Below are 105176 nucleotides of genomic sequence, written 5' to 3' on the forward strand. Positions count from 1 at the left end.
TTCAGATTTCTCTCTGACTCTCTTCTTCTGTTTTTGTTTCCACTTTTAAGAATGCTTATGATTACATGGGGCTCACCTGGATAATAGGGATAATGTCCCTTATCTCAAGACACCTGATTAGCAACCTTAATTCCATCTGCAGCCTTAATTCTCCTTGCCATGTAACATGACATAGGCATAAGGTCCAGGTATTAGGATGTGGACATCTTTGAGGAGGCCAGTATTCGGCCTCCCATACTTAAATACAATTCTGTAGTTGCTACACTCAGTGGCACAGAGATGGACTCATATCTCAGGATGTATGCTGAAATGTGGTGGCCCAGAAAGCAAGCAGAGAAGAAGGGTGTGATAGAAAAGGGGTAGCATCTACCTGAATCAGTACAATGAGAAAAGCAGTGTTGTCACCCACCGTTGTTTCTTCAGGGATATTGTTAAGTGGTTCCCAGGGCTATGTAGGGTGCAGAGTCAGGTCTACAAACAGGAGAGGAATATGGGGTCATGTGGATTTGTGGAGAGTTCTCATGCCAGGGCAATACCTGCACCAGCCACAGAGCCACATGTCAATAATGAAACAGGCTGGGGAAGGAAATAAGCAGAGCAAGTGAATGCAAGTACCAGGGAGGGGATCCTGAAGGTCCAGACCACCACTCAATTCTTAGGGAGAATATTAAGATCCAATACACAGCATTCTTGTCACAAAACCAAATATCTGCACCTGGGCATTAAGTCTGGGACAGAGGGGATGCAGTATTGAGCTGAGGCTCCACAGGGCTGAGGGTCAGCAGCAGAGATGTGACCTAGGTGATCACTTATGCAGTGGTCACTTCAGAGTTGAAGCAAAACAACCTTTTGTGAGACCATAGGGAGCCCCTGGCCGGCCACATCACTAAGTCATTGTAAACAGTTACTTTCTACTACTAACTGATGTTTCTTTATTATAGTTCTACCCGCTGCCAACTCAACTCAGCTCTTTCCTGTGACTGTGGCACATTCAACATCACCCGGTAGGACTCCCCACCCCACCTGCCACCACCACCCTTACTGGATTTACGGCAACTCCTGTCGCGATAGCCATCCTGCCACCACCACTAGACACTGCTGATGTTCTATTTGAGATTGAACAATTCGAGAATAAAAGAGATAAGAGGACCCTGAGAGAGTCAGGATTTCATGCTGTTCAGCTTCACTTTATGTTTATTGCCTCTGACATTGCAATCAAAAAACATCATAACACAAGCCTCCTCATTTCCCATGTCTCACAAATGTAAAGAGGAAGAAGAAAAGAGGTTGGGGTATTTGTGCATGTGTGTCAGAGTAAGAGAGTGATGTTACTAAAAATGTCATCCTTCTGCCTCTTTTTAAAGATTTTATTTATTTATCCACGAGAGACACACAGCAAGAGGCAGAGACATAGGCAGAGGGAGAAGCAGGCTCCCTGCAGGGAGCCCAATGTGGGACTCGATCCCAGGACTCTGGGATCATGCCCTGAGCCAAAGGCAGACACTCAACTGCTGAGCCATCCAGGTGTCCCACCTTCTACCTTTTGAATTTAAGAAATAAACTACAACATCTGGCCTTATGTTAGGAAAGTGTTCAACCTGGAAAGAAACCTCATTTTCCTATAGCAGCGAGTCACATAAAAAAGGGACACCTCCTCCTAGTTGTAGGGAATAGTGGTCACAATTTTGGGCCATTTTGTTTTTTCATTATGCTGATTCATCTCTAACTACTGACATTTCAATTATACCATCAAATAATCCATATTCTGACGATGTTGATGATAACCCTGAATAAGCCCTCATATCTGCACCATCCATGTAGCTACCAATTCCTTGAAATGGGGCTCAGCAGAACTGACACCGGCTGTGCGTGTCCAATCCACACTGGGTCTTTCAAAGACATGGTATGATAAAAAGAATATAGAATTGCTCCCATTAACATCTTTGTATTGATTACACGTGGAAATGGTAATATTTTGGATATATTGGGTTAAAGTAAGACATATTACTGATATTAATTTTGCCTGTTTCTTTTTACTCTTTAAAATGGGGCTACCTTGGGTAGCCCAGGTGGCTCAGCGGTTTAGCGCCACCTTCAGCTCAGGGTGTGATCCTGGAGATGCGGAATTGAGTCGATGTCGGGCTCCCTGCCTGGAGCCAGCTTCTCCCTCTGCCTGTGTCTCTGCCTCTCTCTCTCTCTCTCTCTCTCTCTCTGTCTCTCATGAATAAATAAATAAATAAAATCTTTAAAAAATAAATAAATAAAATAAAATGTGGTTACAGAACATTTTAAATTACATTTGTGGCCTGCACTTTATTACTATTGGACAGCACTGCCTTATGCCACATCCATCCCCATGACCGCCTGACATGGATTTTCTTATCTAATCTTCCCAACAGCCGGAGAGGGAACTTCTATCATCCCCATTTCTAAATGGGGAAAATTCAACTAGGTTACATATTGTCCCCAAGGTCAATGGAATGATTAATACAGACAATCTGACTTCAGAAACCTAGAGCTTTATCTCTGAACTATCTTAACTCTCTAAACCACTTTAAAATCCTTAAACTACTAAAAGCCTGGCTGGGCATGTTGCTATTCAGAAACCACGAGGATCTATTTGAGATGAAGGAAGCTAAGAGTAAAAAGATGTGCTAATCTCTGAGCCGGGTCTGCATTTATTTTCTTATTCTTGCACTTCTCTCACACCCACATCTCCATTGCCTATCGGTGTCCCACTAGGACACCAGTTTCAGCCCCCTGTACGCCTTGTCCAGTCCTTCCCATCCCAAGCTCGCAGTGGCACTTCCTTCTTTTAGATTCCCAGCTCTGTATCTGTCCTCACTTTCAGCAACTATTCCTTTCCTGACTGTTGTGTGTGTCCTTTCGTCGCTCCAATGACATGGTCAACCTCTTGGAGCAGAATCCATATGTTTCTCATCCGTGACATTGTCCCCACCTCACCCTTGCTCACACACATACACAGTCCTGAGAGCAATGCCTGCTGTCCGATGGGCTTTCAGTGTTTGTTAAATGTAGAAATCAGTAAATGCTTGGATAAACGAATCCCATCTGGCCGATCCCAGTTTGCAGATCTATGTCCACTTCCAAATATTAATGAGAGAGAGAGCAAACACATTAAATTCTTAGATCTCATGTCTAAGTGATAAAGGATTCTTTTGAAACCTGAGTGGCATATTCCATTTGCTTGCTAGTACAACACTCAGAGCCAGGTGGGTTTGGGGTCACTCTTTCCCACCTCCCAACTATGTGGCCCTCACCAGTTTTTCTTTGCCTCTTTGTACTCAGCTTCCTTATTTGAAATGGGGATGACAACTAAGCATTTCAAAGAGTTGTAAGGAGTAAATCAGTGAGTTTGTGTAAAGTAGTTGGTGGAAAGATGGTGCAGTCATGCCACTTGAGTGTAGGCTTCTGTACCTTGAGGTATGTCCTGTGGAAAAGCACCATTCAAGGAAGAGGGGTTCTGCTCCATGACTGCTAAGCTGGATAAACAGGGAACAGCATTTTTGCTCTTTGCTTATAATCCTGGCCATTTTGTCAAAATTCCTCCCCCAGCACCCGGCACTCCCCAACTTTCTTTCTTCCTTCCTTTCTTCCTTTCTTTCTTTCTTTCTTTCTTTCTTTCTTTCTTTCTTTCTTTTTTTAAAGATTTTTTTTTAAGATTTTTTATTTATTCATTCATTCAGAGAGAGCGAAGAGAGAGGCAGAGACACAAGCGGAGGGAGAAGCAGGCTCCATGCAGGAAGCCCGATGTGGGACTGGATCCCGGGTCTCCAGGATCACACCCCAAGCTGCAGGCGGCACTAAACCACTGCGCCACCGGGGCTGCCCCCCAACTTACTTTCTATCTCTACGAATTTACCTGTTCTGCATATTTCACATAAATGGAGACATGCAATATGTGGTCTTTTGTGTCTGGCATAATATCTTCAAGGCTGCTGTTCCATTTAAAATTCTCTATGTTAAAAATTAATAATAAAATAAAATAAAATAAAATTCTCTATGTTGAATGAGCTCATATAGAGCTAATTGAATTCTCCTAGAAATGTGAAGCAAATTTTAAAAAGTATTTCTCTTTCCATTTGATATCAAACATCAGGAGTCATTTTCCTTGTATTGTTTCCCAACAGCACTCTCAACTTCCACCATCCCAGAAGACATTAACCACTCAACCATATCATCAGGGAGGCCAACAAGCTATGAGTTACAACCACCAAAAATGGGTATGATATCTTGTATTTGCCACTTCCAACATTTGAGCCCATTAGGATGAACTGAAGCTTAGGGCCATGGAAAATTCACTACCAAAGGATCTAGGGACAAAGGATGCCATTGTCAGCTTCAACACCAGATTTGATGCTCCATGAGGACAAAGGTTTTGTCTCTCTTGTTCATCACTGTACCTCTAGCAGCTATCATAGGGGTTGGCACATGATAAGCACCCAACGAAGTTTATTGAATCAATAAAAGAATATGCAAGTGGTGCATGTGTGGACAGACACATGCACCCCTCTTGGAGTAACTTTGGTCTTGGCTAAGAACCATTCTGCTAGTCAGTGCAGAGTGTAGAGTAGAGACAAATCCCTCTGCTCAAGGACACAGGCATAATTCTGGAAAATGCCAATAACCCCTACTTGTACTAATATCCCTCCTCAGAAAGAAGTGTTAGTATTTCACAGGTGAGCAAACTATGCAGCCAAATGAAGCCAAATCTTTCTAAAAATATTTTTTCAGGCTCAGCAGATAATGAAAAGTTACCAACTATCATATCAGGTAGGACAACGATTTCATCACCAGGTCCTCACTATCCAGATGGGAGGTACAAACAGATGGGTCATGCCATTAGGTTATATGATGTCCTATGTGGGGGTCATCCAAGATAATTGGCAACCTTATAAATACAATCCTTTTAAAACTTTTGCTCAATTCATCAATGACTTATTTTACTACTGTGGAGCACCTTATACAGACCTGGAGTTGATGTAGGGCTAAAGAAAGTGAGGCATTTGAGGGCAGCAGGATCACATTTAGGAGCTTCCTCTCAGCAGCCTGAACTTGACTTCCACCTCATTAGAAAGTCATTTTTCATGACTGTGTGGCTAGTCCAGATGTTTTGGAAAGGTGTGGCATACCCGGTGGCTCTTCACCAGTTGAATCCTTTTCTGGCATGTTGTCCTGTGTCTGTCTCAAGAAAAGAAGTTTCAGTTCTTTTTTTTTTAGTAGGCATTCAACAATTCTTTTAATTTAAAGTCAATTAATCAACATAAACTGTATTACTAGTTTCAGAGGTAGAGTTCCGTGATTCATCAGTTGCATATAACACCCCATGCTCATTACATCAAGTCTTCCTTAATGCCCATCACTCAGTTACCCCATTCCTCCACCCACCTCTCGTCCAGCATGCCTCAGTCTCTTTCTTATAGTTCAGAGCTTTGGATCTAATCACTATTTCCATGCTGTTCCAGGTCTACCTGTGGTTGACTCACTGTCTTCCAGCCGCAGAGCCAGTGTTCCTTGGCCCAGCCCATCAGGTCAGCAGCTTTCCCCACAGGATGCACTAGTGCCCTTGAAGATTACAGGGTATCACTACGATGGGATTGGGTGGGGAGAAGGAGAAGGAGCCTCATGGCTGCAGTTAGAGGCCTCAGAGGTGCCCAGGAAAGACTAGTGAGAGGAAGAAAGATCATAGGCTCTAGGACAGGTCTGGGCCTCCCACCACTTTGGCACCTGATCATTCTCACTCTCCTCCTGTTCTAGCAAAGCATTATAAAGTTCAGAAAAAGTGCGTAGGACAGTGGTGTACTCACTAAGCAGTATTTTCCTAAAATGCTCTTATACTTGTGGAGTAATCACAAGATTCCCCTTAATTTGTAAGCAAGGCAGATAGGATGAGTTCAAGAGGGAAGTTTCAAAAGCTTCACTTAATTTTGGTTTCCACAGAAGACTGGCCCACACTGAGGCTGGTAAATGGCACCGGAAGATGCTCTGGACGGGTGGAAGTTTTCTACCAGGGCACCTGGGGGTCCGTGTGTGGTGGCAGCTGGGATCTGAAGGAGGTGCACGTTGTGTGCAGGCAGCTTGGGTGTGGCCAGGCAGTGTCTGCCCCCTTGGGGACCCACTTTGGCCCAGGCTCTGGAATGATTATCCTGGACAATGTGCACTGCAGTGGTGAGGAGAGCCACTTGGCCCTGTGTGATCACGACGCCTGGTTCACTCACAACTGTGGTCACGAGGAGGATGCTGGAGCCATCTGCTCAGGTGAGGGGTCTTTGTGCGTTCTGAATGACTCTGAATAGAATGGGTTATTACTGCAACTGAGCAATGAGCCAGCGGCCCCACCCAGTGAGGGTGATGGTTTCTTCTCTTTACACTAACAGGTTCTCTGACGACAAGCCCCTCCCCTCCAGGTAAGACTGATTTGGGCCATTTCTATATCCCATTCTTATTTCTAGTTCTGGGTGGCTAATATTTAACCGTGATAGAAGTGGAATGAAAATGACCCTGCTAAATCAAGCTGAGAGCAGTTTATAGAAGTTGGTTTGATTGGTCCAGATCGCTTGAAGCCTAAAAGGTTTTCCCAGTCTATAGTCAATCCACCATAATAGAGAGAACTCAGAACATGGGCATGTGGTTCTGACCTTGCTCTCATGCACTTAGGCTCTCCTTGATGAAACCTGCTAATCTTGGCCTGAATGATCCTTCTTCTGCACAGCTGCCTGAGGGTAAACCCAGGCACCATTTAGGGTGCAGCTTGGTGGAGAGCTCAACAGTGAGGAGCAATATCAGCAAAGAAGGAGTTCAGCAATCAGTTAACTACCCAATAACTCAGGTGCAGGAATCTTCCTAAATCAGAGTGAAATTACCAGGCAGCTACAGGCAAGACAGGACTCTTATGGGGCCATTGAAGGACTGTGATTAATGGTCATTGACCTAGGATAGTTTTCCTTTTTTTTTTTTTTAAGATTTTTAAAATTTATTTACTCATGAGAGACACAGAGATAGAAGAAGAGACACAGGCAGAGGGAGAAGCAGGCTCCCTGCGGGGATCCTGATGCAAGACTCAGTCCCAGGACCGGGGGTCAGGACCTGAGTCAAAGGCAGATGCTCAACCACACTAAGCCATCCAGGTTCCTCCTAGGATAGTTTTCTATGACTATGCCCATCAGTCATCACAAACGATTTATTTAAGAGAAAATTGCCATTTACTTTCCAGAGTAATTAAATCAGAAAAGCATCCCTCTGGAGTCTGTGGGACCTGATCCTTTCTAACATGTGAAGAAATGACATCAGTTAAAAATTTATGCTTATGTGTTTTAGAGTACCTCTGACAGTAGGAAAACCCTGGGGTCATTGCAATCATTTCTTTTTCATCCTAATACAGTTCATGTTTTACTTTATTGTGTATCAGAATTACCCAAAGGGCTTACTAAAACACAGATTGCTTGACCACACCCCCAGAGCTTCTGCTTCAATGGCTCTAGGGTGGAGTATGAGAATTTGCATTTCCAACAAGTCCAGAATGCTTATGCTGGTCTGGGGACCACACTTTGAAAACCACTGTCTTGAAAGAAATAAGGACTCTTTCTTAACCTAATAAACAGAAGCAGAATTACTATCATCTTCATCATCATCATTCTCAACATCTTCATCATCATCATCATCGGCACCATTGTCATTGTCCTCGTTGTCATCATCACTGTCATCACCATTGTCATCATCATCACCACCATTGTCATCATCACCATCATCACCATTGTTGTCATCTCCACCATTGTCATCATCATCATCATCACCATCATCGCCATTGTCATTGTCATCACCATTGTCACTATCATCACCTTTGTCACTGCCATCATTGCTGTCATCATCACCATTATCATCACCATCATCACCATTGTCATCATCATCATCATCACCAATGTCACCATCATCACCTTTGTCATTGCCATCATCATTGTCATCACCATTATCATTGTCATCATCACCAGCATCACCATCATCACCATCCTCAATGCCATCATTATCCACATCCTTGTTACCAACACCAGCACCATCACTATTACCAGAAAAAACTATTCTATCTAGTAAGTCAAACTTCATATTTATGAATCACTTCTCTAGTTATTTTTAGTTTGTGTACTTTTTAATGGTTTTGTTATGGTAATTTTTCAATTTGTTCATTTCTTTGTTTATAATGCTCTTTCCTGTTCATTATCAGATTTGATTCCCAGTTTTACAGATCAGGAAACAGATGTTTCTTTGTAATATGTGGTGAAGTAAGAATTAGATCCCAGGTTAGAACAATCCTGTCTGTGGGCTGGAAATTCACTAAAGCCCTTTAGAACTGGCTTTTATATTTCACCAAGAAATACTAGAAATTGGTTTGGCATGCCAGATAACTTTCCCTTTTCTCAGCTTTAGTTGTGTGTCTATGGGGGCTATTCATCACTAATCCATGTTTTCTTTTCATTGTAGCTGCTGAAATGACAATGGCATCCATTACCTCTGAGGAAGAGCAAACACCAATAGGTACCTGAAAATGCAGCTTTTCTGAGTTTATACTGAAGCCTTATATCTTATAATTTATTCAAGTTTACAAGTTATTTTGTATTTCTAGAAATAATAATAATAATGGAAAATTAATAGCAAACATTGCTAAGTCTCCGGTCTCTACCAGAATCCTTGACATAGTTAAAGATGTTTCTGAGAATATGTTTCCAGAACTTCTAGATCAACAACAAGATGAATTGTACACACACACACACACACACACACACACATTCTATGGTGTGATGAATTTAGGAAACACTAGGTTAAACTAAACAGGTTTCTTTACTACAGAATGTTTAGGAGCCTTTAATATACAATTAATCCTATAAAATCCCCACTAGAAATCATAGCAGGCTGTGCTCATGAAATATATTTGATCCAAATCCCTTTTCTTTATGTATCATCTCTTAGGAAGTTTTCTGCATAATATCAGTAAGGAAAATGTAAAATCCAGGTATCGAGGATTAATACAGATGCTACCACAATATTCTAATCAAATTAAAATGTGGGGCACATGGCTGGCTCAGTCAGTGGAGCATGCAACTCTTGGTCTTGGGGTTGTGAGTTCGAGCCCCACTTCAGGTGTAGAGATTACTTAAAAAGAAAATCCTTTTTAAAAATTAAAACACCTGTTCCCTCATGTTCCTGAATATCTGAATTCAAGGTTGCTATCCTCCAATACCTGTGCTTCCTAAAAGGAGCTCTCCCCACTCCCCCTCCATGCATTTCTCAAGGTAGCATCCCCTGGTCTCCACAAGAAAACATATCCTGTACGTTTGTGACTTTTCTGTTGACATCCCTCATAACCCACCTCATATTACAGTTACTTGTATGCTTATTCTAGCTTCTGAGTGAATTATAAGCCCTTTAAATGCAGGCACTCAATCTCAGCTTCTTTGTATTAAATAAGTATTTGTTATTAATGGTGGTACACAGCATTATTAATTTGCAGAGGCTGAATTTATGGCCTTTAGGTCTCCTAAAGTATGATGTTCTTAAGTTTATCTTCTGTTTCTTAAGGATTTATTTCTACTGAGCCAAGGATTCAAGGATAAGTTTACCATGAATATCTAACACATGTCTAAAAAGCTAAACGATTCTATTTGATGGTAATGATGGTGACTTGCTTAGATGAATCAAAAGAAAGAAAACAAAAGTTCCAGAAGGGTCTTATAATGGGTCCTTCCAACAGTGTGCTTGCTTTCTTCTTCCTTCTCGACTGATCGATGGTGACCTAGCTTTGTGGTTCCTCCTAGTTGACAATTTCTCAGAGCTCTCACCGATCACAGTCCCCAAGGACTTGACGCCACCTCCTCCACCTACAGGTATGAGAAGCTGTTCCTGAGAAATTAACGGATGATGGAAAACATGGAGAGAGGCATTTCTCCAAGCTGGGGAGAAACCACAGGCAGAGTTAAAGGGAAAGATGGCCCACTTACAAGTTATAGCATTTAGAGCAATTTTCTTGATCACTTTTCACCTTTTCTTTTTCTTAACTTCTTCATCTGTAAGATAGAAACCCATGCCCTACACATGGGTTTGTAAAAGATTAAGAAAGGAATGTTTAAATTAGTGGTCGCCTAAGGCTCTGGCACTTAACATACAAACAACAAATGTTAGTTTCTGTCTCAGTTTCCTTTACAGAGTATAACCATAAAAAAAGATTATGGGGCCAAAGCCACCAAGTTGCTGTAAGACTAATGTAGTCTGGCCAAAAAGGGGTCTATTTAGCCATGACCTGCATGTGGATAGTATAGTTTCCTCTTTCATTGATGTATTGACATCTCAGATTTCTACCCTATTCATTGCAGAGGAATAACATATAGATAAAATGATTAGGAGGATTTAAGAATTCTGGAAAATTCTTAAAGAGAGTTTCATATATTGAGAGAGGGGTTCAGTAAAGACTCATGGGAAGGATTTGGAATTGAAGGTTGTTCTACCTATTATTGTGTGGGTACATGGGGACTGTGCGGTCTTGCATATGTATTAATTAGGATATGACCATCAAGGAATGCAAAGGATGAAGCAAACCTTCCAGAGATGGGAAGGCAAGTCCTCTAGTGTTCTTCCTCCATGTGCCTCCCCAGGAGCCTGGATGGCCGTGAGGTTGGTGAACGGCACAGGAAGGTGCTCAGGCCGAGTGGAGGTTCTCATCCAGGGCACATGGGGGACCGTGTGTGATGACCTCTGGGACTTGGCTGAGGCCACGGTTGTGTGCCACCAGCTGCAGTGTGGCCAGGCCAGGGAGGCCCCCACAGGTGCCCACTTCGGGGCAGGCTCTGGGAAGATCGTTCTGGATGACGTGCAGTGTGTGGGCAGTGAGAGCCACCTGGGGCAGTGTGTGTACAGGGGTGAGGCCGGGCACAACTGCGGGCACCTGGAGGATGCCGGCGTCATCTGTGCAGGTGAGAGGCTATCATCTCCCATGTACTGAAAAGCCCCATATGGCAAGCCTTATTATCAGAAGCCATGCCGATGCCATTCAATCTTCAGGTACTGATGGTCCACCAGCCCCCAATGCCAGCCCAGGGTCTGAAGCCCCTTCCTCAGTGTACACACTCATAGGTGAGTCATCTTTGCTTGCTGCATTTGATTTGGTTCTACTCACCCTCTAGAAGACACTTCCTACATCTACACTCTGGTAGAGGTACTGAGAGATGGCAAAGCCACCCGATTCCTCTTTAACGTGCAAACAATAAAGAGGGGCAGGACTTTTACAAAACAAGATGCTTATCCTACACCTGAGATTCTCAAAATGTTCCTTTCTGTTTGTCAGAAACAGGTATTACTGAGAAATCCAAATTGTATTCCACTGCTTTCGGAGTTCAATCCATTGCTATCTAATCAATTTAAAAAGGACCCAGAATTGTCACTGGGTGGCTGGGTGGGTTAGGCGTCCAACTGTTGATTTCAGCTCAGGTTATGATCTCAGGGTCATGGGATTGAGCCCCATGTCAGGCTCAGCACTGAGCATGGAGCCTGCTTGGGATTTTCTCTCTCCCTCTCCCACTGCCCCTCTCCTGCCAATCTTGGGCATGTTTTCTCTCTCTCTCTCTCTCTCTCTCTCTCTCTCTCTCTTTCTCTCTTTCTCTTTCTCAAAAACAAAACAAAAAACAACAAAACCAAAAAAGGACCCAAAGAGGTTAAAAGTACTACAAAAATCAAATTATTCCCAGCACATCTGACTACCTATCAGATGCTGGCAATGAGGTAAACTCACTTAAATTGGTGTCTGTAGAACCTACAAGGGTGGGTAGGCTGCAGAGCTCCCAATGCTGAAGCATCTGCTGTGGGCCCTGTTCCTCCAGCATCTGACCTATGCTGGGTCTCCATCCACTCTGGCAGCAGCCATGGCACCTGCGGTTTATTATTGAAAGTTAAGGTTAGCTCCACTAACTCCACTTTGCCAATGAACCCTGGAACCACAAATCCTCTCTCCACATTAAGTATCCCGTTTGCTGGATTATGGCTCCCTGACATTTTAAACTCTGTTTTGGCCCAACTGACCCCATAATGTTATGGTGGTAAGGTCATTTGGACTGATGTTTGATGAGGCAAAATGAGAAACAAGAGTGGCTCAAAATCACACATGACATAGGTTACATGGAATGTAGATGAGTTGGCCAAACACCTAGGGCAAGCCTAAAAAGTCCAGTCATTGATACAAATCGCTTGTCCTCATGATTGCACAGAGCTGGTGGCTTCCTAAAAGAGAAAGAAGGGAGATGGCAATGGAGAGGGCCAGAAATGGACTCATGGGCATTCTGAGAGCTACAGTGTTTAGGCCATGGGCAATATTCCAAACTCTCATCTTATAGACTGGAGAACTAAAGGTCAAGAACATGCAGAATGAGGGCTTCCCTGCCCAATACTTTGTGGGGGAAGCCACTGGAAGATTCTATGCTAGATTTTTCAGAACGTTCTCATTGTAAGCATTTTCTTCTCCTCCGTGGGGTTAATGGCTCTTGGTCACAAGTGATGTTCTTGTTTGTACCCATTTACAGGTGATGCACTGTCAGCTACCATAGCCAGGACAGGCCCTTCTACCCTTCACTCTACACTCACACCAGCAGGTAACGCCTCTCTGTGACTTGCCTTGTGTTGTGTTCCATGTTTTCTGAGCGTCTAGCCTGTGCCATGCACAGAAATACGTGCCTTCACAATATTGTCCCTCCACAATAACCATAAAGGAAGATGTGATCTCCCACATTTCATAAATGCATACACAGAGGCTCAGAAAAGGCACATGAACAGAAGACACTGTGTGACACTAGAGTTACACAACCATACCTGGTGAAGGTTGGATCACCCAGACACGCCCAACCACAAGGATCGTGTTGGTTTTGCCTTGTTTTTCTTGATGATATGGATCAAAGTTATCCCTGGGGTTACTAGAGGAGGAAGGTGTGAACAAGGCCTAACTGCTCATCTCAAGATGATCTGAGTAAATCATATGGAAACGTGATATGTTAAGTATATGATTAGGCTTAGTATGACAGAGAATTTCCAGTAATAGAAGATATGAAAGACAACATGTTAACTAGTCATTTAGGGGCAGCTCTGGTGGCTCAGTGGTTTAGTGCCACCTTCAGCCCAGGGCGTGTTCCTGGAGACCCAGGATCAAGTCCCACGTCAGGCTCCCTGTGAAGCCTGCGTCTCCCTCTGCCTGTGTCTCTGCCTCTCTCTCTCTCTCTCCCTCTCTCTCTCTCATGAATAAATAAATAAAATCTTTAAAAAAAAAAGTCATTTGGATTGTCCATTTTCCCTGCATGCTCCAGTTGAGCAACACTGATCTCCCAGTTGTATCTAGGCCTTCTCTGTAGCTCATAAACTAATGCCTCCTTGCCTTCAAGGCAGAACTAACATTTCCATAAGCTGTATCTCTGATATGAACAACATCCCCAGGGAATCAAAAAACAATTCCTTTGAAAATCACCTGGGAATATTTACTTCCAGGTCTATTGGGCTTCATTCACTGCAGAAGACAAGTTCTCTCAATAGGAACAAATAGAAAAGCCAAGTCAAGTGAGGAAGCTATGAAGGCTGTTTCTTTACTATAGGTGATGAAGTTTATGTGACCAAGAGGCAGCTTTTTAGAAAACTTGAGCTATTATCACCTAGAGCCATACCTCAATATAGGAAATCTCCCTGACTTTAGAGAGCTAGCTCTCCAATATCTCTCTTCCTCCACGTGCCTCTCCAGGAGCCTGGATGGCTCTGAGGCTGGTGAACGGCACAGAAAGGTGCTCAGGCCGAGTGGAGGTTCTCATCCAGGGCACATGGGGGACCATGTGTGATGACCTCTGGGACTTGGCCGAGGCCACAGTCGTGTGCCACCAGCTGCAGTGTGGCCAGGCCAGGGAGGCCCCCACAGGTGCCCACTTCGGGGCAGGCTCTGGGAAGATCGTTCTGGATGACGTGCAGTGTGTGGGCAGTGAGAGCCACCTGGGGCAGTGTGTGAGGCTGGGCACAACTGCAGACACTTGGAGGATGCTGGTGTTGTATGTACAGGTAGATGGCTATTTTTAACACAACATCACTTCTTTGTCTGCCTTCAGACATTTATCAAAAATTATTTTAAGATATTTTATGTTATAAATAACACCAGAGACCTTAGCATGTGTATTTCTTCTGGCAATCAGGTGCTGATAATTCACCAGGTCCCACTCCAAATACAGAGACTGAAACTGCCACCCCGTCATCTACACTGTCAGGTCAGTCCATTCTTTGCTCAGTTCTTTTTATTTATTTATTTATTTATTTACTTACTTACTTACTTACTTATTTATTTATTTTTGGAGTTAAATTTGCCAACATATAGCATAACACCCAGTGCTCATCCTGTCAAGTGCCCCCCTCAGTGCCCATCGCCCAGTCACCCCCACCCCCTGCCCACCTCCCTTTCCACCACCCCTTGTTCTTTTCCCAGAGCTAGGAGTCTCTTATATTCTGTCTCTTATGTTCTGTCTCCCTTTCTGATATTTCCCACTCATTTTCTCTCCTTTCCCCTTTATTCCCTTTCACTATTTTTTATATTTCCCAAATGAATGAGACCATATAATGTTTGTCCTTCTCCAATTGACTTATTTCACTCAGCATAATAGTTCCAATATTTCACTCAGTTCCATCCACGTCGAAGCAAATGGTGGGTATTTGTCGTTTCTAATGGCTGAGGAATATTCCATTGTATACATAGACCACAGCTTCTTTATCCATCATCTGTCGATGGGCACTGAGGCTCCTTCCACAGTTTGGCTATTGTGGACATTGCTGCTAGAAACATCGGGGTGCAGGTGTCCCGGCGTTTCACTGCATCTGTATCTTTGGGGTAAATCCCCAGCAGTGCAATTGCTGGGTTGTAGGGCAGGTCTAGTTTTAACTCTTTGAGGAACCTCCACACAGTTTTCCAGAGTGGTTGCACCAGTTCACATTCCCACCAACAGTGCAAGAGGGTTCCCCTTTCTCCACATCCTCTCCAACACTTGTGGTTATTTCCCATCTTCTTAAATTTTCCCCATTCTCACTGGTGTGAGGTGGTATCTCATTGTGGTTTTGATTTGTATTTCCCTAATGGCCAGTGATGCAGAGCATTTTCTCCTGTGCTTGTTGCCCATGTCTATGTCTTCCTCTGTGAGATTTCTGTTCATGTCTTTTGCCCATTTCATGATTGGATTGTTTGTTTCTTTGCTGTTGAGTTTAATAAGTTCTTTATAGATCTTGGATACTAGTCCTTTATCTGATACATCATTTGCTCAGTTCTTTTGCTTTGAAGATTTTATTTCCTAGAATGTCTCTTTTTTAAGCCTAGCTAGCAGAGTCTTCACATTGAACAACTTCAGGGGGCATTACCCTCCTAGACTACACTGTGATTTACATCTCCATGTCATCACATGTTACATGTGAATGGTGATTCCTGGGGTTGTGAAGCTCTGTCATCCCGTGTGGTTGAGTCACTTCAGGGTGGAATAATTATCAGTCATTCACATGATATCACATCATTCAGAGGGGCACAGAGCAGAAGGGGAATCAGCTTTCTTATTGCATCACCTAGACCTCTTAAATAATTCCTGAACTTGCTTAAACAAAGCCTGGGTATTGAGAATATTTATTTGTCTCCAAAGGGTTCAGAGGCTCAATTATAATAAACTCTTTTAATATTGAATTAATTTCTCCCAAGCAATATTTATGGTGATCAAGACATATTTTAAAAACTGCTTATAGGTTCACATATCAGTAGGTATTTGTATGTTCATTATGTAGCATCCTTTTAATTTTAAGAATCTGAAAAGTACAGGAACAAAAAACTGGTTAGAAGAGGACACAACATATAAAAATGAGGGATTCCTCCCTCTGTAGGAATTTGATAGGATAGCAGTGAAGCCTGTTTCCTTAAGTACAGGATACACAGGAGTCATAATAAAATGGTTGATAGTGAAATTCTCACTGGCAGTAGCCCCACACTCACAGGATCCCCTTTTTTACTCTGGAACTGAGTCTTAGAGGCTTCACTATTAGGAGTAAAACTTCTTGTGTGTTTTTGACATACTAAGACCAATTCTACTTTACTCCATGGACAATGGCCCATATGTCCAACTAAAAAAAATAAATCAGTTATGTGATTGTTTTCCTTTTTCTATTCTAGCACATTTTAAATAGCACGTTTGATGATTTAACAACTTCTAGATAGTCTAGATACAAATTTTTAAACAGATGACAATAATGAAGTGGCTAGTCAATTGTTTATATATATATATAATAATACTATGAAGAGTATTAAGCTCTCTGACAAATGTTAAGAATAGCATCATGAACCCCTGGGTATCCCCTACTGAGCTTTATCAAATCCTAATATTTTTCTTTCATTGTTTGAGATCTTTTCTAAAAGAAAATAATACAACAGCACATTAAAAGGATCATGCATCACGATCAAGTGATATTTTCACTGAGATGCAAGCACAATCCAACATATACAAATCAATAAATGTGTTATGCCACATTAACACAATTAAAGATTTTAAAAAATAGGTGAAAAAATAAAAAATAAAAAAATAGGGGAAACTGATGAAGGGGATTAAGAATACACTTACTGTGATAAACAATGAGTAATGTACAGGATTGCTGAATCACTATATTATACACTTGAAACTAATATATTACTGTATGTTAATTGTACTGAAATTAACCATTTTAAAAAATAATTACTTTTTTTAAAAAAGAAAAAGAAATCCCATGATGCAGAAAAAGCATTTAGCACCCTTCCATGTTAAAAATGCTTAATAAAGTATGTATAGAAGAATATACCTCAACATAATAAAGGCCATACATGACAAGACCATGGCTAACATCATGTATAATGGTGAAAATTTGAAAGCTTTCCCTTAAAGATCAGAAGACAGACAAGGATGCTCACTATTGCCACTTCTATTTAATATAGCACTGGAAGTCCTAACCAGAGCAATTAGGCAAGAAAAGGAAATAAAATAAATTCAAATTGGAAAGGAAAAGGCAAAATTCTGTTTCCAAATGGCATGATCCTATACGTAGAAAATTCTTTCCACAGAGAAAAAAAATATAACTAAAAAAAAAAATCAGTTAAGTCACAAGATACAGAATCAACAAAAACAAAAAATCAATTGTGCTTCTCTACACTAATAATGAGCCATTCAAAAAGAAAATTAAGAAGACAGTCCCATTTTCAATAGCATCAACAAGAACAAAATACTTAGGAATAAGTTTAACCAAAGTGGTGAAAGATCTGTACACTGAAAACTGCAAAACATTGGCAAATGAGATTAAAAGAAATACTAATAAATATAAAGACATCCCATGTTCATGGATTGGAAGACTTAATATTGTTAAAATATACACACTACCCAAAGAGATCTACAGACTCAAAGCAATTTCCAATAAAATCCCAACAGCAATGTTTACAGACATTGCTGTTTTTTAGGAAAAAAAAAAAACCTAAAATTCATATGAAACTACAAAGACCAGAATAGCTAAAGTGATCTAGAGAAAGAACAAAGATGGAGGCATCACACTTCATGATTTCAAAATGTATTATAAACCTACACTAGGGTACTGGCATAAAGATAGGCATATCAATCAAAGGAAGAGAATAGAGAACCCAGAAATAAACCCATACATACTTAGTCAACTAATCTTTGATAAGGGTACCAAGAACACACAATAGAAAAAGGACTGTCTCTCCAACAAATGATATTGGGAAAACTGAATATCCATATGCAAAAAAATGAAACTGGACCCCTACCTTATACCATACACAAAAATTAAACTCAAAATAGATTAAAGACTTAAACATACCTGGTGTTATATATACCAAGTGTTATACCTGAAATTATAAAATTCCTAGAAGAAAACATAGGGGAAAGTCTTTCTCACACTAGTCTTGGCAATAACTTCTTCAATATGACACCCAAACCACAGGCAATGTAAACAAAAATAGGGAAGTGGGACTGTATCATCCTGAAAAGTTTCTACATACCAGAAGTAACAATCAACAGAATTAAAAGGCAACCTATGAAATGGGAGAAAATATTTGCAAACCATGTATCTGCTAAGTGGTTAATTTCCAAAATCCATATCGAACTCCTAGAACTTACTAGGAAAAAAAATCAAATAGTCAGATTTTAAAAATGGGCAAAAGACTCAAACAGACATTTCTCCAAAGAAGACATAAAAATATTCAACAGATATATGAAAAGTACTCAACATCATTAAGTATTAGGGAAATGCAAGTCAAAACTACAATAAGATATCACCTCACATCTGTTAGAATGGCTACTGTTTTTTTTTTTTAGATTTATTTATTTGAGAGAGAGAGAGAGAGAGAGCTCTTGTGCACAAGGGAGACATGCAAAGGGAGAGGAAGGAGAGAATCTCAAGCAGACTCCATGCTGAGCAGAAAGCCTGATGTCAGGCTCGATCTCATGACCCTGAGGTCATGACCAGAGCTGAAATCAAGAGTCAGACACTTCACTGAACGCTTAACTGACTAATTCACCTAGTCATCCCAGGGTGGCTACCATTTTTAAAAAGATAGATGACAAGTATTGGTGAGGTTGTGGAGAAATTGGGACCTTGTATGCTGTTAGTAGAAATGTAAAATGGTTCAGCTGCTCTAGAAAGCATATCAAAGATTTCTTTAAAAATTAAAAAATAGAACTACCATATGATCTACCAATCCCACTTCTGGTTAACATATCCAAAGAATTGAAATCATGATCTCAAAGAGATAACTGCACTGCCTTGTTCACTGTAGCACCATTCACAATAGCCAAGATACAGAAAAAAATCCACGTGTCCATCAACAGATGATCCAATAAAGAACATGTGGTGTATACATACAATGAAAAATTATTCAGCCTTAAAAAAAAGAAGGAAATTCTGCCATTTGTAACAACATAGATGAACCTGGAGGACATAATACTAAGTGAAAAAAGCTAGTCACAGAAGGATAAATACTGCATGATTTCACTTATTGAGGTATCTAAACAGTCAAACTCACAGAAGCAGATAATAGAATGGGAAATGTCAGGGATTGAGGGGGAGGAGGAAACAGGGAGTTTAATGGGTATGAAGTTTCAGTTATGCTAGGTGAATAAATGCTAGAGACCCATCCTACAACATAAAGCTGATAGTTAACAATACAGTATTGTGCACTTCAAACTTTGTCAAGAGGATACACATTGTGTTAAGTGTTCACACACACACACACACACACACACACACAAAGGAGGGGAACAACACAGAGAAATTCTAGACAGTGCTGGATGTGTCTGTTACCAAGACTCTGGCAATAGTGTCATGAGTGTTTGCATCCCAAGAAGCCATACACATTGAATATGTGCAGCTCTCTGGATATCAAGGATACCTTGAAAAAGCTGTTTTAAAAAGGGAAGCAAAGCAGTACTCTATTACTCTATACTCTATTAACTATTCTTTTATGAGTTAATAAGACGAAACCAGGGCTGCCTTAATACCCTATGGAAGCCTCACATGCCTTAGGCTACTGGGAGCCCAGGTAAAGCCCCCCACAAATCTAAATGGACACTGTTCAGCCTTTTAATTAACTGCGTGTCCCTGTAGCAGAACACAGCTGGATTGCTCCTCAACAGAAAAAAGGAAAAAAATCCACAATTGGTTCTGTGGACACTTAGTGACATGGAGCGTACTAAGGGCAACACTGTCCAGGTTTGAGCATTTTCATCCCGCAGTGGAGTCTGATATCCAGTGTTCGATGATTGTGGCAGGGAAGGAAGTGGGAATGAAGACCAAAAATCCTAATAGGACAGAGTTGTGCCTAGCATCCTATTTGGGCTTGTTGGAAGTTCACTCTCCCGGTGTGGGGTGGGGCAAGTGGACAAGGCCTCTCTTTGCTTTACACACACAGGTGAAGTGCTGACAGCAGCCGTGCCCACCGCAGAGCCTGCTACACTTCCTGTGACAACTACTCCAGCAGGTCGGTTGGCATTTGCTCTACAGGGACTAGAGGAAGGGCACTGTGTACCAAACACTGGGCTGGCCCCTTCCCAGACCTGATGCCATGCCAAGGGCTGACCACAGCCTTGGGAGGACTCCTTGCCTGCATAGGAGCAGAGGCAGGAACTGGACATTAGTGTTTGACTGTGACCTTCAAGTTGGGTTGGTGTTTGAACCTTGGTCTTTCTGAAGTTGAGATAAGGGGACGTCCCAATTACTGGAGATGCTTCTGTTTGTCCCCACTGACAGGTGATGGATTATTTGCAGCCATAGTCACATCAGAGCCCGCAGCCCTGCTTTCCACACCTATGCCACTGGCAGGTAAGTCCTTGGGAAAATGAGGGAAAGAGGAATGTTTGTGGAACAACCAAAATGTGATAAAACAGAGGATCGGATTATTATTATTTTGTATTGTATTGTATTGTGCTGTATTTTGTCTCTACTCCTGCTTTGTAAGCTAGAGAACCTCATACAGTGAAAAACAGACCATGAAACTCTTTAAGAAATCCAATAAGGCAGTGAATTCTGCTTTTTATCTCTTCCGTATAGGGAACTGGGACGTGTTGAAGATCACTGAGGACTTAACAGAGAAACCCACCATTTTTTGTAGAACATTCTAGAATGCAGAATGTCAATATCATAGCCAGGGCAACAAATAAAACGACTGTCAGAATTGCAGACCCTTTCCCAGACAGAAATAACCTCACAAATTATTTCTCCTTTATTAAAAATTTCATCTGCAGGGCGACTGGGTGGCTTAGTTGGTTGAGTGTCTGCCTTCGGCTCAGGTCATGATCTCAGGGTCCTGGGATTGAGCCCCACATTATGCTTCCCGCTCAGCGAAAAGCCTGCTTCTCGCTCTGCCTCTGTTGCTCCCCCTGCTGTGCTCTTTCATGTGCTCTCTCTCTCTCTCTCAAATAAATAAATAAAATCTTAAAAAAAAAAAAATTCTTTTGCGAAGAGCACCATGATGAAGCAAAATAGTATCTATTTCTCTGTATCTAACTGAAATGAAGGACTTTTTCTTCAAAGATTTCTGCTGAAATCTTTCTCCTAGGCAGCAGTGAGGAGCTATTTGAATCTCTCTGTTAGCAGTGAGGGAAAAGAACAAGTCTGAGTAACTCCACACTTACAATAAGAATCAGAAAACAAAAGAAAGCAAGTTGATAGAAGGAACGGGGCATATATGTTTTACATCTACAGAAACAGATCTTAATCTCTAATAAATTAAAATTTATTATAAAAATTCCATCGGATGAAAAACCATTACGGCTTAATAAATTCTTACATTACATGGGCAGCAACCCCCTCCAAAAATATAGTATCTTTCTTGTAAGTATAAGAAATCATTTTCTTTCCTTTTTACTCAGTTGCTTCTGGTTTGGTGTTTGGGTATTTCCATTTTTACCTTAACTACTGAATTATTAGCTCTAGGTTAGCCTACACTTAGATGTATAGTAATAGAATTTTTAGAATATAGGTTGGTACGTTATATCCTGCATATATTTTCATGATTAAATGTTTCAAAATAAAATGCATCTTATTACTAAAGACAAGAACAGGAAAAAAAAGAGAATTAGTCATTATTTCTAAGAAAAGTTTTACTTTGATTATGTTATTAGGATATGTCAGTGTTTCCTAAAATGCACTGTGTGGAGTCTGAATTCTGGATAGTAACACTGACACAGATCCAAACCAGGGTTCTGATTCTGAAGATCAGAAGCTTCTGTTGAACTGATGGGATGAGTTTTCACTTTCATTGTAATTTTAACTCAGTACATCTAAAGATTTTACTCTGAGAATTAACTTGAGGATTTCCAAAAGGGTTTAAGTATCCACCATTTTCCCCAATGATCTGACCAGGGAATAGTTTTATTTTTCAGAAGGCAGCTCTTAAGACTAGTATTTGGCCTAAAATATATAGGGAAAAGTTGAGTTCTAAATTACTGAATCCCTACATGTCCTACTATGAATAACTCTAAACAAATTTGGGTGAAAAAATATTTGCCTTCCAGACTATTAAAACAGAAGCATGTTTGTAAAATGAGGCCCAGGTAATGCTGCAATATAACCGGGCTCTTTCCTTCTTCCCTCCCTCCCTCCCTCCTTTCTTCCTCCCTCCCCACTCCCCTTGCTCCCTACCCACCTCACCCTCCCTCTGTCCCTCCCTCCTTCCTTCCATCATGGTGTTCTGTGCACCTGCATTAACAATTACACAGTGCTAACAGGCTTACTGTCATGCGGCCTTCCTTCTCCAACTCCACCCACTACCTTGGTTCTATACCAACAAAATATTAAATCTAATTGTTTTGGGAGTTCTCTCCAGTTTTTGTTTAAATCTCACTAAGATTTCTTGCAAGGACTGTGGAACTAAATTTCCTAATTTTAAATACCGGTTCCCCCGAACTGTGTGATCTTGGGGACGTTACTCAACTGCTTTGTGCCTTCATTTCCTTGCCCACAGTATGGGCATAATAATAGAATATATTAGTATATAATACATCTATGGGTGTGTGTATAGGCATGTATAATAGTATAAACACACTATTATTTATATATACACATCTACATACATTCATAAATACATAGATGTGGTTTGAGGACCATGGTGGAGGTTAAAGGAGCTGGTCAGTTACTTAGTACTGGGCACTAGGAAGTCAACATTAATGTTAGCCTTATCATAACTGTCATCATCACTGTTGCCATTAAATATTTGCTTTTTGCTAAGGTGAGAGAGAGAACTGGCCTAAAGAAATTTACACACGTTGAGAGTGGCTTTCAGACGTCAGCATGTCCATGAGGCCTGGCCTTTCTCCCAGGGTGGTGGCCAGGTCCCAGGAGTGAGTCCCTGGAGGAGACAGAGCACAAGTGCATGGCATTTCTCTCACCCTGGCTCAGAAATGTTTAGTGTCACTTGTGCCGTACACCATTGGTCAATAAAGTTGCAAAGGCCCAACCAGGTTTGAAGGGATGATGCAGAAAGTCCTCTTGGAGACCCGGGATCAAGTCCCACCTCAGGCTCCCTGCATGGAGCTTGCTACTCCCTCTGCCTGTGTCTCTGCCTCTCTCTCTCTCTCTCTCTCTCTCTCTCTCTGTGTGTGTGTGTGTGTGTGTGTGTGTCTCATGAATAAATAAATAAAATCTAAAAAAAAGAAAAAAGAAAAAGAAAAAGAAAGTCCTCCTTGGGACATTGGACTGTCAAGATTCCAGAAGGGTTTGAGGAACTAGAGATATTTTGTAGACATCTTTCAAAAATGCAATTGACCATGATCCCCTTTGCTTACCAGCACCTCGCTCCTACATTGGTTGACATCCTATTCCTCCAAACACATCACCCACGAGGTTCCTCTGGGGTGAGTCTGCTCACTTCTGGCGGGTAGCCACCCTCGCCTAGCCCACAACAGCCCAAGTTACTGCTCTGCAAACATCCTCTCAACCCCACTCTGACTGTTTAGTTTCTAAAAAGAAACGTGCTGTAATTCTCCATCGGCTCTTACTATCCATCTCATCTTCTCTGTATTTTCAGATCACAACATTTTCATGCCTTTTGCATGCTTGGGGAAGCAGAGGAGATGAACTTATAAATCAAATCATGTTGCAGTTGAAGTCCTCACAGGTTTCCATCCTATGTGAACTTGCACTTCCCTTCATTCCTGTCTGGGGCCAGCCCTCTTCTATCATGATCAACCTGCAGCAAAGGTCTTCATGTTTCAAAGCCAGACCTTCATGAAATGATCTCCCAAAGTAGAGGATGTGTCCATCACTGATAACAGTATTAGATTCCTAGAGATATTCCTCATTATTTCCCCTGAGAGTGCAATGTGTGTGGTTTCTCCATCCTTTCACTGGTTGTAAATCCTGAGTGGTGAACTCTGTCCAGTTTCGCACCTAACAGGCATTAGGTGAACATTCTATGGTTAAAAGTACAACCATGCTGGCTGCAAAGAAATGTCTCTAGTGCTAAAAAGAGTGTTCTGTAATATCCAGATCACACCACCCTGGACAACTTCCACAGTTGAGAAGACTCTTGTCAGCTGTCCACCAAGGGATGGTCATCATAGGGCCCCCATCCATATGACCCTCAGGTCAAGGGTACCCTGAGTTCTTTTGCTGTAGGTGGGATGGGAGGGACATGTGTACAGCTGAGAACCAGGGCCTCTGGCTTTCCCCTCTAGAAGCCCGATGCTGCTGTTTCCTGGGATCTTCTAGTCCCTTCAGGCACTTCCAGGAAGAAAAAATTGCAGCCTTGATGTGTTAAGACCCTAGAGCTCTCTCTCTGCCCAACACAGAGGAACTATGACATCAGCAGTCCATCAGACCACTGTAAAAGGATCAAGGCAAAATGCTGACACAAAGGTCAATCTCAGAATTTCCCATTGTTCTGTGTCTCCCCAGGAGCCTCTATGGCTGTGAGGCTGGTGAATGGCACAGGAAGGTGCTCAGGCCGAGTGGAGGTTCTCATCCAGGGCATGTGGGGGACCGTGTGTGATGACCTCTGGGACCTGGCCGAGGCCACAGTCGTGTGCCGCCAGCTGCAGTGTGGCCAGGCCAGGGAGGCCCCCACGGGTGCCCACTTTGGGGCAGGCTCTGGGAAGATTATGCTGGATGACGTGCAGTGTGTCGGCAGTGAGAGTCACTTGGGGCAGTGTGTGCACAGGGGTGAGGCCGGGCACAACTGCGGGCACCTGGAGGACGCCGGCGTCATCTGTGCAGGTGAGAGGCTGTCAGTCCCCATATGGGGACTATCTCCTCCCTATCTCCTCATGTCTCATTCTTCCACCCACACAAGATAGTACAGCCTAGAAATGTCAGTGGATTGAGGCAGGCAACTGGTGTTGTCTACATCCCTTCAAAGTTATGCACCAGCCTGCCCCCCTTGACTGCAAAGATCATTGAGTTTGGCTCATGACGGCTGATCCAGGCTCAGAAATGGCCTCTTTGGTTTGAAAACTCAGGCTGAACTTCAATTCAGCCAAATCAGAGTATTTGGCATAAAAACCCAAATTCTTGCATTTGTGGAAAAAAAAGAATAAAAACAGAAGTTCAGGCTCAAAACAATAAATTCTTGTATTGTATTTAACTAGCTGCATCTGAGAAAGAGCTGACCTTTGGTCACGAAACAGCTTTCCAGTTCACACAGTCCCCATCACTCAAATCCCTTATTTGTTTTATTCCCACGGCCCTTGGAAACTTCTGAGTTTGAGTTTGTGACCCCTGGGTGATGGGCCAAATTTGTCAGCTGATGTTTCCGGCTCTTCACATCTAACTAGGCCTGGTGACCTTCCCAAACCTATGTGTCCCGCTAGTTGACTTTCTGCACCACATAATCTTTCCCAATTCTGCCCCACTGGCAGCTGGAATAGTGTCCCTACAAATGACAGGCCCTGCCAGGCTGCACCTGGCCTGTCCTGAGCCACACCCCTCAACGCCTAAGGCCCCTGGGGAGACACCGCCTTCTGAAGCTCCCCTGGGACACTCAGCATTTGTTACCTGGTCTCAGATCTCAAATCCCCAGGAAATACTAAGACCCTCAAAGGCAGGGTCTCTGCCTCTCTGTGCTTCCCAACGCTCCTTAAAACTAGGGCGTTCCCAATAAAGTCACTAAGTTAGATGTGATAACAGGCATGATCTCTCTTTACATTGACAGGTGCTGATTCCACAGCTGCTTTGCCTACAGGTAGAACCCGTGTTACATTTGGCATCATCTACTAGACCTGGCGGGATGTGAGAAAGATCATGAGGTTTAGAGGCAGATCCTGATTTGATTCCCAGCTTCATGTATTCACTCATCTGTTCATTCAGCGGATATTGACTGAGTGTCCACTGCATGTTCCTCTGTGCCAATAACCACTGGGGCCAACAGCAATGATCAAACTCCCCCCACCCCACCCTGCCCAACTCTCTCCTTTCACAGGGCCTGCACCTTAATGGGAGGGGGCAGACATGGCATATGATCACCCTCAATTATGTGACCTCAGCCAGGTTATATCATCTCTTGCTCCCATTTCATCTCGATTTCTCTTCCCAAGAGTAGGAATAATGTAGAGAATTGAATGTAACAGCGCCCAAAGACTCTTGGCACCTGAGAAGCACTCACACAGCTCCTTCTTTTGGTCTAATGTGAACTAAGAGAGGCTGTGTGGAGACGTGCAAAGGGCCCTGAGCTGAAGGAATCTGATCCGGGCTGGTGTCTCTCCAGATAAACAACCTTGGCCCTCCCTCTCCAAATCATTAGAAAAGGCACATTAGATTCTAGATTCCATGCTCCCTAAAATTCTATGTCTTTGATGTTCCATGACTCACACGGAGAGGATAAGCAGCCACGTGGATTGGCTGAATGAGGTGTAAACCACTGTGGAAAGCCAGAGGCTGTCTTCGAAGGACAGAGATGCAGATCTTGTACTAGAAATTGAGGGATGCTTTCCCACCTAACATTTTACCATGAGAATTTTCAAATACGCAGCAGTTTGAAGGATTTAACAATGAGCTGCTACCTACCTAGATCCCATGCTAAATTTATCAGTCCATCTATCATCCCTTTACTCATCCAACAACTCATCATATTTGTATTAATGTTTGATTTATGTAACTAAGACTCATTTTCAGGTCCAATTTGATGGATTTTGGTAATTGTGTGCCACCGTATAATCACCACCGTAGTTAAGATATAAAACAGTTCCCTTACCCTCAAAGGTTTCCTCATGCATTTTGGGGTTGATGCTCTCCTCCCTCCCACACACTCCACTTCCATGATCTGCTGTGTGAATTTCCTTGCTTTGTTCAGGTGACATCATGACACACCTGGGGAGAGGGCAGCAGAGAGAGAGAGATGATGGCCGACCAAAGGCCTCTCCTACAGCAGGCCACATGGAGCAAATTGTCCATGAGATTTGCTTTTCTGATGGCCACATAGTGCATGTTCATTTGTCAATGGGTAATAATACCGTGCTCTGTCCTAAATGAAGATCTTGGAGCTATGAGAGCACTGGCTTTGGAAAGTAGTGTCATGGTTATTCCTGGTCAATCCTGGGAGGAGGCCCGTGATCCCTTGAAGCAATTGTATCTTCTCCCGATTTTCTGACTGCTCCCCAATGACTATCCTTCCTTCTAACTCACCAATAGCCTATAAGACCCTGCTTCCCACATCCTTGGTGATATCAGCAGCTCAACACCCACCTTCTTCTGTACCTCCAGGTAAGCCTGTTTCTTTTTATGTCTTCTGAACAACTTTGTTCACTCAATAATGAATGAGTGAATGAATATGTGTCACTAAGGATATATAATGTCACCAGGGTTGTATGTAGCAGTAAATAGAGCCAACCCTCAAATAGGCTAAGTCCATGGGGGGAGGAACCTGTTACAAAGAAGTGTGGTGAATGCTCTGATGGGGGAGCTCAGGGTGCTATAGGTGCCCAGAAGAGGGTCTCCATCCAGATCTGAGGGATCTGGGAGGGACCTGAAGGGTGAGGGAGCCATGGATTATTCCAGGCAGGGGAAAAACCAGACAGACTCCCTGTGGGCTACAGGGTGGGAGACATTAACATGTGTTCCAAATTAGGACATAGGGCTGGTCAATAATCATACAGAATTAGAGAACAGTGAGGTGGCTCTTTGAGAGGGTTTTCTACGGTGAGCAGGGATGAGTAATATTTCAGGATATTTGGCCTTGTGTTAGGTTTTTTTTTTTTTCTTTTATGAATTGGATCTTGTCTGAGGTCAGATAAGATGGGAGTAAAACATTGGACCCATGAGTCTCTTAATCTAGCTGTACAGTCAAAAGATTCAGGGAGGAGACAGAGGAACCATTATGACCGTCTGGGGTCTGAGCAGCTCTGGTATAATTGTGCCTGGCATGTGCCATAGCTCCTGGCCATTGGCTGTGGCTTTGGGGGGATGGCGATTACCAAAGGTGCCATTGTTGGTTCCGAGAGGTCCAATCACCTGAATTCACACTCCACATCTTTCTTTTTAATTTTTTTATGTTAACATTTTTTAATATATTCTGTCCAATCTCTCTTCTTGGCATCCAATTTTTTTATTGAGGTATAATGGACATATAACATTAGTTTCAGGACTACAACATAATGATTCCATATTTGTATATATTTCAAAAATGATCACCACAAAAAAAATAACCTAACTAAGAAGAGGGTATGGATAAACAAGGGTATAAATTATCTTTTGCCATGTAAAGCCATCCCAAGACACAGAGGCTTAAGATGACTACCATCTCTCCTTGCTTACTAGTCTAGGGGCCAGCTGGGTAGTCCTGCCGCTCTGGGATTGGCTTGGCTGGTCTTGGCTGACTGCTGGGCTTGCTCATGCATCTGTGGCTAGCAGGCAGGTCAGCTAAAGGCTGTCTGGCCTAGGATGGCCTCCCTCACATGTCTTACAGTTCCACAGCTGTTATCTGAGGAGACAGAAAGATGAGGTCATGCTCTTTCCTCACCCACAGACCAGCTCAAGCTTCTTCATGTCATTCCCTCAGTGTTCCCATGGAATGAACTGAAACCTCTCAAACCTCTTGAGGTCTCAGCTCCCCATGAGTGCACCATTACTTCTGCCACATTCTACCATCCAAAGCAAGTCATAGGCTACCCACTTAGAATCAAGGAGTAGAAAAATAAGCTCAATGTCCTGATAGGCAGAGCAGCCACGTCACACCATAAAGAGTGAAGATGTTAGGAAGAGAAGCGTTGTGATCATTCTTGTAAGCACCGTACCCTGGGCAAGCAGTCTTAAATAGAGTGTGGATAAGGAAGACATTACTTCTTAAAGCTGACATTTCTGGAGAATGGCATGGGAGCTCACATGATGCATGAAGGGTGTGAATAGCAAAGTCATGGAAAATAAGAAAACATAGGTTGGGTAGCATGTAGTCTAGTCATCGAAAGGCAGAGTGAATGGCCATCACCCCTTGACCCACGGTTCTTCCACAGGAGGCTGGGCCCCTGTGCGGCTGGTAGGTAGCCACGGGAGGTGCGCCGGCCGCGTGGAGCTCTTCTATCAGGGAGTCTGGGGGACCGTGTGTGATGACCTCTGGGACCTGCCAGAAGCAAACATCATCTGCAGGCAGCTGGGATGTGGCTGGGCCATTTCAGCCCCGGGTGAGGCCCACTTCGGGGAAGGCTCTGGGAACATCCTCCTTGACAATGTGCACTGCAGGGGAGATGAACAGCACCTGGAGGAGTGCTCCCACATCGGCTGGTTTTCCCACAACTGTGGACACACAGAAGATGCTGGTGTGATCTGTTCAGGTAAAGCCCTGCTCCCCTCCCAGGCAGAGTCCAGCCTTGGCTCTTTCTGGGAGAAGACCTTTCAAAAGACAGTCAAAATCTAGCTATTGAAAAGGAACCAGTATGTTATTTGCTCACAGCAGATATTTTAATCCCTCATGCTTACAGATGCTGAATACTCAACAGTCTCACTCTCAGGTAAGGAAGGCAATATTCACATATGCGGTTTCTCAAAACCTTGGGGAAGAAGTTCTGCTGGAAGTTGGATGTGTCATCCTCTGGGCCAGTGGAGTGACTGGGACATGTGGAGTCACCTGTCTGTCCAGTGGGAGAAATGGATAGTACCTTAAAATTGGTTTGACCCAGCTTCACTTTTAACTTCTCTCCTATTTTACACACAGGAAGCAGATTATAAATTTCTCAGACTTCTGTATAGCACTTTCAGTTTGTCAGCTCTGAGGGTTACTAGGCCATGGCAATGATATGGGTAGGGGGTGGTTAAAACATAAGAGGTGGTTAAGGACAATTCCTGCCCCAGGGCAGATTGCTGGTGGGCTGGACCTGGCCAAAGTCAAGGTGACCCAATTCCATTCCCACCCTCTCCCTTGTTCCTGGTGCCTACAGAGCCTCTTTTGCTGTTCTTTCCCCCACATGCTCTCAATGCCAGCATCCAGAGTTTTCCATGCCTCTCTCCTTCATCAAACCATTAGGTTCCCTGAGACCCTACCCTTGGCTGGCTTTTGGTCAGAAAGTGAGTTATGAATAAAGCTGAGTAGAAAAGGTCTGATATAGCTTCAGGCAATACCCTCCTGGGTCGTCAACTCTAGTAAGTGGGAATGGATTAGTCCCAGGGAAAGGACTCCAGTGGTAGGTTCTGGGCCAGGTGTCTCTGGTAGGAGATATTCAGGGGGCATGAAGGAGGATCCACAGCATCCTTAGGTCCTGGATCCCCATCTCTGAGGAGCACCAGGTCAAAGGAAGGGGTCAGCTGGTGCCTCTTCCTATTCTTACCTCAAAGTCTCATAGCTCCCAGCCCTTGGGTCACTGTAATTGGCTACAGATGCCAGAATTTCGTGTCTTTAGTGTTCTCAAACCCCCAAATTTAAAATATCTCACTTGTGTATATGACAAGATGATAATTTATTGAAATCTAGGAAGGACCTAGATCAGTGCTTCTTCCACCCCACACATTAACTTCCCCTACATACTCTGGCCTTGCCCCCAGAGATGACTCAGCAGTTCTGGGAGGGCCCCCCACACTGTATTTGTTATAAGCTCCCCAGGGAATCATGTTCAGCTCACGGGGAACTCAGTGCCAGCTGACGAGCCGTATGTCCTTTGTGTGTTTGACAGATCGCCCATTGGATGTCATAGCACCAAAAATGGCTGCAGGTGAGACTTTGGTGTCTCTGGTTGCTCTGACCACCATCTTCTAGCTCAAGCCCTGAAGTGATTCTCCAAGGAAGTTGAGCAACATACTACTGCCTGGATCATCCCCTTGAACCCATGTTCTAAGTGAATAGTCCAATAATGAAGGCAGATAGATTGATGGTTCCAGTTCATTTCTAGGTAGTCAAAGAAGGCAGTCCAAATAATCAAGTGGTGCCAGCCTGCTTGGTCTCCAGCATGAACCCTCCATGTGAAGGACAGGCATGTGGCTCTTAACACAGCCGTGTCGCCAGGGCACTCCCCAAGAGCATCATTTCAGAGGGCCGCTGTCATAATGGCCATGTTGTTCTTCTCTACCCTTTTCCCTTCTCTGACAATCTCTGTCTTCCTTGTTCATCCCTTCCTTGCATCTTCCATTCTCCCCCAACCCCCCCCCCCCCCCCCCCCCGCCGTATTTGCCTGTATCTTGGGCTTCCAGAAGCTCCACTAAACTTTTCTTAGCACCACTTGGAGATAAAGGGCTAAAATAATATTGATGGCTTGAGAGCCTGGCTGGTCCTTCTACGGAAGAGCCACAGGTGGATGACTGGAGCCAATCGAGTGTAGGCCTGATTCTCACACAGCCAGAGAGTCTGATGGAGAAAGCCATTGCCACAGGTGTTACCTTTAATTTTGTACTGAATAGTGGACAGATAGACAAGTAGATGGGAAAACAAATGGACAGGTGGTAAACAGGCAGATACAGAATGATGTCAGTGTTGGAGGGGTAAATGATTCAGGGCAAGTTCTCTCCACTTAGTGGTGGATTTTTAAGTGTAATTTTAATACATTGTAACAGACGGCAGATGGAACATTGCCATCTTCATACATAGAGGCTTCACATAGACTCACCTTTCTTGGGAAAATGAAGCCATTTACTCATTACTACTGGTGACCTGATGAAAATCAAAGCTACAGAACCACCACTAGGGAGTAACAACCAGAAGCAAAGATTCTGGGTAAAACTGGATAGCTGGTCCGCCCAGCATGGCCATGTCAGAGGTAGAACTCTCAAAACAAGTGAGAGATGTTCAGAATTCAGACACTTTCATGCCCTGATTTCCTAAGTATGCAAGACTTTTTAGACTGGTATATGCCTCTGATATGTCCTAAGACGTACCCACAAGGTAATGATCAAGGAGACCTTTTGGGGGAGGGAGAAAGTGTGAATTACAAAATGAGTGATCTGAACAATGAAGAAACTAAAATTGTAAAATATCTTTCTGCTTTTAGAAAAATCTAAGTGTGGCAGAATTATTACCAACTCATCTGGAGCGATTAGGAATCCCCCGCGGAACGAAATGCATGACAACATAACCTGCGTGTGGCAAATCAAGGCCAATGCATCTGATCATATACTGCTGGCATTTCCGTACCTTAAGTAAGTCACAAAGACATGACTTAAATACACTGTGTAGTGTAGAGCTCCAAGCATTTTCCCGTGTTTGATTCTCATAAGCAAAAGCGTCCTTCACACTCTTTTTGATTCTGACTTTTGAAATAATTGCAGACACACAAGAAATCAGAAAAATAAAACATAGAGTTCTACGTACCCTTCTCCCAGCTTCCCGCAATGGTGGCATCTTCTATAACTGTAGGGCAATAACAAACCAGGAAGTAATGCAATAATGCACGAGGCCTCAGACCTTATGCTGTTTTCACCATTTTCCACGTCCACGTGTGTGTGTGTGTGTGTGTGTGTGTGAGAGAGAGAGAGAGAGAGAGAGAGATTGAGAGAGAGAATACGTTTCAGTCTCTAGTTAAAGATGCAGATTCCAGGGGAACCCCCAGACCTAGTAAATCAAGACATTTTAGGTTTTAATATTGTAAATACTCAAGGTTGATGTCATTCACAAACGAATGTCTTATGGAAGTTAACTCCCAGGAGCAACCTAGATTATTTATTACTTTCGAATCAAAAGATGACAGAGTGGATGGCTCATCAGGCCGAGGCGTGGAGATGGTCTTCTGACTCTAACACTAAGGGCATCTGGACAAAACCCCAGAACAAAGAATGAGAGCTGACAAATCAGATGACTTGCTCAAAGCAAGCTGGGGGGCACGCTTCCCTCGAGGCAGGGTGGCTGCGGAATTTGTAAATAGGTCGTGTGGAGCCTGGAGCCATGTCCTGTAGGGAGGCTGGTGTCTGGCCAGGCCCTTGGCCCTGGGCTTCCAGGTCCCTGATGTCTCAGGCCTCAGCAGGGGTGCACCTGGTGCTTCCGCCTCTTCCCTCTTCCAGTTAAGATCCCAGCCCCTCCAGAAAAAGTGGGATAAAAGGAATCCATGCTATGTTTAAATGACTGACAGGCTTTTAATCTGTGCCCAGCTTCACTGTCATGAAAGAAAGGGTCTGCCTCACAGCATACCTCTAAGACCCGCTAATGGGGCGGCTAAGAGGCAGCCCCTGGTCTTTGCTTCCCTAGCCTGGACTGCACCAATGAATATTTTGAAATCCTGGACGGCCCTCCATCCTCAGCAAAGTCCCTGGGGAAGACCTGCTCCGGGTCCTACCTCACCTACTCGTCCTCCTCCAGCTCAATGACCCTCGTGTACTTCCGAAGCTTCAACAACATAGGGAAAAACTTCATTGCTTATTATTATTCTGCACCCAAAGGTAAGGATGGTGGTTAAAAGCAGGGGCTTTGGAGCTGCAGCTAGACTGCCTGCCTTGGGGCCAGTTAGAACCCCTTCGCTTACTCTGTGACCTTGGACAACAGACCGGATCTCTCTGGGCCTCAAGCCACTCCCTGTATAATGGGGATAAGAGAAGCTTCCCTCATAGGCTTACCCAAAATGGTATAAGCAAAGCCCTTGCACAGAGCTAACACATTATGTGCTCAATATTTGGCAGAGTCACCACAGGCTTGGTTTCCCATAAACACCTCATTCCAGTCTGCCCATTAGGGTTCCACTTCTGGAGTTACCCCGAATCTAGTACTAGGTGGGTGTTTTAGGACCTGCAGAAGAAGAGGGTGTAGTCCCAGTCTAGGAGGGGCTCGTGCACAACCTGGACGGAGCTCAAAACAAACCCATGTGATGCAATTAGTAGACACATAAAATATACCAAATGAAGGCAAACAAATAGAATAGACCAGAATATACTAAGTTGACACATGCATGCATCTCAGCAAAAGACATTAGAAAAGAGAACCACATGGGCTATAAGCACGAAGGAAACATAGGAGGAAGCAGCCTTAGATTTGTCTTTAAGCCTGGCCAGGCTGTGAGTCAAGAAATAGGGAGGGGGCACAGCAGGTGAAGAAGCAGTGGGAGCGCAGAGATGGGGGGTGTAGGGCGTGTGGTGAGAAGGCAGAAGCTAAGCCAAGGATTTCTGATGAAGCACAGTACTCAAGGCTGGGTAATCACAACAGCAGTGATCAAAACAGCAAGAAACATTTACTCAAAGCCTATTTTATGCCAGGCAACCCTGTAAGCACTTACATGTATTATCTCCCTTCATCTTCACACAAACCCATGCTTCTTCCCCCTTAACGGATGGGGAAACTGAGGCAAGGGAGGTTCAGTAATTGTCCCATAGTGACCGAGGCATAGGTCCTGCACTATTTACCTCTAAGAGAAAAGAGGCTGTCTCATGGACCTCATGAGCAGTTCTAGAATCTGCCTTGGCCGAGATGTTGTTCAGACCAGTCTCCCGCCCTGTTAGCGAGCGCCAGGGCGACTCAGTGAGCATGCTCAGTGTCGCAAAGTGGATCAGAGAAAGTCACTGTCGCTGTGATTGCACAGGTACTGACGAGGCTCCCTTGTCATTGCAGAGGCTGGTTCCCGGACCCCACATCTAATCAGTGAGTCACGTTTAACGTTGCTACTTTATCTCCATTCCTTGTTGTGTGTCTTCCTCTGTCCCCCCCACCTAGTGCTTGGAGTGTCATAGTTTGATCTCGGTCTCATTTATTTCCTAATTTCCTACATCGGTTCAGCTAGATGAGAGGTTCTTTCTGCACAAGTTTTGCACCAGCATGATGCGTACTCACAGTGGAACCAAGTTACACATACCAACGGTTGGGTCTCTGTACCTTGATAATTGCCAATTTGATTTCTTAATTCCTCGTTTTATCAAAACCAGTGAGATACACTTAAGCATCCCACACTTGGGGAAAATTAACAAAATAGAAGCATGTGGAAGAGATAGTTTTTTCCTTAGAAAGACACCATGGGTGTTCGCATTTTGGCACAGAATGGCACAATTTAAGTGTCATTGTATTTCCAGTGACTGGACAGAAGGGATTATTATTTCTGTTGGATCCCACACTTCTGAGAACAACAAGACCACGTATAAACAAAGTTTGATTTGAGAGTTCATTTATTATAAAGATGCTAGGGAGAATGAGTCAACCAGAATCTTGGCGTTTAAGGGATCCGGCTGTCCTGACCCTGTTTATCTGAAGGGTGTCGTCTTGTATTCACAGCAATCCCAACAGCAACACCCAAGACAGTGACAGCAAGACCAGGTAAGCCCTGGGACGCATTCATTCATTTACCAGCTATCCTTTCCTCTTGGTACCTGCATTTGTACCTGCTTCAGGGGCAGGAACTAGACCAACTGAAAGTAGTTCATCAATTGGGAAAAATGAGCCAATTGACTACGCAAATTTTTAAGACCATCCAAAACTCTTGGGATCCTTTGGCTCTAGCATCCCAGGGTGAGCAAACTTTTTTTTTTTTTTTTTTTTTTGTATTTTTCAGAGTCTTCCAAGTCTTCCAAGTGCTTTCTAGCGGGGTCCTAGCTTTATTTTATTTTTTTTATTTTTTGGCCAATTCTGCACATAGCTAACCTATATCTGCATCACTAACAGGCTTTTTCAAAGTGAATGGAGCATCAAAGCCATTCCAGAGGCAGTCAGATGGAAGAGCAGAGAAAAATAGTGAACTTTGGAATCAGGAGAGCTAAGCTTAGATCTGTTACTTCCCAGATGTGGGATTTGGGGTGACTCATTTCACTTCTCCAACTTTCAGTCTTCTTATGGATAAACTGGTATACTGGTACTCTTCTGCTTGCCTTCCAAGTTATTACGAAGGTGAAGATGAACACACACCTGTACACACACAAAAGCACTACACAAAGCCACAAATCACTGTGAATATCATTTATGTTTTTCTGCATTTAGCCAAAATAGATCGGCACATACGTCTGGCCCAATAGATATTCAGTTAATGAATGTTTTAGGCTAAATGTTATTTTGACAATCTTAATTACATATTAGCCTCCAGCTGGGAGGTTGACTAGTTGACTGACTCTTTTATCAAGTTCTCCGTCCCAAATAGTAGTGTTGGGGTGGAGAGCTCAGCCAACTCGTGGGAAATGTGCAGTGTCCCTTGAGAGCAACGATCACTGGGTCTCTACCTGCAGGGGACTGGCCAGAGCTGCGGCTGGTGGACGGCTCAGGTCGATGCTCAGGACGCGTCGAGGTCCTCCACCAGGGAGCCTGGGGTACCGTATGTGATGACCTCTGGGACCTGAACGAAGCCGAGGTCGTGTGCCGACAGCTGGGATGTGGACGAGCCGTGTCTGCCCTGGGGAAGGCCCACTTTGGCCCGGGCTCTGGAAACATCTTCCTGGACAACCTGCAGTGCTCCGGGGTAGAGCGCTACTTGGGCCAGTGTGCCCATTCGGGCTGGTCGGAGCACAACTGTGGCCACCATGAGGATGCCAGCGTCATCTGCTCAGGTAGTCTTTCCTCCTTCAGATGCTCATTGCCAGTCCCACCATCTTCAAGACTACTCTACTAGAATTCAGGGTTGGCCAGGGACAAAGACAGGGCCCTCCAACAAGTGGCATTCCATTTTTGCTTTATCTCTTCTAATGTGGTCAAAAATACAAGATTTTAACTGCTAACCTCCCAGAATAAAACCTTCCAATTTTCTAATTTGGTAGTGAGGTTGACCAAAGGTGGGCGTGCTTTACTGCAAACTGACATGTGCAAAGAGCATGTTTAATAAAGGAACCTTGAAGGAGTTTATCCAAGGTCTTTCGTTCAGGGGCAGTGAGGAGATGTCAGAGCTGGACAGACTTGAGTCTGGATCCCAGAGCCGATGCTAACACTCATTTGGGCGACTCTTAAACTCCTAGAGCCTCAGTTGCCCTGGAAAACTAGAGACTGATCGCTCTCTTGCTGAAAGGATACAAACTCTTTTGTAAAGCACTTGCAGACACCTGACAAAGGGGCTGTATGTTTGGTCATTTTTAGTACCATCTTCCTCACTCAATACCCCAAGGAAATCAGTGAAGTAAAATGGCTCATTTTTTTTTTCTTTAGATTTTATTTACTTATTCATGAGAGACACAGAGAGGCAGAGATGCAGGCAGAGGGAGAAGCAGACTCCCTGCAGGGAGCCTGATGCGGAACTCGATCCCAGGACCCTGAGATCATGCCCTGAAACAAAATGTGCCCCAAATGGCTCATTTTAATCACCTTATGACATTACAAGTTTTTCAGATACTCTGGATTTATCCATGTGCAAAAATTAGCAAGGGGTAAGGTACTCACCTCTGGAACGTCTATTAATAACTCTTTCCAATCAGAAGCCTTTGGGTAAACTGACAGCCTAGTCCCTGGAGTGATTGGAAAGGTTACTAACTATAACTCGAAGTGGTGCTTGTGACCTGGAGTCGCCCACGTGAGAAGCAGCTCGGTTAGATGGCTCTTTAACCTGGGGTGATACTTAGAGGTCTTCCTCTCTCTGTTTGCTTTGTGGCATCTCATTAGACGTGGCGTGTCTGATCTTGTCGCCGCGGCCTCTTGGGCCACGTGTTATTCCCATTCCCGTGCTCTGGGGGATGGTTGTCTACCTCTGAGCTGCCCCCAAGGACTCCCCATCTGCCACAAAATCAGCAGTTCAAGTCATGTACCCTACATGTGCCCTTCATCATGGATGGTTTCCTGCCGGTGCAGGTGCAGGCCAACAGCCAGAGAGCGGCGCTCGTTTACACCCATGGGTGAATCTGGGCCTCCCAGCACTATGTTATTTAGCAGGACTAATCCTTCCCATATGGGATTAATAAACATTTGCAAGGATGTAGTTCAGACCTTTGTTTTCAGTTGTCGAAGGCAGGATTTCTGGAACATACTGATGTATTTATTCTTCCTATAAACAGATGCTGAAGAATCACTCATTAATAGTCCAGGTAGGTCTTGATGGGACTCAAATATCGGCTCTCCCTGATTTTCCCGTGGACTCTTTCTTTTCTTCTAGCTGTTAAGTTCACTCTCTGTCTGAACTGTGGAGGTTTTTACACCACTGGGATGCCGATGGAAGGATTACTCTTGATTTTTCCACATGTAGTGATAGCTCTGTGTGTGTGTGTGTGTGTGTGTGTGTGTGTGTGTGTCTATATTTTTTAGAGATGTAGACATGAGGAAATGGCATTTCAGGGTCTTTTTCCATATGCTTTTTCCTCTCTCCCCACCTCCTCCCGGGCCCACTCCTCACTGTTTTAAGAGGATTCCGCCCAGGTGCCCCCTTTACCTGGCCATAACACAGCACCTGTTCTTCCCCTTCACTGCTTGGAATAACGCATTGCCCCGGGATCTGCATTTGATTAAAGGATGCTAGGCACCCCGAAGGCAGGAACCATATCTCTTTGGTCCCCAGCAGTATCATCAGTGCCTAACAGGAAAGACAATCAATAAATTCCTCTGTAGTGAGATTGAATGGCTGAAGACCCCACAACCTGCAGCTCAGGAACACACGAGAAACATGAAGAACAGGCCCCAGGGCTCAAGCCCGGGCATGTCCCTCTGCAAACTCCTAGTCCTGCTGCCTCTGAGGCCTGGTGCTGGTGCGCCCCAGGAGGGTCATTTGGGGACTCACACACTCACCCAGTCTCTGTCTGCAGGGGACTGGCCAGAGCTGCGGCTGGTGGGTGGCTCTGGTCGATGCTCAGGACGCGTCGAGGTCCTCTACCAGGGGGTCTGGGGTACCGTGTGTGATGACCTCTGGGACCGACACGAAGCCGAGGTCGTGTGCCGACAGCTGGGATGCGGACGAGCCGTGTCTGCCCTGGGGAAGGCCCACTTTGGCCCGGGCTCTGGAAACATCTTCCTGGACAACCTGCAGTGCTCGGGGATGGAGCACTACCTGGGCCAGTGTGCCCACTCGGGCTGGTCGGAGCACAACTGCGACCACCACGAAGATGCCGGAGTCATCTGCTCAGGTAGCCTCTTCCCTCTTGGGCAATAATTTCTAATATTGTGATTGAAGACATTTTGAAAGTATTCATCCCACATGGAATGTATCCATCCGCCCATTCACTCCTTCTTTCATAAAACAGTCCTTGAGCATCTGTTCTGCACCAAGCCTGGGACACACACACACACCCTTGGGTAGCACGAGGTTGCACACAGGAGATCTTGCAGGTGCATGTACACCAGCACCGCCCGAGGCATTGCAATGTGGAATCCAGGGCCCTGGCCCCAGAGACCACGACTGACTAGCTTGGGCAGGGCTGCTGGAATCTGCATTTTCACGAGTAGTCCAGGTGATTCAGCAAAAGAGGGGCCATGAGTAATCCTGCACTGCTTGCCGTGGGGCAGAGATGACGCTGCTGCTGTGCCCTGCCCCCAAGTCCAGGGACCCTGAAAGAGGAGGGCAGAGGAGGGCTGAGTCCTTTCTCCTCACTCCCCACCTGCCCCCTCTCCCCTCCATCTGCCACCTGCACCCTCGTTACCTGGCCCCCTCCGTGCTTTGGGTTCACTAAAGAAAGTATTCACCTATTGCCTTTCTTTATGCATTCAGATGCAGAAGAGCTGCCTCCTCCCACACCTCAAGGTATGTCCACATTTTGTTCTAGTCCAGACAACTTTCTAATAATAGTATCAAAAATATTTGTGGATGCTAAGAAATAGGCCTTGTTTTGCAAGTACTTTTCCAGCTAGGTAAACAGAGACAAAAAAAGTGAGTAATGCACCCAGGGCTAGCCAGCGGATTTACACCCACGCTTGTCAGTGCTCCTGGCCACCAGGCTCATTTACCACATCCTTCCATTGGCCCCGGCTGTACAAAGACAAGGCAAAATTAGCACAAAAAAATGGGGAGACATTTCACTCAGATTATCGCTAATCCTGCAAAAAGGCACCCAGAGCTTGTCTGGAGAGTAGAAGACTGCTGCACTCACATGCCCTGTGCTTGGAGTAGACGGTCAGTCGGCTCAGCCAGAGTCCTCTTTGTCTCCAGGTGGTCTCGGGACCTCTTCACTCGATCTCTCCAGCAGGCTAATCAGACTTCTTACAGGGTGGTTCAGGGGGCCATGAGCAAGCCAGTATTCCCAGAGACAGAAGTGGAAGCTTCCAGTCTCTTAAGGCAAAGTGTCACTTCCATCATATTCTGTTGGTCAAAACAGAGGCCACCCAGGTTCGAGCGAGAAGACCTAGATCCCACTTCATGACAGGAGGCATATCCAAGAATGTATGGCCTTCTTCAATGTGCTGCAGGACAGCAGAAATATTCACTTAGCACCTTCAGACCTTTCTGAGTTGGCACTAAGTACACTGACATTTCAGAGAAAACCTTTTACATTTCACAAACTTGTAGATGAAACTTTGTATTTTTCTCCTGGATGTCAGCATTATCTCCCTTTTCTTTTTCCTTCTAGGTCTTTCCACAGCTTCTCAGGATCATATAACAGGTAGTCACTTGTTTTAAATTGAGAATGTAACTCCACAGTTACAGATGCTGCAGAGGCTAGGTAGTTTGCTCAGGACGTGGCACAAAGACGCTGGCACAGCATGGGTGAAGGGCTACTTGTCCACTACCCATGCCAGCCTTGTCTTGGCCCCTTCCATGAGAACACCATGAGAGTCAGGACCCCAGCCCATGGAGCCCCTCGGTCCCCACTATAACCTCACCAAAGGGGCATCCATTTGCACTGCTAAGGCCTGTAAATACTGACTTTTTAACCAATGGGGCAGGTTGGGAAGGGGGTATGTGGATCTGCCCAAGTCAGAGTAGATGGGAGGGTGACAAGAGACTTGAAGAGAATGTGGCTCGTCCGACCAGTGGTGCCCAGCCTGCCTTCTCTGGGTACAATCCTGTAGGGGGCACCCATGACGGGCACCAGCTCATGTGCAGAGGTTTCAAGAAATCCAGTCCCAGAGTTTTCATGTCTGTCTGACCTGGCCCACTTGTAACTACAGCACAAGCAACAGGATAGCTCTGAGATGACTGGGCGCGCCCCTACTTCCCGCCGTCTGTCACAGGGAAGACCAAGAATCTTGGAATTCTGGGAGCATGACAAGTTAGGCAGGCAAAGACAGAAAGGAGAAAATTAAATAACTTGGTAATTTAGGGACCAAGTCAACAACTCATGTTACATTTTCAAATTTGCTCTAAAATAATTTGATGATTTTAAGATTTGTGCTTTTTTGTGTGGCGTGCTGCTTTAGGCGTATGTGTATGTATGCAAGTATACGATGTATATGAATATGACATAAAAATATAATGAAGAATTGGATTTCACTTGTGTAACTCATAAATCCAAAGACCTGTAAGTTCCAGTCTCAGTAGATACAGTTAGAGGAAACACAATCTACCCCAACAAGGTGGTGAAAAAGTACTTAAGAGGAGGTGAGGTGCCAGTCATGGTGCCAACATCCTTCAATGGTGGCCAACATCTCCTTCTATCCAGCTCATCAGACCCCAATGTTGCCCTGGAGACTCTTGTTCCCCAAACCTTCCCAAACTACTCACACCTTACCCAGGCCTAACAGCCTCTGCCCCTTCGCCCCCTCCTTCCCAACCACTCTCCCCCCAAGCAAGAATCCTTCAGCCTTAGAAGAAAGAGGAGAGAGTGAACAGACCTAGTATTTTCATTAGCAGACGGTAAGGGGAGAGGAAAAGGCCGGGAACTCCCACATATTAGTACTTTTGCCCCATTGAGTTGCAATGGAATGTACTTTCCTTCCCTGGATATGTTTAAACTAAAGATCTGTGTAGACAGCCTGGGTGTGGGTCCCCCACCGCACCCCCAGGTGGACCACGCTGCCTGACTTCAGCAGACACGGGGTACCAAGGGGTCGTTAGTAGGGTCACCCCATGGACGCATGCTGCCATCCTCTTTCCTGTGGCTTCAGGAGGAAGTAGCTCCTGCGGAGGGGTGATGTCCGGGCCCTCCGGCTCCTTTTCCAGCCCGCTGTACCCGGAAAGCTACCCCACGGACGTCCAGTGTGTTTGGGAGATCCACGTGGAGAAAAAGTTTCGCATTGAACTCCTGATTCCAACTCTGAAGTAAGAAAACAACTTGTTAAGAGGAGAGTCTTTCTAAATAAGAATGGTGGTTTGTGGAATCAGAATAAAGTTTTTTGTTTTGTTTTGTTTTGTTTTTTAAGCAGGAAACACTTGGGGGTGGGGGTGGGGGACAAAAGAACACAAAATGCTTCCCAATCTGAAGGTCAAATTAATTCTGTCGTGCTCTCCAATGAGTTAGTGCTAGTTCAGAGAACTGAATAAGAGGTTTATTAACTTATTCAACTCAACCTTATTATGATAGCTTTTCTTTTTTTTTTTTTTTTTCTTTTCTAAAAATGTCACCCAGATCCTCCTTGCCAGCTTTGCCTTTGTTTGGGTCTCGATACTTAGCCACTTAGATTTTCTTTTTCCTTTATCTAAATTTTAAACAAACAGGAGGGGGCTTTCCAGGCGCACACATGAGCCACCTCCTCCAGCCCAGGCCCTGGGTCCTCCCAATGTTGCCTGTAAGTGAACGGAGCCAGGGGACACATGGCCTCATCGCTGGCACGTACGGAATACATTTCTCTAAGGCACTGATGTTTTTCTATCTCCATGGCATGAAATAACAGCTGGCATTTTTTAAGTGTTGGCTGTGTATCCAGGCTCCACTCTACGTATTTTGTCTGCTTTGTTCTAGCCCAGCATTGGTACAACCCTAAGATACATGTATGCCCTTGTCATCTCCCCTAGAGGTGAGGAACCTGAGGCTCAGAGAGGTTAGCTAACTTGCCCCAGGTTAACCAGCGAGGCCTGTCTGATGTCAAAGCTCCAGCTCTTCAACATGTGATTCTGTGGGAAGACTCTGCGAAAAGCCCTTCTTGCTATGCAGGACACACATCATGCTGCAAACACAGCAACGCTGTGAAACGCTACACACACACTGAACTACTGCTCGGTCCATGGAATCAGGCATGCCTTATGCCAGAGTATCCTAGAAACATGTTGTCCATGTTGACTAAAGCCCTAAGGACACAGAGAGCCCACAATGAAGTGAGAACCTTGAACCCACCCCTCCAAAGTCCATCCTCTTATAGGTAACCTGTTCTTCTAAAATGAGCCTCACGTACATCCCTCGTGAGTGACCGCAAAGTGCAGATACTCTCTGCGCTGATGTTTTTATTTTAAAGTCGAGTTTTTTCTCCCCAAGAATTTGAGTATGGAGAATGGTGTGAAATACAGAGGTAGGAAAATCTGGCCGTGATGCTGATTACATGCTGATCATCAGGGTGTTGGTCTGGTAAGAATTCACCTGCGGTGAACACTGGCATTTCTAATGTTCCATTGTAGATGGTGATTTGGCCAGAGCTTTAGTGATTTTTTAAATTTCTGTTACTAAGTGGTAACAATAAGCCTCCCACAATCCTCAGACAAAATAAGACTTCTATAATAAGGCATCTATAAAAGTCAACTGATGCTTTATATATCAATATGCAGTTTAAAGTAAATCCAAATATTTAATCCTATGATTGTCCTACTTTTTAAAGTTTTAAGATCTAGGAAGTTTGAAGCCATCACTAACCCTCCACTTCGATGCCCCCAGCCTGGAGGATATCCTTGGATGCCCTTACGACTCCATTGAAATCTTCGATGGCCCCAGGATTGCCTCGCTGTCCATGGGGAAGTTCTGTGCCTCGGTAGCTGTGATATTTTTCTCCTCTTCAGACATCATGACTGTGGTGTTCCGAAGTGATTCTATGATCACCAACACTGGCTTTTATGCTCGATTCAACGTAATTCCACAGGGTGAAGGAGAGCCAGGTAGGAAGTTTCAACTAGGTTTTTGGTCTTCAAAAGACAGAGCAGTTTCCTAACTTGAGCGACTCCCCTATTTGCCAAGGCCTGGGATTCGGTTTTTAAAACACCCCATAAGTGGCCCCATAAGCCTTGCTGTATAGCTATTAGATTTTCCCACTAAAAGCACCACATGGGTAATTGAAACAAGGCAATGATGTGCAGTTGAAATGACAAGATGACTTGGGGGTTGGTAGTGGTAGTGCCTGGGAAAATAGGGCCTGGGGGCTGGAAGAGGATGGCTGGGTGGGGTGGGTGCTCCTGTAGATTGAGCAGGAATGGAAGCCTTGCTTAGGGGACATGTGATGGATGACAGTGAAGGCAGAGAGAATAGCAAATACAAAGGCTCTTGGGGACATGCTAGAGAAACAGAAACAGGTGACCATGGCAGAGCTTGTGCACTCGGCAAGGGAAGGTCTCCAGGAGACAGCACGCCATTCCAGCTGGCTGCCAACCGTCGGCCCAGAAATAGCCAACCCCATTGGGCTTTATGAAGTCACAGACACCCTGGTGGCTCAAGTGCCTTCAGGGGATTAAATCTACACTTACCCAAGTCATGTCCAAAAACACAGTTGGGGACCCTTTCCCCCAAGATCCCAGTATTGTGTCATAGACCCTACATAGCAAGACCTGCAGAAGCCAGGGTGTGCAGGTGCTGAGCACTGTGCTTTGTAGTCACACTCACACGTAGTTGTCACCCCTCTGGGGTCACCCTCAGAGATGCATGCTGCTCGAGTCCCCATTTCAGATGAGGAAACTGAGGCCTGGGGAGACTAAGCAACTTGTCAATGGTTACACAACTAGAGAGCAATAGAGCTGGATTCAAACCCTTCTCCGTCTTGCCCTTCTGCCTATAAGCCCCATTACTGAATCAAGACAGCCTGACGCTTGGCCACAAAGGCAGGAGCTGGAAATCCTTCCTACTTAAAATTTCCCAAGCCCCAAAATAAAACCCTGCTCTATTTAGAAAATGGACCGGAGCTGCGGCTGGTGGGCGGATCTGGACGGTGCTCAGGACGCGTGGAGGTCCTCCACCAGGGGGCCTGGGGCACCGTGTGTGATGACCTCTGGGACCTGAACGAAGCCCAGGTGGTGTGCCGACAGCTGGGGTGTGGACGGGCCATTGCAGCCCCTGGAAAGGCCCACTTCGGCCCGGGCTCCGGAAGCATCCTCCTGGATAACATTCAGTGTTCGGGAAGCGAGAACCACCTTGGCCAGTGCCCCAGCTCCGGCTGGTCGGACCATAACTGTGGCCACCATGAGGACGCAGGTGTCATCTGCTCAGGTAAGACTCTCCTCCCATGGCAGGTTCTTTCTCACCTTTCGACCAGCAGCATTTGAGTGATGGGTGGAGGGGGTGCCCAGAGCAGGGCCAGGGAAGCTGAGGACAGACAGTGGCCAGACATGAGTGTCCCCTCAGCCAGGCTGACAAAGAATGCTGACAGTCTGACTCCACCTTAAAGAAATGCACGCCAGAGCCACACACTTGCCAGGTCCTTTATACTCTGCAATCTCTCTGAGGTCTGAGCAACTTTTCCAGAATCTAGCACGCCCTTGTTCTAGGCTATGTGACACGAAGCTTACCTGCTTGAGACCTGCCCACACGAGGAAACCACCACCTGTCCTCATAAAATGTAACTTGGATTTCCTAAATTTACCTTTCTTTTTTTAATTCATGCAGATGCTGGGGCCTGGGCTCCAGATGTGACCCCTGCATCCCCAGGTAAGTCCAACACTGTGAACCTCCAATATCTCTGCAGAGTGAATAAGAAATGTAATCTGTCTTGACCTAGACACTGGTGGACAGTGACCTAGACTATGATCACCCAGGGAGCTTTGAAATCCCTGATGCCCCGGCTGTACCCAGACCAGTCGCACCAGAATCTCTGGGCTCACACCAGGTCATCGGTAATACTTAAGATCTCTTGTGTGATCCCAGCATGCAGCAAGTAGAGATCCAGCGGCTCAGACAGTAAGCTAAGAGCCGCATTTCCCCAATGAGATGGCATCCAAAACTCCCCTCTGGACAGTGGAGCAAGGAAAGGCAGGAGGGGGAAGGGGGAAGAAGTTCCATCACCATGGCTGAGAAGAGGGTCAGGATGGAGGGGAGAGAACATAGGAAGGTTTGCCTCCTGGGAACATGGGTTGGAAAATGAAAGTGTGGGAGAAAACACAGATGTGTCAATGCCATACTCTCCCAGTGGGTCAAGAACAGGCTGAGCGTGAGAAGTGAAGCCATTTGGGGCTACCCTGGGGGCCTTCTGACTTTGCCAACAAAGCAAGGACAGAGACAGGATACATGTTGTTCTGGTAACCTACCCAGAGTCAGTGTGTCAGTGACCTCCAAATTCAGGGCTCCAGTGATATCTGAGCAGGTGTGGTCCTGCCTCCTGCAGCTGCCTACCTACCTCCCCAGGACAGGCTCTCAGCTGCCCACTTCCCTGCCCACTGGCACCCTGGGCCCCACCCAGCCTCCTCCCAACCCTGCACGGTGACTACCTCCACCCTCTGCCTTCAGTGGGGGCCTGGGTGTGGAGAAGGTCAAGGCTGAGGGGCACCCTGTAGTGCTTGGGGGCTGGGCAAGGTGGCTGGCAGCCTGTCCTTACCCGGGGCTGGCACCACCGTGGCACATTTGGAGGGACACTTGGTGGGGACCTCTTGCCCACTTCGGTCCAGATCCCAAGGGCATCCCAGGTAGAAGTCACCACCTCCTGCAGGCTGCCCACCTGGTGTGGGACACAGAAGTGAAAGGGCAATTGATTTCCCCACCTCTGACTGAGACCCCACATTTTCATTTTGCACTGGGGACCACAAAGCATGCAGCAGCCCTGGAGGGGAAGCAGAGCCCACAGGGATTGTCAAGGAGCTGCCTCCCTTCGGTGCCCTCTGGCCTTTCTTTCCTTCCCCAGTGAGGAGTCTCCCCTCGCCTGGAGCCAGAGAGGAGGAAGGAGTAGGGAGGACATGGCTTTCAGTCCATCAGACGGCTCTGTGCCACATCCACTTGCGATCTAGAGCTGCAAACTTCCGAAGACTTTTCTTTCTTTTCTCTCTGCTACCATATTCCTTTTCTGAGGCAGGGATGCATAGCTGACTAAGAGAACGCATCAGGGAATAAAAGACATTATGGGGGGAAATGAAACGCTTTATGTCCAAAGAGTATCCACCCATAGGTGAACCACTTCTCGATAAAGCATTATAGATTGGTGGGGACACACACACACAAAATAAGGCACTGGCCACTCAATCCTCTAAGGGAAACACTGCATATCAAACATTTTAACAAAAAGGAATAGCTTCTTTTTTAAAAGATTTGTTTGTTTATTTGGCGGGGATGGGGAGAGAGTGCAAGCGAGAGTGGAGGGGCAGAGGGAGAGAGGATCTCAAGCAAGCTCCGCACTGAATGCAGAGCCAGACGTGGGCTCAATCTCGCAGAAACCAAAGGCAAAAGGACACAGGAAAGGAGGAAGCTCCCCACTGAGACCCGTCGGCTTCAGTGGAACACTTGTCCCACCTGTCTTTCCCCGCCCAGGCTCTCACAGGTCTGGTTTTCGTCCTTGTGCCCTTCAGCACGTTCTGCCGTGGCCTGCTCGTAAACCCGTGGGTGATGCCTCGTGACTGATCCATCTCAGGACAGGCCTGGCGTCGGCGGACCCCAACACAGAAAAGAAAAGAAGTCACGTAGCTGTGCATAGTCTGAGATTTCTGGGTGAATCACTGAGGGCAGGGGAGAGACCGCACCCCACATTAGGAGGGAAAAAAGAAATGAGTGAGCCCACACCATGTCTCAAGACTCGAGTGTAGGAACAGATTCACTCATTTGTATGTAAATACACGATGCTTTGGTCGTGCCGAGCTCTTTCCTGATTTTCTTTGGTTTTGGTTTTTGCAGCTCCCATCCCTCAAGGGCCTACGCCACCACAAGGTAACTCTCTGTCATTGAAAGTATGACCTGGAAAGGATGGAATCACTCTGGTAATTCATGAAAGTAGAATCGATGTCACTACCCTGGCTGCCTGAGGGGAAAGAATAGGTGGGATGGAGCCCTCATAGATGGATGGACTGTCTACATCTGAATTGCGCTGGTTTGCATGACAGGAAACTGGGCAGAGCATTAGTGAGATATCTGCTGGACACCCCACAGCTGCCACGACATGGCCCATCCCGTTTCCAGTCTCACCTGCAACCTTAGGGTCCTGCCCCAGTACCAGTCACACATCTTTTCTTCCCCCTCATTCCCTCTAAGGGTGCAATCACACACCAGCCAAGCTACAACTACGTCTACACTACTATGATCCCTTCCCATTCTGGAATTCCCTGGTTTTTTTGTTTTTGTTTTTGTTTTTTATTTATGATAGTCACACACACAGAGAGAGAGAGAGGCAGAGACACAGGCAGAGGGAGAAGCAGGCAGAGGGAGAAGCAGGCTCCATGCACCGGGAGCCCGATGTGGGACTCGATCCCAGGTCTCCAGGATCGCGCCCTGTGCCAAAGGCAGGCGCCAAACCGCTGCGCCACCCAGGGATCCCTGTGATTCCCTGTTGAGCTTGGTGGAATTCTGGATTCTACTCCTGGGAACATGCAAGGTGCATGCCTGCAGAAGCCAACCAGTGGTCTCTTGTCTGCCTGCAGGAGGAAGTAACTCTTGTGGGGGAGTACTTTCAGGCCTCCTGGGCTCCTTCTCCAGTCCTTGGTATCCAACGAACTACCCCACTGACGTGGAGTGTGTCTGGATGATACATGTGGCTGAGAAGTTCCACATAGAACTGGTGATCCCAAGCCTGAAGTAAGCACCTTTGCCTTTTTCTACTTCAAAGGCCAGATTGGACTTAAATCCACCTCCTCAAGGAGGGGTCCTTTCCACGAATCTGGTCAACTTGACAGCTATAACCAAAATATCATAAACTGGGTAGCTAATAAAGAACAGAGAGTTATTTCACAGTCTTGGAGGCTGGAAAGTCCAAGATCAGTATTCAGTGCCTGGTGTGGGCCCGCTTCCCGGCTCATAGATGGTCATATTTTTCCCATAGCCTCACCTGGTAGAAGAGACAAGGGGGCTTTTGCAGACTCTTTACAAGGCCACTGATCCCATCGTGAAGGTTCTGCCCTCATGACATAATCACTTCCCAAAGACCCCACCTCCTAATACCATCCCATTGGGGGTTAGGTTTCAACATACGAATTTTGAGAGGACACAAACTTTTAGCCCACAGCACTGTGTGACACACCCTTTTACATTTTAGGTGAAAACTAGTCTGGTCATCTGAGCTTAAGAGACTTATAATCATTGAGCTCAACTTCCTATGTAGTTAGAGAATAACGCAAATACTCCGTGAGCATCCCTGACACCTGGCCACCGAGGGGGCCTCAGCTGGGGTCACACACACAACGACCTCACCCCTCCAGTCTCAGCCACCTCCATCCAGGACACTGCTTCTTCCATGGGCTGAACCCAACCTGGTTCTTCCTCATTCTCATTTTCTCATCTCCATTCTTCCCTCTGATGCTACAGAAAACAAATCTACTTCCTCTTCCCTCCAAGAATGTCTCTCATGCCCCAACTAAGAGTTTTCTTCCACAGGTTTAACAGCCACTATTCATTCATTCCTACTTCTTTCTCTACTCATCCCCATTTTTAAGGGACCTTATTTTAATGCATATTTATGCGTGTATATATATACATATTCATATACACATAAGTATACCTGAATCACTTTTTTTATAGCCTTCTTTTTTTTTTAAAGATTTTATTTATTTATTCATGAGAGACAGAGAGAGAGAGAGGAAGAGACACAGGCAGAGGGAGAAGCAGGCTCCATGCAGGGACCCCGATGTGGGATTCGATCCTGGGACTCCAGGATCACGCCCTGGGTTGAAGGCAGGCACCAAGCCGCTGAACCACCCAGGGATTCCCCCTGAGTCACTTTTTAATGAAACTATTGCTTTTCCTGATAATGTTTAACCTGGTTTCATCTTTCTACACTGAGTCCCATCTGGATCATTCTCTCCTCCTGCCATTGTTCGTTGTCTGCCAGACCTCCACCACCTCTTCCCATCTGTGTTCGTCAGCCTCAGTAGTCAAGGAGCTGAATGGTTAAGTGCTGTCTTCAAAGGGGAAATGGGTCGGCAATGGAGAGAGGGATGGATCCTATTAGTTTTACCTGGTGGCCAAAATTCCTTTCAAATGGGGAGAAATAAACTAATACCACAGAGTATTGTATACTGTGAGCAAAAGGTAATTTTCATTCATTCATTCCGCACCCATGCATTCATTGTAAGGAATGTGAGCAGATTGGGTACGATATATTCAAATCTATGCAATTCACAATTCTATGATCCAGGGGCACAGAGTCTCATTTTATCACTTCTGGGAAATAGTTGCTCCAAACACTGTAGTGACCCACTCTCCCTGCATTCTCTAGGTTACTATCCCAACATAGATGTCCTACTATAATTTCAGAATACACAAAGACAGATCTCTGTCCTCATGGAGTTTACACTCTAGATGGAGAGGCAAATAGTACCTGAATAAACCAATAACCAGTAACTCAATGGACAATTTCAATTAGTGATAAGTTGATATGTGCTATGAAGAAAAATATGCACATATGGTAACAGGATAGAGAACAGAGGGGGTGAGGACAGCATTTGGTAGGATGATCAGGGACAGCTTCTCTGACATCCAGATTGGAACCAGGCAGTTTGGGGTATGGAGGGAAGTGTCCTACTCAGCAGGCTCTGGGAGCCTTGACAGCAGGCATCATTTCCCACTGACCCAGGTCCCATTGAGTGTTTTACTCAATGAGACCCTAGTGGATGTCTGCTCCCACCCCAGGGAGTGGCAGAGTTTGAATAAAGAGTCAGGGGACATTCAGGGCACACTTGAGGTAAAGAGAAAGATGGTAGGAAAGATGGAAAGTCAAGATACCAGATGGGGGCCCTGAAGTCGGCAGCTAAGACACAGAGAAAGGCTGACTGACCTGGGCCAGTGTCCATAGGGAAAGACAGGAAGGAAAATTCAAGCTATAGGTAAGGGGTCAAGTCCACTAGTGGGACGTGTGGTTGGAAGGCGACAGCAGGGATGATTGCAATTTCTGGCTGGTTATGAGGCAAATGATGATTTTACTTAAGGCATTTCTGCAGATTTCCTTGGGGAGATTTACTGTGCCTTTACCTCCTCAGATTAGAGGACATCTTTGGGTGCCCTTATGACTTTATTGAAGTGTTCGATGGATGGCAAGTTGCCTCACTCTCCGTGGGAAGATTTTGTGCTGGGACGGAGCTCACATTCCTCTCCTCTTCAAACATCATGACCGTGGTGTTCAGAAGTGATGCTATGATCACCAACACAGGGTTTTATGCTCTGTACAATGCCATTCAGCAAGATAAAAGAGAGAATGGTAGGTATCCTGATAGGTACCTTGGAGGGAAATTAGATCTAATTTGTGTCCTTCCCCTTTAAGGGAGGAGATGGTTTCTAAATCTGACCTGTGGAGTCTGCTGTCATTAATGACATCCTGAATGACATCCACTCTGACACTAGCAGCCTCTGGCTGACCCGTCACTTGGCTCTGCCGTTTGGCATCATTTTTTACCACTGAAACATCCTGGCTAAAGCAACAGATGCTGAATCTCATATCCTACGTTGACTGTGTCTATAGACAGACGACCCGAATGAGCGTCTTCCTTTTCCAGAGGAAGGGAGGATGCAGTGGGCGATCCTTCTACAACAAACCTACCTCAAACTGCAACTACCAGCCCACCGGATCCCAGCTGAATTCCATACAAAAACAATCCAGAACATATATACAGACCTCTTAGGTTCTACAGCAGGACATTGGGAACATTCTAGGGCTCTCAATGAATTATGCTTAGGGTGACCATGCAATTTATCCTCCAATCAGGATGTTTTTGAGAGTTTAAAAGGAACTCTAAAATAATTAACAGGTAGATGTGATTTACAACTATTGTAAAACAGGACTATTCCAGGTAAATTGGACATAAGGCCACCTGACCTAGAGTTCAATAGCCTAACATGGAAAAAAATGTGCCCTCGTGCCAGGCATCCTGTAACTGCAGAAGGTCCTACGGTTTTGGATACAGCACCACAGCTCAGAAGTCCCTGTTTTCCTGTCCCCCAGGTGCGTCCCTGAGACTGGTGAATGGCAGTCACAGGTGTGAGGGCCGGGTGGAGGTCCTCTACAACGGTACCTGGGGCACGGTGTGCGATGACAACTGGGACATGACAGACGCCAAGGTAGTGTGCCAGCAGCTTGGCTGTGGTGAGGCCTTATCAGCCCCAGGTCAAAGCTACTTTGATGGAGGCACTGGCCACATCATGCTGGATGATGTTCAGTGTAAAGGGAATGAAGCCAAGGTGTGGCAATGCACACACAACGGATGGTTCTCCCACAACTGTGGGCACCACAAGGATGCCAGTGTCATCTGCTCAGGTGAGCCCCCATAGGGCACAGCACACATCAGAGCAAGTCTCACCCATTAGCAGACCCTGGAAAGGGAGAAGTCAATGCCAGCAGACAGTGACTCAGAAAGGAATCCAGGGCTTCAAGCCATCTTTTTAAGTCAATTTGTTTAAGAGTTGGTTTTCCTTCTGTAAAATGTTTAAGTGTCCCCACCATCATTAAAACTTGTGATAATTAGAGGATTTGTATCGTCAGACATCCCATTCCTGGATAGATATGCCATGGTGTTGGGGACAGTCCACTCTCCCCCACAGAGCAACGGTAACTGGCTTCCAAAGAGTGCTTAACGTGTTCCAGGCTCGATGCAAAAACCAGTGCATTCGTACTCTCATTTGATCTTCACAATCTCTAATAAGAGAGATTATTACATTCTCATCTTATTCATGAGGACACAGAAGCATATCCAAGATCACACACTGTGTGATCCATATTCTGCTAAGTATCTCCTCCAAAGTACCGTATAAAAGTCTGAGCTTGACTTAGTTACTAAAGGCTCCTCCAGCCCCATTACTGACCAAAAGTAAATAAATACCATATTTTTTATTTGCCTTCAATTTTAGTATTTCCAGCAATTAGATAAAAAGCAGACAAGCAGAGTGTGCCCCCTCACCTAGGAGGCCCTGATGTAGGCTGCCAATCTTTAACCAACATTGATGGGTTTTGATGCTACACTCCCAACTGCCCATAAAGAATGTGTTTGATCCTTTAAAAAAATATAAAAATAAAGAACACCTGATTTTCTTTTGTGAATCACATGACCATCTTCCTCATTCTTTCTTTTGGTCTTTGAGTAGGTGTTGATGGCAGCCTGAAAGTAAGACCAACAGGTATGGTTGCTCTTCCATACATTTCAACTGCTTAGCTGGCCTCTGAGTGATATATGTGATCCTGGCTCCTCATTAATACTGTAATCAGGGCACAGCTAGTTGACTGCATAAACCTTCTGTTGCTAATGAACAAAAATGACACATCCCATTAGTGTTGACATATCGGTGGGGCTGGGAGCCTGCAGAGGGCAGGGAGAGAGCTGGAGGGTAGAGTTCAGGTTCACCAGAAACATAGTATCTGGGTCCCAGGGGTGCCGTGAGTCAGCACGTGCCAGAGGGCTAGCTGCTTGCAGGGATGATCATGCCACAGATGCTGCAGAGAGCAAGGAGATGGGAACCCCAGGTCAGCCGTCAACGAGTTGTATCAAACTACGCCTAGCCACACACTCAGTGTGCAGTCTTCCCAACTCTTAAGGAGCCACTCATCAATGTCCAGTAGGGTACGGAGAAGTCACAGCTTTGAGTGTTACTGTTTTTTAGTATTTTAGAGAAGTATCCTGGATAAAAGTCCTTGCTCACACTATTGTTTTTCCTCTGTGTATTTTCACAGACTCAACTGGTGACAACGCAGCTACAGGTATGTCAGCTTCACTTAAACCCTTCGTGTGGTTTTATATTTGCATGATTTTCACTGTTAGTGCTTCCAACAGCTAGATGGATGCTCCCTTCCTTTTATACTTAAGAAGCTGAAGCACAGAGGAGACTGTAACTTAAATGTCACACCAAATGTAGGATTTCAGCCATAAAATGGATGCTTTACATGCCATTGGTGCTGACTTTAGCTGGGATTTGTATATAATACAAGGGATCTTTCATCATGAGTGGTTTTATACCCAGCCAGTGTGACATGGACTGAGAAAGGACACTCAGGCTTGCAATGTCCTTGTATCTTTTCATTAAAACATGTGCTCAGACCTGCCTGTGCATATGGGTCCAGAAGCCCTATCAACCATATGTCACTGTCATTTCTCCAGTAAGCTTGATGGGATAGGTGTAATAGTCTTATCTGACAAAGAACAGCATCAGAAACCCAGAGGAGACCCCCCAAAGCCAGCCTCATTACCAGGCAAAGCACCCCTGGAATAAATCTCCCTCACTACCACTCCCTGTGCCCTCTGACCCCTCTGAAGACACAAGCACAGGTCAGCGCTTCTCTCTGACAAGGTTTCTTGGCTGTTTCTTGCAGATGAAAACTTCCATTGTGGCGGCCTGCTCACAAATAATTCAGGCTCCTTCTCCAGTCCTTGGTATCCTAAAAAATACCCTATAAATGTGGTGTGCACCTGGAACATACACGTGGATCCCAGGGCTCATATCAAGCTCACATTTGAAGTGGTGAAGTGAGTAGCTGTTTCCCACGTTGCTCAGTTATAGGCACAGTTACCCTGCCCACCTCCCCTACCCCCACCAATAAACAAATGAACAAACAAATCAATCAGACCCACCTTCCATAGTTAGTTCTCAAAAGTGAGTAAGGCCTTGGAGGCCTGTTCAGTAACGATCAAAATTTTGAAGGCAAAAGTCTTAATGCAGCTATTCTAGTTCCAGAAAATCAGTCTACTGATAAAGTCTTGTGCACAGGAGATGATGATAGCACTCTTTTTTTTTTTTTAAGATTTTAAAAAACTATTTTATTTATTTTTTCATGAGTGACAGGGGAGGTGGGGCAGACACACAGGCAGGGAGAGAAGCAGGCCCCATGCGGGGAGCCTGATGTGGGACTCGATCCCGGGACTCCAGGATCATGCCCTGAGCTGAAGGCAGGTGCTAAACCACTGAACAGCCCAGGGATCCCCAATGGCAGTACTCTTATAGGAGCACTAGATTGGAAACCATCTAAGTGTCCATCAGTAGGGGGCCAGTTAAACAGGTTTGGGTCCATCACACACCTATGGGGGATTGCCTTGGGATGATCTGCAGAAAAAGCCTCAGACAACAGGCCAGCAGCTGTCATCTGTGCTTAGACTCGATCTGGAAAGAAATAAACCATTGATACTGACGTTTCTAAGAAGCTTCTGTGAAGCGAGAGGGACTAGTCAGGGGTAGGAGAAAACTTCACTTTTCACCAAATACCTGTCAATACAATTTAAATTCCGTTCTTTGGGTTTATCATGCATGTTCAGGAAATGCAATTAAATGGAAACTTTATAAATTGAAAGATTTTTATAAACAGGAAGATACATACTGCATGTCAGCAGAGTCCTATTTCCCTCCGAGCTGTGTGAGAAGATGGAAGTTTCAGGTGGCTCTTCCAGAACCTTCCCTTCCTGAACCAATCTGTGCAGTGCTTGGTGGAGGGGAAACCCCAGCAGATGGCATCTGAATGATATCGTTTACTTCACAGGTTGGAGAACTTCTACAGTTGTCCATACGACTTCATTGAAATCTTTGACGGCCCGCAGAATGAATCCTTTTCTCTGGGCAAGTTCTGTTCTGGCACAACCCCAGTATTCACCTCCTCCTCAAATCGCTTGACAGTGGTCTTCCACAGCGATGCTATTGTCACCAACATGGGCTTTTTTGCATCCTACAAGTCTTTTGTGCAAGACGAGAACAATACCGGTAGGTCCTTTGGTCATTTTGGCACCAGCCCTGCCTGGTGATGACGGCAACGGTGGGCGGCCAACTATGACCCCCAGGGTGCCAGGGATTGAAAGGGGTCACCCCATTCCTTCACTTACCCCTGAGATCTGACTGGGGGAAGTGATTGAACACCCAACACGGCTGTGGAGCAGCACATCCATGCACATCTTCTGATACTACAGCTTGTCACACAGCACCCAAGAGGGGTCTCAGGTTAGGGTTAGGGTTAGGGTTCCTGATGCTGTCTCTGAGCCTGTTTCATTCAAAACACATCTGTAGTCTCTTTACCCCTGCTTCCAAATATTGCCCACCCAGAGTGGCCACAACCAGGGTCAGCATGCCTGGGGCTGCCTACCTCAACTCAGGGCTCTCAGAGGCCTCCTTTTGCCTCTGTCAAGCAGACAATCCTGTGTGGGGGAAAGGCTTTTAAAAACAGCCCTCAAAAAGTCACATTGTTGTGAGAGATGGAGCCCAAAGCACCCTTGGCAGCCCACTTTAACCCTCGGTGGCTCCCCACGTCAGACAGGAGAGCCCTCGAAAGCTGGCCAACTCCCAGGAAATGCCCAGGTCCTTTCTCAAAGGCAGGGACAAAGGGAAGGGGTGCCCAGAACATGACCCAGGTGTGCTTGCCTTTCCCAGATGTGGCCCTCAGGCTGGCCGGCGGCAGCCACCAATGTGAGGGCCGCGTGGAGCTGCACTACAACGGCACCTGGGGGACAGTGTGTGACGACAGCTGGGACCTGCGTGATGCCCAGGTGGTGTGCCGGCAGCTGTCCTGTGGTTGGGCAGTGTCGGCCCCCGGCAGGGCGCATTTTCACCAAGGCCTGGGCCCCATTGCTCTGGACGACGTGCAGTGTGTCGGCACGGAAGCCACACTATGGCAGTGCCTGCACAGTGGCTGGTTCTCCCACAACTGTGGCCATCACGAAGATGCCAGCGTCATCTGCTCAGGTGGGTCTGATTCTGACACAAGTGGGTGGGCGACATGGCATTGCCGACTGTGCTCAGAGCAGGAGGGGATCCTCAGCTCTGGCCACTCGGATCCCCCTACATGGTTTCTGCCCACCTACCACCCACACCGAACTCTCCCTAATACTTCCTTTTAGGTGGCCTCTTCTTCTTTCATGTACATGAAATCATTTTACAAGGAAGTTCCATATCCCACCACACACGGACAGGCGGGATCGCTTACCATAAACAGGCAATTCATACCAATAGACCCAGTGGCAATAAAACAATGTTAAAATGTTAAAAAAAAATTAAACAACTATCTAATCTGATCAATTTATGCCTGTTGCATATCTGAAAATATCCTTAACCAGAATGGAACTCAATTTAAAATTTTGAATTATCATGCTATACAAATATATAAGTCTTAAAATAGAAGATGCGCCATCTCAAATTATCTCACATCCCACCAGCGATGAGTCATGCCTCTGGGAAATGTCTCTTTGGTTCATCCCACCTGTTGGCCAGTTGACAGAGAGATGGCTCTTAAAGTCACAGAGCTGGGAGCCCAGGTCCCAACCCAGGGCTGCTGTTCTTTCAGTTTTATCCCAGTTGAGTTTCTGCAAATAAATTCAGTACTTAGAGTGAAAAGCCCCCAATTATCTCTGCATCCTTCTGGATTTGCCTGGGGAGAGGCAAAGTGGTTTATCGACTAGACCAGGCCACAATGACCAGAGGATGAAAGAGCAAGTAGTGTAGGGGTACTGGAAGCTTCTGAGAGACGAAGAGAGAAGTCAAGGGGCAGAGTCAGTGTTGAAGTCAAGTAGGAGCTGAAGTCAAATGCTGAGTATGACATCTGAGGACAGGGCTGGAGGCCTAAGGATCATATAGTTCTGTGCTTTGCAAACTGACATTTACTCTGGGAGACAAGACCCACATACACAGGAAGAATTACAAAACCAAACTGACTGGAAAGACAGACACTCCACATAAGGCAACCATCAGTGTGGCCACAGCTTGGGGAGGGGGCACGGGTGGGAAAGACATTGGGATGTCCAGCAGCTGGACGGGAATGAACAAGGTGACCCAGGACATCTGGTGGTTGTAATCATGGCGACTCAGGGCCATTCTCACGGGTCCAGATTGGGGGCAGTTTCTCCCCAGAACAACACATGGACGTTTCCATTTCAAATAGGCAGATCAACCTCTTGGGTTTGAGAAGAATGAAAGGACATGACCTACGCTCACTTTTTGATTTATGTCTCTCCTAGCCTCCCTGCCTTCCTCAGCACCATCAGCTGCTACGAGTTACCCAACTTCAGGTAATTTCGGTTGTTCTTGATTGAGGAACTGTAACTTCTCTCGGCAAAGTCACCCTAGATAGTAGGGCGATGGTTTAGGAACCCAATGCCCTGGATCTGTCATCCTGGCTTCATTACTTATGAACTGTGGGATCTCGAATAAATCTCTGAACGACCTTGTATCCCGAGTTCCTCCTGTAGCTAAGGAGGAGGAGGAGGATAATAGCATTTGCCTCCTAAATCCGTGTGGAGACTCGGTGCTCTCTCCGCGTAGCATGGCTGGAGCAGTGCCTGACGTGTGGGCACACGATCTAGGGGCAGCCGGCTCCTTCCATGCACCGCCAGGATTCATCTCTGTACGTCCTGCTTTCTACCTGACAGCATTACAAAGAATGAAGGAACAGAATGCATGACTTGGTCTTTGTGACTCTGTGACCGGCTCACTAGTTGTCACATTGTAAATTAGGTCAGCAGCCCATCTGTGGCAGAGTCTTTAAGAGTAAAATGCAATATGCAGAGGAGTTAGGAAAAAGAAATGACCTCAAACCTTCAAAGGAAGCACCAGAGTAGGTTATACTGAACAGCAGTGACCCCCAAATGCTTGGGGATGCTTTCTTTAACATCTATCTGCTTAAAAAACAAAAACGATCAACCCCTGTGCTCTAATTTTCTGGAGTGTGCATCAGCTGCCTCTCCTCTGGGTGCACGCACCACCTGGCCGGTGGAAGGCGCGCCCCTACCCAGCAAGGACCGTGGAAGGGAATCAACCTAGAATCAGAAACTGTACATGGCCCACAAGGCGGAGGGCCCATCACCAGTTCACTGAGAAGTAAACATGTTTGACACTTGAGATGTTGTATCCTGGTCTTCTTTTGTGTTTCCCTCTATTCTCAGCATCTTTCCTGAAGAAGCCAACAGAGGTGCCCACATCAGCAGGTAAGCTCTTCCCCCGTCCTCCGCTGCCTTCCCTGACTCGTGCTTTAGTTCAGAAACACTCCAGTGTGACTGCTGTGGGCAAAAGCATCCTGGCTGGAAACGTTCCTCCACAGCCTCAGGCAGGTGCGCAGGTGGCTGCTGCTGGAGGGAGGACTGAGGATGCCTGGGTTCGCCTAGAAAATCTGTGGTTGGAGAGTGAGTGACAAGAAGCTTCGAGATGCAAGAATGGCTTCTGGGGACTGGTCTGGAGGGCTGAGGGTGGCCCGCTCACTCCAGATCTCCCCCTTCCCTGTCAACTCCCACCATGAGTTGTCCTTGGCTGTGTTCTGAGCATACCCGGTCTCTGTTCCCTTCTGCAACACCGCCCTTCCACTGTGAGGGGCAGCCTGGAATGTCCGCACATGGGTGGTGGCACCTGATAGATGGGAGCCATTGTTATTGTCAGTTGATCAATGTGTGCAAGGGCACACAGAGAATACTACACACACACACACACACACACACACACACGAATTGGTATGTGCATGTTAGCTTCTCATGAAAAATTCAGCAAAGACTTCACAAGACACAGTAGAAGAGCAGAAACAGCTGTATACAGTGAGGCGGGTCTGAGCCAGCGGCTAAGGAGCAAAAACCATCTGTTAAGCAACTGCAACCTTTGGAAACCCAGTAACACTCAAGGCAAAAATAAATGAGTGAATGAAGTGGAGAGGAGAATAGATTTGTTATCACTGATTATCAGCGGACAATTTCCAAGAAGTGCTGGCCCCGCTGGCGGCCTTTCGGATGAGCCTTGATGGAGGTCCACCAAGTTCTGGGCCTGCAGCTGATGAATGGGTCAAGCAGGCGTGAAGGCCGAGTGGAAGTCTACTACGCTGACACCTGGGGCGCGGTGTGTGAGGACAGCTGGTCCCTAGAGGATGCCCACGAGGTCTGCAGACAGCACGCTGTGTCCTGGCTGTGTCCTGGCTGTGTCCGCCCTTCTGGAAGCCAGCTGGGCCCTATATCAGGCAATATCTTCCCGGATGATGTCAACTGCCCCGGAAGCGAGTCCTCCCTGGGGCAGTGCCCTCCCAGAGGCTGGCTCACACACAACTGGGACCGCTACCAAGACACTGGTGTCATCTGCTCAGGTGGGCACAGGTCCCCTCCGGGCCGATCACGGAGTTCCCCGGGCCAAGCCTAGAAATTTGCAGATGGAGTTTGGAAACGTCTTCACGCCTTAAAGCTTCCCCATGTCCAGGACTGATTTCTGTTCTGACTCTGAAAGAGTTGCCAGCTGCTTAAGGTATGGGAGGGCCCCATTCAACCCGAGTGACTATAAAGGTTAATCCGTTGCAAACTAGAGAAAGTAGTGGGACTTAGTCTCCTCAACTTGTCGGACGATTAAATGCGGTACTGCTCCTCATTCAACACTGAGTCAAGCCAATGACGCACGATGAACGCACAACATGTTAACTCTTTTGTGGGTGGTGGTGTTTTAGTTACTATGGCAAATTCTTTCAGAATCACTATCTCAGAGTTTTGGGCCTGGCTGTACAAAGCCAGAGGGGACAGCCCCAGATGTGTAAGCACAAATGTTTACACCACCTCGTTGAGTGGCATTTAAACGGAGACGACGATCTTTGAACCATTCAACTGCCCTCATTTCTATTATTTTTTTAAAAGATTTTATTTATTTGTTCACTTATTTTAGAGAGAGAGAGAGAGAGAAAGAGAAAGAGGGCGGAGGGGAGGGGCAGAGGGAGAGGGAGAGAGAATCTCAAGCAGGCTCCATGCTCAGTGTAGACACGGGGCTTGATCTCACGACCCTGAGATCACGATCTGAGCCAAGAACAGGTGTTGGATGCTTCACAGGCTGTGCCGCACAAGGGCCCCAGCTCATTTCTATTATTAAACCACCCTCATGTTTCCTTTATCTCTGCAGATTCTTCAGCTGCTGGACATCCAGGTATCTATGAGTTCACGTCCATTTTATCCGCTGATTGGTGATGAGCCACCCAGTGCAAGGGTCCCCACACTAGGTCTCTCTCCCTATCCTTCACTTTCCCTGACAATGCCCTTAGCTCCCGACCTTTCCCAGAAGGTGAAGTCCCAGAGCTGTTTCCCATTCCCAAGGGGCCCTACTCTGTCCCCAGAGGGAAAGCTGTTCTGGGTTTTAACGGGTTTGATGGCATCTTTCCCATAAATGAGACCTGCATGTCAACAGGACTGAGACGCCGGCTCCTGACCCAAAGGGGTGGCTGATGCAACAGAGGTTGTGGCAAGCCAGAGAAGGCAGGAGGCTCTGAGGGCAGGTGGGCCTGGTGGTAGACATTTCCAGGCCCCACCTGCAACCCCACCTAGGCCCTGGATGCTGCTGCTGCTGCTGAACTCTGTGGTTCTGAGAAGCTCCCTGGGCCAAAGGGGCCATACCTTCACAATCCCAACATCCCCTTTATTTCTTTTATTGTCTTACTCTTCCCCAGAATAATATGTACACATGTACGAGCTACCATCAAATTTTAAGTACTAACTATTCGATTAGAGATTGGACAGAATTGTTTAAGGGCAAACAAACTCATGCATGTGAGGTAGAGGGTGTTGAGACAATTATGCAATCGCATCATTGGTTTGGAATGTACTCAGGATGACTGTTTTCTTTTTACAGATGCTTCAGCTCCTGGGGAACAGCCACATGTTTTCCAACCAATAGGTATCTTTTCTATTTTTACATTTTGTGACTTCTTTTCTTAGGCTGGCCTTTGCGGCCAACAGAAATGTAGCCAACATAATTTTCCTGGCCCTGGTGATGTCAGGAATAAAAATCGTGCTTATCGGAGGTGAGCTGGTGATGTGCTGGGCCGTCCCCGTGTGGGGACTTTTTCAACAAGAGCCAGGCGCCCACACCCCCTCAGTGGCATCACTGAAAGGCCTATAGGAAGGCCCTGACCCACACAGTGCTCTTGGTGGCCCTTCTATAAGGGGATCCCATAAACCAGCCCAATCTCTGGGGCTCAGAATCTGCTTTTGGCTGAGGGGCAAGTTCCAGTCCATCAGCATCTTAGCTTCTTGGAGGAGCAACACCCCTCTTCCCCTGCTCGGTTTTCCAGCCCCAACCTCTTCCCTCGTCCTCCAACAAACACTCCATCCTTTTTAAAATTCAAGTAAGGTGAAATTAATTTCATTCTGAAAAGTCTATAACATTTTTCGAGAGACCTGGGTAAGAAATGTGAAGTCTAAACTCCAGGCATTCCGCTGAACCTGTTTTGAATTTTGAGAGAAGCCACATGACAAAGGACACCCCAAACAGGAAGAAAGCAGAAACTTGTTTTCAAGTGTGTCTTCTACGAAGCCACCATGTGGCCTGGATCCCCATAAAGAAATGGGCCAGTGAGTGAAAAACACTATAGAGTGTGAGCTAAATTTCAGAAGCAAGAAGGAGCCATGTGGTCTCCTCTGCATGTATCATCTCCCTGTGGACACAGGCTGCCTGGGCAGAGGGCAGCAAGCTGCAGACTGGGGTACAATTCTCTAACTGGAAATAGTGTCTCATTTGAGAGTGGAGGGAACCTTCTCAAGCCACTTGCCCTTGGCTCCTGCAGACCTGCTGGTGGTGCAGTGGGCAGCCAGGAGGAACAGGTGTGAGGACTTCATGGAGATCCTCTACAGCAGTACCTGGTGTGTGACCCCCTCTGGGGCCTGCTCGCTGCATGGGTGGTGTGCTGGCACCTGGGCTGTGGAATGGCCCTGGTGGCCCAAGAGGCAGTCTCTCTGGTGGCAGCTCAGACCCCATCTTCCTGGATGATGTGCGTTGCCCGGGCAATGAGAGCAGCCTGGGCAGTGCCATCACCTTGGCCTGTAGGTCCATAACTGGATGCAACAAGGAGGCTGGGCCATCTGTCCAGATACCTGACCTTTCCCCAAGACATGGTTCCCTCCCCAAGCAGCAGAGTCAGATCTGCCAGAGGGCCAACCCTGGAAGGCTTGGCGTCTGAAGTCATGAAAATAACTTGTCCCATTTGCCTGGAATATTCCCAGTTGTAGCACTGGAAGTCCCATGTCATGGGAACCCCCTCAGGTTCAGCTAACCCAGGACATCGGTCACATTAGCCTCAAGTGTGCCTGATACCACAGCCTGTTCCCTGGACCCTAAGAAGAGAAGGGATCCTATGAGCAAAAACATGCCTGGCAAGCAGGAAGCTATGCCCCTGCTCAAGACAACTTTTAATTTCTAGGAATGATTTTTGTGTGACAATCTCATAAGTTTCTCATGAAGGTATTTCTCAGCTCTCCTGATTTGCTGATTGCCCGAGTAGGGATTTTTCTTGCCATTAGGGATGATTTCATGCAACCGCTCAAAAAAGCTGAATGAACATTTAGAAACCCTGCTTGGTTACCTTTTGCTACTAAATGATATACGCAGCGAATATCTGTGACTCCCACCCCACGGCCCAGAGCCACCCGCCCCCTCAGAGGGTTGGGGGGAACAAGGTCCCCAGACAGGTGAAGATGCAGAGGAGGTGAGAGTATTTCTATCCTACCCTTTTGTTGGGTAGTTTTGATTTTTAGCCCATAAAGTGAGCGTTTGGTGCTGCAAATGCATCGTGGTATCTCTCGATGACAGCTCCGAGTCAAAAATGGCATCAAGGTGCTCATCTGTCCTATTTTGTAGCTTCAGATCTGATCGGAGTAGCTATCGATGGATCCTCCCTGGAAGAGGTCAGATAGATGCTTCTGATTAGTGTCCATAAGCCAGAATCTCACCAGCGGAGGGAAAGATGGTCTTAGAAATGCAGTTGCCTTTGCCAGGCCGGCCGGCACCAGCACACTGGCACAGACGTGGGTTCATGTGCCCACTCAGCTGGTGTGTGGGAGCATTTTGCAGACGGGCACCTGCGCTAACGTGAATGCTTTGGGTTTTCTCTTTCAGCTACTGAAGCCGTCCCGGATCCAGCAGAAACAACTCCTACAGTCGGTAATCCTTTTACTGCTTCTTTCGGGGCTTGCTACCTATTGACACTCTAGGGGGCTCTGAGGCTACAGTCAGGCTTCGGGGGAGAGGCTGTGGGCAGGGAGAGGCTGTGGGCAGAGCTGGCCCCTGGTCTAGTCTCTGCCTCTAAAATTTGTCTAATTGTGAATCTGGGCCAGTGTATGAGTTTGGCCTAAAGAAAATAGTGAAACTTGAATTTGAAATCTTCCCATGCTGCTGCTTAGCCATTTAATGACCCAGTTCTAAAATCAATATCTATCCTTATCCTTGCAATTATCCTATTTCAGATGCAAAGATGGGAATTCAGAAACACAGTATCTGAAATCAGAGCTAGGCTGGAAAAACCAGTGACTGCATTTGTAATCTCTAATTTGACTTTTCCCTATGGGGCTTGGGAAAAGAAGTGAGAGATGGTATAGAGTACTGGACTTCGGGGTTTGTGTCGGTAAAAACTGCAGGAAAGTCCTATTAAGAATTACTTGCCAAAGTAAGGGGGGGGGGGGACGTGGAAATTAAAGTGAGGAAGCTCAGGTCCCATCGGGGTCCTCCAAACACCTGCTTAAGATCCATTCTCAACCTTGGCTCCGGGGGGCCTCTGGGTCCTTCTTGCCTCTCTTAATTTGCTGATATACCCAATGCTTGAACCTACACTCATGAGTTCACTTTAGAGCTCTCAGTCTCTGGCCTCTTCAAGGATTTACCAGATCCCCTGTTATCCACCTACTGGGGGAATCGCTCTTCCTGGTCCTTGACTTAAAATTATGTCTTGAGCCTTAAAGCTGCCTTTGTGGTGCCGCTTTGGGGGAGGTCCATGAACAAAACCCAGTCCTTCTCGCCTGGACTCTTTGTGAAAGCATCGACCCTATTACCTTGGGGCCTCAGGGGTATGAGATGGTTTCCTTTTCTCCTTTTCTTAATTCAGCCCACATATGCACTATCTCAGGCCGCCAAACAACCAGAATTGCAAAAGCAAATCAGACAAAATGGAAATACCCACTTTATAATATCTTTCACTTTATGGAGCAAAGACAAAACTAATAGGATTCAGTGAATTCATCTATTTATTTAACAGATATTTCTTGAGCCCTTTCCCTGCACCGAGCATAACTCCACATGAAGATGTAGAAGTGAGCCCAGCAGGCAAAAATCCTGTCCTCATTGGGCTTCCTTACCAGGGGGACAGTTCAGGATCATTTATGTGTTTCCACCACAATAGGTTGTTCATGAAAGTAAATCAATATTGAATCAAGAGTTGTAATATGCTTGATTATGTTAAGGAGCCACTCCCCTTTCATATTCAGACCTCAGTGCTGCGGTATAACTAGTATAACTAGTTAGATCAATGAAAATGAGCAATCAGTGTTGGAAACCTAAGGTCAGAATTAGGAAGGTTTCTATACTTCGAAACCCTAGGAAATATTTACTCTGCAGAGCACCAGACAAGCAGCCTTCCTGACCCACGCAGGGAGATTATACTGTCCTGGGAACCAACAGACAATTGTCACGTCCATCTTCGTGCAGCCTTAGCTCCAACTCAATCTCACCCAAGAGCCTTTCTTATTTGTAATTTCACATTTCAAAAGTCATTTTTGTGTCTAATTTTAGTACATCTGAGACATAATTGCTTCAAGTAAAAAGGTATCTTCTAAAATTTCCGTTCGTGGGTGGGATTTTTGTTTGGAGTTTATCTGATTTCAGTTTTGGCTTTGTTTTACAATTTCAGCATCAGCCTCGGAAGAGACCACTTCGCCTGGTAATTTTATTTTCATTCTTGCTTTAGACAAGTCACAGATGGCTGGATGGCTTTGCATATGGTTAGGGTTAAAGTTTATACATCACCAGAAACTAAATATCAAGTTCACATCAAACTAACACAAGGTGCTCACACATTCACTGAATGCTTAGGAACTGGGGCAGACAGTGCTCGCATCCCTTCCATATGGAGGAATGCGATGCCCACCGTGCGCTCTTGACCATTGGTGCACCTGCAGATCTCGGAAATCAAGTTATAGTGACATAAGCCTCCCTCAGAGTCACACGCTTGGGAATTCAATGAGTTCATTCTTTTAACAGCGCAGGACTTCAGGCATCATGGGCAAAGCTATCCCTGTAATCTGCATTGTCAGAAAATAATAGAGTACCGCATCTCTGTGTGTGCTTCACAATACAGTACACCACCCCGGTCATGTGCAAATTTTTAAAAATAATTTGCGTGACTAAATAAGTTGGGGAAATACCACATCCCTCCCTTGAAGATTCACAGTCTGTTAGCCCATTAAAGTCTCAACAAATCCTATAGGAAAGGGTCTTTTTTTTTTTTTAACACTTGGCTGGACCCAATACTTCTCAAATTTCTTTGACCACTGAAACCTTTGGAGTAGAAATGCGGCATCACAGAATTTGGAGCCCAAGAATCTTGGCTTATGTTCTGACTCTAGCCTTAACCAACTGGGCGATAGTGAGCAAGTCCCCTTAACTTCCAGAGCCTCCTTTCTTCCTTCTTCTGGAGAACAGGAGGAGGAAGCTTGTCCTGGAGATTGGACGGCATACACTGGTGCAAGAACACAGTGGTGGGAACTTGGTAGTCACACTACTAAGCATGTGTGCACTGCCATGTGCTGAGTCTCACCTGGCTCTCTAAGCAGCACATGTGTCTTTATAAACTTCCCTCTTGGGGGTCCTGAGGATCATTCTAGGGCTTGAGTTAATCAATATATGACTAAGTAAGTTGGAGAAATACCGTCTCAAAACAAATAAATTCAAGTCAAATTTTCTCTGAAGGTAAACTGTTGTGACAGTAGTTCATGGTACATATTTCCAAAATTTCAGAGCCCTCTGCTAGGCTTGGGAGAAACTGATCTCTAAGAAAATCATACAATGAAATCAATTTCTCCTTGGTGGTTGGATGTGTGAGAATCAGCTGCCAGTTCTCTCAGGCAAGGTCAAGTTCAACATGGCACCATCTAGCTTTTTTATTTTCAAGATTTGGAAGAAACCATAGAGACTGTTCAGACCTGAAATCACAAACAGGCAGCCCATGGGCCAGTTTTGATGCAGGGAGGGGTTTTGATTCAGACAACAGAGTTTTTTGTTTTTGTTTTTAAGATTTTATTTTATTCATGAGAGACACAGAGAGAGAGAGAGAGAGAGAGAGAGAGAGAGGCAGAGACACAGGCAGAGGGAGAAGCAGGCTCCATGCAGGGAGCCTGATGTGGGACTCGATCCCGCATCTTCAGGTTCAGGCCCTGGCCAAAGGCAGCACTAAACTGCTGAGCCACCCGGGCTGCCCCAGACAACACAGTTTTGCCTTTGCAATGTTTAATTTGATTTTAATATTTAAAATGAGCAATTTCATATAAAAGTCCAGATTTCAAGCTTTTTTGGAAATCCCAGAGGATAGGAAGCGCTAGCATGAATTTTGGCAAGGCACCAATTGCCTGGGGTTGAGTAGAAAAGGGACCCTTTCCACGGGCAGTGCTATTTGGTTTCTTCCTGGCCTGTGCCAATTATTTCTGGGGCTAGAGTCATGTCCATCTGAACGCTTGGTGCCTCCCAAACTTCAATACGCATATAAATCACCTGGAGATCTTTTCCTTTTAAAGATTTATTTATTTAGAGAGAGAGGGAGAGAAAGAGAGAACAGAGTACAAGTGGGAAGGGTAGAGAGAAGCTCAAGCAGACTCCTTGCTGAGCACAGAGCCTGACGTGGTCCTCTATCTCACAGCCCTGAGATCATGACCTGAGCCAAAACCAAGAGTGCAACGTTTAACTAACTGAGCCATTCAGGCGTCCCACATGGAAATTTTTTTTTTTTTATTGGTGTTCAATTTGCCGACATACAGAATAACACCCATTGCTCATCCCATCAAGTGCCCCCCTCAGGGCCCGTCACCCAGTCACCCCCACCCCCTGCCCACCTCCTGTTCTACCACCCTCTGTTCGTTTCCCAGAGTTAGAAGTCTCTCATGTTCTGTCTCCCTTTCTGATATTTCCACCCATTTTCTCTCCTTTCCCATTTCTTCCCTTTCACTATTTTTTATATTCCCCAAATGAATGAGACCGTATAATGTTTGTCCTTCTCCGATTGACTTATTTCACTCAGTATAATACCCTCCAGTTCCATCCACGTTGAAGCAAATCCCACCTGGAAATTTTTTAATGCAGACTCTGATTCTGCAGTAGTTCTGGGGTGGGTCCTGAGGCTTTGCATTTCTAACAAGGTGATACAGATGCTGCTGGTCCATGGACTAGCCTTTCAGCTGCAGCAGCGGAAGCTGAGAGATGCAAAGGGACTTGTCCAAAGTCACCTGTTTGGTTACACAAAGAGCAGAGACTAGGGCCCAGGTCTCTTGGGTCCCAGACCCAAATACCACCTTCCGCATTATTTATTTCCCTTAGCTTAATGATACAGAGAATAGGAAAACCAAATAGGAACAGAGCATAATCAAATATGGACACAGCTGAAAAATAAATAAATAAAAAATATGGACACAGCTGGAACATAATTTGTAAAAAGGGTGATTTAAAAAAAAAATGTTTACCAATCAACTTGATGGACAAGGATGGTATTTAATTAAACTCTCCTTAAATTGTGCTTGTTTTGACAGTCCCTGCCTCCATTTCAGCCGCAGATTCGGTCCCTGCAACTGGTAACAACCTTTCTGCTGATCTGTCCTCTTACTGCCTTTTGGGGATATTGCTGTGTTGAAATTCTATCGGGCTAGTACACCTACACTATTTGGGTCACTTGGCTGAATTAATTCCTTAGAAAACAGACTAGAATCCAGAAATAGACACAGAGGGCCTCTACACAGCTAAGCAAGCGTAGGTCCCAACATTCAAGCTCACATGAGAGTGTTGACAGAGCCTGTTGTTCTTACTTCCTGCACACGCGTAACAACTGGCTATCTGGTCCCCACCGACTGTGTATTATGAGAGACAACAAACTAGGGAGAGGTAAGGGGACAGGAAGGGGGAAGGGCTGCTCATAGAACAGCCACCGTGGCAATTGCAGGGAATGCTAACAGATAGTCTGACGGCCAGAGAAGTGTTCAAAACCCATTAAATGTCACCAGACTTTCTAAATGTTCCGACTTGGAACCAAAATGCCCCCTAACCTCAACATCCTTTGAGATGCCCTGGATGACAGCCCTGCACAACAGTGGTTTCTTCCTCACGAGCCTGAATCATGCAGGTTAGACTATGTCTTCTATTTAAAAGGAGCATATTTAAAAACATGCTCCACTTCAGGAGAGGGTTCGTCTATAATGGCTCATGTTTTACTCTGGATGCCTTAACCCTTATTCAGGAGCTTAAGAAATAACTAGTCCTCAAACTTTAATTTTTCCAACAACGAAAGCAGGTAAATGAGATCATAAAAGAGGCAGAACTGGAAAATGCATAAGAACTTTCCGATCCACGGACTGACTTTCCTGTTTGTGTTTCCTATTTAGGCATCATTTCTACTTCAGCAGAAGTGACTTCTTCACCTGGTAATGCCCTCTGCCCTGGTAATGCCCTACTGCAAATGTAGGCAGATGGGACAGCAAGACTGCCTGTGCCATGTCGCCAGGGCCAAAACCAGGGCAGCTCTGGGCGGGGGTCAGGAGGGGAGGAGTGTCGGGTTGTCACTGTCTTTGAGCAGAGTGCCCAGTCTGGGCCAGATGCTATGCCAGGCACAAGGTGGTGGTGGTGCTTCTTGGGAAGATAGGGGAACTCCTGGCCAGGTGAGATCACCTGTCATAGATTCTCACCATCACATGTCTCTCCTTCATAGCGCTGGTCACAGCTGCACTTTTACAGAACAGGAGCCGTGTCTAGCTTTCTTTATTATTTTACTTCCGCATCGAGTGCAGCGCCTGCCATAGAGGAGATGGATGAATCAAAATCTGTTGATTAAATAAAGTCCTTGATTTCTATGCTCCAGGGACAGAGAGAAAAAAATGAGTTAACTATAAAACAATTAATTTGATAGGTTCTGACCAATTGCCTTTTCTTATTTTCAGAATCTTTTAGTGTTACTGTAACCACCTTAACAGGTAATTTTGATGTTATCTATCCATCTTACTTGCTATAAATTATCTTATTCGATTTTCCAGGGAGCTCATTATACATTTTATGTCCTAATCCAATTATTTTATTCTCTAGAGTTTTTAAATATGTTTATATTGACCTGACTTGCATAGGCCACCCCTGTACCCCCGATGATGAATGAATTACAGACAGTCCAGCTAAATGCATGGGCCAAGGGGAAAATTAGTTCAGTCAATTCCCAAACTCAAAAGTAACTCATTCACTGGACTGATGGTGGTGGTGGGGGGTCTAATGCCCATGGTGGGGGTTTCTCTGGAGATCAACCACAGTGTGGGTGTTGGCAGAGTGGTGGAAAGTCAAGCCATGGCTTTGACTGATCCTCCTTAGACGTTCATCCAGCATTCAGTGAGGATGGTCACGTGCCAAGCTCTGTGCCAAGGTTTGGAGGGATACAGAGTTGACCACGGTGGCAAGTAACTTTTGTACGATAATCTTGAGTGATGCTGGTTGCGCCTGAGGAGTTCCTAATGTGACTTTAGGGTGAACAATTTTACAAATAGAGGGTTAGAGGTTTATTTGTGGGGAGGATAATAAAGAGGGTGATCTCCCCTGCTCTAGGCACTAAAGCAATTAAATAAAACACCAGACTTGACACCAAAATATGGCTTTTGTTACTGGGAAGGACTAGTTGGTGGGCATCTCTTAGTACCAGAGGCAAATGGACCTACCCCACTTCCTTACCTGCAGTCTGGGTCTTGGGACTACCCACCTGGAGAAAATTCCAATCTGCAAAGTGACATCGAAGTGTCACTGCCTTCCAAACATTTGAGGAGAGGAGGGAGGACTAGGCAAAGGAGTCCCTCCATTTACAGAATCTTTATTAGATTAGCCCATGTTGGGAGAAACTTGGACCCATGGTTGTTGCCATCTGAGCAGGTAATGTCCACCTTCTCCAAGGGGAGAAGTTAAAGGGTGGGCAAGAGGAATGGAGACCTGAGGAGTGGAAGGGTGGCCTAGAGGCAATGGAGGATCTAGAGATGCCCTGTCATCACCCCTGTGATGGGAAAGCAGGAGCACAAGCCAGACCAGTCACACTGATCTACGACGGCCACCTTTATGTCTCCTGTATCTTAGCAACACGTATGCCTGATGTGGCTGCCTTGTTATTTTTGTTCACCTGCAGCTTCAATAACAACCGCTGTGACCTCCACACCAGGTACAACACTGTCTCCTAAACCATTAAGTGCTTCATCTTGGAATTCCATTCAGCAGACTAGGCTGTTCCATGGAAAGTTTATCCCCAACACAGCCTCAGGAAGAACAGAACCAGGAGTCCTCTACACTGGTTTTTAGGCTGCTTCTATTTTTTTTCTACAGATACTTCTTCAACCTCAGCAGAAGTGACCTCTCCCTCAGGTAAAGGCTCTCTTGTTGTGTGGTTTAAATTAAGGACGTCAACCTCTTACTTGCCGTATTCAATTTAGAAAATGAGCCCACATAAGGACCATTTTGACCACAAAATAGACTGAATGAAAAGACACACTGAAGTGTCCTTTCTCCCATTTTTAAGGGTCCTGTTTTCTCTATTCCTATATAGATGTATCTTCGACTTCAGTAGAAGTGGACACGCCCTCTGGTAATGTGTTTTGCCTGTCACATTTCTTAAGTTAAACATGATCCATTCTCCCCCCTTCTGTTGGACAAATGAGCACATGTACTGAATATTTCGTTTGTGGTATAAGCCCTGATGTAAACAGAAGTCCCAGCATCCTTTTCACAGAAATGAAGCTTCATGTTCTCATCATACATCCATAGTCACGGGAGTGGTCCCTCCACCAGGGAACACCCTCTGCTTGTCACCCTGGTCTTGATCAGATGTGCCCACGGGAAGTGAGGGACTCCAGGCTTCCACTTGCTTGGTGGTGTGTGTTATGTTACGGGTGATGCTTTGGCCCATCAGCACACCCAAATGCAAGAGAACTGGATCATGATAGTGTTGGTTCTACCATTTGCAATTCCATCTTCTACCAAACTGTTGTTCAAACCAAAACATTCCATTGTCTTTTTGCTGATATTTCAGTTTCATTTCTCATTGTTTCCAGATACAACTCCCACTCCAGGAGAAGAGGCCTCTTCCCCAGGTATGCTCTCTGCTCTTTACTGTAGCCACGGTGAGTGACTTCCTTAGAAACCCCAGCCCGGCAGGAGCAGACACACCCAGAGGAAGCACCTCCTATTTCCCCAGGAGAGGTCAGGAGAGAGGAGAGAGAAAGGTCCGGAAGTTCCAGGCCACTGGAACCAACAGTGGTCATGACCCTAAACATGGTGAAGGCAGATGCAGGGACAGGATAAGTAGGACAAAATAGCATTAGGTGTCAACCCTGGAGGATACCTTGGAGATGTCCCCTGGCGGTGATTCTCAAAAGTTGATGTGCAGGTGAACGGCCCGGACAACTTGTTGATGTGCAGATTTGGATTGGCTCCCAGTGGAGCCTGGATTCTGCACTTCTCACAGGCTCCCAGGCGGTGTCTATGCTGCTGGTCATGGGCCACATTCGGAGAGTAAAATGCTGAGCCACTACCCTTGTTTTGGAAGAAAATGCGACCCAGAGAAGGAGGAGACTTGCCAATGTCTCAGCTCGGGCAGTCATAAATATGGCAAACCGTGTGGCTCAAACAACAGAAATTTACTTCCTGCAGTTCTGGAGACCAGAAGGTCCAAGGTCAGGGTGCCAGCAGGGTCGATGTCTGGTGAGGGCCTCCCCTTGGGTTGAAGATGGCCACCTTCTCACTGTGTGCCTACAGGACCTTTCCTCAGGGTGTGCTCCCTGAGGGAGAGAAAGAGAGAGACAGAGAGACAGATTGTGTCTCCTTATAAGGACACTAATTCCAGCAGATCAGGGCCCCCCCTTACGACCTCACTGTACCATGATTCCTTCTTCAGAGGCCCCATCTCCAAATACAGCCAAGTGGGGGGTTAGGGCTTTGCATGTGAACTTTGAGGGGACATAACTAAGCCCCCAGCAGTCACAGAGCAAGGCAAGCTGGGTCTCCCGGCTCCCACACAAGGGTCCTTTCTGCTCCCAGACTTTGCTGATGAATCTATGTGACTCCACCCAATCCAGCGGACACTGATCTCTTCAGGAGCGAGGCCTACTGCCTGCTTGCATTTTATTTCTTTCCTTTCTTTTTGATTCCTGGTTACTTTGAAGACATAACAGCGTAAAAGGCAGAGAAACCAAGTTTAGAAGCTGTCTCTCACTTAGATTTAGGGATTGTCTTCCTCCCTGCCCCCTTCCATCCGTCCCTCCTTGCTTCCTTCTTTCCCTGCCCCCAACAGGACCTCTACTTTTGGCAGGTTCCTTTCGCTGGTCATGCTCACTAGCTCTTGACACTGCAGGAGGTGAGCTTTTCTTTGCAGACCCGGTTGATGGTAACTGGGTTGCTTTTCACACAGTCAGGTGACACTCATGCACTTTATTTTCTTTAGGAAAGCACGACAGCAGAATCACTTCCTGCCTCTCGAGTGCAAGGACAGATGTGGTGGCCGTGAGACCATTCCCTTCCTTCTCCCTCATCCTTGTCCCCCTCACAGCACGCAGAGGGAATGCAACTCCCATATTTTATGCTCCGGAAAGGCAGAGTGCTGTAGGAAGGGCGTGCGCTTCGGGGCCTCCCAGGTCAGAGCTGAGGATGCTCCAGGCATGTCCTACAAGCTGTCCTACAAACGTCTGAGTCTCGACGTCCTCATCTCTCAAACGCTGCTACCACTTCCCTGGAATGGCTGTTGCAGGGATTCGAGATGTAAATTGTAGGACACGTCATGGATGCTCCAAAAGGAAATTGCTCATCTATCTTGCAAAATGCCAACTTCTCACACACCCTTTGACTCCTGGATATGTGTGTCCGCAGGATAAATAAGCAGGGTGGATTCTATTCCGTGCAGCTTGTGCGTCGGGCTTATTTTTCATGAACTTGTAGTATACAGCATAAGATTTCAATGACATCCAACTCGAGGGCTTTCTTTTCTTTTTTTATTATTTATTTAAATGCAATTAACATATAATGTATTATTCGTTTCAGAGGTTGAACGCTTTCTTTTCCCTGGAAAAAATTTCTCTCTCTCTCTCTTTTTTGGCAGCCATAAATCTGATTTCAACAACAGTGACATCATCACCTGGTAAAGATCACATGCCTGTTGCTTGATTAACCCTTAGTTTCACAGTAATTCACACAACCAGACTCTATTATAAAATTTTATTTTATCATTGTTATTTTTCCTACCTTGCTTCCCTCTGTATATTTCCCATAGATTTACACCTCTCAGATATGATCTTTCTCTTATCTAAACATTTTCCTGAGAAATCTGATTGGTTTTATTCATGTAATTGTCCTGATCAAATTATTTTATTCTTTAGATGTGTTTGTATTGACCTCACATAGGCCCCCCAATAAACATTTTTCCTACAAAATCTAATACTTTTATATTGTTCCTATAAACATTCTGTATATTTATAAGAACTTCTTTTTCTGGCCATTTATCAAATTATTTTCTCTTTGGAGAATAATACCACTTGTTACATTTTGATAAGAAAATAAAACCTAGTGGACAGTACTTCTGTACCTAAACCTAAGGGGAAACTCAAACAAAATTACTAATGCCTAAATGTTTAGAAAATGTGTGGCTCTTTTACATATTTGAATATAAATATATGATTTTGAGAATATGCATCTTTTAAGCTGTTTTTCTCTTTTACAGTTACAGTTTCAGTTGGCGAAGACATGATTCCTTTACCTGGTAATTTGTATTTGTTTTAAGCACTTAAATTATCAAATCATTATTAATACTATTAGGGTCACAGTTTTTTTTCAAAGTCCCTGCTCTTTACAGAATACTTGTATGAGCTAATAAGTATATACATGTGCAGACAAGGATGTGTACACACACACACACACACACACACACACACACTTTTGTGGGTCAGAAGCCCTAAATTCACCTCCTGGAGCCTCATCCAAAAGATATTTGCCTTTGTTCATAGTTCAGACAAGCATGGTTATCTTCCTCCAATATCACAGCAACACATTAGATGAGGAGCAAGCAACTGTCCTAAATCAAGATACCATAGCCACAGGGAAACCATGACCAGTGGTGCCTATAGCATTTGCTAAGTATCTTTTATGGGCCACAGAGAGCAAAAAGTTAGAAAAGTCACTAGCATCCACTTTATATGAAGACAAATTATTTTACACACATTTGTGGGTGTGGCACCACCAACACAATATAGATTTTTAAAATTATTTTTACTTTTAAAATCACCTGTCTTGAAGTATAAATATATACAATAAATTGCTCACATCTGGGAGATTCTTCTAATGGATCCAACTGTGTAACCACCACCACAATCGGGATACGGAGCATTCCCATCACCCCAAAAAGTTCCTTCATGTTCCTTTGCATTAAATCCCCCAGGCAAACACTGTTCTGCTTTCTGGCACTGTGGATTAATTTGTTTTTCTAGAATCTCATATAAATGGAATCCAGTAATATGTTGCTCTTTCGTGTCTGACTTCTTTTGCTTAACAAATTGTTTTTGAGATTTGTCCATCTGGTCCCTTAATATTGGTACTTTGTTCTTTTGTATGGCTTACTAATGTTCCATTGGGTGGATGTCCCTCAATTTACCCCCTCCCCCGTGGGTGGGCTTGAGGGTGCTACCCAGTTTTTGTCCCGGGTGGAGAATGCTGCGATGTACAAATCTTTCGGTGCCCATCTGTTTTCAGTAAACACCTACAAATGGAATGCCCCGGCCACAGAAGATACTTTTTACAGTTCAAATGTTGGCTTTTATTCAGCAAGAGTAGAAGAAATTTTATGGGATAGATTTTCTTTGCTAAGTCAAGCCAGTGCCTCAACAATTCTCCTCCAGAGAGCGGGGTTTTTCCCATTTCGTTTTCTCTGGGTTTTTAGTATTTTTGTTTAACAATGAAATTCTTAGTTACCTGGGCAACTAGGCTGACAACACCTGCCGATCTTCAAGGGCTTCAGTTAATGCATGTTGGACTTTTTATGAGAGAGGGAGTGTGACAGGAAGGAGGGGACGAGGAAGGGAGGGACAGAGAGACACAGAGAGAGAGGCAGCACAGGGCGTGGAGGACTTCACTGCAGTGTCATTTCTTCCCAGGCAAGTGACACAGGGCAGCAGAGGGTGGCTGTTGCACCTGTCACCCAGTCCCCTGACTCGCTCTCTCTTCTCCTGCAGATCCGGACCTGCGCCTGGTGGGCGGGCGCAGCCGCTGTGAGGGCCGGGTCGAGGTCCACCACCAGGGCGTGTGGGGCACAGTGTGCGACGACCACTGGGACATTAGGGACGCCCGTGTCGTGTGCCGCCTGCTGGGCTGTGGCCCCGCACTTGCTGCCCTGGGACGTGGCCGCTTTGGCCTGGGCTTGGGGCCCATCCTGCTGGACGACGTGCACTGTGTGGGCACCGAGGACGCACTGGGCCACTGTCGCCACTCGGGCTGGGCGCGACACAACTGCCGGCACCAGGAGGATGCGGGCGTGGTGTGCGCAGGTGGGTCCCCGGGGCTGTGTCCTGCTTCCTCTGCCAGCACTCCAAGGTCAAGCAACGGCCTGGTGGCCAAGGCGCCAGCAGCTAGGATGGTGAGGGCCTATTTGTCACCTACCGCTGGGCTCAATATTTTCCTGGCACAGCCTTGTGGTTTTATTCATTGGCTTTGCCGAATTCCAATTCAGGGGAGTATTTGTGCTGAAATAGGGCTACAAGATTATGAGGTCGAAGGAAGAAGTGAGTGTAATACAATGATGAAGGACATACAACTTGAGGTGATCAGACCACAAAGACCCTTTTTCAATTTCTGATCTGATCATCCAGGCACAGTCCTTGGATAACCTTCTTTACCTTGACCTGGCCCCTCAGAAGTCAGTACCCTACAAAATCCTGGGTTCTCCCTGTGTCCCTTTCATCCACAATTTGGCCTGCACCTTTCCTGGAGTACTTTTTATTACCACCTGATACCCCTCTTGGCATTCGGACCTCCAGAGGTTGACCCTCCCCTATGTGGAGTAGCACTTTCTTATATTTGCCCTAAATTTACCCAGGTATGTTTCAAAAAGTTATGCAGTTCTAGATTTGGTGAACAAGTCCGAGCTCCCTTTGTCTGTTCCAGCCTTAGTTTTTTACAAGTAAACAAAGGAATCTCTCCCAACGCTTTTGTCTTTATGCGGGAGCTATTCTTGTTTTGCACTGAAATGCATGGTAAATAGATTAATCATCGGGGTCCCCCAGAGACAGGCAATCCTGCAGAGAAACCTTATGATAAGAGTCTACCTGGAGTCTTGAGATCCTTATCTTCCAGATTCTCACTTTCACTGTGTCTATTCATAGTTCCAGCCATTCCTCCTGCTGTTAGGGGGCCCACTGGAAAGGATAATTCATTTTCCATTCCTGGACTATGCACCATAGGGTTTGCTTTTCACTGGAAACAGTGACCAAAGGACCAGACAGAGGTCTGGGGCCAAGAATATCTGAAGGGGTTGAGTGAATCTAGCCAGCCACGCTTCCTGGGCTAGGCCCTGGCCCTGCGTTACTATCCTGCCTGGCTTCTGGGCTGGGGAGGCCTTTGAGAGCCACAGACTTCCTATGTCCAAGCCCGAGATCCCAAGTATGCCATATGCCTGGGAAGGGACATCAACCAGATGCCTACAGACAACAGTGTTTATAACCTGCAAAGCCGGTATTTACTGTTCTCCTGCTCTAACAAATCTTGGTGTTGATGACATCCATATTCTCAACACTACTTCATACACGCAGGAATCTCTCCTTCTGGCTCCATCAGGAGGCCCTTGTCCTCTGCATTGCCCTAGAATATTTTCAATCCATTGTCCTCCAGCTGTAATGGCTAAATTGAATGAGCCCATTTCTTGGCACTGAGTGTCTACTGCTGGCTACATCCTCCTCCTCCAGCGTTTCTGCACTACATGTCTACTGCTGGCTACATATTGCTCCAGTGTGTCTGCACAGCTGACATGTGCTTCTCACCCATCTCCCCATACCAGGTCCAGCTGCCTCTGCTGTACCCAAGGGCAACGGTAAGCCCTCCCCTCTAGGCTGCGGTAAGGGGAAGCTGAGAGAGCAGTTGTCCCGGGGATAAAGAACAGGCTTTTCTGTGTCTCACTGAGATCTCCAGCATCTCCATCTACTTGTTGGGCTTTCAGAATTTGGAGAAGAAGCCCCTTAACACCTATGCTCCCTACCCCTTTGCTCCCACTCTTTTTCCCCAAACTACCTTTCATACAAAGCCTCTGATAGATGTACATTCAGCCTCGGGTGTCCTCAACATGGGAAGTGGGCTGTCCTTTAACCCTTTAGACAAGGCTCTGACTCTTAGACTGTGGGACATGTGCCTGGGTAGGACTCCCATGATCTGGTGTGACTTTTGGAAAAGGAGGGACATAAATAAAGTCGGTGGAAGTCAAATCAAGGGTAGAGCCTTGATTGCTGAGCCAGCCCCCACCCAAGGCACCCTCCATGCTTTATAAAGTAAGCACACACCCACATCATGAATCTACATGTCCAGAGTACCAAACTCTCTGTGAGGTTCTCCCCATGCTCCTCCTCCTGCAGCCAGGCTCTCCTGCTTGCCTCACCTCTTCCAAGTCACCATTGACCGAGGCTATCTCCGGAGGCTGGGCTACTCCTCTTGGGACGTCCACTTAAATGATGAGCTGTGCCGCCCTCGAGTCACGGGACGATACCTGATCTTCAACATTCCCTATGGTCGCTGTGGCACCGTCAGACAGGTAACAAGCTGACAAGGTGGTGGTAGCTCTGCGGATGGAGGCCAAAGAGAGAGAATTGAATTTTGGAAAATTCAACCACCTGTTTAAAATGCAGTAGGGACAGAGGAAAGGCTCAGTGAGACCTGGAGCAGGCACTAATTTGTCTGAAATTCTCCTTCCTTTGGGGAATTTGGAATACACGGTGAATTTGGAATACGTAGGAAGTGGTGAGTGCTGATGGATTGATGGATAGATCAACAGATGGATGGATGGATGGATGGATGGATGGATGGATGATGTTCTCTTAGCTCCGAAGCCAAGCATTTTCCACAACATGCTTCTTTATTCACCTTCAGTTCACACCTACTCTGTGGAAGCCATGGTGCTGGGCTTTGGAGAGGACAAATGATCTATCTGACTGCTATGTTCTAACCAGGCAACTAGCTGTATTTCCCCATCTAGAAAGCTTATATCCAGGACATGTGAGGATAATGAAATATATACGTTGATTACATGTTCTTTAACCACCAGCTTATTTCACAAAACAATGTCATTGAAGTTAAGGAAACAAGTAGACCCAGGATATAGGAAAAGCCTAGAACTACAAAATCATTTTTCTGAGTATATCTAACAATGTAATATGTTATACAGCAGGATCTCCATGTTGTTCCTCTCTTCTTTTATATCCCTATTTAGACACACATGGAAAAACAGCAAACATTTGGCATTGTGGGAGGTTAATTCACTCAAAGTGACCACTCTGACTCCATACTTCACATTTTATCTACTTGGTTATGCAGACCATGGTCATTCTTGTCCTTTTAGCTCTGAAACTTCTAGGTTTTACCTCAGAGCTTTCTAACCCAGGAGCCATGCTGGAAGCCCCATAGTGTCTGGGAGGTGGGCACCCCAGAAGCTTCAGGCTGTCAGGACCCTGCAGCTGGCCTCTGTGGCCCTGGCTGGCCTAGCTCTCACAGCACTGGGCCCAGAGGACACAGCAGGTCAGGAACCACTCAGAGTGACAGCCAGTCCCAGGCCACCCACTGCGAAAACATGCCAGAGAAAGTATGATTTCAGAGTCAGTGGATGAGCTACCATCTAGGTGCTGAGGTTGCAGCGGCCAACCACACCGACAGGGCTCCTGCTCCACAGCTCTCACATTTGAGAAAAAGGAGACAGGCACTGAGCAAGCACACATTTGAGAATCATTTCACAGATGTTAAGAAGACAGCAAAGCAAGGAAGGGAATAGGAAATGATTTGGGGTAGAAGGAAGGCCATTTGGAATAGGGAGGCCTGAGTCTGAAGGAGATGCAGCCAGGTAAGGTGGAGCGAGAGGAGTGCCCAGGCAGGGGGCAGCTGGCGCCCAGGCCCCCGCAGCAAGCTTGGAGGGCCTGGGGAAGGCGCTGGAGGCTGTCAGCACCAGGAAGCCCAAGGTCACCTTGGAAGGGGCAGGGCCACATGGCCTTGGAGTTGAGCTTCTCCTCTGAGCCTCATCTCCACATTGGGTGAGAGTTGCTCCGAGGGTCAAGGGAGATACTGGTTCTTAGGGGCAAAAAAAGAAAAAAAAAATCTGTTTTTAAGGAGAAAGCATAGATATTCGTGCAAGACATAAAGAATGTCTCTGTTGTATGAACATTTCAGAATGGGGGCTGGGAAGGAGGTGGGGAGTAGGAAAGGAAAGGTCTAACAGGGCAGATCTGGTCTGAGCTGCCGGGATGGTCCTCGGAGGTTCCGAGGCAGAGGTCAAGGACCTGAGTCCCAGGAGCAGAGCCTTCCTGAGCCAACGTCTCGGGCCAGGCTGAGTCTCTGGGAGGCTCGGGAGGCTGTGGGGACCAGGCCGCGGGGGGCAGTGGTGGCCTGCACAGTAGCCATCAGCACCTGTTAGCCCTTCAAGTCAAGCTTGAACTTGGTGGCCGGACCCACCGTTCACAGGGGGCCAAGAGATGGCAGAGAGGAGGGGGCACCAGCGGCCTGGCTCTGTGCTTGCCTGAGATGCCAGGGCCGAGGGCGGGGGACACGGAGGACACTTTGGCAGAGCGCACCAGGTAGCCACTAGCCCGGGCCTCCCACCACACCTTGTACCGGCACAGCTGGGCCCTCACGGGAGGGAAGAAGGGAGGCCGGGCTCGCACACCCGGGGCTCCCTGTGTGCACCCTGCACTCCAAGGGCCAAGGACACAATGCCACCCCATCGTGGCATTAGGCACCCCAGACGGTGGGCCCGAGGCCTCCCACTTGTGCTCCTCGGCAAGCTGGCCCCGACCACGCACAAAGGTGCGTGCAAGGGAGCCAGGAGCCCCGGCCAGCCCCTGCCCTCTCGCCCCCCCCAGGAAAGCCTCGGCTCCCTCGGCTACTCCAACTCCATCAGGGGCCGGACCCGGGGCCACCCTGGCCAAGTCGTCGTGCGGCACAGGGTGCCTCAGCTCAAGTTCACCTGCAGGGCAGAGGGCCCATCTGCCGTTGAAGTCCTTCCTGGGGCTGACGTCCCCAGGGAGAGAGTTGGCTACGACGTGTCCATATCCTTCCTCGAGTGGCCTTTGTCCCCGCCCATGAAGCACACGGGGCTGTACCCTGCCAGCCAGAGGGCGGTCTTCCTCCAGGCCACACTGCACAGCCCCGACCCCAGCCTGAGGCTCTCTGTGGATACCTGCGTGGCTTCTCCCGACCCGCACGACTTTACGACCGTCAAGTACGATTTGATCCGACAAGGGTAAGGGAAATGGAAAGCCGTGTAGGGTTGGCTGTTCTATTCCCGTGGCATTCCTGTGCGGCATCTCCGGCTTCTCAACTGGCAGCTCTAAGCCACAGCGCTGTGCAACACAGACCTCACCGTGCCCCAGAGGCACAGCCAGGGCCTTTGCCCGCCTCTGATCCCAGCTGGGGACAAATAGTCGTAGAGAGTCTAGACAACTTCCCTTGGATCCCCCAGAGTCCTGGGCAGAACCCTTGTTGTCTGGGACACTGCTGTCCCCTCTCATCCTTTCTCACCCGTGCCTCTCTTCCCTTTGTGTTATGACCTTATTGGCTCCCCATCGGTGGTTCAGGCTCTCGGGGCATCTGGTCTACCTCGGTGGGCTGGCGGGTTTTCTCAACCTAAACTCTTATAGTCGTGAGATTTATTCTGGCTCCTTTGGTCAAACAAAGGATTCACCAAGTTAGAAGTTTGGTATGACGTTTGCCTTTGTAGCTCCTCTGCCCCCCTAAGAGGAGCAAACACTATGGACGGGCAATTGGCAAGCATCGCAAAAGGGCAAAAACCCATCACTTACTGCTGGCAGCTTTAAAGTGGTGAGAGCCACGTGAGAAACATCATCGTGGTGCCTGTTTCCAAAAGCCGGGGTGGGGGGTGCGGGGGGCAAGACACAGCGTCGTGCAGAAGTGGCGTGAGCCATAGCGCGAGAGGTGCACAGCTGTGGCATGAAACTGCTCCAAGGCTCTGAATGAGAACGCTCTTCCCTTTCAGTTCTCCTTACAAACAGATCAAGGAGAGAGGCACAGTTTGGTGCCAGAATGAAACAACCAAGGCTTTATCCTTCTGCTTGCTTTAGGGTTAAATTGCTCTTTTTTTCTCCAATTTCCTCGGGTAGAGTCTTAGTGATTTTAGATCTTTCTTCTTTTCCAAGTCACGCATTTGATTTATTTGATTTTCGTAAGTTGTATATTCATTTTCACTTAGTTCGAAATATTTTTTTTTAAGTTGAGACTTTTTCTTTTACCTCTGGGTCACTTAGAAGTGTGTTGTTTCATTTCCGAATAAGAATTTTCCAGCAACCTTTCTGTTATTGAGTTCCAGTTGTGCTCAGAGGATGTGTTTTGTACGATTTCTTTTCTGGAAGTTTGCTAAAGGTGTGGTTTATGGTCCAGAACGTGTTTATCTCAGTGAATGTTCCGCGAGGGCTTGAGAAGAGTTATATTCTGCTGTTGTTGGATGGCGTGTTCCATAGATGTCAGTCTATCCAATTGATGGTGCTTTTCAGATCATCAGTATCCTTCCTGATTTTCTGCTGGATTTCCACCCATTTCCAGTGGGTTTGTAGATTTCTCTTTGCAGTTGTTAGTTTTTGTCTGTTGTTACGTGTATATACGTTAAGGATTGTTATGTCTTTTTGGAGGCCTGATCCCTTTATTATTATGCAATACCCTTCTTCATTCCTGATCATTGTCCTGGCTCTGAACTCTGTTTTGTCTCAAATTAATATAGCTACTCCACCTTTCTTTTGATTAGTATTAGCATGGTAAATCCTTCTCCATCCCTATTCTATGTCTTTATGTTTAAAGTTGGTGTCTAACTGGCATCAGTAATTGGGTCTCGGTTTTTCTTGTTGTTTTCATTTACTCTGGCACTCTGTACCTTTAAATCGGCATATTTAGAACACTCATGTTTAAAGTGATTATTGAGGGGTATCTGGGTGGCTCAGTGGGTTAAGTGTCCAACTCTTGATTTCAGCTCAGGTCATGATCTCAGAGTCGTAAGATTGAGCCTCATGTGGGGCTCCGCACTGAGCATGCAGTCTGCTTAAGACTCTCTCTCTCCTTCATCCTCTTCCTCTCCCCACCGCACTCTCTTTCTCAAATAAATATTTTTTAAAAAAAACAAAGTGATTATTGATATAGCTGGATGAAAATCTACCATCTTGGTAACTGTTTTCTATTTGTTGCAATTTGTTGTTTATATCTACCTCCACTCTCCTTTTGCTGCTTTCTCTGGTTTTAATGGAGCATTTTATATTATTCCATTTTATCTCCTCTTTTGATACATCATTTATACTTTCTTAACTTTTTCCATAGTTGTGCTAGGGCTGACAAAACACTTTTTAAAATAGTCTAAGTTTCATTTTCAAATAATACAACCACTACCTTTAATCTCCCCTTTGGGCAAAATAGAGTACCTTCGGAAGGCAACAGCTCTGGCTAGAATTTAATGACCTTGTTCATTTTTTATGATGTTTTTTTTTACCTAGTACCTTCTATTTCTGCTCAGGAACAGTGGTTTTTATACTCGTGGTAGTGTTTTAAGTTTCTTTATAAAAGAAAGAATGGGTAGTGGGAAGAACTCTGTTTGGCATTCATAGGTCTGGATCCAAGCCTGATTTTTCAAGTCGGGGTGAATTCACACCATACTTCAAGCTAATGCTTGTGGCTGGTTTTTTTTTTTTTTTTTCTTCTATCAGGTGCATCAAAGACAATACCTATGTCGACCTCCACTCCCACCAGAAGAACACGGCCCAGTTCAAGTTTAATGCCTTCAACTTTCTCAGCAACTATGATGTGGTCTATCTGCAGTGTGAGGTGGCTGTGTGCAAAGTGGGGGACTACTCCTCCCGGTGCTCCCAGGGCTGTGCAGGGCGGGGTAAGAGGGATGTGGGCCCTGTGGAGACCCCGGAAGAGCAGCCTGAGCATCTCCAAGTGGTGGGGCCACTGGAAATCCACAGAGGGACCGGTTGGAGGAAGACCCTTGTGTGATTTCTCAACTTTCCATGTGAATCTATCATTAGAAAGCAAAGCCTATTTCCTTGCAGCAAAGTAATATGTTTGATGAATCAGAAGTTGTCCACACAGCGACAGGTGAAAGAAACAGCAAAAGACATTCTCTCTGAGGTTTGTTGCTAAATAAACCTTCTCTGATCATTAAGCTTGTGAGGAAATCACTCTCTTTGCAGGCTGGAGATGCTGTGTTCTCTGATTCTTTACTACCAAGAACCTGACTGTTGTCTTAAACTGTACATGTTCTAAAGAACAGGGCTCTCTCTATATACCAAATTTCCAATTTAAAGATTTTATTTAATTGACTCCTTAACGCTTAGATGCTAGTAGATGGATCTTTTTGTTTCTGTCCCTCGGGTGGTATGAGAATTTCTTTTCAGATATTGCTAAGAGTCTTAGGAAAAATAAACTAACTGTTGGGAAACCACTGCTTTTTTTTTTTTTTTTCTTTAACTCTACTAACTGGTTAGTTGAATTAGACACGTCAATCATTTGCTCATTTACTCATAATTTAATCAAACCAAGCTCTTCTTGCCTATGTCAAAGGGAATACATTGTGCCTCGGCTCTGTTGGGTTTGGGTGACGGCTTTGACACTGACAGCAAATGAGAGTCGGAGACACAATCACATGAACCACCTGTGACTGCTTTCTGAGCTACCACGCACTCAATCTGGGTCCCAGATCCTCAAAGCTTTCTAGGAAACCTAAGAAGTACACAGGAAGCCTGAGGAGCACAGGATGGCAGGTTCACATATCCCACACCCTCATGGAAAAGGGCAGCACTCACTATAAGGTTTCTTTGTATTTTAACAGAAACTGACCTGTCCTGGGCTCCACACCCTCAAAGCTATCTTTAAATAAACTGTCTTGGGGCGCCTGGGTGGCTCAGTCGGTTAAGCATCCAACTCTTGATTTCAGCTCAGGTCATGATCTCAGGGTTGTGAGATCAAGCTGCACTTTGTGCTCTGTGCTAAGTATAGAGCCTGCTTAAGAGTCTCTCTCCCCCTAAAAATAAAAAAGAAGAAGGAAAACAAATGGTCTTGGACACAGTCAATTTTTTTCACTTGTCAAGAAATATTCAATAACAACATTTAAAATAGGAGTCCTCAAGTCCAATAAATTGTTCCTATCTTTGTCATTCAATAGTACATACGAGTTGAGAACACAGTATGGCCAAGTCCCCAAGGGAGGAGGGCAGGGTTTAGGGAAGCCTGGGAGCTAACCTTGAAGTCCCGAGCGATGAAAATCTGACCCGTGACCCCAGGGCGGGCATTGCTTCTAAAGGGGTACGTCTCTGTCTCCAGATCAACAATCATCTGGATAAAAATAGGATACTGGCAGGTATTTTGATGGTGTTCCCTGCTTATACCTGGTAGAAGTTGATGGAATGTAATTGCTGGTCAATCTGGTGAAGGCAGCATCTTTAAATCAAAAGTTAATCATTTGTTACCGAGTACCTTCATCTTCAGTCACGTGATTTTAGCATCAGGCATCTACTTCACATGAATTGAGGAGTTTTCCAAGGAGCACTGAACTGCTACAGCTTCTCCTTTCAGAAGCTTATCGGCACATTAACTGCATCTATCCATATGTGTTGAGGAAGTGGGGGGCTAACAGCCTCCAAAGTTGGCATCTTAGAGCTTTTAACAAATGCCTAACATGAAAAGAGTTGACAATGAAAGGACTGAACTTTTAAGAACAAATAAACAAGTGTCCAGAGAACTTCCAGGTCAGCTTCTCCAGGTGCAGTTCAGCAGATGGGAGGCAGGAAGCTGCCCCTTCCAAAACACTCCAGGTGGTTCTGAGGAGCGTGGAAATCTGAAAGCCGTGGCCACTGCTGAGCACTGCATGCACTGGATCAAAATGCACTTAATAGGGAGAAACCTGCAACCCAGAAACACCAATGGTGGAGAAAAAAAAAGCCCCAAGAGAAGCCTGTTCTCTCTAGCTAAAGGATGGGTAAAGGGGTAACCAGGCAAGACAGTGAACTTTACCCAGTAACTGCGTGGTTCCAAACACCGTGGGTAAAACTATGTCCCTCCTGCCAGCCTAGCCCACAAAGGTGAAGTGGGGAGCCCAGATTTCCACCTGCCCTCTGGATCCCTTACATCTTCCCTCCCCTCCCCAGGGTGGCATCACCTCTGAGCAGTAATCAGGGCCTCCCCAACATCCCCATGTCAGCTGGAGACCTGGTGGGGAGCCTGGACTTCTAACTCCACTTGGCAGGTATTAGCACCTCTTCGAGACTATTCTGGGGTGGTATCAGAGGAGACGTAGTTTAGAGCCAGGACCTCTACCCCACCCAGAGGTAATGTGGCAAATCCACCTTCCTGGGAGGAGGGGCAGCAAAGGCCACAGGGGTAGCCTGGCTTCCACCCTGCCCAGTGGAAATAAGGTGACCTCCCCACCTTGTTCGCACATGTAGGTATTTTCGCCCATTTTACTTTTAGCCTTGCTGAAATGCTTTGTTAAACACATCTCTTGAATGTGGCATAGAGTCAGAGTTTAATGTGGTGAGATATTCTGAAAATTTTGCTTTTAGGAAGCGAGCATGGTGACCACTCTGGTATGACCCGCACATCTCCCTCGGTGCCATCAGTCATTCAAGCTGCCAGGAGTGTTGGTGGCTGATGGCTCTCAGCCCCCCTGCCCTGCAGGGATTCCCTCCACTCAAGGCAGCTGCCTTGTCCACATGCACAGTCTCCCACCAATGACAAGTCCATAGAGGCACTTAAAGGTCAGAGCACCAAGCCCCATGTAGGGTCTCTCTGAAGGGCCAACCCAGCCCAGGACTCCATGGAGTTCACCGGGCTTTCTGCTGTGGCCACTTCATCATTCCTCAACCCTCCTGCCCCGGCCCACTTCCCTCCCCACTGACAGGGCTTGGGCCGAGGCCCATGCCCCAGGAATCCTTGGGCACACAAACCCCTCTACTAGATGTTGTTTCATAGGACCCAACCCATGATGGTCAGTACCAGGTGTGGCCTGAGGAAGCAGACTCCTCATTGGCAGGTGAAACACAGCCCAACCACACCTCATTTCCTCACTGAATCCTTGCAACTGCAATACTCTGGGGGCTGGGATGGGGGGTGGGCTGGTCAGTAGCCTTCACTCTTTTAAATTGTGCAGATCAAGGCTGAAGGTGACCTGATCAAGGTAGCCCACCAGGTAAGTGGAAGAACTCAAACCCAGGCCACCAACTCGAGATATAGGACCTTTACTTACTTTATCATAGTTTCTCCTGAGGAAATTATTTACTGATATATATTACTTTATTTTTAATTTTTTTTTATTGGTGATATATATTACTTTAAACTTCTAACACATTGGTATAGCTCAATAGCTCCACTGCGAAGGTTTTTTGATTCATGATGATACAGTTTTACACTGTCTACTGAGTCACTATATTTGATGATTTTCTTAGTATGACACTGCTATGCCTGGTGTGCCTCTGGGTAGCCCCTGGGGCCTGGCCACTGGCACGTGTTCACTCAGTTCCTGATGGAAAGATGGCAGAGGGGCCAGGGATCAGACACTTCTTAAGTGCTGTCTTTACTGAATTTGATTTGCTTATTCTAATTTTAGTTTTTAAGAGCTTTCACATTAGGTTAGAAAAGATGCTTGTAAATAAATAAATAAATAAATAAATAAATAAATAAAATACAATAAAAAAGAAAAGAAGCTTGCAGTAGCTCCATTTAGTCATACAGACAAATGCAGAAGAGGCTCAACCACATGGCCGTTTGGGGGAAGTGCTTAGAAGATCTGAGTGGAAATATTAAAAAGAAAATGAGGAAGATCTACCTTCATTTGGAGCTGGAAACCCAGTGGGTCCCTAACAACTTGTTCAGGGAAGGTAGAGATGCTGTTTTACTCGTGATGTATGCCCCGGGCATACTGTGTACCCAATCCATGTGCATGGGTGTCAAGGAGAATGTCTTTGGGCATTCAGAAATGTGGGTGCCTCCTTGGTTGTGCATCAGAACCTGAGACTATGGTGGTGTTGGGTGATGAACCGGTAGAGTCATACTGTCCATCTACGACAAAGAATTCAATATGATGTCTGGTATGCGCAACCTGAGTGCGCATCAAGGCCTTTCCTGTTGTGTCAGTGTCAGCCAGAAACTGACTACTCCTTGTTAGGGTTACGTTTGGCTTTGGTGTTTGATGGTAAATGGGAAGAGAATTGTTGTCTTCATTCATTAACCTAGAAACTCCACACAAGGGCTCCCCTTTATAGTCAAGCTCTGCTTTCCTATTCCTAGATCATAAAATAGGCTTTCCTCTTTCCAGAGCCCTTTCCTGAGAAGTGTTCAAGTTGTAAAATGCTGAGGCTCGGCCTTAGAGTGAGGCATGGGAAGAAATAACATGGCACTTCTCTCCATCACAGTTACTCTCAGAAATATTTGCATCTAGGAAACAAATACATCTAACGCTGTAGATTTAAGTAAAAACAACCTTTTCTTTTCACCTGAAGTTTACTCAGGAGGTTTTGTGCTCGTGAAAAAGGATGTTCCTAATTCATTCAGTATTTTGGTGGCTTTCGTTCTTTAGCAGGAGATCTAACTGACACAATGTTTGTTCATTTCGATCACCCCTGCAAGGCAGCACGCTCTGACCAAAGTGACAGCAGGACCTGTACGTCATTGTTAATGAGGCTCTTCCTAATTTATTTATAACGTGTAGCCACGAGGCAGCATTTCCTTTGGTGTTCAGGGAAAATGAGTCTCAGTGAAGGCTGACTCTGTTAGTTCATATTCTGAAGCTTCTGGTATTTGTAGTCCGTTCTCTGATTCACAAAATGCCTTGTTATGATCACGGCCACAATCACGAGATTCAGAGCAAGGACCGTGAATGAAAATAGATGCAAACTACTGAAAGGTTGACTCTGAGTTTCTTCTTTGTGTATCTGATCCTGAAATCCTATAATTGGAAACAAGATAAAAATCATTAAAAGAAAAGTACTACCTGGCATTACAAAATTGTCATGAATGTGTCTCTCTCCACAGTCTGTGAATCTTCTGCATCAATTAATGTAGGATATATAATGCCAAAGTGACACACATAGGTACTGCTAGCAAATATTTCAATTAGTTTATGCTTCTTTTTTTTAAAAAAGATTTTATTTATTTATTCATGAGAGACACAGAGAGAGAGGCAGAGACGCAGGCAGAGGGAGAAGCAGGCTCCCTGCAGCGAGCCCGATGCATGCCCTGAGCCAAAGGCAGGTGTTCAACCGCTGAGCCACCCAGGTGTCCCTAGTATATGCTTCTGCTTAATTTAAAAGACAAGATGTCCTTACGTTTGTTTGTTTAAATAGTTCATTTGTCTCCCTGACCTAAGGTGAGAAACTTGTGGAATTCAATCATCAAAGTCCAACAGAAATGTAAGTCCATTCATTGATAGTCACTCATCTCCCATACTCGTCAAACTATATTTGATTGATAGAGAAACAACTAGTTCTTCTCTTGAAATAGGAAAAGGGTATTTTTTCTAATGTGGATGATATCTCTATAACTTTCATTCATAAATTTTCAACTAATTTAGACTAATACCCATAGATGCATTATCTTTTTAGTGAACATATTTATTAAATTACTGGATTTCATTTTTGTTTGTGTTCTTTTGTTTTTGTCATAGAAATATTTTGCTACAGGGACACCTGGGTGGCTCAATGGTTAAGGGTCTGCCTTTGGCTCAAGTCATGATCCCAGGGTCCCGGAATCAAGTCCCATACTGGGCTCCCTGCGGGAAGCTTGCTTCTCCTTCTGCCTATGTCTCCGCCTCCCCACCCCCCACCCCCCGTCTTTCATGAATAAATAAAATATTTGAAAAAAAAGAAATATTTTGCTACAAACTAGAATCCTACTCCTTCACAATCCACTCAAATAATAATAAAGAGAGAGGACATAAGATTCTTTTATGACAGGATCATTTTCATAAAAGGTAAATTCTTATAAATAGGTTTTATGTAATTACGGTCTACCAGAGCCAGTCAGCCATGGCTTGTCCTTTGGGCATTCACCATCATCCTGTTCTCATTTGACCTGACAGGGGGCTTGTTTCCAACCTTTAAAAAGAAGCCGGGTTATCTTGAAAATGTGGTATTTTCTGTTTTGAAAAAATTGTGGGGTTTTTTTTCCCAAAAAAAGGTGATTTGTGTGGGATGCTGGTTCATCTGATTTTCCTCATTTAGGAGTTAAAATACATTGCTTTTGATTCTGTTTTCTGCCATGGTGTCTATAGTAAGAAGTCAGGAAGCTGAGAGAAACTGTTGTTTTTAGAAGTGAGGACATTACATTTATACTCAAAAGCCATGTGAATAATGGTGAATTATCAGAGCATAATATGCTTACAACATACATGCTTACAACATACATGGTTTTCATTTTATCAACTAGTAGAAGGAAAAATTAATCTTTTGTGCTTACCATAGTTAGGGCTTCGTTACAAATATCATAAATCTCTAAACAGTACATGCTTAAGGAGGAATACGTCTGAGCAAATTTTAATGAACCAGGAGGTGGTCTTAGATCACTTAATAGCTTTCTCCTTACCTGTATTTCCACTTGCACTTCGATCCCTTTTCAGACGAATAGGTCCTAAGACAGCATCGGTCTTCCATTTGTATGAAGAAAGGTCTCGTTTCGTTCTAGAGACACAGCCTTGGCTGCATCGAGACTGATGGTCACCACTATCACATATCAAAATCTTACACTGTAGATACACGGAGCCCAGACTGTTCAAGAACTTAAAGGCATTAAATTGGAATCTTCCATAGTGTTCAGATAAGGGATACACCTTACAAGTCTCATCCTGATTACATCTGGAACAGAATTCACAGCACATTTAGAAGATTTACGTTCAGTCTTTCTAATGCTGAAAAGAAATGATACAAAGTTTTCTTTGAACTGCCTGATTTGATCGCTTCTCAGCCTTTTGGCTAAGATCAGGTGTGAACTGTCTGATTGTGGATCAAAAATTTCTCTAGAAAGACAATGTCTCCCATCCCAGTATTAACTTGGCCCAACCCTGCATAGCCTCCGAGATCAGAGGATATCAGGCACGTTGTATATAAGTGATGAATCACTAAATTATAGTGAAACTGATACTACATGATAAGTTAACTAACTAGAATTTAGATACAAATTTGGAGAGAATAAAAAATTTTTAAAAACAGATAATGTCTTTAGCTCACAATGTAGTGAGCTGAAGGCTATGGATCTGATTCCTGGGTAAAATAAAGTTCCCTACGGCAATAACATTTCTAGTCCATGTGAATTAATTAGAAAATCAATTTGGATATGTTAGAGCTCAAACATCTTACTTTATACACTTTCTGTGAATGTGTCAGTATGGCTGATGTAGTTAAAATCTATCAACTTATAGAAAAAAAAGGAAAATTTTCCTTTCAAAAGAACGTTTTAAAAAAATGTTCGTTAGTTTGTTTTTCAGTATGTTCCACACCCAATGTGGGGCTTGAACTCACAACCCTGCGATTAAGAGTCATATGCTTTACCAACTGAACCAGCCAGGGACCCCTTTTTTCCCCAAAGAATACCACATACACTTTACAAATTTCATTATGTTTGTGTTCTAGAGCTGGAATGAGTGAAATAATCTTTTGTGATTATTGTTTAAAATAACCAAAGTCTATGGGACACCTGGGTGGCTTAGTGGTTAAACATCTGCCTTTGACCCAGGGCGTGATCCTGGGGTCCTGGGATCAAGTCCCACATCAGGCTCCCTGCATGGAGCCTGCTTCTCCCTCTGCCTGTATCTCTGCCTCTCTCTTTCTGCGTCTCTCATGAATAAATAAATAAAATCTTAAAAAAATAAAATAAGTAAAATAAAATAACCAAAGTGTGGAGGAAAAAAGCAAGAACAAAAACATAAAGCCTTCTTGACAAAAAATAAATGTGTTTCTACCAGCAAATATTTTGGAAATATACTTAAAATTCTACTGGATATGGGCTGTGGCTGTAAAAATGCTTTAACTTGGGATCCCTGGGTGGCGCAGCGGTTTGGCGCCTGCCTTTGGCCCGGGGCGCGATCCTGGAGACCCGGGATCGAATCCCACGTAAGGCTCCCGGTGCATGGAGCCTGCTTCTCCCTCTGCCTGTGTCTCTGCCTCTCTCTCTCTGTGTGACTATCATAAATAAATAAAAATTAAAAAGAAATAAAAAATAAAAATGCTTTAACTTAAATTATTTGTAATGAGTACATAGTAACTGTAATTCATAATATGATTACATTTACTAAATTCCATGGTAGCAGTACTAGAAAAAAGCATGCATGATTGCATTCATGAATCATGTATCACAAAAAATACTATTTCATTCAAGTCACTACGGAAACTCAGAGAAGCATGTCACCCCATCAGTACGTACCCACTCTTGATTAGGTCATAAGTTGGAGATGCAAAGTCAGGTGTGGGAGAGGCTCTACAGGTGTCCAGGAACACCACCAAATTTGGATCCGAGGTATACAGACTGACTTGAACAAAGAGAGTTTGGTTCAAATCCACGTAATATGGTGACTCCAGTATAGGCTTTGCAAATGAACTAGACTCAAAAAGGGACATGCTTGTGTTATATTTGCCCAGCGCACTTTCATTTTGTATTATGTCGTCTTCCGTTATGTACATCATCTCCACAGTGGAATTCTGTTCCATTTCACACTTCAGAATAATCTGAAGATGTTTCTGACGGGTGATCACTTCAGACGTGGGGGACGGATTGAGAGTGATGATATTGGTGTAAGTCACAGAATGATCTTCTACCTGCAGGGTGAGATTGGATTAAATCCAGTAATAGCAAAAAAAAAAAAAAAAAAAAAAAAAAATCCAGTAATAACTTAGAGCACAGAGATGATTAATATCTGCAGGTAGAGACATAATTTTCTTAAATCACAAGACTGCAGCTTTCATGTCGGGATACTAAAAGCTTCAATGTGATTTAAGAAATATTCTGGGTGGGAAGAAAGGTGTCAGATGAGAGACAGAGCGCAGCTGAGACTCGAAGACAGAATTTGACAGAACTTTTTCCAGTTATGTTAAAAAAAAATTCTGGGAACACCTGGGTGGCTCAGTGGTTGAGCGTCTGCCTTTGGCTCAGGTGGTGATCACAGGATCCTGGGATAGAGTCCTGTATCAGGCTCCCCACAGGGAGCATGCTTCTCCCTCTATGTCTCTGCCTTTCTCTCTCTCATGAACAAATAAAATCTTTAAAAACAAACAAAAACAAAAAAACAATTCTGAATGCAAACTTCCAGCCCTAGAGGGAACTGAGATCCTGTAATGTACGGCCTTCTGTAAGTAGCATCAAGTTAGTGTGGCTCACTGTGCAGTTCCCCAAGTGTCTGCAGACAGAAGTCCTGCCACAGGTTTTCCCCAGGCTGCCTTCCCTGGGGATGCACAGATAACAGCCCAGGTGTTCCTTCATTTGGAGCAGAAAATAACAATTGACTTCTATCCTTATGGACTCTGGAGTAGCTGCCATTCTTCTCAAAATGGTTGTTGTTTAATGACATGAGTGACAATTTTAGGGTAGACATCCTAAAAGGGACCTACGGGTTGTAAATGCTTGAGATCTTGAAGTTCTAGAAAATGGAGAACAAATCACAAACTTATGTCTTTAGTGTTTGAAAGAAGGATAATGCTCTTATCTTCTCCCTTTACAGGGGAAAGGAGATCCTAGAATTACAGCTAGGTTTTTCCTAAATACGTGATCTAATCCTTTTCTGTACAAGTCTTACTGGGAGGCTCCTACACCTGCAGCACGTAGATGTCCAAACCTTTTTCACTGAATTCTCAGAATTCTTCACCTTTTGGGAAAGATAACTGCCTCTAGTTGCCCTGAAAATGAATGTGCTAATATGTGTGTGTGTGTGTGTGTGTGTGTTAGGCCACCACACAAGTGAGTGGGCTTCCATGTTCACACAGGCTTACCCTGTGCTAGGCCATTAACACCACCAGCAAGTTCTGCGCCATCAGTACGATCTGACAGACTGCTAGTGTTCAACAAAACCCAGCTCGGTGTCTCACTTTTACCTTTTTGATTGTACCACATCCATCAAGAGGGATAGAAAAGTCTATCACATTGGATATCTTTGGTCTGCAAGTTGGGTCATTCAGTTGTAAGTTATTCTCATTGTATGTAAATGATTCCAGGTAAGATTTATTTATGATGATTCTCATCTTGTCAGAAGAGCAAGTTAAAGACGCTGTTCAGAAAAACAAAACAAGGATGATTATGTTTATGACAGCTAGGAACTCTGGATCTTGAAAAGCTGTGTGTACAGAAGACCACATAAAAACTCAAAACCTCTTTTGCCTTAAACAGTGATCGGAAACCTGAGACAGGGATCCCTGGGTGGTGCAGCGGTTTAGCCCCTGACTTTGGCCCAGGGCGCGATCCTGATCCCACGTCGGGCTCCTGGTGCATGGAGCCTGCTTCTCCCTCTGCCTATGTCTCTGTCTCTCTCTCTCTCTCTCTCTCTCTCTCTGTGACTATCATAAATAAATAAAATTAAAAAAAAAAAAGGAAGCCTGAGACAGCAGGTACTTGATCCACCTTTTACAATGTTCACTGTGACCCCGTCTGCAACTGAAATCTGTAAATCTATTGTTTTTTGTTGTGCCTTTACAGAAGGCATTACAGGAAACAGTCTGTATTTCCTACAGAAATCGTTTCCAAATTAATAAAACCATCAATTTCCTCTTGTACTAAGCAATGCACCGAACTGGTTCTCAAGCTTCAGATTATGAATATACATTCCAAAGTACATAGTACAGGCTTGCAAATAGGGACAGCGACAGGTAGGCTAAGAGGTGAGCAGCAGTTTCTATGGCCACAATCTCCAAGAGCTCAAAATAGCTAAAGAACATGACTTACTAGTGTTGATATTTTCTGCATAAATTGAAGTATAGGAAGCAGAGAAACCCCGGTAGGAGTTGGCGTAATCTGTCGATAGTACGACGGTCAGTGAGTCTGACGAGGATTCAAAGGTGGGCTTCGCATAGCCACACACTTCTCCCATCAGGCCAGAGGTGGTGGAGGAGCCATCATAGACAGCAATGAAATCAAATCTGCAGTGTTCGTCCGCTTCTATGCTAAAGAAGTAGGGCCTCTGGTGAAAAAGCTTTGCAAACCAACTCAATTCTCAATAGCCCAGTCTTGAGTGATTAAAGATTTTCCCTCACAACAGTATCTCAGGTTTATGACAAACCTGGGGCTTTGCCAGACCCTGATGCGACCTCAGAATCTTCAGAAAAAATAGTCAACTTAGTTCAATGACATAGTATTGGTGTTTTCTCTATACGCCAGTTTTGTGAAAAGTGACCCTCTATGAGGGGGTTCACATAATTTTTCTCCCCCAGGGTCCCCATTTGCCAGGTGGGCTCACGGCATTTCTCCCACAGCAGAAATGGACCACAATACTTACAAAATGTCTTTGAAGTTTAATTTTATCTTATAACCTTTCTCCACTTGTATGTGCCACACACAATAAGCCAGTGCAGGATGCGCATTTGGGTAATTGGGGCTGGTAAAGGATCCTTTGGGGCTGTCCAAGTAACCACCACAGTTTGGAATAGCTGTCAGGGATGAGAGGGTGACCGTGAATGTAAGTCAAGACAGAGACTTTGCTTAGTTTCCATGCGGTGTGTCTAGCTTAATAAGCAAACACCCACCCTCGCCCAAATTTTGTTCCATTGCTGTCTTTTGAATTGGTGGCATACCGAGGTTTTCATCCTTCTTTATCGTGGGATTTTCTGACCACTGGTCAGGACAGCATGACAGTGTAAGATCTGCCCCAGCTAGAGAGACCCTCCATCACCTGGACTAAGTCACAGAAAATGACATCACACTCTTGGGCCTGGCATTGGAGGCTCTTCCTCACTCAGCACAGCCCAGCTTTCCAGCCTCATCAGCCACCTCCACGTCGCTGCTGTGCCAGCCTGTCCTTTCTTCCCACAGCACCTCACATTGCTGGTTCCAGCAGAACAGGAATGTTCTCCTCCTCTGGTTCCCACCTCTCCCTACCCTACACTAGCATTCCAGCTCAGCACAGATGCAGCCTTCAGGAAGCCACCCTGGGTCCCTCCCTCCATCCCCCGGGAAGGAAGCAAGCAGCTGCATGAGTGAAATAGGCAACACAGAAGGCTCTTTTTGGGGCACGGAAAACAGTCTAGGTTGGCTAATGCATAGGATGCAGGCGAGGCCTGGGGAGGGAATGCAGAGGGAAGGCCTGAAAAGGTGGCCTGGCTTTGGCTTTGGAAAACCCTGAATGCTCCACTCTGGAGATTTGTCAACACCAAGGAATCAGCGGTTTAAGAGGAGTGACGTGGTCATCTCTGGGCCTCAGAAAGCCAACCAGAGTGGAACTTGGCTCACGAACCCACTTGCAGAATTTCTAGGCGTTCTGCTTTGCGCTGCAGCAGAATCTGGGTGCTGTGAATGCAGAACCCCCTTAACATGTGATTGCCTGACAAGTTAGGTCCGCATTTCTCATCGTTTGCTCTTCGATCTTTGTCAGAATCACTTGGGGAACTTGTCAAACATGAAGGTTTCTCGAGCCCCAACGCACATCTTCTGAATCAGACCAGAGGGAGAAACGGTCCCTGAACGGGCATTTCAAAGGATCTCAGGGTTATTATAAAACAGGCCAAACCGGGAGAGTCTGCGTTGGTCCATAACACAGCACACTCCAACATGTAGCCATCCGATCAGCCCCATGATCCCTCATCTGGGAGCTGGGCCAAAGGCAAATTCACGGGCTCCATCCCAGAACCAGTGAAGCAGAGTCTCGGGAGGGGGTCAGGGGTCGGGGGAGGCAGGAATCTGCTTTCACAGGCTCTCCAGGTGATTCTCATGCACACAAGTTAGAGAACCACTGCCCTCGCAAAGAACTCAGACTCAAGATTACAACAACCCATGCAGGAGTGTAACATTCCAAGCTCGCAGGTGGTTATGCATAGGATGTATAAGTGAGAACTCACAGGTGCCAGAAGAGAAGAAGTAGTAGAAGATGAAGACAGTTCTTTGGCTTTCTACAGAGTCGGTGACTATTTGAACCGTTAATGTACTGGATGATGACTCAAAAACAGGAATGTAGTCATGTTTACTGCAGACTTTGCCTAGCAGAGACGCCTTGGTAGAGTTTCCATCAAAAACTTTAATGTTTTCACTTTCACACGGTCCATCAGGATCAAGCCTGTGAACAGAACACACTGTGGTTAGAGACGAGCCACCAGGCAAGGGGGTTTCAGAGTGGAGTCAGTTGTGCACATTGGCATCCCGGTTTGCAAAGCAGTGGCTTATCTGTTTTCATTCCAATCTCCCCAATACCAATTACCTCTCCACGTCCCCCAACATCACACCACACACCATCAGTCTGTAAATGCCTCAGGAAGCAGAACTGCTTTGTCAATGATTCTATCAAGAATCTGACTGGAATCCAAGACTCCTTTCCTTCGACTTCCACCTCCTGTTCCTCATGCCCATGTGGAAATTGTGGGCAGGGGACCTTATTTAGAACTCATTCCCCTTGATATTTGAAATCCGAGGCTGTTGAAAGGTGAAGCAGCCCTTCCTCCTTGGCCCCCTCTCCAGGTAAAGCAAATTTAGCCTCTTCCCAGATGCCCCTTCCCTTCCCTCACATCCCCGTGTCCTCATTCATAGGGACGGTCCCAGACCCCGCGTGGGACAGAGCACACCAGGGTGCTGTCTTCTGCCCATTCTGATGGTCTCTCCAGACGCCCTCAGAATTCCGACCCAGGGCCAAGATGCCCGAGAGGGAACCACGCGGCGGACAAACGCGGATCCTCCTTCCCCCTAGTCCCCTACCTGCTGTGTAACTTTGGGCCAGAGGCTTACTATTCCCTTTCCTCTCTCTTCTGCAACTGGGGTGTCCCAGCTTTCGTCCCGGGTGAAGTTTATAATGTCCTGACCGGGAAGACCCTAGCACAGGCCTGGCACACAGGGAGCATCTAAGAACTGTGAGATGCTCGTCTCCCCTCCCTCGCTCTTGCCCCGCTGCCGTCCTCTTTCTCTATGTGCCAAGAACAATGTACATGATACTTAGGAACCCGAGAATTCTAGGAAGTAGGGAATTTGTTTCCTTTAGGTCCCATCAGAAGTCCCTTCCGACTCCTGTGGTGTTGGGCCACGCACCCCAATGTGTCACCCTGGCCAGCAGCGGCATCAGGAACCGCCCCTGGGAGGTTGTCACCCGTGCACACACATTCTCAGGCCCCAGCTGCCCCATCTGGATCGGGACCTGGGCCCAGGGCCAGGCAATTGTGCGTTTGCAAAACCTTCCAGGTCCAGGTGCTTCTGATACTCCCCAGCTTTAGAACCACTGGGATGGGTAAGACTTTGGGCTCTGGAGTGAGGTGGCTTGGATTCTGGTCCTCTCCCACCCGTTTTAGTCTGTGACTTGGGCACATTAAGTGATTTCTCTGGGATTTCCTACCCATTGAATGGGATTAGACAGAGGGTTGCTGAGAGCCTTAAGTAAGGAAGTTCTCCTGAAGCCTCAAGGGACTCTCGAAGTGCAGTGCCCCATTCTCAGCTTGTCCTCATGCTGCCATAACCTGGGCACTTAGAGAAGACAGTTGTGTCTATTTCAAAATAAAAAATTTAAAATTAAAAAACACTGATGCCTAGTCCCTGCTCCTAGAATTGTGAGCTTATTGTATGGTGTTCAGCCCAGAAATCTGAATTTGTAGAGGCTCTCCTGCTAATTCTAATGCACACCGTGCTTTAAAACCATGAGTTTAGCGTTTTAGGGTCTGGAATCTGGAACTAGACCAGCTGGGTCTTTTTTTTTTTTATATATAGTCACAGAGAGAAAGAGAGAGAGGCAGAGACACAGGCAGAGGGAGAAGCAGGCTCCATGCACCGGGAGCCCGATGTGGGATTCGATCCCAGGTCTCCAGGATCGCGCCCTGGGCCAAAGGCACACGCTGAACCGCTGCGCCACCCAGGGATCCCAGACCAGCTGGGTCTTAATCCCAGTCATTTCACTTACAATGTGACCTGAAACAAATCCCAACTTCCCTGTACCTGTGACAATCACACTGACTTCACAGGACCTCTGTGACCAGAGTTAGGGGCCCAGTCATCAGTCAGTGACTACCAACCATTATCATCATCATCATGATCATGGGTAATTTACCACTACCTCTAGGACCAACTGATATTTTTCCAACACAAATACCCTAGTATGGCCAGAGTTCAATGACCCTCATTAGGAAGTAAAGCCTCTACTTACTGGAAGTAGGAAAAGATGATTCTGATGCTTTTGTTTTCTGGTCTTTCTAGTGTCCAGGTACAGTTCTCATTGGAATGGAGGTTCAGGATTAGGGCTCTGTGGGCATCTGATTGACTGGAGCCTCCCAAACTGGCCTGGCAGCTTGATTTGCCTGGTAGAAATCACAGTTGACATTGAGGAAAGTCATCCGCCCCTGGCCTCCTCCTCCCCCAGGGACTGGGAATCTACCTGCCACAGTGTAATATCCAGACAAGCATGCAGATAGTTGGGAATGGTATTTAGCTCATTCCAAATTTGGTAAGCTCTTGGCAATTGGTTTCCCCCTCTTAGAGTCCTTGGGGGGAAATATTTATGATTTCTCTAAATATGGCGCATAAAAAATAAAGACTATATTAGAGCTTAAGGAAAGATGGTTTTATGAAGAAGCTTTATATCTACAATATATAAAGAACTCTTACAACTCAGTAATTAAAAGAAAGCCCAATTAAAAAATGGGCAAATGACCAAAATAAGTATTTCTCCAAAGAACACATAAAGGCCAATTAACACACAAGGAGATACTCAATATCACTAGTTACTGGGGAAATGCAATTCAAAACCATGAGCTACCACTTCACACCATTTAATATGTGAAACAAAACTAGAGTCAAAAACAGAAAATAAATGAGTGTTGACAAGGATGTGGAGAAATTGGAACCCTCCTGCAAAGCTCATCGGAACATAAAATGGGGCAGCTGCTAGGAAAATCATCTGACAATTTCTCAAAAGATTAATCAGGGAGTTACCATAACCCAGCAATTCCACTTCTAGGCATATCTCCAAGAAGAATGAAAACATATGTTCACACAAAGAAGTGTACACTAATGTTTACAGCAGCACCAGCCAAAATAAGCAAAAACTGATGCATCAACTGATGAATAAATAAAACGGGGTCTCTCCACACAATGCAAGATTATTCAGCAATAAGGAATGAAGTACTGATGGATGGTACAGTGTGGATGAACCTTGTAAGCATCATGCTGAATGAAAGACAACAGATTATAGGATTTCATATGTATAAATTGTCTAGATTATGGAAATCTACAGAGACAGAAGTAGATCAGTGGTTGCCTTGGGCTGAGAGCATTGGGAGAAATGAGTAACTGCTAACCGGTAAGGAGTTTCTTTTTGGGGTGATGAAAGTGTTCTCAAATTAAATAACGGTGATGGTTGCACAATTCTGTGTATACTAAAAACTAGTAAAATTTGCATTTTACAAGGGTGAATTTTTATGGTATGTGAATTTTATCCTTAAAAAGCTATTACTCAAAACAAGGAGGAAGAGGAGGAGGAACAGCTACAATGGAACGTGAACAAGAAAACCAAATACTTCGTAATGGAACCCAACGAAGGGTGAAGAACTTCACTTAGAAACAAAAAGCTTGGGATCCCTGGGTGGCGCAGCGGTTTGGCGCCTGCCTTTGGCCCAGGGCGCGATCCTGGAGACCCGGGATCGAATCCCATGTCGGGCTCCCGGTGCATGGAGCCTGCTTCTCCCTCTGCCTGTGTCTCTGCCTCTCTCTCTCACTGTGTGCCTATCATAAATAAATAAAAAATTTAAAAAAAAAGAAACGTTTTCCTTATTATCTGTGATGATAAGTGATGTCCTTGTAACAATAGTCTCATTTATTTTTCCCCTAATAATAACTATTACTATGTTTATTAGTAAAAAAAAAAAAAAAAAAATACCAGCAAAGACAATTAAAGAAAAAAGCATAGGGGCACTGAGGTGGCTCACTTAAGCATCCGCCTTTGGGTCAAGTCATGACCCAGGGTCCTGGATCTGGAATCCCTGCTTGGTGGAGAGCCTGCTTCTCCTCCCTCTGCCTTCTGCTCCCCCTACTTGTGCACTCTCTCTTTCCTCTCTCTCTGTCCGATAAATAAAATCTTGAAAGAAAAAAGAAAGGAAGGAAGGAAGAAAAAACAACAGGTTCAATTTTCTTACCTTCAGACTTAGTCAAGTTCAAGTCTGCCAAACATGGCACCATTAAGAAGGCTAAAAGGACGAGCCTTCTCACAGCCTCCATCTTTCCCAGGGGTAGAACAGCCTAAAGGGTTAGCAGAGAGTTTTATACTTCGCAGAAGTGTTCCCTATCTGGCTTCAGAGCTTTCTGGAGACCTTCAGGGAAATGTGTCAGGTTGACCATGCAAGGGCCAAACTTCTCTTGTGAGAAGAGAGCAGCTGTGTGCCTGATTGATTATCAGCAATCCCTCCAGGGAGTGTTGGCTCTCCCCAGTCCATTCCAGGAACGTCTACACAAAGTTCCCAGCTAAAGCTCTTCATGGGGGATCTCCGACGCCCCTGCCCACGGTGGGCACCGAGTTATCCTTCACGGCACCAACCGGGAGCTGAGCCTTCGCCCTGTTGTTTGTTCAGATCTCAAAGCAGGTGGCGCTACTGTTATCTTACACCTTTGCTGCTCTTGTCCCCAAATGAAAGCCTTTGGATTCTGAAGGCAGCTAGTGTGGCCCCTGGACAAACTGGGTCCAGCTGGGTTGCTCAGATGCCTGCCAGGGTGCACAGGGGGGTGGCACAGGATGGGAGGAAGAAGAAATGCAAGTCCAGATTCAGTGGATTCAAGGATTTCAAACCATTATGTCCAGAAAGCCTGAAGCCGGTGAATCAAAGTCCCTTGAGCACGACGTTTTGCAGACCATAGAAAGGAATCCTGATGTCCACGGTGAGACCGGTGCTCTAGTGGCTCAGCCAGCAGCTGTGACATCAAGAGGTCATGCTCACAAGGAGCTTGTATTCCTCTTTTCATGCATTCATTTATTCAAAAAATATTTGCCAGCTACTGTTTTACAGTCTGGGGATTTGGAACTAAACATGAGGAATACAGCCCCTGCCCCCATGGAAGTTACTCTCTAAGTGAGGGAGACAGAGAACAAACTAAAACAAATTACAAATAGTGAGAGTTACTATGAATATAACAAAATAGGGTGATGAGATAGATTGTAGGAGGGATGCAGTATGAGGGTGAAAGTGAGAAAGATGAAATTTGAACAAAAAGAAAGAGAGAGGCGTTCATTTGTGATGTGGGCTTAAAGGATGATTTTAGGCAAAAAGAATGGGCAAGTGCAAAGGTCCTGAGGCAGGAATCAGTTGGGCATGTCTATAAAGGAAGGGAAGGCAGGCCAGCGAGGTGGATGTGAGTAAAGGGGAGGGAAGTGAGATGTAACGTAAGGAGGCAAGGTAATAGTCCAATTGTGAAGGACTTGTAGGTCAGATGGGGCATTTGGATTGTATTCTAAGTTCAGATAGAACTTTTTAAGCAGGAAAATGATGACCAATATTTTAGGAACCTTCCCTGCAGCCCTGTGAGGTAATGGTAGGCATAGACTGAACTTCTGCCTTAAAACTCTTCCTGGGTGCCCTCAACTTCCGTGTTGTTCTGTCCTTATTTGGCTCTAGGACACTCGGGTTCCCGGGCAGGGCTGTGACCCAGGGTTGTTTCCAGTTAGGCCCCAGGACCAGGCATTTGGCCTTGTACCTGTGCCACAGTGGCAAGCCCAGCACCTGTGACATTGGGAAGTTGGGCTCACAAGAAGCTGGGACACTCACCAAGGCACCTGGCACAGCCCCACTCAGTTCCTGTCGGCTAAGAGACTTCTGGGGCTGGCCACAGGTGTCCCCTGGTGGGGACAGGACGTCCTGGTGTGAGAGTGAGGGGTAGGGCAGGAGTATAGGGTAGGGACCCTTCTGATTACTAAGGGCCACTCACTCCCAGCTGTGTCCACACACCCCCACTTTGTTACTAAAGCCGTCTCCATCTCCTATGGACGTGATCTCCTGGCACCCTGAACCACCACTGGGTGTAAGGGCTCTGTGCACACTCTCCTGGGAGGGGGACTAGCAGAGGGGAAAGAACCCTGGGTGAGCAATTAAAAGACCAGCAGTTCCGGCCGGTGGCAATTTACCATGAGATCACAGGATCCCAGGGCCTGCGGGATTGGGATACCTTATCCTGCTTAATCCTCACCATCACCTATGCAAGCCTCCAATTTACATCAAGGAAACTGAGGCTCAGAGAGGTTAAGAAACTGCCCCAATAGCACATAGCTAATGAAGGGCAGAGATGGATTAGAACCAAGTGTATCTGGCTCTGAAAGCCACATGTTCCACACTGTTCCTACTGCCCACGAGAGTGGTGTCTCTAAGAGCCCTTGCTCCATCCTGCCTCCTTCATGGACCATGGAATGCCTGGACTTTAGGCATATTCCCCATGGAATTCCAATACAGAATGTGCTTGCCCAGGGCCACCAGGGTCCTGGGCACCGTGCTGCCCACCGGGTGAGGTTCAAAGGGGCAGGTGCACCCTCTGAATCAAATCACAGCACAGGTGAACACCACAGGGCAGGGCAGTGGATGGCAGAGGGAGGCAGAGAAAATGCTTCAGGAGCTCAAGGGGGATAGGTCCCTTCCAGGTGGAAGGTCTCAGGGCAGGATCCGGGGAAAGTGCAGCCTTGAATCTGCCTCCTGAAACTCACAGTGGGGCTGGAGGACAGCCAGCCTCCAGGATTTTCTCAGCCACTAGGGCTGCTCTGTGAGCGCAGTTCCAGCTCCCACACCTCTTCTGGCAAATTTTTCCTTATCAGCCCAGCCTTCTGCTGAGAGAACTGCAACTTCTCACCTCCCCACTCTTCCCTCCCGCCAGCCTAGAGGTAAAAGCTGCTTCCTTCCTTCATTCCTGTGGTCCCTTTTCTCCCCTTTTAGTAGCTAACCACCTGTTCCTAGTTAACTCTTGATATTACTTTTTTTTTACCCTTAAGTACAACATGTGATGCTCACAAAGCAAGGGTTTTTGTTAACCAGAGAAAGTATGAATTGTGGTTACAGATGGGGAGTCTGAGTAAAAAGGGATCCGGAAGGCTCAGCGGCAAGAGCAGGAACAGAAAAGGGCTGATGGACCCAAGTGGAGAGCAGTACATCCTCCTACCTGCTGCTCTCAGATCAAGAGATCCTGGGCCCTGGCGTTCTGCTGGACATTCCTGTTAGCACCTAAAGGCACTGGCAGGTGAATCAGCAAACTCAGTGTTAAAGGGATCTAAAAAGGAGGAAATCTGCTTCTCCAGAGTTGGAGAATGACAGAAGAAACTCAGGTTTTTCAAAATGTCTTTTAGACACCATTAGGCCCAACCCCATCATATAAGGTCACCCTTAAACCCAGAGATATCCCATGTGTCTGCTCTCGCTCTCTGGGGTGACAGTTCTCCTTGACCACCGTGTAAGATAATTGCCTGCAGTAGAGTAGCTAGAGGAGAGTGAATGAAGCCTTCGCAAGGAGAAGAGCCACAAGAACTGCTCCAGCTTGGGAATTTTTGATGAGTCTGAAACTAGAAAGGCTCTAAGATCAAAATACATTTTTCTCCTGGGGTTGGAGATGTACTGGATGCTTTTATTTTCTATTCTAACTCTCCTCATATTGCAATATGATATCACAAGATAGTTGCCCCAAGAACCCTCCTGCACTGTTGGTGGGAATGTGAACTGGTGCAGCCACTCTGGAAAACTGTGTGGAGGTTCCTCAAAGAGTTAAAAATAGAACTGCCCTAGACCCAGCAATTGCACTGCTGGGGATTTACCCCAAAGATACAGATGCAGTGAAACGCCAGGACACCTGCACCTGCAATGCACCTGCACCTGCACCTGCACCTACAATGTTCATAGCAGCAATGTCCACAATAGCCAAACTGTGGAAGGAGCCTCGGTGTC

General features: G+C 45.7%; 2 protein-coding genes across 2 annotated transcripts; one reads left to right on the forward strand and one right to left on the reverse strand.

Annotated features, from left to right (window-relative positions):
• Positions 1-4162: 4162 nt before the first annotated feature.
• Positions 4163-84568, forward strand: LOC112928837 (scavenger receptor cysteine-rich domain-containing protein DMBT1-like). The gene is made up of 61 exons (XM_026010718.2): positions 4163-4244; positions 4756-4794; positions 5487-5552; positions 5962-6279; positions 6399-6428; positions 8497-8550; positions 9828-9896; positions 10662-10979; positions 11068-11139; positions 12579-12647; positions 14217-14288; positions 19988-20056; positions 20326-20397; positions 24472-24789; positions 25724-25753; positions 27199-27270; positions 29016-29333; positions 29481-29510; positions 30666-30704; positions 31974-32121; positions 33164-33354; positions 34514-34543; positions 35168-35209; positions 36109-36426; positions 37855-37884; positions 38596-38913; positions 39495-39527; positions 40351-40383; positions 41828-41981; positions 43525-43742; positions 44743-45060; positions 45457-45498; positions 47665-47697; positions 48405-48558; positions 50955-51172; positions 51914-52225; positions 53050-53082; positions 53633-53659; positions 54269-54422; positions 55427-55644; positions 56305-56616; positions 57885-57935; positions 58809-58850; positions 60778-60801; positions 61501-61545; positions 63763-63807; positions 65546-65575; positions 68430-68471; positions 69276-69314; positions 69828-69860; positions 71039-71071; positions 71233-71271; positions 71453-71491; positions 71958-71996; positions 73997-74035; positions 74615-74653; positions 76119-76430; positions 77936-77968; positions 78504-78679; positions 80991-81370; positions 83832-84568. Exons 1-61 carry the CDS (start codon positions 4241-4243, stop codon positions 84121-84123), a joined length of 7167 nt encoding a protein of 2388 aa, XP_025866503.2. The 5' UTR covers positions 4163-4240; the 3' UTR covers positions 84124-84568.
• Positions 84569-88804: 4236 nt separating this feature from the next.
• CUZD1 (CUB and zona pellucida like domains 1) lies at positions 88805-103446 on the reverse strand. The gene is made up of 11 exons (XM_026010753.2): positions 103423-103446; positions 103026-103115; positions 101406-101508; positions 99422-99572; positions 97146-97360; positions 95591-95741; positions 95041-95258; positions 94197-94369; positions 92536-92927; positions 90703-90971; positions 88805-89068 (listed from the first exon to the last, which is right to left on the reverse strand). Exons 1-11 carry the CDS (start codon positions 103444-103446, stop codon positions 88893-88895), a joined length of 1962 nt encoding a protein of 653 aa, XP_025866538.2. The 3' UTR covers positions 88805-88892.
• Positions 103447-105176: the final 1730 nt, after the last annotated feature.

This window comes from Vulpes vulpes, chromosome 15 (assembly GCF_048418805.1).
Source record: "Vulpes vulpes isolate BD-2025 chromosome 15, VulVul3, whole genome shotgun sequence".
NCBI classification, from domain to species: Eukaryota; Metazoa; Chordata; class Mammalia; order Carnivora; family Canidae; genus Vulpes; species Vulpes vulpes.

Bases quoted from the DNA above. Each gene is read 5' to 3' on its own strand.
- LOC112928837 (XM_026010718.2), top strand. The intron at 41,982-43,524 runs GTAAGAAAACAA...CGATGCCCCCAG, and splicing joins CTCCTGATTCCAACTCTGAA to CCTGGAGGATATCCTTGGAT. The intron at 74,654-76,118 runs GTAATTTGTATT...CTTCTCCTGCAG, and splicing joins AGACATGATTCCTTTACCTG to ATCCGGACCTGCGCCTGGTG.
- CUZD1 (XM_026010753.2), bottom strand. From the start codon at position 103,446: ATGGTGAGGATTAAGCAGGATAAG. The intron at 99,573-101,405 runs GTAAGAAAATTG...GATTTCTACCAG, and splicing joins GAACTTGACTAAGTCTGAAG to GCAAATCAAGCTGCCAGGCC. The intron at 95,742-97,145 runs GTGAGTTCTCAC...CATCCCTGACAG, and splicing joins CTTCTTCTCTTCTGGCACCT to CTATTCCAAACTGTGGTGGT.